We start from the raw sequence: 144,179 nt of genomic DNA on the forward strand, positions 1-144,179 counted from the left end.
TAAAAAGAAAAGTCTCCCCAAGTCCATCAAATGTTGTTTTTTGTGGCTCATTTGTTGCACTAACCTTCACAGAGTTCCTAGGTATCTTCTTTCTATGCACAATTCTAAAGCCCTGGCTTGATGCTTCAGTTGTGGGGGATGACTTTTCTTCCCTTCCTCGCTTGGCTATCTTTTCCTGTGCAAGTGGAGTTTGTACATTTGAAGTAGAGACTGCATGTTCTTTTGCTTCTTGAAGGGTGTTCTCCTTCCATTCTAACTAATTTTTGTACTGCTCTATTTCAGGCTTGGATGTATGGTGGTGTTATGAAACCTGCTCACAAAAGATAGAAAAGATAGATCAACGCCTTATAATTCAGCCTCTTCAAGGGGGAAACGTCCTTTACATTGCACAAATGAACAATTCTTGGATGATACAAATGACAAGACCTCGTTTCTATATATAGGAGTCTAAGGGGTCATAATATAATCAGAGCCGACATAACAATAATAATGTACAGGCACAATAATAAAAATAGTGGGCTTCTATGGGGCATAATAATAAAAATATGGGGACTACATGGGCACAACAATATAATAAGGAGGTTCTACTAATAACAATAAGGGGTTACACTAGTAGTATAGGGACCTAACATGCCCCTCTGCTTCAAAAAGTGTTGTCCTCAATGCTTGAGTAGTTCTTGATGCTTTTGTATAAAATTCTTGTCCTCCCATCTAGAATCTTTAGCGGGTAAGTTATTCCACTTGATGAGATACTTTGGAATTGATCGATTTCGTAGCTTCCGGGTTTTTGTTTCTGTGATTGCTCTAGGTTCCAATATGATTTTTCCTTCCTCGTCAAGTACTGGAAATATTGTTTGAATTGGGATCTTCTGCAACTTTTGAATTAGTGGCCACACTTCTTAATCCTTCTTCTATTCATCCCTTGCTTCGTTTATCCAATCTGGTTGAATAATAGAAATAACACAAAAAAATTCTTCCACATCCTCATCCTTTCTTGAGAGTGCATCTACCACATTATTTTGATTCCCTTTTTGTAGATGATTTCAAAGTCATAACCCAACATCTTTGTGACCCATTTTTTTGCTCTTCAGAGGATAACCTTTGTTCTAAGAAATATTTAAGACTATCATGATCCGTTTTTACCTTGAATTAAATTCCCATTAGGTAGGGTCACCATTTCTTAAGTGCATGTAGTATTGCCAACATTTCCTTCTCATAAATAGCTTTATGTAAATACTTTCCTTTGATTGGATGACTTTCGAAAGAAATGGGTCTTTCATCTTGGATTAAAACAACACCAATTCCATTTCCTGAAGCATCACATTCCACAATAAAGTTTTTTTGTGAAGTCCAACGTGGCTAAGACTGGTTCTTGGCACATTGCCTCTTTAAGATGTTCGAAGGCCTTTGTTGCTTCCGGAGTCTGTGAAAATGCATCTTTATTCAATAATGTTGTTAGAGGTGCTGCTATTCTCCCATAATTCTCAACAAACTCATGATAATACCCTGTCAACTCAAGAAATCCTTGCAAATGCTTTATGGATGTGGGGATTTTTCATTCCTTAATGGATTTAATTTTTTGAGGGTCTACCTTAACACCTTAATGAGATACAATATGACCCAGATATTCCACATTTTGTACTCCAATGAAACATTTGGAGATTTTTGCATATAATTGTTTCTCCTCCAATAGTTTGAGCACCCTGTAAACATGTTGAACATGGTCCTTCCAAGACTTGCTGTAGATTGGTATATCATAAAAAAATACTAACACAAATTTTCTAAGGAATGGTTTGAAAATGTAATTCATCAAACGTTGAAATGTAGAAGGTGCATTGGTAAGGCTAAAATGCATGACCAAAAATTCATAATGACCCTCATGAGTTCTAAATGCTGTTTTTGGAATGCCTTCAGTCTTCATTCTGATTTGATGATATCCTGAATGAAGATCCAACTTGGTGAAGTAAATTGATCCATGCAATTCATCCAATAATTCATCAATGATAGGAATGAGAAATTTATCTTTAATAGTGAGCTTGTTGAGCTCCCTATAATCCAGACACATGCGCCATGATCCATCCTTCTTGTGCACCAATACTACTAGAGCAAAGAAAGAACATTGACTAGGTTGAATTATACCAGCCTCTAGCATTTCTGCAACCATACGTTCAATTTCACTCTTTTGGGCATAGGGATATATGTATGGCCTGATGTTTGGAGGAAAACTTCTTGGAATCAAATGAATAGCATGATCATGATCACGAATAGGTGGGAGACCTTTTGGAATCTCAAATACCTTGGAATGATTGTCGAAGACTTTTTGGAGATCTGGAGAAATAGATGATTTTGATGTGGGAACCTCTAGCGAACATAATTGTGCAATTATGCCTCGTTGTTCCTTCTTTAGAAGCTTTGTCATACTGTTAGAGCTGATTATATTTCCTTGTTTCCTTGTAATACCCCTTAATTCAACTTCCTTTCCTTCCGAAAAACATTTCATGAAAAGTTCTTGAAAATTAAAAGCTATTATACCCAAGGATTGTAGCCATTGGATTCCTAGTACAACATCAGAACCACCCATTAGAATGGAAAGCATTGGGCTATTCAATACATATTCTCCTATGGATAGCTTGATATTATGGCACCTTCCAGAGAAATTTATGGTCCCTCCACTTGCAACCATCACTTGACACTCTGTTGCTAGATATAGGAAGCAATTCAATTCCTTGGCTATCTTACAATGAATAAAATTATGGGTACTTCCCGAATCAATCAACACTATTACCTTTTTCTTCTTGATAAGTCCTTCTATCTTGATAGTTTGAGGAGTGGTAATTCTAGCCAATGCACTACAAGATATGGTCGGATTCATTTCTTCTTTATCTAGGGTTTGTTCCTGGAGTATATCCTCTTCTTTTGACATTTCTTGTTCCTTTTCTTCGTCCTCTTCACAATCTATGTAGAATAATTTCTTCTCAGCACACTTATGACCTTTAGTGTACTTTCTATCACAACTATAACAAAGCCCTTTTGCTATTTTTCTTCCAATTTTTGTGGTGTCAACCTTGTAGGTTATGGAAGGCTAGGGGAAACAACACTTCCATCTTTATAGTTGTGAGTGATAGGCTTCCTGGTTGCCATAATTTTGCTTTCCACTTTTCTTGCTAACCTGAATGCCCTCTCTAATGAATTAGGTTCCCAAAGGTGAACCTCACATTGTATATTATCCTTTAAATTCCCTTTGAACACATCAATCCTATGCTCCTTTGGAATATCTTTAACCCTTATGTTCAATTGTTGGAAGTCCTCAATGTGCTCCATCATTGAACCTTTTTGTTTGAGATTTATCAATTGGCTAAAAAAGATGTTGCTTTTTGTATCCTCATAATGTGCTATCATTTCTTCTGTAAAAATTGCCCAAGTCACAATTTGTTTACAAGAGCAAAGCCATCAATACCATACAAAGTGATTTGGTTCCAAATATAAAGTTGCAATACGTACCTTGTGTGTGTTTTTCACATTATGGAGATCGAAAAATTGCTCCATCTGTAGTACCCATGTTCCGGGTTCCTTTCCATCAAACTTCCTCATATCGATTTTTGGAACATGGTGGGTATTTAATCCAACATTAGAGTCTATGAAATCATGATTAACATTTTTTTTGTTCTCATCATGAGTTTCCTTTACTACCCTTTCACCATTAGTAACCATTTCTTGTAGCAAATTATTCAAACTTATCTTCAATTCTTCCATCTTAGAGTCCATGTCATTCATCTTAGCTTCCACGCCATCCATCTTAACTTGCACGCCATTCATATTAGCTTCCACGCCATTCATATTGGCTTCAGTTACCTTTTGTGAGAGTGACATTCATTGTACTTGGTCTTGTAATTTTGATATATCATGTTGCATTTCTTCCTCTTCTTCACGAGTCATGCTAGAGCTTTCAGGTTGCTTACTAGTTGTTTCCATTTTATTTCTTTGGGGCATCAATTAATGCTAATAATTCTTCACTATTCCTTTTGAATTCCTTCAAACTAATTTTTCAAACCAATCTTATGCAAAATTAAAAAAAAACTACACACTTCTTTTTTTACTTTGTAAGAGCTTGATATTGAATCTGTTGTATCTCTGTAAATGTAGATCTTGAATATCTGAAATATCATCTTGCAGTAGCCCTTTGAGTCCTCTTTCTAACCCTGCAAGTCTGATCAAGATTGGATTCTCCAAGGAAGAGTTATGTCAAATCTCCCATGGTGATTTGAATATAGACTAGTTCAGTAGAGCAAACTTTACGACATGCCATGCGTCATCGTTTCGACCTTAGTACCTGAAACTGATATACACAAAGTTACAAAATGTCCTATTTCTGAAACTTCTTATGAAATTTCATTCTTATGCTCAGAACAAAATTTATGACGATTTTCCCCATGTCACCAGTTTGGAATGTAATTCGGGAGTCTCCAAAAACCCTAACTTCCTCAGATCCTATCTCCACAAATATAGTGAGACAAGCTTTGAAACTCGGACCTAAAGTTCAGAATGATTGCGGCTCAAATGGGGTTTGTTTTTAGCTTCTAAAACGTTTCAGAAAAAACCTTATAGCGAAAATTCCACGATGGCCTGTTTGGAGCAGTGAAACCCTAGAATCCAAACCTCTGATACCAAATGTTATGAAATCAGCTCACAAAAGATAGAAAAGATAGATAAACGCCTTAGAATTCAGCCTCTTCGATGGGGCAACCTCCTTTACATTACACAAATGAACAATTCTTGGATGATACAAATGACAAGACCTCCTTTCTATATATAGGAGTCTAAGGGGTCATAATATAATAAGAGCCGACATAACAATAATAAAGTAAGGGCACAATAATAACAATAGTGGGCTTCTATGGGGCACAATAGTAACAATATGGGGACTACATGGGCACAACAATATAATAAGGGGGTTGTACTAATAACAATAAGGGGTTACACTAGTAGTATAGGGACCTAATAGGTGGTATGCAGTAAATTTATTTTCAACCCTGAGTTTTGAAATTACTCCCATTGGGTCATTAGACCAAGTGAAGCTGAGACCAAGATTCATTTCCTTCAATAACCTATCTGCTTCTTCTCCTGCTGCTCCAGTGTTGCAGATGAAAGGACCAACCTGAGCCTTTAGCTTGAATTGTGATTTCTTCTTTGTAGCTACAAAATGTACTTCATTTGCATTTAACCTTTGCCTAATATATTCCAATGCAAAAATTTTGATAGGGAGGTACTTAGGAAGTTTGTAGGGTGGAAGCTCACAGCCATAGACTCTGATTTCTGTATAGTTTTGGTAAAGATACCAATCTCCTGTGGTGGCTTGATCAACCAGTTGCAATACTTTCACAATTTCCTCACTGATTCTTGGTACTTGAGTGCTGCTCATAAGATTAATAGCTGGATGAACAAACAATTCTATGAACTATTTATATGTAAATTATTCCTTCTCCTTCATTCCCATAGAAGTCCAAAATATCACTGATTGTTGGTTTCCTTCTTCATCTAGCTTCTGTAAGGTGAATGGAAACTTGTCTCCCTGAAAATATATAAAAAGATATACAAGTACTGAAGCATACTTGAATACTTCTTCAGTATTAAATTGGACAAATTGTTCATGGATGGCTTCAACTAGAAATTGGCTAAATTAATAGAGAACAATAGGTTTGGAATCAATAGAAAAGATAGACAAGAAACCTAGGATGGCTTCATTAACATATTGATCAGAATTGTAACCAAGAAAATAAGAAAGAATAGTGGTAATTTGCTTGGTTCTGTCTGGGAACATGGATGAATCATAGGGAGGGTTTCTTTTAGGCAAAGGGCTATCTACAGCAAGAAAAATTTCAAGAGTTTGAGACCTTTTAGTAAAATCTAGCTTTTGATAAGCTTCTATTAGGTTTTCATGAGAAAAAGGATGGGTTGGTGCAATAATTGGGGCCTGCAACATCTGTTCAATAGACCAAGAATTGATAAAACATAGGATTTCTCCTATAGGTGAAATGATAGCTCTTTGAATGGGAACATAGGATTCGTGGCATTTCCTAAAAAATTCAGGTGCTTTGTGTTTCTGTGGGAAAATGTAGTGAGGACGGTGGGAGTCCCAAAGTCCTATTTCATCTGTCTGATCAACTAGCTGGTCTTCCATCTAGCATTAGATTTCATATAAATCAAATTGTGAGGAATAATGAATGATTTTATAGTCTCTGTCGACCAGGGGGTATGATGGAAGTCAACTTGTGGATGAATGAGAGGATTTGGGATTTCTGCAATTTCCTCTCCCTTAGGAGGTCTTTTTTTTGGTGAATTTTAGGCTGAACTGGACGGAAATGTGAAGAATTGGTCTGAAACATAGTAATAACAGAAAAACAATATAACTGATTAGGTGGACTTGGATGATGGCTTGGTTCTGGACATAATTGAAAATTTGATTGGATGATGAATCTGTCGTTTAGGCTGCAAGCACGAAATCTCGAGGGATGAATTGAGTTTCAAAAATGTACTGTGTCACGGTTTTTGGGAAGGAAGAGGGCTTATAATGAATAAAATGGAGCGGGGTTGTTTGATGAACGACTAAATCCTCATTAATTATCCAATGGGACTGTTAAAACGGATCTATGGAGGATAAATTCACAGGAGTGGTGAATTAAATGTATAACAGATAGATGACAACTAATTAGACAAAGGAAGTGACTGGGAGCGAATGTGGATGATGACGTAGGAGTGATAGTGAATGGTCGAATGAAAACCGAATTCAGGAGTAAGTTAGGGCGGTAAGTTGTTTTGGCATTTTAAGTCCCGAAAGACGAGGATGGAGGAAAAGTAGTTTTGGGGGGTAGTTTCCAAACTTGCCCAGTTCAGACCCCCCGCCGATAAAGTTCAGACGACGAATGAGGGCTAAAGAATGATGTAAGTCATCAGATCTCAGGAGAGTGTGCGGGATGAAAAATAAAATGAATGAGTTTTAACAACGCAAAGCGGAAGTGATGGTGGGGCCAAGATTTCTGTCAGATGTGACATGTATGGGGTATTAGGGAATAAATGGATGAAGTTTGGATAAAAATAACATTGATACTTAGAATTTATGGTTAATAAAACCCATCAACATATGCACATATTTCCAATGTTATATCTCGGGATAAAAATCCTTTCATGCTCCAATTGTATTTCATTTGTCTACCTACTCTTAACTCCTAACATTTTTTCAATCTTAGTTACCCGAGTGCACTTAGACTAGTAATTCAACATTTTTCTTTTAATGACTAATCTACTTCTATCCCTTATTGCTTCCATTGGCTTAGATTAAACTTTTGAGACAATTTTATTTATTACCTATTGACAAACAATTTAAATCAAATCCAATCATGATTAAACTGTACAATTGGATTCTATGGACTAGTGTGGAAATTAAACAATCTGCACACAACATTTTATTTGCAAAAATAAACTTTGACTGAGAGTAATGGCATTTGGATTTGCAACACCTTCAAATTTATTATTTTTTCTTTTCTCTTTGATCTAACATTTTTTATTTTTGCCTTCATTTTTTAGGGCATGTATTATAACATTTTATTTGATATGGACTCATTCATCAAAATATCCCTAACATTTTTTGATTCAATATTCTTTTTGTCCATATCCTAACTTAACATTTTTTGGAATGATTTTGATTTTATTTTAACTAATTGATGCTAACTTACCAAAACCAAAAAAATGCTACAACATCAGCTCCAACTGGGGACTACTTTCTCCTGTAGAATGTAGAGAACCTAAAGATCCATGTGCCTTCTCCTTGGGCTATTGAATCTTTGCTGTGAAAAATCACACTGATAGTTTGAAAAATAAAATAAATCGGATTTTTTACAATGGTAGTAATGAAATCTACTTCAACTTCTCATTACTGAATATACTGTTTGAGAAACCTTCCATTAACAGGATAAATGGAATACAGTCCATCAAGATTTTGTAGTACAAAAGTATTGTTTCCCTTTACTTTAGAAATAGCTAAAGGTCCAAACCATAGGTTATCAAACTTGCCATGTTTTCCCTTGTCTTCTCTTTTGGAATCCCATCTTAGAACTAGATCACCCTCCTTGAAGTCCCTTTCCCTTGCTCTTCTGTTGAATAGGCTCTTCACCTTATTCTGATACTTTTTCAATTTGTATTGAACTTCATCTCTGTTTTCATTTAGTTCAATAATTTGGTTTATTCTCCTTGAAAAATCATTAGGTTCATCAGTTGAATCCTGCAGAAACTTTAAAACAGGGAAGGCCAAGTTGGTAGGGAAAATTGCATCTTTCCAATTGACTAATTGAAAAGGATATTTTCCAGTAGACCTCTTTGGAGTAATCCTGTTTTCCCAGACTACATAAATTATATGAGAGTCCCAACACTTTTTATGATCTTCTAAAGTCTTTTTGATCACCTTTATCAGACTTTTATTTGATGATTCTGCAAGACCATTACCTTGAGGATAATATGGAGTTGAATGATGTAACATAATCTTATATTTCTGGTAAAAATCAATAATTTTAACACTGGAAAATGCTGTGGATTGTCAGTAGAAATCTGGGTTGGGCAACCAAATCTAGACAAAATGTTTTCTTCAATGAATTTGAATACTACTAAATCACTAACATTTCTTACTGGAATTGCTTCCACCCATTTGGTAAAGTTGCCTATTGCAGTGAGGATCCATCTATGCTGATTGCTTGAAGTGGGATGAATTTCTCCAATAAAATATAGTCCCCATTGGAGAAAAGGTGCTGAGACTATTGTTGGGATCAGTGGAAGAGCTGCTAGTTTTTGCTTACCAGCAAACATCTGACAAGGGACACAACTTCTGACCTTTTCTCCTACTTGTAAGAACAATGTGGGCCAATAAAATCCTACCCTTAATATCTTATATGTTGTTTCTCTCCAAGCATAATGTCCTCCACAAAATCCTGTATGAAACTGATCAATGATTCCTTCAATTTCTGATTCTGTTAAACATAATAACAAGATATTTAGTGGGTCCTTCCAGTATAGATTTGCATTTATGATACAATATTTGACTGCTTTCAATTTGATATATTTACATTGAATTTTGGAAAATGATGCTGGACATTCAAAATGGATCAAGAAATTTACAATATCTTGATACCAATTTGACAAAAGAAATTTCTCATCAATGTGTAGAGAAATGGTTTGATCCGAAGGTAAAGGTTCTTGTGGATTCTTTTCTTTAGGATGGTGAGGAGGTTCTTGTGGATTCTCTTCATTCAAATTTTGGGAAGGTTCTTGTGGATTCTCCCCTTGTATTTCCAAAACAGAGTTGATGCCTGACACTTTACAGTTGGATTCAGCTAGAAGCTTAGCTAACCCTTGACCCTTTACTAGATTTGTGGTTTTGATAGTGATATAAAACTCCAGTATTTGAGTGATCCATCTACCTCTGTTCTCATCTGTGTCTGGTTGTGTTAAATTGTTTTCTATAGCACTGTTAGGAACATAAACAATAATAGGTGAATGTAGGACATACATCCTGAATGATTTAAGAGCTTGTATAAGGGCATAGGCTTGCTTCTATATTATGTCATACTTAAGCTTGGCATCTCTCATAACCTTATTGAAAAAGGCTATAGGTTGGTCATGGGAATCTTCATTCTTTTGTAATAAAACATCAGCAAGGGTTGTTTTAGAGGCAAAGGAAAATATACTGAATGGCTTGGTATAATCAGGACTAGCCAAGGTTGGGGCTTTAGAGATAGCCTTCTTGATTTGGTCAAATGCATACTTGGAAGAGATAGTCCATTTAACTCCATGATCCTTTTAGAGCATATCAGTTATGTCTTTCACAATTTTAGCATAATTTGGGATGAACCTCAAAAAATTATTTTTTCCTAGAAAAGCTTGGATCTCCTTCTTATTTCTAGGTAATGACAATGTTTTTATTGCAGAAACACATTTGGGATCAATCACCACTCCTTCTTTTGAGATTATGTGGCCTAGCAGCTTTCCTTCTTTGATAGCAAACATAGATTTTTTAGGATTGAGGGATATTCCGAATTTCCTACACCTGTCAAAAACCTTCATCAAGTGCTTTAGATGTTTCTGATCAGAATTAGAAAAAACAGTTATGTCATCAAGATAAATGACTACAAATTTGTTTACCTATCCCACAAAATCTATGTCCATAGCTCTTTGAAAAGTTGCTCCAGCATTGGACAAGCCAAAGGGCATTCTAGAATACATAAATGTACCCCAGGGTGTAGTAAAAGTTGTCTTCTCTCTATCTGCTGGATCAACATTTATTTGATTGTAACCTGAAAAACCATCAAGCATGGAAAGTCTTTGTGCTCATGAAACCATCTAAAGTAACTGATCCATTTTGGGTGAAGGGTAATTGTATTTTAATGATGCTTTATCCAAATTCATAAAGTCCACACAAAGTTTGATTTCCCCATTCTTATTTCTAATAGGTACTAAATTAGCAACCCAATTAGAGTATCTAAGAGGCAGAATAATTTGGGCATCTAACATTTTATTAATTTCCTTTTCTACAATTGGTAGAAGTGCCAGATCAATCCTCCTAAGTTTCTATTAACAAGGTTTTGCTTCTGGTTTTAAAGGAATCTTATGCTGTATCAGTGATGTATCATAAGTCTTTAGATCAGCATAGGTCCATGCAAAAACATCGTTGTATTTTTCAAATAACTTAAGTTATTGAGCTTTAATTTCGGGATCTAAGGATGCACAGGTTTTGATGCTCCTAATGTCATCATTTGTTCCAATATTTACTTCCTCTATGTCATCTTGTGGAGAGATTGACTGTGGGTTTCTGAGGACATCATTTTGATCAAACAATTTCTCTAAAAGAATGAGACCTTTGGGAATAAAATTGTTAGACAACTAAATGATATCATGATTAGCAGTTTTTCAATTGAAATTATAATTATCATTTTCATTTGTTTCTATTCTATTTTCATCAATTTGTAGAACTGAAAATTCATCTATAACCCGCAAAAAGATTTTAACTGTTCATCATCTTCAAATATTTGCCAGTATTTTAGGTTATCCGGGATGGATGGCTTGTATTTGACTTGTATTTGATAGAGCACATTAGTTTGATCAAGGATTTTAAATGAACTAGCAAAAACAACTAGGGAATCTTCATGAATATTCTGATCTCTTGGGATATAAATCAAATTAAAAGCATTGAAGAAATTTTCAACTGAATCCCAAACCTCATTTCGATAAGATCTAAGCCTAGGATGTTTTGTTTGGCAAAGATTTCTAACTTGTTTAACAATGAAATTTGAGTCAGTAAAAACACTCAGGTTTCGTACTTTTAAGCTCTTGGTTAACTGCAGTCCTAAAAGGAAAGCCTCATATTCAACTACGTTATATGTAACTTCAAAATCAAGTTTACATGATTGTGTAATGTTTTATTTTTCTGGTGAGATTAATACTACCCTAGCTCCTGCTCCATCCTTTGTATAAGAACCATCAAAGAATAGCTTCCAGACATTAGTCTGATTTGGTACAGGTCTTTCAATTACATCTTCAATATTTTCTTGAGTTCCATGTGTTTGGTTTGAAGAGAGTTCGAAACAACCAAAATCTTGATCAATTGCATAAATGGGATGGTTCCTTGGTTGATCTATTTTGCAAATATTGTGCACAAAGCTTACCTCTCTATACAGCCTTAGTTGCTATTCCCCATAAACTGGAATAGTGGTATAAGACAAGTCCATCTGAAGAGTTCCCCATTATTTGGCACAACAAGACCTTGAAAGGAGAATTCCAAATTTGGGAGGGATATCTATGAAAACTATATCTAACACTACACTTTTTACTGGGATTTGGGTGAGAGTGACTACTAAATCCTTAACCAACCCTAGACAAGGCACCCTTTTGGAATCAAAGGTGTACAAATCATGATAGGATCTAGTTATGTCGAGATTTAAATGATTCATGATAGGTTTTGGAATGAGATTATGTGATGCTTCAGAATCAAGCACACAATTGTATAACATGGAATCATTTGTTTTAAGAGTCACATAGAAAGAGGGTACTATTTCATCTACCATATCTGAGCTAGGAACAAAGACAACTGCTAGTTTTTCATCTTGAAGACTAATAATATCACTTTTAGCATCTACCAAGGTGTTTTGTATCCATTTGGAGGCTTGATTTTTTATATTGAGGGTTTTTGGAAAGTTCTGAAGGTGGTATAGGGATTTTAATTCTTTCTAACTCCTTTTCAACATTAAATGCAGTTAAAACAATTTTTTCAATTTGAGTAGTATCAGTTGACTGATTTAATGGTCGAATAATAGTTGTTTGAGTTTCAACAGCTTTGGTACGAGGCTTAATTGTTGGAGGTTCCTTAGGAGGTCTTCCAGGACTAGGTCTAGGCCTAAGATCATATCTTTTGTTTAGTTTTGCAATTAGGAATTTAGAGAAGGCATGGTATTTGGAAGCTTGTGAGGAGTCTTGATCTTTTTGAACCTGCTTTTGTCGTGAGAGAGGAATAATAGCGGTCTGACCAAAATATGTATCCATATTGTTAATATCTTCAGTGATAATCATAGTATTGTCATCAGGCTGTTGATCATCTATCAGTAAAGGAGTTGGAACCTGCTGATCATTACTAGGCCTTTGAAGAATTTGTAATGGTGGATTTTTTTTTGTATTGACCTTGATTTTGATTTTGGGGTCGAGTGACCATTTGTTGAACTGTTTTAGGTTAAGTCTCAATCTTGGAAATTATATTAGATATATTTCTAAGAAGTGAAGTTATCTCATCTATTTTAGAATCTTCAGTTTTAGTCTTAGAGGAAGTAGAGACCTCTTGACTTGATTTAAGTTTTCTTTGGGCCTTTTCCTCTTTAGCTTTTAATGTGGCTAAGGCAAGCCTATTTTCTTCCTCCTCTATAGCATTAGTTTTCATATCTTCAAGAGTCCTTGAAGTTATTTCTCTTAACATCACAGCAAAATCATCTTCAAAAGCTTTCGAAAACCTAGATTTAGCTGCTGCTATAGGTGGTTTGTAATCAGGGGGAATCTTATGATAAAGTTTGTTGAACCTTTTGATAAAATCAGAGACAGGTTCACCAAAGTTTCTTTTAAGTTCTTCAAACTCAGTCAAAAAGTAAAGAGCATCTTTTTTCACCCCCCATTGATTTTTGAATATATTTGTTAATTCTTCCCAGTTTCTAATGGAATTTGCAGGTAACTGCCTAAACCAAGTCCTCACATTTCCCTCAAGGGATTGAACAAACAACCTCATGTAAACATTTTCTTATTCTATGTTCATGTTATCTGCAAAGTCTAGAAATTCTTGAATATGGTCCTCCGCTGAGGGACCATTTTCTCCATTATATCTAGGAAGGTGCTTTAAATATCTATTAGGGAAAGAATCAAGGACTGGAGGTAAAACTAAAGCTGCATATCTTGCCTATACAATGGGTTGGAATGCCATAGTAGAAGATGATGTATGATATGTTTGTGAAGATGATGATAGAGAAGAGGAAGATGGTGATAGAAGGGGTGAGTTACTATGTGGGGGTGAAGAAGGAGGAGATAAAGAAGGCGGAGACTTCTTGAATGATTTTAAAGGAGTTTTAATAACCAACTTGTGGACCTGAGAATGAATATGCTCTTCAGTTTGAAAGAGTGGATTTGAAGATATAGCAAAGGTCCCTTCAAGTTGTTTAGAAGTAGAAGATTCATGTTGTTCAGAGGTGGAATGAAATGAATAAGTTGTGGGGGATATAAAGTCTATAGGTTTGTATTAAGGTAAATGAACACCTAGGTGAGACTCATATTTAGGTGATCCCAGTGGAAGTGGGGGTTCTGGATGAGATTAAAGTGAATGAATAAGGAAAGATGATTTGAAATCAACTCCCCTATCCATGAGTTTAGAAAACCTTGGTGATACGTGAGTGTACTCTGGATTGGATGGAATGTTACTATAGGGATCAAATTTTAATATATCTTTAGACTGCAAGGATGAAGTAGAAGAACATGGTTGATGTCTTCTTCTAGAACTGGCCTTTCTCACAAGTCTTTATGGCTTTGACAGAGGACTAACTGTGTCAGATTCAGAATGGGATCTAGTGTTCTTAAAAGGTGTCAGTTTGGTACAGTGGAGTCGCCAGGTGAAGGATTTTGACCTATATAGACCTTTAATCACATTAAAGGAATAGGAATTATATCATTGACCTAGGAAAACTTAATGAAATTCGAGTCCCTGCAATGATGCCATATTGATGTTGTATCTCTGAGATGATAATGGTAAGCTATCATGCCAGGGCATCTAAGATATTTGTTTTGGGGGGTTTTGTTTTAATTTTGGAGGACCAATGTATGAAACAGATATAAAACAGTCATACCTAACCTTTTGAATAGTATTAATATTTAAATAGAGGGCTGCTATTAAAATCCACACAGTGATATAACTTGTTTAGTGATGAGCAGAAATTGAAAGATGATATGACTATTACAAGTTTCAAATGGAAAATTAAATAATCATAAGAAATAAAACCTTCAAACAATGTTCATAAAGTTTAATAGAATATGCGTAAAATTACAAAAGATGCTGATGATTTTATGATTTAGAGGGAATTAATTAAACAAACAATTTATATAAGTCATTCTCTTTAAAGGTGATCACTTTAGAAGCTTATAGGAGTAAATTGAAACACAATTATTCCTACCTATTTATCTTTGTAAAAGTTAAGAATATGAAGAAAGAACCCAATGAATGAAAACTAGAAAACTTACAGGGAACAAAAAATTGTATGAATCAAACTTAGAATCCTTTGCCTTTGTATTAATGATTCAGAAAAAGCCAAGTACATTTAATGCTTACAAATGTTTATTTTAAGGGTGCAACCCTTAATAACTCATGTAAGGGAGTTATTTATACAATCTTAGAGCTGAGAAAACATCTTAAAGAAATTTACAAAATTAGATCAACACAAAATAAAGAATATAAAATAGTCGATCTGTCACTATTTTGGTGTTGATCTGAAAATGAGATCTTAGATTACTTTTAAGGTATTACAAACTCATGTGCATGGATTTGCCTATATTAGTTAGTGAAACAGATCGATAAGATTGCGAATAATATAGACAATTGAGCAATTAGAGAAACATAATAGACAACACACATAACACAACAAGTTTAATATGGAGTTCACCCAAAACTCTTGGGCTATGTCTCTTGGTCCAGCCTTCAGTGGTGACCTCTCTATTATGTCTTCAAGAGAAAAGTTTTACAAAGTGTGAGCTCAAATTGAGTCTCAACACAATAGATACAAAACAACAAGAGTTTTGCTTGAATCCCTCAAGCCCCTCTGAGTACACAGACTCTTTCTATCATTCTCTGTCTCTGTCTTTTATTTGCGTCAACACTGCTTGCTCTGTCTCTGTCATTCTTTGGCTTTAAAGCCAATTGGCGCTGTCTGTTAATTTCCTCTTCTGGACTCTCTGGCTCCAGGCCTCTGTCTGCTTAAATCCCCCTTTGAGCATTAGCAATCATTGCTAAATGCCTTCAGGGATGGTGGCCACCTGTTCTGTAACGGAAGGACCATAAACACCTTTGAAATCCTCAGAATAGTCATTCTCCAGAGAAATACACTAAAACATGGGGAAAATCCACTAATCTGCTGTTTATCAGATTTCAAAAATCATTAACTCCACCCTAGACTCCTATTGGGTCCACCTGTAATCACTATTGCAAGTAGCAAGTGCCCTTGTGTTGTGGTTTCCTTTGTATTGGAAAAATACATTAAAACACGTGAAAATCCCGACAAATGGCTTTGTGGTGGACTTCAAATAATATACAGTGGCATTTACAAACCCTTTTGGGTCGGCTTCATCGCATCGGGCACATTCCCTTTGTATTTCGTTTATTTAACGAAACACGAATTTACATTGAAAAACTCCTTTTTACGGAACTCAAAATATATCTATTTTTACCCATAAGACTCGTCAGGTCCAGCTTTATCGCTAGTCGCATATATATATGGCCCTGCTCCTCTGCATTGTCGCGATGTGACTTATTGCAATTGCATATTACATAGTCGCCAGGACGTTGGTAAGTGCTCCTCTGCATTATGACGACGTGATATTGCGAGTTAACTTGGGTCATCAATTTGTGTGCTTGATCGACAGTCCTCATTGACTCGCGCTGATTGCCATCGCAACTTTCACATGGTAGCCTCCGATAGCCTCTGCTTGCCATTGCCAATTGCGATATGCCGATCGGATCTAGACCGTTGAGCGACTAGATCCAATGGCTCCTGTGCATCGTTCCTTTGACCTCCGATAACTCTGTTTTTGGTCATTTCTTCATGTTTTTCACTCCCGATAGTGTTTTCCGCCATTTTTATAAGTTCATCCTTTTGCGATAGTTTTTGATTTTGAATACTTAGAGGGTGTTTTGGATCCATTTTGGATCATGCCTTCCCACTGAAAAAGCTTTTGGATCACCAAAATTTGGTTTTTAACAATCAATCAAGTGAGGATACAGCTTCCTCACTTGTCCAATCTCTATCCATCATGCACTGCTTGGTTTTGAACCTTTGAGTCCAATTCTGAGGTACTCAACATCCCCTCTATGCGTAGTTCTCACCTTCCTGTCTAGAACTGTATCTTCTTGCAACTCATTGAGATATTCAGGCAACAGATCATCAATAGAAGGCAATTGACTTTGCTCTTCGGGATCTTCAATCAATGAAGGTTCAAACAGTCTTAAGTTTTCTGCATTAACCATTGAATAGATGTGCATGTAAGCTGGAAAATCAAGGTGAAAAGCGTTTTCACCAATTTTCTCAAGTATCTTGAAAGGCCTATACCTTATTGGCTTCAGCTTCTTACCTTCACCTTGCATTCTACCTTTGCTGATGAATAGCCAGACTTGATCACCAACTTAGAAGCTATGCTCAATTTGATGCTTGTCATGCCTTGCCTTGTACTTGGCCTGGCCCTTTTCTAGCTATTCCTGCACTGCTTGGTGAATTTCTTAGATCTGTTCAATGAACTTGGTTGCTTTGTCCACATCACTGTGTCCATCAACTACTATGTCTTTTCCAAAGACAAAATCCAAGGGAGACCTTGGTGTAAAACCAAAACAAGTCTCAAAAGGAGATCTCTGTGTAGAAGAGTGCTTAGCACAGTTGTAAGCATGTTGCACATAACACAAATGTTCATCCCAAAGCTTGGGATGCTTAGTGCAATAGCCCCTAAGCAATTGGATCATTGTCCTGTTGACTACCTCAGTTTGGCCATCTATTTGTGGATGAAAGGTTGTGCTCTTCTTCAGTCTGGTGTCCATCAATTCCCACAGACTTGACCAAAACTTCCCAACAAATCGGAAATCTCAATCAAATACAATGGAAGTGGGTAACCCAAAATGAACCTAGACATGCTGAAAGGACAACTTCGTTGTTTGTTCAGCTGTATTTTGCTTGTTACAAGGTATTAAAATACACATTTTGTTGAACCTGTCCATAATAGCATATAAATAGTCATGACCTTTTCTATATTTTGGAAATCCCCCAACAATGTCCATGGAAACACTTTCCCAAGGATGAGAAGGAACTGGAAGTGGAGTTTTCAAGCCTAATTTTTTATTGCTGGGATTTCTTTTAGCACACATGGTACACCCTTTAATATATCTAGAAACTGTTTCATGCATTCTTGGCCAATAACAGAACCTTTGCAGCTATGCAACTATTTTACTTACACCAAAATGACCTGATATAAGAGAAGTATGAGCTTCTTGGATTATGTTAACTCTTTCAGTTTTTGGAATGCATAACTTTCCCAAATGATACAAGAGTTGTTCCTTAACATAATAATCCAATTCTTCTACTTGTTTGCCATGACTTAAGGTTGCATATACATCTTTAAAATCTACATCTTGAGCATATTGTTCAATATATCTTTCATGCATTACTGAGTTATGCTTAAGTATAGTAGATGCATTTATGATTGGTCTGGATAACATATCTGCAACCTTATTGTGTATGCCCTTCTTATATCTGATGACAAGATGAAACTGCTGTAGAAAACCCATCCACCTATAGTGTCTTGATTGCTGCAATTTAGTTTGTGAGTGCAAATATTGAAGTGGTTGATGATCTATATGGATGATTGTTTCTTTTCCCATTAGGTAATGTTTCCACTTTTTCACACTCTGTACTAATGCATACAATTCTTTATCATATGTGGGATAATTAACTACTGCAGAATTAAATGTCTCAGAATGATAGCATATGGGTTTACCATGTTGCATCAACACTGCTCCCATGGCATAGTCACTGGCATCTGTTTCAATCTCAAATGGTCGTTGAAGATCTGGCAGTGCTAGTACTGGTGCTGTACTAATCTTTTCTTTCAAGGTGTTGAAGGCTTTCTACTATTTTCTTCCCCACTGAAACACCTTGTTCAATCTTGTTAAAGCATGTAAGGGAGCTGCAATCAAGAAAAAGTTAGCAATAAAATTTCTCCAATATTGTGCTGCTCCTAGGAAATTCCTAACTTCTGTAGCAGATTTGGGTTTAGGCCAGTTCACAATGACTTCAACCTTAGAGGGATCTATCTTCAATTCACCACCCCCTACAATATGACCCAAATAATTTAAAGATGTTTTTCCAAATTCACAATTTGATAAGTTAACATAGATATTTTCTCTTTTCAAAACATCTAGAGTCTGCTTTACATGCTTCAAATGTTCTTCCCATGTTTTACTGAAAACAAGAATTTCATCCAAATATACAATTACAAAATCATCAATAAAAGGTCTGAGTACATCATTCATAACTCTCATGAAAGTGGAAGGAGCATTAGTTAAGCCAAAAGGCATAACTAGCCATTCATACAACCCTTGCTTTGTTTTGAAAGCAGTCTTCCATGCATCTTGTTCTGCTACTCTGACTTGATGATAGCCACTACGCAAGTCCAACTTGGAAAAGTAAACTGCTTCTTTCAGCTGATCTAATAAATCATCAATGTGAGGAGGAGGATAATGATTCTTGATCGTTATTTTATTTAGTGCTCTGTAATCAATGCACATCCTCCACAAACCATCTTTCTTTCTCACCAACACATTTGGAGATCTGCATGGTGATGTGCTTGGTCTTATGAACCCTTTATCGAGCAGCTCTTGTACCTGCTTCTTGATCTCTACATTCTCTAAAGCGGATAACCTATACATTCCAATGTTAAGCAATGGAGCATCTTGCTGCAAATGAATATCATGTACTATTTCCCTTTTGGGTGGCAGACCTTTAGGTTCTTGAAATAGGATATCATATTTTGAAACAACTTTTTCTAAATTAGCTTTCTGTTTAGCATCAGAGCCCTCAAATACATTGGTTTTATCAGGGTTCTTTTCCTTTACAACCATTAGTAACAAATTCTTGCATGAATTTACAATTCTTTTCATCTACCCTGAATTTATGAGAGTAATTATTTTTGAGTTTATGAGCTCTTACAATATATTCTATTCCATCTTTAGTGAGTTGATGCTTATTTTCATCTCTATAGAAAATAGCTTTTCTATCATACTGTAGGTTTTAACCCCATACACAAATTACCTGCATACGAATTCTAAAACACAGAAAATAAATAATGCGAGAGCAAAACACATAAAACACATATACACAGAGATTTTCCCCTGGATCCCAAAACCGGGACTACCAGCTTGATTTTTCATTATGTTCCTTTCAATGTTATAATACATATTTATACATGCTGAAGCATCCAATACCATGGACCGAAAACCATCGCGTCCAATACCATGCACCGAAAACCATCACGTCCAAAAACATGTGTGAAAATCATGCACAAAACCATAGGTGGGTCTGCCCATCCTAACATAGGGTCCAAAACCAAAATTTTCTGGGGTGCTGCCCCGAACCCCATAAAGTGGGGTTACAGGTATGCCTCAAACCCCCTGTAACCCCCCTTCTAACCCCCTGGTTAATTACGTGGGCTAGTCGTGGAAAGAATATAACACAACCCAACATTCTCCCACTTGTTGTTTTCTTTCCACAGGGGGCCACAAGAGAGCTAGTCATTTTTCTAGCCTTGAAACGCCCATTGTCTCTCTACACCAAGAGAACTTCTCAGAGCTCATAGATTTTGTCAATTCATCTGCAGTATTCTTCAAAGTGTCCACCTTTACCAGCAACACCTTTTTGTCTTCTATCATATCCTTCACAAAGTGATACTGAACATCAATGTGCTTTGTCTTTGAATGATATGCGGGGTTTTTTGCCAAGAAAATTGCACTTTGGCTGTCACAGTCTATCCTTACAGCTCCTTGTACTAACCCCATACTTGAACACAATCTCTGCAACCAAACTGCTTCCTTGCTTGCATGAGTGGCTGTCATGTATTCTGCCTCTGTAGTTGATAGTGCCACTACAGATTGTTTCTTACTCATCCAACTGACTGCACCTCCAAATAGGTTAAACACATACCCACTTGTAGATCTTCTCTGATCCAGATCTCCAGCCCAGTCTGCATCAACAAAGCCATAGATATCCAACATTCTGTCCAATCTTGATCTTCCTTGGTAGCACAAACAATAATCATTAGTGCCACGCAAATACCTGAAAACCCACCTCACTGTTGTCCAGTGTTCCTTCCCTGGTTTTGACATAAACCTGCTCAATACTTCCAATGCATGTGCAATGTCTGGTCTAGTATAGACCATTTCATACATCAGGCTACCGACTGCACTTGCATATGGAACACGAGACATGTCCTCTTCTTCTTCTTGTGTCTTGGGACACTATTTAGTAGATAACCTCACACCTACAAGAATAGGAACCTTCACCGGTTTATTATCTTGCATATTAAACCTTTGTAGTATTGTCTCGACATACTTCCTCTGGTTTAACCAGAGCTTCCTCTTTGCCCGATCTCTTTTAATTTCCATGCCCAAAACATAGTTTGTAGCACCAAGATCTTTCATGTCAAATTTGGAGGACAATTGGGTCTTCAAATCCTGGATAATTTCTTTGTCATTTCCAACCAGCAACATATCATCCACATACAAGACCAGATAAATAACATGGTCACCAATTAATTTAAAACACACACAGTGATCTACTTTGCTTTTGGTGAATCCAAGTCCCCGTATAAATGTATCAAATTTCTAATACCACATCCTTGGTGACTGTTTTAACCCATATAGAGACTTCTTTAACTTGCATACCAGTTCTTTCTTACCCTTCATCGCAAAGCCTTCAGGTTGCTTCATGTATATTTCCTCTTCCAGATCCCCATGAAGAAATGTTGCCTTCACATCCATCTGTTCTACCTCAAAATCAAAAGCAACAACAATAGATAAAAGTAATCTAATAGAAGTTACCTTGGCAATAGGAGAAAAAATATCACCAAAATAAATTCCTGGCACGTGGGAATAACCTTTTGCTACCAACCGAGCTTTATATTTCTCCACCTTTCCTTCTGCATTTGTCTTCTTCTTGAACACCCATTTGATGCCAATGGGTTTCCTTCTAGCCAAAAACTCCACCAGATCCCATGCCTCATTTTTGTGCAAAGATGCAATTTCATCAACCATGGCCTCTTTCCAGAGTTTTCCATCCTCTAAATCTACTGCTTCCTTCACAGTTTTGGGATCATCGTCAGTAATAGATAAAGCAAAATTTGAACAAAAAGAAGATGGAATATACCTTTCTGGCTGCCTTCTTTCTCGAACTGATCTTCTCACACCCCGAGTTTGTGGCTCTTTATATTCTAATTCCTCCTCTGCTGTAGAGTCTGATTCTTCTTCCTTAAGCTCAAACTCTATCTTCTCAGGTTCCTTTGGTTGGACTTCATGTTTAATAACATCTTTTACCCCTCTGAACACCACATCTTGGCTGTACACAACCTTCTGTGTGACTGGGTTCCAAAGCTTATAACCCTTTAAACCATCCTTATACCCAATAAAGATGCACTTTTCAGATTTACTATCTGACTTGGTTCATTTCTCCTTTGGAACATGTACATATGCATCACATCCAAATACCCTCAAATGTGAAAGAGAGGGTTTCTTACCAGTCCATACCTCTTGTGGAGTCTTATCCTCCAACGATGATGAAGGTGACCTATTGACTAGATAACAAGCAATATCCACCTCCTCTGCCCATAATTCTTATCCTAACCTGGCACCACTGAGCGTGCTTCTTTCCCTTTCCATCAATGTCTTATTCATTCTTTCTGCAACTCCATTTTGCTGAGGTGTATATGGAGCAGTCTTCTGTCATGATATACCACACTTCTTACAGAATTCTTCAAATTCCTTGCTGCAAAACTCTCCACCATTATCTGTCCTCAGCACCTTTATCTTCTTCTCTGTCTGATTTTCCACGAGAGCCTTAAATTCTTTAAAGCTATCAAAGACTTCAGATTTCTTCTTAAGGAAATATATCCATGTATTCCTTGAGAAGTCATCTATAAATGATACATAATACACAGACTTACCTAATGATGGAACTTTCACATGTCCAAACACATCACTGTGCACAAGTTCTAATATCTATTTCACCCTCTTACTACCAGAGGGGAAACTCACCTGATTTTGCTTCCCATATACACAATTTTCACAGAAATCAAAATCCAGAGAGCTACTACTCATACCTTCTACCATACCTTTACCATGAAGTATTCGAAGGCCCTTCTCTCCAATATGTCCAAGCCTTTGATGCCACAACATGGTCTTCTCTCCAGAGACCACTAGATTTTCTGCTCCACTTTCAGGAACCACAGAACTGTTGCACCCATCAATAACAGTGCTACCTTGCAGCTTGTATAGAGTTCCAATTCAAACTCCCTGCATCAATACCAGTGATCCCCATATCATTTTGCAGGTATCCTTCTTGAACACTGTTTTTACACCTGCATCATCCAGCTTTCTTACAGAAATCATATTTCTGGCCAATGCAGGAATATGTAGAACACCCGGAAGTGTTCTAACCCTTACACCTTGCAACTTCAACTTTACTTTTCCATGACCAATGATTCTAGCCTTCCTATCATCCCCTAAGAAGACATCAAGACCATTTTATTTTTCATACTCGCAGAACCACTCTCTATGGGGAGTGAAGTGAAAGGATGCACCTGAGTCAATCAACCATGCCTCATGATCTACATGTGTACATGAAGAAGCCAAGTATACATCCCCACCTTCATCTGAGGTGGTTTTCGCCTCTGTAGAAGGAGCATCATCAGAGCCCTTTCCTTTCTCAAGAGCTTTAGATTTACAGTCCCTTTTGTAGTGCCCTTCCTTTCCGCATTTCCAACATACCACCTTTATAGGTTTTCCTAGATATTTAGATCTCCCTCTAGATTTAGATCTCCCACTCGATGACTTATTTTTATTTTTGTTCTAGGACCGTCCTCGAACAGACAAGGCATCACCATTTTGGCTCTCCTTATTTTTCCGTCTCATCTCCTCCGTCAACAAGGATGAGACTATTCCATCAAACTGCAAGGTAGTTGCATTGCTACCTATTGCAATAACCAGACTATCCCACGAATCTGGTAGGGAACACAACAAACTGATGCACTTATATTCATCTGAAATTTTAATATCAACAGATGTTAACTGACTTACCACAGTGTTAAATGCATTCAGATGCTCTGTCACCAAGTCTCCATCTTTCATCCTCAGGTTATACAGCTTTTTCCACAGGAACAGTTTATTCACCAGAGACTTAGATTGGTACAAAGTCCCTAACTTGTCCCACAAAGCCTTCGCTGTATCTTCCCCTGATACATTCAACAATATTGAATCCGAGACACACAATCATATTATTCTCTTTGCCTTCCGATCCAACTTCTTCCATTCTTCATCGGACACTCCCATTGGTTTAGTACCCGGATCTACCGTGATCCACTGATCTTTATCCACCAATAGATCCTCCATCTTGAGTTTCCAAAACTCAAAACTATAACCATTAAATTTCTCGATCTCTATCTTTCGACTGCTTGCCATCTTCTTTCACCACTAGAATCTATCTCACAGATCTCCCACTGAACAGGGTCTACCATAGGCCTGAGCAAACCCCCTCAGCAACAAAGGCGTCCCCTTGAAGCCAAAACTACTCTGATAACAAATGTAGGTTTTAACCCCGTATAGAAATTACCTGCATACAAATTCTAAAACATAGAAAATAAACAATGCGAGAGCATAACACATAAAACACATATACACAGATATTTTCCCCTGGATCCCAAAATTGGGACTACCAGCTTTATTTTTCATTATGTTCCTTTCAATGTTATAATACATATTTATACATACCGAAGCATCCAATACCATGGACTGAAAACCATCGTGTCCAATACCATGGACCGAAAACCATCATGTCCAAAAACATGTGCAAAAATCATGCACAAAACCATAGGTGGGTCCGCCCATCCTAACATAGTGTCCAAAACCAAAATTTTATAGGGTGTTGCCCCAGACCCCATAAAGTGGGGTTACGGGTACGCCTCAAACTCCCTGTGACCCCCCCTCTAATCCCCTGGTTAACTACGTGGGCTAGTCGTGGAAAGAATATAACACAACCCAACAGATACAAGTAAGGACTTCCTAAAACAATACCACATATATCCAAGGGAACTATATCTAACTCAACCTCATCTACAAATGTTGACCCAATATCAAACCTAAGTTTACATTGTCTAGTCACTTGTAGCTTTGCTTTATCACATACCCAACCTAATGGATATGGCTTCTTGTGAGGTGTTGTTAGTAATCCAAACTTTTTCACAATTGCTTCAGAAATCAAGTTTACTTGTGATCCACTATAAAATAAAGTATCAATCTTTTGATGCTTGGAAATAACTCTAATATGAAAAAGCTAATGTCTTTTCCTCTCATTATCTTCATCATCAATATATTGTGCAGAATTACTTGTAGATGCTTCAGAATTTTTACCTTTTATACCTGTAGTTGTGACTGTTGTTTCATCACCTGAGTCTAACCCCAAGCCTTTCTGAATAGCAACAATAGTCTTCTTCTTCTTACCACCGAACTTCTTGGGTTTCAGCTCCAGATGCAAAGACTAGCAATGTTCATCATCGTGTCCATCCTTCTTGCAGTGAGTGCATGAAGGTTTGTCTTTCTAGTCCAGATGCAAAGACCACCAATGTTCATGATCATGTCCATCCTTCTTGCAGTGAGTGCATGAAGGTTTGTCTTTCTGTACAACGTTTTCCTTCCTCTCTTGACATCTCAGCTTCTTCTTTTCCTTATTCTTGCTTGCAGAGGGTTTTGATGATCCCCCAATCTTTGGGTTGACATTCTTGCCTCTAGCCTCTAGATGTGTAGCCTAAACTGACACATCATCTAGGCTAGTGGGATTAAACATGAGAATGGTGTGCCTCAAATAGCTATGCAGACCACCTATATACTTCAACAAAGTTTCAGGTGAGTCTAGAGAAATGCCTAGAGTTAAAGCTCTTTTTCTAAATTCCTGGGTATAGCTTTGTACACTTTGCCCCTTTAATTGGCGAAGAGTTTGCCAACTCATCATAGCTTGCTGCATATAAGCTAGTGGATAGAATTGTTTTTTAATGGAAGAAACAAATTCACTCCAGGTAGAAAGAATTTTACCATGCTTCTTCAAATCAGCTTGTGTCCTGCCTTCCCACCACACTAGGGCAATTCCTCCAAGGCGAAGGCTAGCCAACTGAATCTTTCTCCTTTCTGAATCAATGTTCTGCACCCTGCAATATACATCAATCTACTAATCCAATTATCTAGCTTTTCTACATTTAATTCTCCATCATATATTGGAAAATCAAATTTTACATCTAATTTAATCAAAGAAGTCTTCTTCTTTTTCTTATCAGGGCTAGGAGATGAGGATGATGGAGGAGATGGTGGAGGAGATGATGGAGGAGGCTTTTCCCCTTTCCCTTTTCCCTCTAGAGCATCTAGAGAAGGTTCTTCTGCTCCTTTATCTTGTTTGGAGGTTGAAGTACTTTCACCTTTTTCTTCAATTCTCGATACATCTCTTCTACCATGGCCTTCATGGCCATAAAACTGTCCATGAACTAAGATTCTGATTCCAAATGAGTTTCTTCTACCATTCTCCTCCTCGGATAGACTCTTCCAATTTTTGGGTTGGCCTCAACAAGTTCTCCTTTTCCCAGTTTGAGCTTTGACCTCGTTAGCATTCAAAAAAGTCCAGCACAAGCTTGTCTAACCTTAACAATTCAAAAACCAAAAGATTTGATACCACTTGATCTGAAAATGAGATCTTAGATTACTTTTAAGGTATTACAGACTCATGTGCATGGATTTTCCCATATTACACTGGAAGCCTGAATAGTAAATCTTTTCCATGTATTCAGCTATAGGGTCAAAAAACACATGGTTAGTTTGATGATTCTCAAAACTTTCTATATATTTAGATAACCGATCCTTAGCCACAAAAAATTCCTTTGATGTGCTATCCAACTGCCTTTCTGCATGATTCCCATAGACAATATAATTTTCCTCACTATTGTGATCATTATTTAAAGTAAGCTGCTGCAAGGAATTACAAAATTGAACAACCTTTTCCCCTCCCTGAGGGCTATAAAAGCTATTATCCAGTACTTCTTCTTGCGGTTTGCAATCAATTTCATACTCATTATGATCAAAAGACTGACAAATCTGCTGCATCTTTTCATTCATATCAAAGGATGAAACATGGTTTTCACAAATAAACCCCTGCTGATCTTCATGTTGAGTTTCATGAGAGGTTATACTTTCTTCTTGGTGTTGAAATGCATTGTTATGAAGAGCCTCTAAAATTTCTTCATCCATAAATTCATCATCATCATAACAATCCTCCAAATATTGAATAAAACTCGAAGAATGTTTGCAACAATCTTTGACCAGAAATAAGGAGGGATGACACTCTTTGTACATGTCATAGAACACATCATGGAAATCAGCAAGAGAATATAATGAACCATTTTCCAAACATTTATACCAAGACCATGCCTTTCCTTCTAAAGTGGTCTTAAACATCCTCATGAGACAATCCTCAGGAAAGTGAACCTTAAGACTGTGTACATGCATATGAAACCTAACCAAATGAAGAGCAGCATTGTCCTTCTTTTCATCTTTGAATATTGGAAGATCATCTAACCAATCAACCTTTGGCATAGGATTTGGAAAAACAGGGATATGAGACCGATTCATAGGAGCATACCTGGCATTCATTCTTGCAGTGAAATTCATCTTGAAACTTCATCAAGCTACTGATCTTCTAGCAGTGGATTCACCTTCCAATTTCTTATTCGATGTGTGGAGTCGCCAAGGTAGTTTTGCAGCCTCAAAATGAAGTCTGAGCTCCTGCTACCTTAAGAAGTTCAACCTCTTAATTTCGGGAATGAAAGACTTCAGGCTCCCGGCAAACGCACCAAAATGTTATCTCAAAATCAGGCCCTGGAAGGCTGCAGACCAGGAAGACTTCAAGTAACTATTTCAAACCAATCTTTTAGCTAAGGCTTAGCCTCCTTAGCCTGAGAGGGCTCTCTCAAAGGGTTAATGATATTGATTAAAGATATGGATAGATGGCTAACTCTATGGTTTGTGATTTCATATGTTTGTAGATTGGAAGATGGAGACTTGCTACCATTGGGCTATGGAGTCAGTGACAGAGATAAGGATAACAAATAGCTCTTCTTATAAAACTGAGGCTTGTATATACTTCAATGAAAGAGTGACACATTCAAGAAAGTCTCAACAACTTGAAGTTCATAGGAGTCAGAGCATGTGGGCATGAATTTTGAGTCAACAACACCTCAATATAATAATGAACTCAACCTTACATGGAAGTCAGGGCATTCAGCATTTAAACATTCAGAACATAAACTCATAGGGGACCACACAGTTTATAAATGTATACAGGAAGTCAGAGCACATTCAGTTAATTCTGAGTGATTATACATCCATACCACTGTAAGAATTAAGAAAAGGACAACATCACATATTCTGAACATAAAAAATCCTTCATGAATCCTGAGAAGTAAAGTCAAGCATGTATTACTGAACTCAATTCACCATAGTTTAACACTTAAAGGAAGTCAGAGCATGTTCCTCCATGAATTCTGAGTAATAAGAATTAAGACTATGGAAGTAAAGCATTCCAAAGATAAAAGATGAAGCTCACTGAAGTACACTAAGAATCTCAGCTTCAGAAAAGTCCAACTGCTTCTGTATATATCAATCCCTGCATAGCATTTACAAAAGTAGTCTTTTTCTCTAACATTTTCCAACCCCTTTGCTAATTAGAACTCTTGCTCTATATAAAGAATTTACAATTAGTATTCCATCATCCCTCATCAAGAGAATTCGAATTTTCCATCAGTGACACCTATTCTAACCATAAAACAAACCATTAATTAGAACTAGCTGTTAACTAGGAGTGCTAGTGACCTAATACAACTAGGAGTGTAACTCCTTATTATGATTACAACAACCTTATATAAGCATTTAAAGCATTCTTTGACAGTTGCAACCTCATGAAGTCGAATTTGATGAAGCCTCCCATGTGGTCACCCAACTGCTGATGACAAACCCTAGAAATTAGGGAACATGTTTCCCTCTTTTTAGGTTTAGATCCTTGAAAATTGGCACGTGGGATAGAGGATTTATCTCTTCATACATGACACATTTTAAAAAACTGAAGGATGTTTTTGTAGCCCATGTTTTCCAGAACACAAACCTCTCCTGGTTTTTTAAAAAATTTCTCCAGCTGTCCAGAAACTGTCCTTGAAAAACACGTGGCAAACAGGAAAAATCCGTTTTCTGAAAGTAGGGTCTCAATGAAAGCTTAGTATCTCCCAACTGAAAACACTTATGAATAAAGTGAGATAGGTTATTATATCTGGAGAGTTTATGAAGAGAAAAATCCCTCAGAATTCCAAAATACATCTTCTTGTAACCAGAAACGGATCTTGAAAAAGACTGCTAAAACCAGAAGACAAAGCTTGACTTTCAGCAGTTTCGTAGCGCAAGTTTAACCATACATTTCTCCCACCTCAAAATGGAATTGAAGAAACTGAAATAGGTTTATGTAGTGCAGCATGTTAGGAAGAAAAGCCTCTTTCAGTTTGCAAAATTAAGTTCTCTGCTGCTCACGAAAGTTTTTGGAAGTTAACTAGTAAAAACTGTTTTTCTGCTAAAATAGGCTGCTACAGGGGTTTCGTAGCGCGCTACGAAAACTCCTAGTTCAGTGATTTCGTAGCTACTTTCAAAATTTCTCCAAAATGATGTGAGATATGACTTATAAACACCTGTTAAGACTTCTAAAACATGGAATGAGGCTGTCAAACATTATTTGGAAAAGAGATATGATCTTAAAAGACTTCTAACCTTATGACCTAACCCTTAAAGCATGAAATGACCTAGAGACCCTTTAACACCATGACTAGAAGAAGGGTTTGTAAATGATAATGACACTAATTGTGATGAGATGACTCAAAAATTATAAGACTATGACTAGAAACAAGGCAACTTTCCAAAGCTTAGAGACAAAGATTTTAGGGTGATAACAGTGTGGCTCCACTAGGGATAGTGTGCCCTTGTGGTATACTAAGAACTTGTAGCTCCAGTGCCACTATCCATCCTCTAGAATAAAACTCTGAGCCTTTGCCCAATTTTCTCCCCAAGCCTTTAATGATTTCTGAATGAAGAATTCAAACTGCACCTACTGAAACAGATGCTCAGTCAACCTACCTTGAGCTTATTTGCACATTCCTACCTACCCTATCAGCTGCAATCTCCACTTGTAGCTCAAGGAACATGAAACTTCCAATGAAGCCAGTCATCGATCTGATCTAACACTTGAATCCTTTGACTGTGCTTAAAACAAAAATAAACCAGATACTGAAATAACCAAGGCAGCATGAGGTGTAACTGTTCTTCAAGATGAAAATATAACTGGAAGCCTGAACAATAAATCTTTTCCATGTATTCAGCTATAGGGTCAAAAAACACATGGTTAGTTTGATGATTCTCACAACTTTCTATATCTTTAGACAACTGATCCTTAGCCACACAAAATTCCTTTGATGTGCTATCCAACTGCCTTTCTGCATGATTCCCATAGACAATGTAATTTTCCTCACTATTGTGATCATTCTTTGATGTAAGCTGCTGCAAGGAATCACAAAAATGAACAACCTTTTCTTCTGCCTGAGGATTATAAAAAATTTCTTCCAGTATTTCTTCTTGGTGTTTGCAATCAATTTCATATTCTTTATGATCAAAAGACTAACAAATCTGCTGCATCTTTTCATTCATATCAAAGGATGAAACATGGTTTTCACAAATAAACCCCTGCTGATCTTCATGCTGCGTTTCATGAGATGTTATACTTTCTTCTTGGTGTTGAAATGCATTGTTATGAAGAGCCTCTAAAATTTCTTCATCCATAAATTCATCATCATCATAACAATCCTCCAAATATTGAATAAAACTCGTAGAATGTTTACAACAATCTTTGACTAGCAATAAGGAGGGATGACACTCTTTATACATGTCATAGAACACATCATGGAAATCAGCAAGAGAATATAATGAACCATTTTCCAAACTTTTATACCAAGACCATGCCTTTCCTTCTAAAGTGGTCATAAACATCCTCATGAGACAATCTTCAGGGAACTGAACCTTAAGACTGCGTACATGCATATGGAACCTAACCAAATGAAGAGCAACATTGTCTTTCTTTTCATCTTTGAATATCAGAAGATCCTCTAACCAATCAACCTTTGGCATAGGATTTGGAAAACTAGGGATATGAGATCGATTCATAGGAGCATACCTGGCATTCATTCTTGCAGTGGAACTCATCTTGGAACTTCATCAAGCTACTGATCTTCTAGCAGTGGAGTCACCTTCCAATTTGTTATTTGATGTGTGGAGTCGCCAAGGTAGTTTTGCAGCCTCAAATAGATGTCTGAGCTCCTGCTACCTTCAGAAGTTCAAGCTCTTAATTTCGGGAATGAATAGACTTCAGGCTCCCGGCAGACGCACCAAAATTTTATCTCAAAATCAGGCCCTGGAAGGCTGCAGACCAGGAAGACTTCAAGTAACTATTTCAAACCTACTTTAGGTTGAGGCTTAGCCTCCTCAACCTGAGAGGGCTCTCTCTTGATGGATTAATGATTTTGATTAAAGATAAGATGGCTAATTCTTATAGAACAACTGTGAAAAATATGAATGGTGGAAACACATTAAATAACTATCCATTGGGCTTATGGAGTAAACAACACCTCAATATAACAATGAACTCAACCTTACATGGAAGTCAGGGCATTCAACATTTAAACATTCAGAACATAAACTCATATGGGACCACACAGTTTATAAATGTATACAGGAAGTCAGAGCACATTCAGTGAATTCTGAGTGATTATACATCCATACCACTGTAAGAATTAAGAAAAGGACAACATCACATATTCTGAACATAAGAAATCCTTCATGAATCCTGAGAAGTAAAGTCAAGCATGTATTACTGAAAATGAGTCTTACATAGGCCAAATACAAGCTTTTGCATAAAATTTCCAACCCTTTGTACAATAGATCTTCTTCTATATATAGAGCTCTTTACATAACTGAGATTCCTCCTCCAGCATGAGGGGAATTCGAATTCATCCTACTATGACACCTATTGATACATAAAACTAATTATTAAATGCAAATGACACCTAACTAGCAGTCCTAGAGACCTAATACAACTAGGAGTGTAACTCCTTATCATGATTCAACAACCTTATCTAAGCATTTAAAGCATTATTTGACAACTTGCAACCTCAAGAAGTCGAATTTGATGAAGCCTCCCACGTGGTCATCTGACTGCTGAAGACAAACCCTAGAAATTAGGGAACATGTTTCCCTGTTTTTAGGTTTAGATCCTTGAAAATTGGCACGTGGGACAGAGCCTTTATCTCTTCATCCATGACACATTTTACGAAACTGAAGGATTTTTTTGTAGCCCATGTTGTTCAGAACAAAAACCTCTCCTGGTTTTTTAAAACATTTCTCGAGCTGTCCAAAAACTGTCCTTGAAAAACACGTGGCAAACAGGAAAAATCCGTTTTCTGAAAGTAGGGTCTCAATGAAAGCTTAATATCTCCCGACTGAAAACACTTATGAATAAAGTGAGATAGGTTATTGTATGCGGAGAGTTTATGAAGAGAAACCTCCCTCAGAATTCCAAAATACATCTTCTTGTAACCAGAAACGGATCTTGAAAAAGACTGCTAAAACCAGAAGACAAAGCTTGACTTTCAGCAGTTTCGTAGCGCAAGTTTAACCATAAATTTCTCCCACCTCAGAATGGAATTGAAGAAACTGAGAGATGTTTATGTAGTGCAGCATGTTAGGAAGAAAAACCGCTTTCAGTTTGCAAAATTAAGTTCTCGGCTGCTCAGGAAAGCTTTTGGAAGTTAACTAGTAAAAACAGTTTTTCTGCTAAAACAGGCTGCTACAGGGGTTTCGTAGCGCGCTACGAAAACTCCTAGTTCAGTGATTTCGTAGCTACTTTCAAAATTTCTCCAAAATGATGTGAGATATGACTTATAAACACCTGGTAAGACTTCTAAAACATGGAATGAGGCTGTCAAACATTATTTGGAAAAGAGATATGATCTTAAAAGACTTCTAACCTTGTGACCTAACCCTTAAAGCATGAAATGACCTAGAGACCCTTTAACACCATGACTAGAAGAAGGGTTTGTAAATGAGAATGAAACTAATTGTGATGAGATGACTCAAAAATTATAAGACTATGACTAGAAACAAGGAAACTTTCCAAAGCTTAGAGAAAAATATTTTAAGGTGATAACAGTGGCTCTACTAGGGATAGGATTTTGGTGTTTTTTGACCCTATAGCTGAATACATGGAAAAGATTTACTGTTCAGGCTTCCAGTTATATTTTCATCTTGAAGAACAGTTATACCTCATGCTTCCTTGGTTATTTCAGTATCTGGTTTATTTATGCTTCAAGCACAGTAAGGAGATCCAAGTTTCAGATCAGATTGATGATTGGCTTCATTGGAAGTTTCATGTTCCTTGAGCTACAATTGGAGAATGCAGCTGATAGGGTAGGTAGGAATGTGCAAATAAGCTCAGGGTAGGTTGACTGAGCATCTGTTTCAGTAGGTGCAGTTTGAATTCTTCATTTAGAAATCATTAAAGGCTTGGGGAGAAAATTGGGCAGAGGTTCAGAGTTTTATTCTAGAGGATGGATAGTGGCACTGGAGCTACAAGTTCTTAGTATACCACAAGGGCACACTATCCCTAGTGGAGCCACTGTTATCACCCTAAAATCTTTGTCTCTAAGCTTTGGAAAGTTGCCTTGTTTCTAGTCATAGTCTTATAATTTTTGAGTCATCTCATCACAATTAGTGTCATTCTCATTTACAAACCCTTCTTCTAGTCATGGTGTTAAAGGGTCTCTAGGTCATTTCATGCTTTAAGGGTTAGGTCATAAGGTTAGAAGTCTTTTAAGATCATATCTCTTTTCCAAATAATGTTTGACAGCCTCATTCCATGTTTTAGAAGTCTTACCAGGTGTTTATAAGTCATATCTCACATCATTTTGGAGAAATTTTGAAAGTAGCTACGAAATCACTGAACTAGGAGTTTTCGTAGCGCGCTACGAAACCCCTGTAGCAGCCTGTTTTAGCAGAAAAACTATTTTTACTAGTTAACTTCCAAAAGCTTTCCTGAGCAGCCGAGTACTTAATTTTGCAAACTGAAAGAGGCTTTTCTTCCTAACATGCTGCACTACATAAAATTCTTTCAGTTTCTTCAATTCCATTCTGAGGTGGGAGAAATTTATGGTTAAACTTGCGCTACGAAACTGCTGAAAGTCAAGCTTTGTCTTCTGGTTTTAGCAGTCTTTTTCAAGATCCGTTTCTGGTTACAAGAAGATGTATTTTGGAATTCTGAGGGAGGTTTCTCTTCATAAACTCTCCAGATACAATAACCTATCTCACTTTATTCATAAGTGTTTTCAGTTGGGAGATAATAAGCTTTCATTGAGACCCTACTTTCAGAAAACGGATTTTTCCTGTTTGCCACGTGTTTTTCAAGGACAGTTTCTGGACAGCTGGAGAAATGTTTTAAAAAACCAGGAGAGGTTTTTGTTTTGGACAACATGGGCTACAAAAACCTCCTTCAGTTTCGTAAAATGTGTCATGGATGAAGAGATAAAGGCTCTGTCCCACGTGCCAATTTTCAAGGATCTAAACCTAAAAACAGGGAAACATGTTCCCTAATTTCTAGGGTTTGTCTTCAGCAGTCAGATGACCACGTGGGAGGCTTCATCAAATTCGACTTCTTGAGGTTGCAAGTTGTCAAATAATGCTTTAAATTCTTAGAGAAGGTTGTTGAATCATCATAAGGAGTTACACTCCTAGTTGTATTAGGTCTCTAGGACTGCTAGTTAGGTGTCATTTGCATTTAATAATTAGTTTTATGTATCAATAGGTGTCATAGTAGTATGAATTCGAATTCCCCTCATGCTAGAGGAGGAATCTCAGTGATGTAAAGAGCTCTATATATAGAAGAAGATCTATTGTACAAAGGGTTGGAAAATGTTAGAGAAAAGACTACTTTTGTAAATGCTATGCAGAGATTGATATATACAGAAGCAGTTGGACTTTTCTGAAGCTGAGATTCTTAGTGTACTTCAGTGAGCTTCATCTTTTATCTTTGGAATGCTTTACTTCCATAGTCTTAATGCTTATTACTCAGAATTCATGGAGGAACATGCTCTGACTTCCTTTAAGTGTTAAACTATGGTGAATTGAGTTCAGTAATACATGCTTGACTTTAATTCTCAGGATTCATGAAGGATTTTTTATGTTCAGAATATGTGATGTTGTCCTTTTCTTAATTCTTACAGTGGTATGGATGTATAATCACTCAGAATTCACTGAATGTGCTCTGACTTCCTGTATACATTTATAAACTGTGTGGTCCCCTATGAGTTTATGTTCTGAATGTTTAAATGATGAATGCCCTGACTTCCATGTAAGGTTGAGTTCATTGTTATATTGAGGTGTTTTTGACTCAGAATTCATGCCCACATGCTCTGACTCCTATGAAATTCAAGTTGTTGAGAATTTCTTGAATGTGTCACTCTTTCATTGAAGTATATACAAGCCTCAGTTTTATAAGAAGAGCTATTTGTTGTCCTTATCTCTGTCACTGACTCCATAGCCCAATGGTAGCAAGTCTCCATCTTCCAATCTACAAACATATAAAATCCAAACCATAGAGTTAGCCATCTATCCATATCTTTAATCAATATCATTAACCCTTTGAGAGAGCCCTCTCAGGCTAAGGAGGCTAAGCCTCAGCGAAAAGTTGGTTTGAAAGAGTCACATAAGGTCTTCCTGATCAGCAGCCTATCAGGGGCATGATTTTGTGATAACATTTTGGTGCGTCTGCCGGGAGCCTGAAGTCTATTCATTCCTGAAATCAAGAAGCTGAACTTCTGAAGGTAGCAGGAGCTCAGGCATCTTTTTGAGGCTGCAAAACTACCTTGGTGACTCCACACATCGAATAAGAAATTGGAAGGTGACTCCACTGCTAGAAGATCTGTAGCTTGATGAAGTTACAAGATGAATTCCACTGCAAGAATGAATGCCAGGTATGCTCCTATGAATCGGTCTCATATCCCTGGTTTTCCAAATCCTATGCCAAAGGTTGATTGGTTAGAGGATCTTCCGATGTTCAAAGGTGAAAAGAAAGACAATGCTGCTCTTCATTTGGTTAGGTTTCATATGCATGTACGCAGTCTTAAGGTTCACCTTCCTGAGGATTGTCTCATGAGGATGTTTATGACCACTTTAGAAGGAAAGGCATGGTCTTGGTATAAAAGTTTGGAAAATGGTTCATTATATTCTCTTGCTGATTTCCATGATATGTTCTATGACATGTATAAAGAGTGTCATCCCTCCTTATTGCTGGTCAAAGATTGTTGCAAACATTCTACGAGTTTTATTCAATATTTGGAGGATTGTTATGATGATGATGAATTTATGGATGAAGAAATTTTAGAGGCTCTTCATAACAATGCATTTCAACACCAAGAAGAAAGTATAACATCTCATGAAACACAATATGAAGATCAGCAGGGGTTTACTTGTGAAAACCATGTTTCATCCTTTGATATGAATGAAAAAATGCAGCAGATTTGTCATTCTTTTGATCATAAAGAATATGAAATTGATTGCAAACACCAAGAAGAAGTACTGGAAAATAGCTTTTATAGCCCTCAGGCAGAGGAAAAGGTTGTTCATTTTTGTGATTCCTTGCAGCAGCTTACATCAAAGAATGATCACAATAGTGAGGAAAATTACATTGTCTATGGGAATCATGCAGAAATGAAGTTGGATAGCACATCAAAGGAATTTTGTGTGGCTAAGGATCAGTTGTCTAAAGAGATAGAATGTTATGATGATTATCAAAATAACTATGTTTTCTTTGACCCTATAAATGAATACATGGCAAAGTTTTTCACATCATTATTTCAATTTCATTTGCATTATGAAGATCATATACATTATAGGTTGATTTGGTCATCTCACTACCATGGTTATTTGAGGTTGAATGCAGTCAAGAGCCTCCAATATCAGAAAAGACAATTGATTGGCTTTATTGGAAATATCATGTTGCTTGAGCTACAAGTGGAGCTTGCAGCTGATAGGGTAGGTAGGTAGGAAAATGCAAATAAGCTCACGGTAGGTTGACTGAGCATCTATTTCAGTAGGTGCAGTTTGAATTCTTCTTACAAAAATTATTCAAGGCTTGAGGAGCAGATTGGGCAGAAGTTCAAAGTTTTATTCTAGAGGATGGATAGCGGCACTGGAGCTACAGGTTCTTAATGTACCACAAGGGCACACTATCCCTAGTGGAGCCATTGTTATCACTGTAAAACTTCCTTAAAAAATTTTGGACAACTTACATGGTTTCTCAATTCTTGTATCAGTCATGGTCAAGTCATGGTGAAGTCATTTTTATGTTTTAGAGTCTAAGTCATAGGGTTAGAGTCTCATGTCCATCTTCAAATAAAGTTTGACAGCCTCATTCCATGTCCTAGAAGCCTCACCATGTTTTTAGAAGTCATATCTCACACCATTTTGGAGAAATTTTAAAACTAGCTATAAATCTACGTTTTCGTAGCGCGCTACGAAACCCCTGTAGCAGCCTGTTTTAGCAGAAAAACTGTTTTTACTAGTTAACTTCCAAAAGCTTTCCTGAGCAGCCGAGAACTTAATTTTTCAAACTGAAAGAGGATTTTCTTCCTAACATGCTATGCTACATAAACCTCTTTCCGTTTCTTCAATTCCATTCTGAGGTGGGAGAAATTTATGGTTAAACTTGCGCTACGAAACTGCTGAAAGTCAAGCTTTGTCTTCTAGTTTTAGCAGTCTTTTTCAAGATCCGTTTCCGGTTACAAGAAGATGTATTTTGGAATTATGAGGGAGATTTTTCCTCATAAACTCTCCAGATACAATAACCTATCTCACTTTATTCATAAGTGTTTTCAGTTGGGAGATACTAAGCTTTCATTGAGACCCTACTTTTAGAAAACGGATTTCTCCTGTTTGCCACGTGTTTTTCAAGGACAGTTTCTAGATAGCTGGAGAAATTTTTTAAAAAACCAGGAGAGGTTTTTGTTCTGGACAACATGGGCTACAAAAACCTCCTTCAGTTTCGTAAAATGTGTCATGGATGAAGAGATAAAGGCTCTGTCCCACGTGCCAATTTTCATGGATCTAAACCTAAAAACAAGGAAACATGTTCCCTAATTTCTAGGGTTTGTCATCAGCAGTTGGGTGACCACGTGGGAGGCTTCATCAAATTAGACTTCATGAGGTTGCAGCTGTCAAAGAATGCTTTAAATGCTTATATAAGGTTGTTGTAATCATAATAATGAGTTACACTCCTAGTTGTATTAGGTCACTAGCACTCCTAGTTAACAGCTAGTTCTAATTAATGGTTTGTTTTATGGTTAGAATAGGTGTCACTGATGGCCAATTCGAATTCTCTTGATGAGGGATGTTGGAATCCTAATTGTAAATGCTATATATAGAGCAAGAGGTCGAATTAGCAAAGGGTTGGAAAATGTTAGAGAAAAAGACTACTTTTGTAAGTGCTATGCAGGGATTGATATATACAGAAGCAGTTTGACTTTTCTGACGCTGAGATTCTTAGTGTACTTCAGTGAGCTTCATCTTTTATCTTTGAAGCTTTACTTCCATAGTCTTAATGCTTATTACTCAGAATTCATGGAGGAACATGCTCTGACTTCCTTTAAGTGTTAAACTATGGTGAATTGAGTTCAGTAATACATGCTTGACTTTACTTCTCAGGATTCATGAGGGATTTTTTATGTTCAGAATATGTGATGTTGTCCTTTTCTTAATTCTTACAGTGGTATGGATGTATAATCACTCAGAATTCACTGAATGTGCTCTGACTTCCTGTATACATTCATAAACTGTGTAGTCCCATATGAGTTTATGTTCTGAATGTTTAAATGCTGAATGCCCTGACTTCCATGTAAGGTTGAGTTCATTGCTATATTGAGGTGTTGTTGACTCAGAATTCATGCCCACATGCTCTGACTCCTATGAACTTCAAGTTGTTGAGACTTTCTTGAATGTGTCACTCTTTCATTGAAGTATATGCAAGCCTCAGTTTTATAAGAAGAGCTATTTGTTGTCCTTATCTCTGTCACTGACTCCATAGCCCAATGGTAGCAAGTCTCCATCTTCCAATCTACAAACATATAAAATCCAAACCATAGAGTTAGCCATCTATCCATATCTTTAATCAATATCATTAACCCTTTGAGAGAGCCCTCTCAGGCTAAGGAGGCTAAGCCTTAGCTAAAAGATTGGTTTGAAATAGTTACACTGAGATAGTCTGATCAACAGCCTATCAGGGTCCTTGACAACACGTGGCAAACAGGAAAAATTCGTTTTCTGAAAGTAGGGTCTCAATGAAAGCTTAGTATCTCCCAACTGAAAACACTTATGAATAAAGTGAGATAGGTTATTGTATCTGGAGAGTTTATGAAAACAAACCTCCCTCATAATTCCAAAACACATCTTCTTGTAACCAGAAACGGATCTTGAAAAAGACTGCTAAAACCAGAAGACAAAGCTTGACTTTCAGCAGTTTCGTAGCGCAAGCTTAACCATAAATTTCTCCCACCTCAGAATGGAATTGAAGAAATTGAAAGAGGTTTATGTAGTGCAGCATGTTAGGAAGAAAAGCCTCTTTCAGTTTGCAAAATTAAGTTCTCGGCTGCTCAGGAAAGCTTTTGGAAGTTAACTAGAAAATCAGGCCCTGGAAGGCTGCAGACCAGGAAGACTTCAAGTAACTATTTCAAACCTACTTTAGGCTGAGGCTTAGCCTCCTCAACCTGAGAGGGCTCTCTCTTGATGGATTAATGATTTTGATTAAAGATAAGATGGCTAACTCTTATAGAACAACTGTGAAAAATATGAATGGTGGAAACACATTAAACAACTATCCATTGGGCTTATGGAGTCAACAAAACCTCAATATAACAATGAACTCAACCTTACATGGAAGTCAGGGCATTCAGCATTTAAACATTCAGAACATAAACTCATATGGGACCACACAGTTTATAAATGTATACAGGAAGTTAGAGCACATTCAGTGAATTCTGAGTGATTGTACATCCATACCACTGTAAGAATTAAGAAAAGGACAACATCACATATTATGAACATAAAAAATCCTTCATGAATCCTGAGAAGTAAAGTCAAGCATGTATTACTGAAAATGAGTCTTACATAGGCCAAATACAAGCTTTTGCATAAAATTTCCAACCCTTTGTACAATAGATCTTCTTCTATATATAGAGCTCTTTACATAACTGAGATTCCTCCTCCAGCATGAGGGGAATTCGAATTCATCCTACTATGACACCTATTGATACATAAAACTAATTATTAAATGCAAATGACACCTAACTAGCAGTCCTAGAGACCTAATACAACTAGGAGTGTAACTCCTTATCATGATTCAACAACCTTATCTAAGCATTTAAAGCATTATTTGACAACTTGCAACCTCAAGAAGTTGAATTTGATGAAGCCTCCCACGTGGTCATCTGACTGCTGAAGACAAACCCTAGAAATTAGGGAACATGTTTCCCTGTTTTTAGGTTTAGATCCTTGAAAATTGGCACGTGGGACAGAGCCTTTATCTCTTCATCCATGACACATTTTACGAAACTGAAGGATATTTTTGTAGCCCATGTTTTCTAGAACAAAAACCTCTCCTGGTTTTTTAAAAAATTTCTCCAGCTGTCCAGAAACTGTCCTTGAAAAACACGTGGCAAACAGGAAAAATCCATTTTCTGAAAGTAGGGTCTCAATGAAAGCTTAATATCTCCAAACTGAAAACACTTATGAATAAAGTGAGATAGGTTATTGTATCTGGGGAGTTTATGAAGAGAAACCTCCCGCAGAATTCAAAAATACATCTTCCTGTAACCAAAAACGGATCTTGAAAAAGACTGCTAAAACCAGAAGACAAAGCTTGACTTTCAGCAGTTTCGTAGCGCAAGTTTAACCATAAATTTCTCCCACCTCAGAATGGAATTGAAGAAACTGAGAGAGGTTTATGTAGTGCAGCATGTGAGGAAGAAAAGCCTCTTTAAGTTTGCAAAATTAAGTTCTCGGCTGCTCAGGAAAGCTTTTGGAAGTTAACTATTAAAAAGAGTTTTTCTGCTAAAACAGGCTGCTACAGGGGTTTCGTAGCTCGCTACGAAAACTCCTAGTTCAGTGATTTCGTAGCTACTTTCAAAATTTCTCCAAAATGATGTGAGATATGACTTATAAACACCTGGTAAGACTTCTAAAACATGGAATGAGGCTGTCAAACATTATTTGGAAAAGAGATATGATCTTAAAAGACTTCTAACCTTATGACCTAACCCTTAAATCATGAAATGACCTAGAGACCCTTTAACACCATGACTAGAAGAAGGGTTTGTAAATGAGAATGACACTAATTGTGATGAGATGACTCAAAAATTATAAGACTATGACTAGAAACAAGGCAAATTTCCAAAGCTTAGAGACAAAGATTTTAAGGTGATAATAGTGGCTCCACTAGGGATAGTGTGCCCTTGTGGTATACTAAGAACTTGTAGCTCCAGTGCCACTATCCATCCTCTAGAATAAAACTCTGAACCTCTGCCCAATTTTCTCCCCAAGCCTTTAATGATTTCTGAATGAAGAATTCAAACTGTACCTACTGAAACAGATGCTCAGTCAACCTACCCTGAGCTTATTTGCACATTCCTACCTACCCTATCAGCTGCAATCTCCACTTGTAGCTCAAGGAACATGAAACTTCCAATGAAGCCAGTCATTGATCTGATCTAACACTTGAATCCTTTGACTGTGCTTGAAACAAAAATAAACCAGATACTGAAATAACCAAGGCAGCATGAGGTGTAACTGTTCTTCAAGATGAAAATATAACTGGAAGCCTGAACAGTAAATTTTTTCCATGTATTCAGCTATAGGGTCAAAAAACACATGGTTAGTTTGATGATTCTCAAAAATTTCTATATCTTTAGACAACTGATCCTTAGCCACACAAAATTCCTTTGATGTGCTATCCAACTGCCTTTCTGCATCATTCCCATAGACAATGTAATTTTCCTCACTATTGTGATCATTATTTAAAGTAAGCTGCTGCAAGGAATTACAAAATTGAACAACTTTTTCCTCTGCCTGAGGGCTATAAAAGCTATTTTCCAGTACTTCTTCTTGCTGTTTGCAATCAATTTCATACTCATAATGATCTGAAGCCTGACAAATCTGCTACATCTCTACATCAATATCAAAGGAGGAAACATGGTTTTCACAAATAAACCCCTGCTGATCTTCATGCTGCATTTCATGAGATGTTATACTTTCTTCTTGGTGTTGAAATGCATTGTTATGAAGAGCCTCTAAAATTTCTTCATCCATAAATTCATCATCATCATAACAATCCTCCAAGTACTGAATAAGACTTAAAGAATGTCTACAGCAATCTTTGAGCAACAATAAGGAAGGATGACATTCTTTATACATCTCATAGAATTCATCATGAAATTTAGCAAGCGAATATATTGAATCATTTTCCAAACCTTTATACCAAGACCATGCTTTTCCTACTAAAGTGGTCATAAACATCCTCATGAGACAATCTTCAGGGAAATGAACCTTAAGACTGCGTACATGCATATGGAACCTAACCAAATGAAGAGAAACATTGTCCTTCTTTTCATCTTTGAATATTGGAAGATCATCTAACCAATCAACCTTTGGCATAGGATTTGGAAAACCAGGGATATGAGACCGATTCATAGGAGCATACCTAGCATTCATTCTTGCAGTGGAACTCATCTTGGAACTTCATCAAGCTACTGATCTTCTAGCAGTGGAGTCACCTTCCAATTTGTTATTTGATGTGTGGAGTCGCCAAGGTAGAATGCAGCCTCGAAAACCTTCTGAGCTCCTGCTACCTTCAGAAGTTCAGCTTCATGATTTCGGGAATGAATAATCTTCAGGCTCCCGGCAGACGCACCAAAATGTTATCTCAAAATCAGGCCCTGGAAGGCTGCAGACCAGGAAGACTTCAAGTAACTATTTCAAACCTACTTTAGGCTGAGGCTTAGCCTCCTCAACCTGAGAGGGCTCTCTCTTGATGGATTAATGATTTTGATTAAAGATAAGATGGCTAACTCTTATAGAACAACTGTGAAAAATATGAATGTTGGAAACACATTAAACAACTATCCATTGGGCTTATGGAGTCAACAACACCTCAATATAACAATGAACTCAACCTTACATGGAAGTCAGGGCATTCAACATTTAAACATTCAGAACATAAACTCATATGGGACCACACAGTTTATAAATGTATACAGGAAGTCAGAGCACATTCAGTGAATTTTGAGTGATTATACATCCATACCACTGTAAGAATTAAGAAAAGGACAACATCACATATTCTGAACATAAAAAATCCTTCATGAATCCTGAGAAGTAAAGTCAAGCATGTATTACTGAAAATGAGTCTTACATAGGCCAAATACAAGCTTTTGCATAAAATTTCCAACCCTTTGTACAATAGATCTTCTTCTATATATAGAGCTCTTTACATAACTGAGATTCCTCCTCCAGCATGAGGGGAATTCGAATTCATCCTACTATGACACCTATTGATACATAAAACTAATTATTAAATGCAAATGACACCTAACTAGCAGTCCTAGAGACCTAATACAACTAGGAGTGTAACTCCTTATCATGATTCAACAACCTTATCTAAGAATTTAAAGCATTATTTGACAACTTTCAACCTCAAGAAGTCGAATTTGATGAAGCCTCCCACGTGGTCATCTGACTGCTGAAGACAAACCCTAGAAATTAGGGAACATGTTTCCTTGTTTTTAGGTTTAGATCCTTGAAAATTGGCACGTGGGACAGAGCCTTTATCTCTTCATCCATGACACATTTTACGAAACTGAAGGAGGTTTTTGTATCCCATGTTGTCCAGAACAAAAACCTCTCCTGGTTTTTTAAAAAATTTCTCCAGCTGTCCAGAATCTGTCCTTGAAAAACACGTGGCAAACAGGAAAAATCCGTTTTCTGAAAGTAGGGTCTCAATGAAAGCTTAATATCTCCCAACTGAAAACACTTATGAATAAAGTGAGATAGGTTATTGTATCTGGAGAGTTTATGAAGAGAAACCTCCCTCAAAATTCCAAAATACATCTTCTTGTAACCAGAAACGGATCTTGAAAAAGACTGCTAAAACCAGAAGACAAAGCTTGACTTTCAGCAGTTTCGTAGCGCAAGTTTAACCATAAATTTCTCCCACCTAAGAATGGAATTGAAGAAAATGAGAGAGGTTTATGTAGTTCAGAATGATAGGAAGAAAAGCCTCTTTCAGTTTGCAAAATTAAGTTCTCGTCTGCTCAGGAAAGCTTTTGGAAGTTAACTAGTAAAAACAGTTTTTCTGCTAAAACAGGCTGCTACAGGGGTTTCGTAGCGCGCTACGAAAACTCCTAGTTCAGTGATTTCGTAGCTACTTTCAAAATTTCTCCAAAATGATGTGAGATATGACTTATAAACACCTGGTAAGACTTCTAAAACATGGAATGAGGCTGTCAAACATTATTTGGAAAAGAGATATGATCTTAAAAGACTTCTAACCTTATGACCTAACCCTTAAAGCATGAAATGACCTAGAGACCCTTTAACACCATGACTAGAAGAAGGGTTTGTAAATGAGAATGACACTAATTGTGATGAGATGACTCAAAAATTATAAGACTATGACTAGAAACAAGGCAACTTTCCAAAGTTTAGAGACAAAGATTTTAGGGTGATAACAGTGGCTCCACTAGGGATAGTGTGCCCTTGTGGTATACTAAGAACTTGTAGCTCCAGTGCCACTATCCATCCTCTAGAATAAAACTCTAAACCTCTGCCCAATTTTCTCCCCAAGCCTTTAATGATTTCTAAATGAAGAATTCAAACTGCACCTACTGAAACAGATGCTCAGTCAACCTACCCTGAGCTTATTTGCACATTCCTACCTACCCTATCAGCTGCATTCTCCAATTGTAGCTCAAGGAACATGAAACATCCAATGAATCCAATCATCAATCTGATCTAAAACTTGGATCTCCTTACTGTGCTTGAAGCATAAATAAACCAGATATTGAAATAACCAAGGAAGCATGAGGTATAACTGTTCTTCAAGATGAAAATATAACTGGAAGCCCGAACAGTAAATCTTTTCCATGTATTCAGCTATAGGGTCAAAAAACACATGGTTAGTTTGATGATTCTCAAAACTTTCTATATCTTTAGACAACTGATCCTTAGCCACACAAAATTCCTTTGATGTGCTATCCAACTACCTTTCTGCATGATTCCCATAGACAATGTAATTTTCCTCACTATCGTGATCATTATTTAAAGTAAGCTGCTGCAAGGAATTACAAAATTGAACAACCTTTTCCTCTACCTGAGGGCTATAAAAGCTATTATCCAGTACTTCTTCTTGCTGTTTGCAATCAATTTCATACTCATTATGATCAAAAGACTGACAAATCTGCTGCATCTTTTCATTCATATCAAAGGATGAAACATGGTTTTCACAAATAAACCCCTGCTGATCTTCATGCTGTGTTTCATGAGAGGTTATACTTTCTTCTTGGTGTTGAAATGCATTGTTATGAAGAGCCTCTAAAATTTTTTCATCCATAAATTCATCATCATCATAACAATCCTCCAAATATTGAATAAAACTCGAAGAATGTTTGCAACAATCTTTGACCAGCAATAAGGAGGGATGACACTCTTTTTACATGTCATAGAACACATCATGGAAATCAGCAAGAGAATATAATGAACCATTTTCCAAACCTTTATACCAAGACCATGCCTTTCCTTCTAAAGTGGTCTTAAACATCCTCATGAGACAATCCTCAGGAAAGTGAACCTTAAGACTGCGTACATGCATATGAAACCTAACCAAATGAAGAGCAGCATTGTCCTTCTTTTCATCTTTGAATATTGGAAGATCATCTAACCAATCAACCTCTGGCATAGGATTTGGAAAGCCAGGGATATCAGACCGATTCATAGGAGCATACCTGGCATTCATTCTTGCAGTGGAACTCATCTTGAAACTTCATCAAGCTACTGATCTTCTAGCAGTGGAGTCACCTTCCAATTTCTTATTCGATGTGTGGAGTCGCCAAGGTAGTTTTGCAGCCTCAAAATGATGTCTGAGCTCCTGCTACCTTCAGAAGTTTAGCCATTGATTTCGGGAATGAATAATCTTCAGACTCCCGGCAGACGCACCAAAATGTTATCACCAAAATAGGACCCTGATAGGCTGCTGATCAGACTATCTCAGTGTAACTATTTCAAACCAATCTTTTAGCTAAGGCTTAGCCTCCTTAGCCTGAGAGGGCTCTCTCAAAGAGTTAATGATATTGATTAAAGATATGGATAGATGGCTAACTCTATGGTTTGTGATTTTATATGTTTATAGATCGGAAGATGGAGACTTGCTACCATTGCGCTATGGAGTCAGTGACAGAGATAAGGATAACAAATAGCTCTTCTTATAAAACTGAGGCTTGTATATACTTCAATGAAAGAGTGACACATTCAAGAAAGTCTCAATAACTTGAAGTTCATAGGAGTCAGAGCATGTGGGCATGAATTCTGAGTAATGATACATCAAGGTATTCAAAAGGAAAGAATTTAAAGTGATAGATCAGAGTTTAATACCTACATGGAAGTCAGGGCATTCAGCATTTAAACATTCAGAACATAAACTCATATGGGACCACACAGTTTATGAATGTATACAGGAAGTCACAGCACATTCAGTGAATTCTGAGTGATTATACATCCATACCACTGTAAGAATTAAGGAAAGGACAACATCACATATTCTGAACATAAAAAATCCTTCATGAATCCTGAGAAGTAAGCATTAAGACTATGGAAGTAAAGCATTTCAAAGATAAAATATGAATCTCACTGAAGTACACTAAGAATCTCAGCTTCAGAAAAGTCCAACTGCTTCTGTATATATCAATCCCTGCATATCATTTACAAAAGTAGTCTTTTTCTCTAACATTTTCCAACCCTTTGCTAATTCGACCTCTTGTTCTATATAAAGTATTTACAATTAGGATTCCATCATCCCTCATCAAGAGAATTCGAATTTTCCATCAGTGACACCTATTCTAACCATAAAACAAACCATTAATTAGAACTAGCTGTTAACTAGGAGTGCTAGTGACCTAATACAACTAGGAGTGTAACTCCTTATTATGATTACAACAACCTTATATAAGCATTTAAAGCATTCTTTGACAGCTGCAACCTCATGAAGTCGAATTTGATGAAGCCTCCCATGTGGTCACCCAACTGCTGATGACAAACCCTAGAAATTAGGGAACATGTTTCCTTGTTTTTAGGTTTAGATCCTTGAAAATTGGCACGTGGGACAGAGCCTCTATCTCTTCATCCATGACACATTTTACAAAACTGAAGGAGGTTTTTGTAGCTCATATTGTTTATAACAAAAACCTCTCCTGGTTTTTTAAAACATTTCTCCAGCTGTCCAGAAACGGTCCTTGAAAAACACGTGGCAAACAGGAAAAATCCGTTTTCTGAAAGTAGCGTCTCAATGAAAGCTTAGTATCTCCCAACTGAAAACACTTATGAATAAAGTGAGATAGGTTATTGTATCTGGAGAGTTTATGAAGAGAAACCTCCATCAGAATTCAAAAATACATCTTCTTGTAACCAGAAACGGATCTTGAAAAAGACTGCTAAAACCAGAAGACAAAGCTTGACTTTCAGCAGTTTCGTAGCGCAAGTTTAACCATAAATTTCTCCCACCTCAGAATGGAATTGAAGAAAATGAAAGTGTTTTATGTAGTGCAGCATGTTAGGAAGAAAAGCCTCTTTCAGTTTGCAAAATTATGTTCTCGGCTGCTCAGGAAAGCTTTTGGAAGTTAACTAGTAAAAACAGTTTTTCTGCTAAAACAGGCTGCTACAGGGTTTTCGTAGCGCGCTACGAAAACTCCTAGTTCAGTGATTTCGTAGCTACTTTCAAAATTTCTCCAAAATGATGTGAGATATGACTTATAAACACCTGGTAAGACTTCTAAAACATGGAATGAGGCTGTCAAACATTATTTGGAAAAGAGATATGATCTTAAAAGACTTCTAACCTTATGACCTAACCCTTAAAGCATGAAATGACCTAAAGACCCTTTAACACCATGAATAGAAGAAGGGTTTGTAAATGAGAATGACACTAATTGTGATGAGATGACTCAAAAATTATAAGACTATGACTAGAAACAAGGCAACTTTCCAAAGCTTAGAGACAAAGATTTTAGGGTGATAACAAGGTACATCAGTGAACCCACTAGCTATTGATAAATAGTAGCATCCACTTCCTCACTTGAAGTGGCATCATCCTTCTTCCATTTGGTCGTTAGAGGTGTCTCCATGGGTTTGCATCTATCCATGTGGAATATCTGAAGTATCTCATTTTCATACTTGCCTTGAGAGACAAATAGTTCCCTATTTCCTTACCATACATCAACCCGAGGAACTAGTGCATGAGGCACATGTCCTTTATTTAAATTTCTCTTGAAAATTCCTCCTTGCAAGATCTGATGAGTTATTCATCATGAGTTAAAATTAAATCATCAACATATAATACAATAATAAGTAATTTACCTTATACTAAGATATGATAGAGGTTTTCATCTGCTTCACTTTTGGTGAAGCCCAAACTGGCGAGGTAATTAACGATCATAGTGTACCAAGTATCAGGTCCTTGTTTCAGATCGTAGAATGCTCACTTGAGTCTGCACACATGAGACTCCTTATCAAACGGCTCAAAACCTTATGGTTCCTTGATGTACACCTCTTCCTCAATAACCCCATTGAGAAATTTTATTTTGACTTCTATTTGGTGGATCTTCCACCCCATCTGCGCAGCCAAAGAAAGAATTGATTTAATGGATGAGTACCTTTCTACATGAGAAAAGGTCTCCTTGTAGTGCATTGGCTCAAATTTTCAGTACCCCTTAGCTACAAATCTGGCCTTATACTTATTTATGCTTCCCTCTACTACCTGATTAACCTTGAAGATCCATCTCGAACCCACAATTGATTTTTCTGTTGGTCTTGGGACCACTTCCCAACATTGTTCCTTATAATGTATTCATATTCCTCCACAATTGCATCAACCCATATAGGTTTCTCTACTTCTTCCTTGAAATAGTATGGCTTAGTTTCTACAGGCTCAATCATTAGAGCAACATATCTAGTGTACCGATTAGGTGATCTTTGTCTGCGCAAATTTGAAGGAGATCCGAGATTATCCCTCGCATCCTGCACAATTCTGTCAGCTTCCCTCATCCTTTTCCTTCCTTTTTTGGATGGTTTTGGTTGAGTTTCTATCCCCACTCTCTGTTCCTCAATTTATGGCTTCCCCACAGCTTCTTGAGGCTCCTACTTAGAAGCTAAAATATTCCCCTAGAGAAGAAAGTTCTCACTTGAAAATCAAGTTCAATCCTTGGGCACTCTAATTCATGAAGGAAGGTTCATGTGGAGATGTACAATGAGAATGAATCTTATAGTGTTTTAACGCAAACAAAATCAATAGAAACTTAGCTATATGGAAACGAAGTTATTTTTCTTCAATGAAAATGGATTTCTATAAAGTTCTACGAATAAACTTGTACAAGCAAATGTTTCTTTTTCAGAAAACACACTCCACACATTCAAAATCTAATCAAAAGACTAAAATGCTTTCAGTGTAAACTATCTTAATGCAAATTATAATGATGGTGCATGGATGCTCATACAAGAAGAAAATTTGTTTCTTCACAAGACCAATAGGGCAACTTGACTACAAGTAGGGCATACATTCTATGAAAAGCTTCCCTTGAAACCAAGCAAAGCTAAACGAAAAATGTTCACAATTTCTCAAAAACAATGAAGAAACCAAAAAAAAAACTGAAAGAAAAATAAAGGAAAGAACTATGTTTTTGTATTTTTAATTTTAAAAGAACCCAAAGAGATTTTTGAGACCAGAAAAAACTACTAAACTTCAAAGACCAAAAATAAGTGTAAAGAGTCCCAAAATTCACAACTTATGCACATCATATATGTAATTAAACTTGAAACGATAAAGGACTACATACTTGCATAGATTGATCTGAATAGAAGTATAAAGAACTTCCGAAAACCAAAAGAACGTTAAGAAAGACTTTCAATATTGCCAAAGAGTCACTCAAAAACCATGAAAAACAAAATAAGTCAACCGAAAAGGGGAAGAAAAGTAAAGCAATCTAAAAATCGGGTTATAAATAGAACTACAATCAGTTTCTTGTTCTGCAAAGAGAGAACAACCAAGAACTTCCACAAGAAGCCATGAACCCAAAGCCCAAACTGAAACCTTACTAAAAAAGGAAACCCTAGGTTAATTAGGTTTTTCAACGAGAGGAAGATTAGAAATTGAGGACTTGCAAGAAAGTAGAGCTTCACAAATAGTGAATGGCCAGAAAATAGAAAAAACCACCAGGAAAAAACCTTAACTAGGCCAAAGATTTTGAAAAATTAATTCAAAATAAGGTATATGCGACTGTGTAAAGACACAGAAGCATGTATACAAAATTAAAATAGAGGAAACTCACGTATACATGAGTCTATTTGAAGAAACTAGCGTGCATACACTACTGTATCGTCTAATAAATGTGTATATAAATCTTAATCAAGAAAAATGAAAATCTAGGCCTGATCCAAAAGATCATACTTGAAGCCCAGGAAGAAAAAAGGTCACAGACACTGTAAAAGCAAGAAAGCAATCAAATAGGCCCTGATCAAGAAGAAACAACCCAATCTAGTAAAAACAAGAATGTTTCTCCTAGCGGAGTCACCAATTCTGTTACGGGTAAAGTCACCCTATGTTCTTGAGTTGAGAACCCCAATAGAGCAGAGGGCTTACAATATAAAGAGGCATGAAAACATACAATCCTAATGCTTAAAGTACTGAAGTAGGAAGAAGAGGTATTACCCGGAGGTCCTACATTTGAGGTCATTCTGTAGGGTCCAAATCCTCTGCTTCTTCCAATGCTTTAGAACCTGCAAATCATTCAAGCAAATCATATATAACAACAATAATAGAAATCATGTTCATGATAGAGGTGTTAGGTCATATAAGCATATAAGAAAATAAGAATTAACATAATATTCATAAGCAAATCATAAGATATATCAATGCATTAAGACCTTAAATATCAAGAACAAAAAAGCACCTCTTTATTGATGTAAACTAAAGAAAGTACGGAAGAACTACAATCTAAGTCGTTCGCCGACTCCAAACTAAACCGTCCTGCCGAGGCCTCAACAATCCTTCTCCATAGGTATACACAAGGATGTCATAAAGGGATGAAGGTCATCTCAAGAAGGAAATAAAGGTTTCCTATGACTTGGGAGTGCAGAAGGCACATGGATTTATTCATACTTAATCAGGGATGTAATCAACTATAATATCAATATCCAATTTTTTCTCCTCCCTTAGGCCTTCCATGGAGGTCTATTTATACTTCTCCAAATTAGTTTTTCAGTTGGGAAACAGTTGGGCCACGAGCTACAGTAGGTGAGTAACAAGTAAAACCATTAAACTCCGCCCGAATTTAAGGAGATTATATGTATATTTTATGTTTTAACACATATATGCAGGTTGGGTATAGATTGACCCACGTGTACACGCGTTTTATACAAGGCAAAACAACATATGGGATTTAAAACATTTTTTTTAGAATTTGGACCAAGTCTAGAAGGGAAGGGTTTCCCTAGCCCATAAAAAAGAGCATCAAATCTACCATGGGTGGTAAATGGTGCTATAACAATGGTGGGATCAATGCATGCTAAAAGAGACTAGGATCAAGGAAAAGGATGATATCGAATCTAGTGAGAAGTCTCAAGCCTTCATTGGGAGAACCAAGAATCCAAATAAGGGAGACTTTGGGAGTTCCAAGAAGAAAAAAGACATGTACAAGGTGCCATTCTTTGGATGCAATGAATTTGGAAACATTAAGAGGGACTATCCAAACATGTAGAACAACAAAATAAAGGAAATAAATGAAACCCACACAACTGAGGAGATGGGAGAACTTGGAAGAAGCAGAAGAAAGAGGTTGTCAAAGATCTTTACTATTGAAGAAGGCATCCTCCCTATTATGTTCTTTAGGAAGATGGTCTTTCCTTTAGAATAACATGCATTGTTGTTTTCTCTAGGAAAGTCTTGGTAGATAGAAGCATGTGATAGTAACATATTTAGAGTCTACATGTTTGAGTTACTTTGTGTAGAAATTATCATGTCGATTTGCAACTGCTTATGATGTTTTAATCAAAATCACAAGACACGAACCTACTATACTACTCTACAGAAATAAATTCACAATTTAGAACATCAACCACAAACATGCAATGAGAAATAAAACACATGAACACAATATTTTTTTCGATGGAAGAAATCTGATAAAAAACTCAATGCTTGCTTGCATTATATGATGAATAGAGATGTATTAGAATATCTTTGCTCAACTAAGAACAACCTGCAAGTGCATAACCTATCTCTCTGCCCACTGAGAAGCTCTGACCTACACTTACTCAATTTTTTTCTTTTCTTGAGCCCCTATTTCCTTGCAAAATTCACTAAGAAATTATGCCCCTATTATTTAGGAAATTCCTCAAATTGATTACATGATTCCCAAGGTTGATCATCTAACTGCAACACTTATACACTCAGGACTGCTCTACAACCAATTTTATACTGCCTTGGAATATCCACTATAGTTTGGGAACTTGAATTATCTGAATGCACAAGCTATTTTCGGTTGATTGATTAGTTAATTGGATGATCACTAAGTTAGACTAAAGTCCCACTGCACAACTAACCTTCCACTAGTTTGTCCAATAGTTAGAACTAGTTTAACTGAAAACAACTTGAAATAACTGACATTGATTGCTACAAATTAGCAGTCACACATGCCTACTTAAATATAACTCCTCTAACTCAAATTTACTGAGCTAACTAAGTGAAAGGAGCCATGTCACCTCAGTTAACAACATCCAAGTTGTCTGTTGATGTGTAAATTTAAATTTTCTCAATTTAATCAAGGAAAAATCAAATTGATATTTTCTTGTTGCATTTTTTAACACTCCCTCTCAATGAGAAAGGGATTATCAACCACCCCTATCCTGCACCTATGGAACTCGAACTTCCCTCTTGATAAAGCCTTTGTCAAAATGTCAGTATCTTGCTCCTCCGTTGCAATGTATTATAGCAACATTATCTTCCTCTACACACAATCCCGTAAATGGTGATACAAAATATCGATATGCTTGGATCGATCATGAAATATAAGAATTTCAGAGAACTTGATTCAACTATGATTATCATAGTGGATCACAGTTGGATCCATGATCTAACCAAAAAATACTACAAGTATATTTCTCATATAGATCGCCTCACATGTTGCTTGACTTGCAACCATGTATTCTAGTTTGGTTGAGCATAGTGCCAAAAATATCTGCTTCTTGTTGTACCAAGAAACAATTGTAGACCCAACACTGGAAATTCCACTTGATATACTCTTTCAGTTTGATGGACTCCCCACGTAGTCTTCACAAGTGAAACCACACAATTTTACTCCCTCTGTGCATCTGTACCATAGTCCAAACTTAGTAGTGCCTTTGTGGTATTGTAGAACATGCTTAGCTTCCTTCCAAAATAATTTGGTTGGCCTAATCATAACTTGGCTCAACTAGTTGACTGCATAGCACATTTCTAGTCATGTGTTGACAAGGTACATCAGTGAACCCACTAGCTATTGATAAATAGTAGCATCCACTTCCTCACTTGAAGTTGCATCATCCTTCTTCCATTTGGTCGTTAGAGGTGTCTCCGTGGGTTTGCATCTCTCCATTTGGAATATCTGAAGTATCTCATTTTCATACTTGCCTTGAGAGACAAATAGTTCCCTATTTCCTTACCATACATCAACCCGAGGAATTAGTGCATGAGGCACATGTCCTTTATTTAAATTTCTCTTGAAAATTCCTCCTTGCAAGATTTGATGAGTTATTCATCATGAGTTACAATTAAATCATCAACATATAATACAATAATAAGTAATTTACCTTATACCAAGATATGATAGAGGTTTTCATCTGCTTCACTTTTGGTGAAGCCCAAACTGGTGAGGTAATTATTGATCATAGTGTACCAAGTATCAGGTTCTTGTTTCATATCGTAGAACGCTCACTTGAGTCTGCACACATGAGACACCTTATCAAACGGCTCAAAACCTTATGGTTCCTTGATGTACGCCTCTTCCTCAATAACCCCATTGAGAAATTTTATTTTGACATCTATTTGGTGGATCTTCCACCCCATCTGCGCAGCCAAAGAAAGAATTGATTTAATGGATGAGTACCTTTCTACATGAGAAAAGGTCTCCTTGTAGTGAATTGGCTCAAATTTTCAATACCCCTTAGCTACAAATCTGGCCTTATACTTATTTATGCTTCCCTCTACTACCTGATTAACCTTGAAGATCCATATCAAACCCACAATTGCTTTATCTGTTGGTCTTGGGACCACTTCCCAACATTGTTCCTTATAATGTATTCATATTCCTCCACAATTGCATCAACCCATATAGGTTTCTCTACTTCTTCCTTGAAATAGTATGGCTTAGTCTCTACAGGCTCAATCATTAGAGCAACGTATCTAGTGTACCGATTAGGTGATCTTTGTCTGCGCAAATTTGAAGGAGATCCGAGATTATCCCTCGCATCCTGCACAAGTCTGTCAACTTCCCTTGTCCTTTTCATTCATTTTTTGGATGGTTTTGGTTGAGCTTCTATCTCCACTCTCTGTTCCTCAATTTATGGCTTCTCCACAACTTCTTGAGGCTCCTACTTAGAAGCTAAAATATCTGCCTAGAGAAGAAAGTTCTCACTTGAAAATCAAGTTCAATCCTTGGGCACTCTAATTCATGAAGGAAGGTTCATGTGGAGATGTACAATGAGAGTGAATCTTATAGTGTTTTAACGCAAACAAATTCAATAGAAACTTAGCTATATGGAAAGGAAGTTATTTTTCTTCAATGAAAAGGGATTTCTATAAAGTTCTACGAATAAACTTGTACAAGCAAATGTTTTTTTTTTCAGAAAACACACTCCACACATTCAAAATCTAATCAAAAGACTAAAATGCTTTCAGTGTGAACTATCTTAATGAAAATTATAATTATGGTGCATGGATGCTCATACAAGAAGAAAATTTGTTTCTTTACAAGACCAATAGGCCAACTTGTCTACAAGTAGGGCATATATTCTATGAAAAGCTTCCCTTGAAACCAAGCAAAGCTAAACGAAAAATGTTCACAATTTCTCAAAAACAACGAAGAAACCAAAAAAAAACTGAAAGAAAAATAAAGGAAAGAACTATGTTTTTGTATTTTTATTTTTAAAAGAACCCAAAGAGATTTTTGAGACCAGAAAAAACTACTAAACTTCAAAGACCAAAAATAAGTGTAAAGAGTCCCAAAATTCACAACTTATGCACATCATTTATGTAATTAAACTTGAAACGATAAGGGACTACATACTTGCATAGATTGATCTGAATAGAAGTATAAAGAACTTCCAAAAACCAAAAGAACGTTAAGAAAGACTTTCAATATTGCCAAAGAGTCACTCAAAAACCATGAAAAAAAAAATAAGTCAACCAAAAAGGGGAAGAAAAGTAAAGCAATCTAAAAATCGGGTTATAAATAAAACTAAAATTAGTTTCTTGTTCTGCAAAGTGAGAACAACCAAGAACTTCCACAAGAAGCCATGAACCCAAAGCCCAAACTGAAACCTTACTAAAAAAGGAAACCCTAGGTTAACTAGGTTTTTCAATGAGAGGAAGATTAGAAATTGAGGACTTGCAAGAAAGCAGAGCTTCACAAATAGTGAATGGTCAGAAATAGAAAAAACCACCAGGAAAAAACCTTAACTAGGCCAAAGATTTTGAAAAATTAATTCAAAATAAGGTATATGCGACTGTGTAAAGACACAAAAGCATGTATACACAATTAAAATAGAGGAAACTCACGTATACATCAGTCTATTTGAAGAAACTAGTGTGCATACACTACTGTATCCTCTAATAAATGTGTATATAGATCTTAATCAAGAAAAATGAAAATCTAAGCTTGATCCAAAAGATCATACTTGATGCCCAGGAAGAAAAAAGGTCACAAACGCTGTAAAAGCAAGAAACCAATCAAATAGGCCCTGATCAAGAAGAAACAACCCAATCTAGGAAAAACAAGAATGTTTCTCCCAGCGGAGTCACCAATTCTGCTACGGGTAAAGTCACCCTATGGTCTTGAGTTGAGAACCCCAATAGAGCAGAGGGCTTACAATATAAAGAGGCATGAAAACATACAATCCTAATGCTTAAAGTACTGAAGTAGGAAGAAGAGGTATTACCTGGAGGTCCTACGTTTGAGGTCATTCTGTAGGGTCCAAATCCTCTGCTTCTTCCAATGCTTTAGAACCTGCAAATCATTCAAGCAAATCATATATAACAACAATAATAGAAATCATGTTCATGATAGAGGTGTTAGGTCATATAAGCATATAAGAAAATAAGAATTAACATAATATTCATAAGCAAATCATAACATATATTAATGCATTAAGACCTTAAATATCAAGAACAAAAAAACACCTCTTTATTGATGTAAACTAAAGAAAGTACGGAAGAACTACAATCTAAGTCGTCCGCCGACTCCAACCGAAACCGTCCTGCCGAGGCCTCAACAATCCTTCTCCATAGGTATACAAAAGGATGTCATAAAGGGATGAAGGTCATCTCAAGAAGGAAATAGAGGTTTGCTATGACTTGGGAGTGTAGAAGGCACATGGATTTATTCATACTTAATCAGGGATGTAATCAACTATAATATCAATATCCAATTTTTTCTCCTCCCTTAGGCCTTCCATGGAGGTCTATTTATACATCTCCAAATTAGTTTTTCAGTTGGGAAACAGTTGGGCCACGGGTTACAGTAGGTGAGTAACAAGTAAAACCCTTAAACTCCACCCGAATTTAAGGAGATTATATGTATATTTAATGTTTTAACACATGTACGCAGGTTGGGTATAGATTGACCCACGTGTACACGCGTTTTATACAAGGAAAAACAACATATGAGATTTAAAACATTTTTTTAGAATTTGGACCAAGTCTGGAAGGGAAGGGTTTCCCTAGCCCATAACAAAGAGCATCAAATCTACCATGGGTGGTAAATGGTGCTATAACAATGGTGGGATCAATGCATGCTAAAAGAGACTAGGATCAAGGAAAAGGATGATATCGAATCTAGTGAGAAGTCTCAAGCCTTCATTGGGAGAACCAAGAATCCAAATAAGAGAGACTTTGGGAGTTCCAAGAAGAAAAAAGACATGTACAAGGTGCCATTCTTTGGATGCAATGAATTTGGACACATTAAGAGGGACTATCCAAACACGTAGAACAACAAAATAAAGGAAATAAATGAAACCCACACAACTGAGGAGATGGGAGAACTTGGAAGAAGCAGAAGAAAGAGGTTGTCAAAGATCTTTAATATTGAAGAAGGCATCCTCCCTATTATGTTCTTTAGGAAGATGGTCTTTCCTTTAGAATAACATGCATTGTTGTTATCTCTAGGAAAGTCTTGGTAGATAGAAGAATGTGATAGTAACATATTTAGAGTCCACATGTTTGAGTTACTCTGTGTAGAAATTATCATGTCGATTTGCAACTGCTTATGATGTTTTAATCAAAATCACAAGACATGAACCTACTATACTACTCTACGGAAATAAATTCACAATTTAGAACATCAACCACAAACATGCAATGAGAAATAAAACACATGAACAAAATATTTTTTTCGATGAAAGAAATCTACTAAAAAACTCAATGCCTGCTTGCATTATATGATGAATAGAGATGTATTAGAATTTCTTTGCTCAACTGAGAATAACCTGCAAGTGGATAACCTATCTCTCTGCCCATTGAGAAGCTCTGACCTACATTTACTCAATTTTTTTCTTTGCTTGAGCCCCTATTTCCTTGCACAATTCACTAAGAAATTATGCCCCTATTATTTAGGAAATTCCTCAAATTGATTACATGATTCCCAAGGTTGATCATCTAACTGCAACACTTGTACACTCAGGACTTCTCTACAACCAATTTTATACTGCCTTGGAATATCCACTATAGTTTGGGAACTTGAATTATCTGAATGCACAAGCTATTTTCGGTTGATTGATTAGTTAATTGGATGATCACTAAGTTAGACTAAAGTCCTACTGCACAACTAACCTTCCACTAGTTTGTCCAATAGTTAGAACTAGTTTAACTGAAAACAACTTGAAATAACTGACATTGATTGCTACAAATTAGCAGTCACACATGCCTACTTAAATATAACTCCTCTAACTCAAATTTACTGAGCTAACTAAGTGAAAAGAGCCATGTCACCTCAGTTAACGACATCCAAGTTGTCTATTGATGTGTAAATTTAAATTTTCTCATTTTAATCAAGGAAAAATCAAATTGATATTTTCTTGGTTGCATTTTTTAACACTCCCTCTCAATGAGAAAGGGATTATCAACCACTCCTATCCTGCACATATGGAACTCGAACTTCCCTCTTGATAAAGCCTTTGTTAAAATGTCAGCATCTTGCTCCTCCGTTGCAATGTATTATAGCAACATTATCTTCCTCTACACACAATCCCATAAATGGTGATACAAAATATCGATATGCTTGGATCGATCGTGAAATATAAGAATTTCAGAGAACTTGATTCAACTATGATTATCATAGTGGATCACAGTTGGATCCATTATCTAACCAAAAAATACTACAAGTATATTTCTCATATAGATCGCCTCACATGTTGCTTGACTTGCAACCATGTATTCTAGTTTTGTTGAGCTTAGTGCCAAAAATATCTGGTTCTTGTTGTACCAAGAAACAATTGTAGACCCAACACTGAAAATTCCACCTGATATACTCTTTCAGTTTGATGGACTCCCCACGTAGTCTTCACATGTGAAACCACATAATTTTACTCCCTCTGTCCATCTGTACCATAGTCCAAACTCAGTAGTGACTTTGTGTTATTGTAGAACATGCTTAGCTTCCTTCCAAAATAATTTGGTTGGCCTAATCATAACTTGGCTCAACTAGTTGACTGCATAGCACATTTCTTGTCATGTGTTCACAAGGTACATCAGTGAACCCACTAGCTATTGATAAATAGTAGCATCCACTTCCTCACTTGAAGTGGCATCATCCTTCTTGCATTTGGTTGTTACAGGTGTCTCCGTGGGTTTGCATTTCTCCATGTGGAATATCTGAAGTATCTCATTTTCATACTTGCCTTGAGAGACAAATAGTTCCATATTTCCTTACCATACATCAACCCGAGGAATTAGTGCATAAGGCACATGTCCTTTATTTAAATTTCTCTTGCAAATTCCTCCTTGCAAGATCTGATGAGTTATTCATCATGAGTTAAAATTAAATCATCAACATATAATACAATAATAAGTAATTTACCTTATACTAAGATATGATAGAGGTTTTCATCTGCTTCACTTTTGGAGAAGCCCAAACTGGTGAGGTAATTATCGATCATAATGTACCAAGTATCAGGTTCTTATTTCAGATCGTAGAATGCTCACTTGAGTCTGCACACATGAGACTCCTTATCAAACGGCTCAAAACCTTATGGTTCCTTGATGTACACCTCTTCCTCAATAACCCCATTGAGAAATTTTATTTTGACATCTATTTGGTGGATCTTCCACCCCATCTGTGCAGCCAAAGAAAGAATTGATTTAATGGATGAGTACCTTTCTACATGAGAAAACGTCTCCTTGTAGTGAATTGGCTCAAATTTTCAGTACCCCTTAGCTACAAATCTGGCCTTATACTTATTTATGCTTCCCTCTACTACCTGATTAACCTTGAAGATCCATCTCGAACCCACAATTGATTTATCTGTTGGTCTTGGGACCACTTCCCAACATTGTTCCTTATAATGTATTCATATTCCTCCACAATTGCATCAACCCATATAGGTTTCTCTACTTCTTCCTTGAAATAGTATGGCTTAGTCTCTATAGGCTCAATCTTTAGAGCAACGTATCTAGTGTACCGATTAGGTGATCTTTGTCTGCGCAAATTTGAAGGAGATCCGAGATTATCCCTCGCATCCTGCACAAGTCTGTTAGCTTCCCTCTTCCTTTTCCTTCCTTTTTTGGATGGTTTTGGCTGAGTTTCTATCTCCACTCTCTGTTCCTCAATTTATGGCTTCTCCACAACTTCTTGAGGCTCCTACTTAGAAGCTAAAATATCCGCCTAGAGAAGAAAGTTCTCACTTGAAAATCAAGTTCAATCCTTGGGCACTCTAATTCATGAAGGAAGGTTCATGTGGAGATGTACAATGAGAGTGAATCTTATAGTGTTTTAACGCAAACAAAATCAATAGAAACTTAGCTATATGGAAAAGAAGTTATTTTTCTTCGATGAAAAGGGATTTCTATAAAGTTCTATGAATAAACTTGTACAAGAAAATGTTTCTTTTTCAGAAAACACACTCCACACATTCAAAATCTAATCAAAAGACTAAAATGCTTTCAGTGTAAACTATCTTAATGCAAATTATAATGATGGTGCATGGATGCTCATACAAGAAGAAAATTTGTTTCTTCACAAGACCAATAGGCCAACTTGACTACAAGTAGGGCATACATTCTATGAAAAGCTTCCCTTGAAACCAAGCAAAGCTAAATGAAAAATGTTCATAATTTCTCAAAAACAATGAAGAAACCAAAAAAAAAACTGAAAGAAAAATAAAGGAAAGAACTATGTTTTTGTATTTTTATTTTTAAAAGAACCCAAAGAGATTTTTGAGACCACAAAAAACTACTAAACTTCCAAGACCAAAAATAAGTGTAAAGAGTCCCAAAATTCACAACTTATGCACATCATTTATGTAATTAAACTTGAAACGATAAAGGACTACATACTTGCATAGATTGATCTGAATAGAAGTATAAAGAACTTTCGAAAACCAAAAGAACGTTAAGAAAGACTTTCAATATTGCCAAAGAGTCACTCAAAAACCATGAAAAACAAAATAAGTCAACCAAAAAGGTGAAGAAAAGTAAAGCAATCTAAAAATTGGGTTATAAATAAAACTACAATCAGTTTCTTGTTCTGCAAAGTCAGAACAACCAAGAACTTCCACAAGAAGCCTTGAACCCAAAGCCCAAACTGAAACCTTACTAAAAAAGCAAACCCTAGGTTAACTAGGTTTTTCAATGAGAGGAAGATTAGAAATTGAAAACTTGCAAGAAAGCAGAGCTTCACAAATAGTGAATGACCAGAAAATAGAAAAAACCACCAGGAAACAATCTTAACTAGGCCAAAGATTTTGAAAAATTAATTCAAAATAAGGTATATGCGACTGTGTAAAGACACAGAAGCATGTATACACAACTAAAATAGAGGAAACTCACGTATACATGAGTCTATTTGAAGAAACTAGCGTGCATACACTACTGTATCCTCTAATAAATGTGTATATAAATCTCAATCAAGAAAAAAAAAAATCTAGGCCTGATCCAAAAGATCAGACTTGATGCCCAGGAAGAAAAAAGGTCACAGACACTGTAAAAGCAAGAAACCAATCAAACAGGCCCTGATCAAGAAGAAACAACCCAATCTAGGAAAAACAAGAATGTTTTCCCCAGCGGAGTCACCAATTCTGTTACGGGTAAAGTCACCCTAGGGTCTTGGGTTGAGAACCCCAATAGAGCAGAGGGCTTACAACATAAAGAGGCATGAAAACATACAATCCTAATACTTAAACTACTGAAGTAGGAAGAAGAGGTATTACCCGGAGGTCCTACGTTTGAGGTCATTCTGTAGGGTCCAAATCCTCTGCTTCTTCCAATGCTTTAGAACCTGCAAATCATTCAAGCAAATCATATATAACAACAATAATAGAAATCATGTTCATGATAGAGGTGTTAGGTCATATAAGCATATAAGAAAATAAGAATTAACATAATATTCATAAGCAAATCATAACATATATTAATGCATTAAGACCTTAAATATCAAGAAAAAAAAAACACCTCTTTATTGATGTAAACTAAAGAAAGTACGGAAGAACTACAATCTAAGTCATCCGCCGACTCCAACCGAAACCGTCCTGCCGAGGCCTCAACAATCCTTCTCCATAGGTATACACAAGGATGTCATAAAGGGATGAAGGTCATCTCAAGAAGGAAATAGAGGTTTCCTATGACTTGGGAGTGCAGAAGGCACATGGATTTGTTCATACTTAATCAGGGATGTAATCAACTATAATATCAATACCCAATTTTTTCTCCTCCCTTAGGCCTTCCATGGAGGTCTATTTATACTTCTCCAAATTAGTTTTTCAGTTGGGAAACAGTTGGGCCACGGCTAGAGTAGGTGAGTAACAAGTAAAACCCTTAAACTCCGCCTGAATTTAAGGAGATTATATGTATATTTAATGTTTTAACACATATACGCAGGTTGGGTATAGATTGACCCACGTGTACACGCATTTTATACAAGGCAAAACAACATATGGGATTTAAAACATTTTTTTAGAATTTGGACCAAGTCTGGAAGGGAAGGGTTTCCCTAGCCCATAACAAAGAACATCAAATCCACCATGGGTGGTAAATGGTGCTATAACAATGGTGGGATCAATGCATGCTAAAAGAGACTAGGATGAAGGAAAAGGATGACATCGAATCTAGTGAGAAGTCTCAAGCCTTCATTAGGAGAACCAAGAATCCAAATAAGGGAGACTTTGGGAGTTCCAAGAAGAAAAAAGACATGTACAAGGTGCCATTCTTTGGATGCAATGAATTTGGACACATTAAGAGGGACTATCCAAACATGTAGAACAACAAAATAAAGGAAATAAATGAAACCCACACAACTGAGGAGATGGGAGAATTTGGAAGAAGCAGAAGAAAGAGGTTGTCAAAGATCTTTACAATTGAAGAAGGCATCCTCCCTATTACGTTCTTTAGGAAGATGGTCTTTCCTTTAGAATAACATGCATTGTTGTTTTCTCTAGGAAAGTCTTGGTAGATAGAAGCATGTGATAGTAACATATTTAGAGTCTACATGTTTGAGTTACTCTGTGTAGAAATTATCATGTCAATTTGCAACTGCTTATGATGTTTTAATCAAAATCAGAAGACACGAACATACTATACTACTCTACGGAAATAAATTGACAATTTAGAACATCAATGACAAACATGCAATGAGAAATAAAACACATGAACACAATATTTTTTTCAATGAAAGCAATCTGCTAAAAAACTCAATGCCTGCTTGCATTATATGATGAATAGAGATGTATTAGAATTTCTTTGCTCAACTGAGAACAACCTGCAAGTGCATAACCTATCTCTCTGCCCACTGAGAAGCTCTGACCTACACTTACTCAATTTTTTTCTTTGCTTGAGCCCCTATTTCCTTGCACAATTCACTAAGAAATTATGCCCCTATTATTTAGGAAATTCCTCAATTTGATTACATGATTCCCAAGGTTGATCATCTAACTGCAACACTTGTACACTTAGGACTGCTCTACAACCAATTTTATACTGCCTTGGAATATCCAATATAGTTTGGGAACTTGAATTATCTGAATGCACAAGCTATTTTCGGTTGATTGATTAGTTAATTGGATGATCACTAAGTTAGACTAAAGTGCCACTGCACAACTAAACTTCCACTAGTTTGTCCAATAGTTAGAACTAGTTTAACTGAAAACAACTTGAAATAACTGACATTGATTGCTACAAATTAGCAGTCACACATGCCTACTTAAATATAACTCTTCTAACTCAAATTTACTGAGTTAACTAAGTGAAAAGAGGCATGTCACCTCAGTTAACGACATCCAAGTTGTTTGTTGATTTGTAAATTTAAATTTTCTCAATTTAATCAAGGAAAAATCAAATTGACATTTTCTTGTTGCATTTTTTAACACTCCCTCTCAATGAGAAAGGGATTATCAACCACCCCTATCCTACACCTATGGAACTCGAACTTCCCTCTTGATAAAGCCTTTGTCAAAATGTCAGCATCTTGCTCCTCCGTTGCAATGTATTATAGCAACATTATCTTCCTCTACACATAATCCCGTAAATGGTGATACGAAATATAGATATGCTTGGATCGATCGTGAAATATAAGAATTTCAGAGAACTTGATTCAACTATGATTATCATAGTGGATCATAGTTGGATCCATTATCTAACCAAAAAATACTACAAGTATATTTCTCATATAGATTGCCTCACATGTTGCTTGACTTGCAACCATGTATTCTAGTTTTGTTGAGCTTAGTGCCAAAAATATCTGGTTCTTGTTGTACCAAGAAACAATTGTAGACCCAACACTGAAAATTCCACCTGATATACTCTTTCAGTTTGATGGACTCCCCACGTAGTCTTCACATGTGAAACCACACAATTTTACTCCCTCTGTCCATCTGTACCATAGTCCAAACTCAGTAGTGCCTTTGTGGTTTTGTAGAACATGCTTAGCTTCCTTCCAAAATAATTTGGTTGGCCTAATCATAACTTGGCTCAATTAGTTGACTGCATAGCACATTTCTAGTCATGTGTTCACAAGGTACATCAGTGAACCCACTAGCTATTGATAAATAGTAGCATCCACTTCCTCACTTGAAGTGGCATCATCCTTCTTCCATTTGGTCGTTAGATGTGTCTCCATGGGTTTGCATCTCTCCATTTGGAATATCTGAAGTATCTCATTTTCATACTTGCCTTGAGAGACAAATAGTTCCCTATTTCCTTACCATACATCAACCCGAGGAATTAGTGCATGAGGCACGTGTCCTTTATTTAAATTTCTCTTGAAAATTCCTCCTTGCAAGATCTGATGAGTTATTCATCATGATTTAAAATTAAATCATCAACATATAATGCAATAATAAGTAATTTACCTTATACTAAGATATGATAGAGGTTTTCATATGCTTCACTTTTGGTGAAGCCCAAACTGGTGAGGTAATTATCGATCATAGTGTACCAAGTACCAGGTTCTTGTTTTAGATTGTAGAATGCTCACTTGAGCCTGCACACATTAGACTCCTTATCAAACGGCTCAAAACGTTATGGTTCCTTGATGTAGACCTCTTCCTCAATAACCCCATTGAGAAATTTTATTTTGACATCTATTTGGTGGATCTTCCACCCCATCTGCGCAGCCAAAGAAAGAATTGATTTAATGGATGAGTACCTTTCTACATGAGAAAAGGTCTCCTTGTAGTGAATTGGCTCAAATTTTCAATACCCCTTAGCTACAAATCTGGCCTTATACTTATTTATGCTTCCCTCTACTACCTGATTAACCTTGAAGATCCATCTCGAACCCACAATTGCTTTATCTGTTGGTCTTGGGACCACTTCCCAACATTGTTCCTTATAATGTATTCATATTCCTCCACAATTGCATCAACCCATATAGGTTTCTCTACTTCTTCCTTGAAATAGTATGGCTTAGTCTCTACAGGCTCAATCATTAGAGCAACGTATCTAGTGTACCGATTAGGTCCTCTTTGTCTGCGCAAATTTGAAGGAGATCTGAGATTATCCCTCGCATCCTGCACAAGTCTGTTAGCTTCCCTTGTCCTTTTCCTTCCTTTTTTGGATGGTTTTGGTTGAGTTTCTATCTCCACTCTCTGTTCCTCAATTTTTGGCTTCTCCACAACTTCTTGAGGCTCCTACTTAGAAGCTAAAATATCTGCCTAGAGAAGAAAGTTCTCACTTGAAAATCAAGTTCAATCCTTGGGCACTCTAATTCATGAAGGAAGGTTCATGTGGATATGTACAATGAGAGTGAATCTTATAGTGTTTTAACGCATACAAAATCAATAGAAACTTAGCTATATGGAAACGAAGTTATTTTTCTTCAAGGAAAAGGGATTTCTATAAAATTCTACGAATAAACTTGTACAAGCAAATGTTTCTTTTTCAGAAAACACACTCCACACATTCAAAATCTAATCAAAAGACTAAGATGATTTCAGTGTAAACTATCTTAATGCAAATTATAATGATGGTGCATGGATGCTCATACAAGAAGAAAATTTGTTTCTTCACAAGACCAATAGGCCAACTTGACTACAAGTAGGGCATACATTCTATGAAAAGCTTCCCTTGAAACCAAGCAAAGCTAAACGAAAAATGTTCACAATTTCTCAAAAACAACGAAGAAACCAAAAAAAAAACTGAAAGAAAAATAAAGGAAAGAACTATGTTTTTGTAGTTTTATTTTTAAAAGAACCCAAAGAGATTTTTGAGACCACAAAAAAATACTAAACTTCAAAGATCAAAAATAAGGGTAAAGAGTCCCAAAATTCACAACTTATGCACATCATTTATGTAATTAAACTTGAAACGATAAAGGACTACATACTTGCATAGATTGATCTGAATAGAAGTATAAAGAACTTCCCAAAACCAAAAGAACGTTAAGAAAGACTTTCAATATTGCCAAAGAGTCACTCAAAAACCATGAAAAACAAAATAAGTCAACCGAAAAGGGGAAGAAAAGTAAAGCAATCTAAAAATCAGGTTATAAATAAAACTACAATCAGTTTCTTGTTCTGCAAAGTGAGAACAACCAAGAACTTCCACAAGAAGCCATGAACCCAAAGCCCAAACTGAAACCTTACTAAAAAAGGAAACCCTAGGTTAACTAGGGTTTTCAACGAGAGGAAGATTAGAAATTGAGGACTTGCAAGAAAGCAGAGCTTCACAAATAGTGAATGGCCAGAAAATAGAAAAAACCACCAGGAAAGAACCTTAACTAGGCCAAAGATTTTGAAAAATTAACTCAAAATAAGGTATATGCGACTGTGTAAAGACACAGAAGCATGTATACACAATTAAAATAGAGGAAACTCACGTATACATGAGTCTATTTGAAGAAACTAGCGTGCATACACTACTGTATCCTCTAATAAATGTGTATATAAATCTTAAGCAAGAAAAATGAAAATCTAGGCCTGATCCAAAAGATCATACTTGATGCCCAGGAAGAAAAAAGGTCACAGACAGTGTAAAAGCAAGAAAGCAATCAAATAGGCCCTGATCAAGAAGAAACAACCCAATCTAGGAAAAACAAGAATGTTTCTCTCGTTGGAGTCACCAATTCTGTTACGGGTAAAGTCACCCTATGGTCATGAGTTGAGAACCCCAATAGAGCAGAGGGCTTACAATATAAAGAGGCATGAAAACATACAATCCTAATACTTAAAGTACTGAAGTAGGAAGAAGAGGTATTACCCAGAGGTCCTACGTTTGAGGTCATTCTGTAGGGTCCAAATCCTCTGCTTCTTCCAATGCTTTAGAACCTGCAAATCATTCAAGCAAATCATATATAACAACAATAATAGAAATCATGTTCATGATAGAGGTGTTAGGTCATATAAGCATATAAGAAAATAAGAATTAACATAATATTCATAAGCAAATCATAACATATATTAATGCATTAAGACCTTAAATATCAAGAACAAAAAAACACCTCTTTATTGATGTAAACTAAAGAAAGTACGAAAGAACTACAATCTAAGTCGTCCTCTGACTCCCCCGAGACCGTCCTGCCGAGGCCTCAACAATCCTTCTCCATAGGTATACACAAGGATGTCATAAAGGGATGAAGGTCATCTCAAGAAGGAAATAAAGGTTTCCTATGACTTGGGAGTGTAGAAGGCACATGGATTTATTCAGACTTAATCAGGGATGTAATCAACTATAATATCAATATCCAATTTTTTCTCCTCCCTTAGGCCTTCCCATGGAGGTCTATTTATACTTCTCCAAATTAGTTTTTCAGTTGGGAAACAGTTGGGCCACGGGCTACAGTAGGTGAGTAACAAGTAAAACCCGTAAACTCCACCTGAATTTAAGGAGATTATATATATATTTAATGTTTTAACACATATACGCAGGTTGGGTATAGATTGACCCACGTGTACACGCGTTTTATACAAGGCAAAACAACATATGGGATTTAAAACATTTTTTTTAGAATTTGGACCAAGTCTGGAAGGGAAGGGTTTCCCTAGCCCATAACAAAGAGCATCAAATCTACCATGGGTGGTAAATGGTGCTATAACAATGGTGGGATCAATGCATGCTAAAAGAGACTTGGATCAAGGAAAAGGATGATATCGAATCTAGTGAGAAGTCTCAAGCCTTCATTGGGAGAACCAAGAATCCAAATAAGGGAGACTTTGGGAGTTCAAAGAAGAAAAAAGACATGTACAAGGTGCCATTCTTTGGATGCAATGAATTTGGACAAATTAAGAGGGACTATCCAAACATGTAGAATAACAAAATAAAGGAAATAAATGAAACCCACACAACTGAGGAGATGGGAGAACTTGGAAGAAGCAGAAGAAAGAGGTTGTCAAAGATATTTACTATTGAAGAAGGCATCCTCGCTATTATGTTCTTTAGGAAGATGGTCTTTCCTTTAGAATAACATGCATTGTTGTTTTCTCTAGGAAAGTCTTGGTAGATAGAAGCATGTGATAGTAACATATTTAGAGTCTACGTGTTTGAGTTACTCTGTGTAGAAATTATCATGTCGATTTGCAACTGCTTATGATGTTTTAATCAAAACCACAAGACACGAACCTACTATACTACTCTACGGAAATAAATTCACAATTTAGAACATCAATCACAAACATGCAATGAGAAATAAAACACATGAACACAATATTTTTTTCAATGAAAGCAATCTACTAAAAAACTCAATGCCTGCTTGCATTATATGATGAATAGAGATGTATTAGAATTTCTTTGCTCAACTGAGAACAACCTGCAAGTGCATAACCTATCTCTCTGCCCACTGAGAAGCTCTGACCTACACTTACTCAATTTTTTTCTTTGCTTGAGCCCCTATTTCCTTGCACAATTCACTAAGAAATTATGCCCCTATTATTTAGGAAATTCCTCAAATTGATTACATGATTCCCAAGGTTGATCATCTAACTGCAACACTTGTACACTCAGGACTGCTCTACAACCAATTTTATACTGCCTTGGAATATCCAATATAGTTTGGGAACTTGAATTATCTGAATGCACAAGCTATTTTTGGTTGATTGATTAGTTAATTGGATGATCACTAAGTTAGACTAAAGTCCCACTGCACAACTAACCTTCCACTAGTTTGTCCAATAGTTAGAACTAGTTTAACTGAAAACAACTTGAAATAACTGACATTGATTGCTACGAATTAGCAGTCACACATGCCTACTTAAATATAACTCCTCTAACTCAAATTTACTGAGCTAACTAAGTGAAAAGAGCCATGTCACCTCAGTTAATGACATACATGTTGTCTGTTGATGTGTAAATTCAAATTTTCTCAATTTAATCAAGGAAAAATCAAATTGATATTTTCTTGTTGCATTTTTTAACACTCCCTCTCAATGAAAAAGGGATTATCAACCACCCCTATCCTGCACCTATGGAACTCGAACTTCCCTCTTGATAAAGCCTTTGTCAAAATGTCAGCATCTTGCTCCTCCGTTGCAATGTATTATAGAAACATTATCTTCCTCTACACACAATCCCGTAAATGGTGATACAAAATATCGATATGCTTGCGTCGATCGTGAAATATAAGAATTTCAGAGAACTTGATTCAACTATGATTATCATAGTGGATCACAGTTGGATCCATTATCTAACCAAAAAATACTACAAGTATATTTCTCATATAGATCTCCTTCTTGTTGTACCAAGAAACAATTGTAGACCCAACACTGAAAATTCCACCTGATATACTCTTTCAGTTTGATGGACTCCCCACGTAGTCTTCACATGTGAAACCACACAATTTTACTCCCTCTGTCCATATGTACCATATTCCAAACTCAGTAGTGCCTTTGTGGTATTGTAGAACATGCTTAGCTTCCTTCCAAAACAATTTGGTTGGCCTAATCATAACTTGGCTCAACTAGTTGACTGCATAGCACATTTCTAGTCATGTGTTCACAAGGTGCACCAGTGAACCCACTAGCTATTGATAAATAGTTGCATCCACTTCCTCACTTGAAGTGGCGTCATCCTTCTTCCATTTGGTTGTTAGAGGTGTCTCCATGGGTTTGCATCTCTCCATGTGGAATATCTGAAGTATCTCATTTTCATACTTGCCTTGAGAGACAAATAGTTCCCTATTTCCTTACCATACATCAACCCGAGGAATTAATGCATGAGGCACATGTCCTTTATTTAAATTTCTCTTGCAAATTCCTCCTTGCAAGATCTGATGAGTTATTCATCATGAGTTAAAATTAAATCATCAATATATAATACAATAATAAGTAATTTACCCTATAGTAAGATATGATAGAGGTTTTCATCTGCTTAACTTTTGGTGAAGCCCAAACTGGTGAGGTAATTATCGATCATAGTGTACCAAGTATCAGGTTCTTGTTTCAGATCGTAGAATGCTCACTTGAGTCTGCACACATGAGACTCCTTATCAAACTGCTCAAAACCTTATGGTTCCTTGATGTACACCTCTTCCTCAATAACCCCATTGAGAAATTTTATTTTGACATCTATTTGGTGGGTTTTCCACCCCATCTGCACAACCAAAGAAAGAATTGATTTAATGGATGATTACCTTTCTACATGAGAAAAGGTCTCCTTGTACTGAATTGGGTCAAATTTTCAATACCCCTTAGCTACAAATCTGGCCTTATACTTATTTATGCTTCCCTCTACTACCTGATTAACCTTGAAGATCCATCTCGAACCCACAATTGCTTTATCTGTTGGTCTTGGGACCACTTCCCAACATTGTTCCTTATAATGTATACATATTCCTCCACAATTGCATCAACCCATATAGGTTTCTCTACTTCTTCCTTGAAATAGTATGGCTTAGTCTCTACAGGCTCAATCATTAGAGCAACGTATCTAGTGTACCGATTAGTTGATCTTTGTCTGCGCAAATTTGAAGGAGATCCGAGATTATCCCTCGCATCCTGCACAAGTCTGTCAGCTTCCCTCGTCCTTTTCCTTCCTTTTTTGGATGGTTTTGGTTGAGTTTCTATCTCCACTCTCTGTTCCTCAATTTATGGCTTCTCCACAACTTCTTGAGGCTCCTACTTAGAAGCTAAAATATCTGCCTAGAGAAGAAAGTTCTCACTTGAAAATCAAGTTCAATCCTTGGGCACTCTAATTCATGAAGGAAGGTTCATGTGGAGATGTACAATGAGAGTGAATCTTATAGTGTTTTAAAGCAAACAAAATCAATAGAAACTTAGCTATATGGAAACGAAGTTATTTTTCTTCAACGAAAAGGGATTTCTATAAAGTTCTACGAATAAACTTGTACAAGCAAATGTTTCTTTTTCAGAAAACACACTCCACACATTCAAAATCTAATCAAAAGGCTAAAATTCTTTCAGTGTAAACTATCTTAATGCAAATTATAATGATGGTGCATGGATGCTTATACAAGAAGAAAATTTGTTTCTTCACAAGACCAATAGGCCAACTTGACTACAAGTAGGGCATACATTCTATGAAAAGCTTCCCTTGAAACCAAGCAAAGCTAAACGAAAAATGTTCACAATTTCTCAAAAACAACGAAGAAACCAAAAAAAACTGAAATAAAAATAATGGAAAGAACTATGTTTTTGTATTTTTATTTTTAAAAGAACCCAAAGAGATTTTTGAGACCACAAAAAACTACTAAACTTCAAAGACCAAAAATAAGTGTAAAGAGTCCCAAAATTCACAACTTATGCACATCATTTATGTAATTAAACTTGAAACGATAAAGGAATACATACTTGCATAGATTGATCTGAATAGAAGTATAAAGAACTTCCGAAAAGCAAAAGAACGTTAAGAAAGACTTTCAATATTGCCAAAGAGTCACTCAAAAACCATGAAAAAAAAAATAAGTCAACCAAAAAGGGGAAGAAAATTAAAGCAATCTAGAAATCGGGTTATAAATAAATCTACAATCAGTTTTTTGTTCTGCAAAGTGAGAACAACCAACAACTTCCACAAGAAGCCATGAACCCAAAGCCCAAACTGAAACCTTACTAAAAAAGGAAACCCTAGGTTAACTAGGTTTTTCAACGAGAGGAAGATTAGAAATTGAGGACTTGCAAGAAAGCAGAGCTTCACAAATAGTGAATGGCCAGAAAATAGAAAAAACCACCAGGAAAAAACCTTAACTAGGCCAAAGATTTTGAAAAATTAATTCAAAATAAGGTATATGCGACTTTGTAAAGACACAGAAGCATGTATACACAATTAAAATAGAGGAAACTCACGTATACATGAGTCTATTTGAAGAAACTAGCGTGCATACACTACTGTATCCTCTAATAAATGTGTATATAAATCTTAATCAAGAAAAATGAAAATCTAGGCCTGATCCAAAAGATCATACTTGATGCCCAGGAAGAAAAAAGGTCACAGACACTGTAAAAGCAAGAAACCAATCAAATAGACCCTGATCAATAAGAGACAACCCAATCTAGGAAAAACAAGAATGTTTCTCCCAGCGGAGTCACCAATTCCGTTACGGGTAAAGTCACCCTATGGTCTTGAGCTAAGAACCCCAATAGAGCAGAGGGCTTACAATATAAAGAGACATGAAAACATACAATCCTAATACTTAAAGTACTGAAGTAGGAAGAATAGGTATTACCTGGAGGTCCTACGTTTGAGGTCATTCTGTAGGGTCCAAATCCTCTGCTTCTTCCAATGCTTTAGAACCTGCAAATCATTCAAGCAAATCATATATAACAACAATAATAGAAATCATGTTCATGATAGAGGTGTTAGGTCATATAAGAATATAAGAAAATAAGAATTAACATAATATTCATAAGCAAATCATAACATATATTAATGCATTAAGACCTTAAATATCAAGAACAAAAAAACACCTCTTTATTGATGTAAACTAAAGAAAGTACGGAAGAACTACAATCTAAGTCGTCTGCCGTCTCCAACCGAAACCGTCCTGCCGAGGCCTCAACAATCCTTCTACATAGGTATACACAAGGATGTCATAAAGGGATGAAGGTCATCTCAAGAAGGAAATAGAGGTTTCCTATGACTTGGGAGTGCAGAAGGCACATGGATTTATTCATACTTAATTAGGGATGTAATCAACTATAATATCAATATCCAATTTTTTCTCCTCCCTTAGGCCTTCCATGGAGGTCTATTTATACTTCTCCAAATTAGTTTTTCAGTTGGGAAACAGTTGGGCCACGGGCTATAGTAGGTGAGTAACAAGTAAAACCCTTAAACTCCGCCCGAATTTAAGGAGATTATATGTATATTTAATGTTTTAACACATATACGCAGGTTGGGTATAGATTGAACCACGTGTACACACATTTTATACAAGGAAAAACAACATATGGGATTTAAAACATTTTTTTTAGAATTTGGACCAAGTCTGGAAGGGAAGGGTTTCCCTAGCCCATAACAAAAAGCATCAAATCTACCATGGGTGGTAAATGGTTCTATAACAATGGTGGGCTCAATGCATGCTAAAAGAGACTAGGATCAAGGAAAAGGATGATATCGAATCTAGTGAGAAGTCTCAAGCCTTCATTGGGAGAACCAAGAATCCAAATAAGGGAGACTTTGGGAGTTCCAAGAAGAAAAAAGACATGTACAAGGTGCCATTCTTTGGATGCAATGAATTTGGACAAATTAAGAGGGACTATCCAAACATGTAGAACAACAAAATAAAGGAAATAAATGAAACCCACACAACTGAGGAGATGGGAGAACTTGGGAGAAGCAGAAGAAAGAGGTTGTCAAAGATCTTTACTATTGAAGAAGGCATCCTCCCTATTATGTTCTTTAGGAAGATGGTCTTTCCTTTAGAATAACATGCATTGTTGTTTTCTCTAGGAAAGTCTTGGTAGATAGAAACATGTGATAGTAACATATTTAGAGTCTACATGTTTGAGTTACTCTGTGTAGAAATTATCATGTTGATTTGCAACTGCTTATGATGTTTTAATCAGAATCACAAGACACGAACATACTATACTACTCTACGGAAATAAATTCACAATTTAGAACATCAATGACAAACATGCAATGAGAAATAAAACACATGAACACAATATTTTTTTCGATGAAAGCAATCTGCTAAAAAACTCAATGCCTGCTTGCATTATATGATGAATAGAGATGTATTAGAATTTCTTTGCTCAACTGAGAACAACCTGCAAGTGCATAACCTATCTCTCTGCCCACTGAGAAGCTCTGACCTACACTTACTCAATTTTTTTCTTTGCTTGAGCCCCTATTTCCTTGCACAATTCACTAAGAAATTATGCCCCTATTATTTAGGAAATTCCTCAAATTGATTACATGATTCCCAAGGTTGATCATCTAACTGCAACACTTGTACACTCAGGACTGCTCTACAACCAATTTTATACTGCCTTGGAATATCCACTATAGTTTGGGAACTTGAATTATCTGAATGCACAAGCTATTTTTGGTTGATTGATTAGTTAATTGGATGATCACTAAGTTAGACTAAAGTCCCACTGCACAACTAACCTTCCAGTAGTTTGTCCAATAGTTAGAACTAGTTTAACTGAAAACAACTTGAAATAACTGACATTGATTGCTACAGATTAGCAGTCACACATGCCTACTTAAATATAACTCCTCTAACTCAAATTTACTGAGCTAACTAAGTGAAAAGAGCCATGTCACCTCAGTTAACGACATCCAAGTTGTCTGTTGATGTGTAAATTTAAATTTTCTCAATTTAATCAAGGAAAAATCAAATTGATATTTTCTTGTTTCATTTTTTAACACTCCCTCTCAATGAGAAAGGGATTATCAACCACCCCTATCCTGCACCTATGGAACTCAAACTTCCCTCTTGATAAAGCCTTTGTCAAAATGTCAACATCTTGCTCCTCTGTTGCAATGTATTATAGCAACATTATCTTCCTCTACACACAATCTCGTAAATGGTGATACAAAATATCGATATGCTTGGATCAATCGTGAAATATAAGAATTTCAGAGAACTTGATTCAACTATGATTATCATAGTGCATAATAGGCTGATCCTTTATCTAACCAAAAAGTACTACAAGTATATTTCTCATATAGATCGCCTCACATGTTGCTTGACTTGCAACCATGTATTCTAGTTTTGTTGAGCTTAGTGCCAAAAATATCTGCTTCTTGTTGTACCAAGAAACAATTGTAGACCCAACACTGAAAATTCCCCTTGATATACTCTTTCAGTTTGATGGACTCCCCACGTAGTCTTCACATGTGAAACCACACAATTTTACTCCCTCTGTCCATCTGTACCATAGTCCAAACCCAGTAGTGCCTTTGTGGTATTGTAGAACATGCTTAGCTTCCTTCCAAAACAATTTGGTTGGCCTAATCATAACTTGGCTCAACTAGTTGACTGCATAGCACATTTCTAGTCATGTGTTGACAAGGTACATCAGTGAACCCACTAGCTATTGATAAATAGTAGCATCCACTTCCTCACTTGAAGTGGCATCATCCTTCTTCCATTTGGTCATTAGAGGTGTCTCCATGGGTTTGCATCTCTCCATGTGGAATATCTGAAGTATCTCATTTTCATACTTGCCTTGAGAGACAAATAGTTCCCTATTTCCTTACCATACATCAACCCGAGGAATTAGCGCATGAGGCACATGTCCTTTATTTAAATTTCTCTTGCAAATTCCTCCTTGCAAGATCTGATGAGTTATTCATCATGAGTTAAAATTAAATCATCAACATATAATACAATAATAAGTAATTTACCTTATACTAAGATATGATAGAGGTTTTCGTCTACTTCACTTTTGGTGAAGCCCAAACTGGTGAGGTAATTATCGATCATAGTGTACCAAGTATCAGGTTCTTGTTTCAGATAATAAAATGCTCACTTGAGTCTGCACACATGAGACTCCTTATCAAACGGCTCAAAACCTTATGGTTCATTGATGTACACCTCTTCCTCAATAACCCCATTGAGAAATTTTATTTTGACATCTATTTGGTGGATCTTCCACCCCATCTGCGCAGCCAAAGAAAGAATTGACTTAATGGATGAGTACCTTTCTACATGAGAAAAGGTCTCCTTGTAGTGAATTGGCTCATATTTTCAGTACCCCTTAGCTACAAATATGGCCTTATACTTATTTATGCTTCCCTCTACTACCTGATTAACCTTGAAGATCCATCTCGAACCCACAATTGCTTTATCGGTTGGTCTTGGGACCACTTCCCAACATTGTTCCTTATAATGTATTCATATTCCTCCACAATTGCATCAACCCATATAGGTTTCTCTACTTCTTCCTTGAAATAGTATGGCTTAGTCTCTACAGGTTCAATCATTAGAGCAACGTATCTAGTGTACCGATTAGGTGATCTTTGTCTGCACAAATTTGAAGGAGATCCGAGATTATCCCCGCATCCTGCACAAGTCTGTCAGCTTCCCTCATCCTTTTCCTTATTTTTTTGGATGGTTTTGGTTGAGTTTCTATCTCCACTCTCTGTTCCTCAATTTATGGCTTCTCCACAACTTCTTGAGGCTCCTACTTAGAAGCTAAAATATCCGCCTAGAGAAGAAAGTTCTCACTTGAAAATCAAGTTCAATCCTTGGGAACTCTAATTCATGAAGGAAGGTTCATGTGGAGATGTACAATGAGAGTGAATCTTATAGTGTTTTAACGCAAACAAAATCAATAGAAACTTAGCTATATGGAAACGAAGTTACTTTTCTTCAACGAAAAGGAATTTCTATAAAGTTCTACGAATAAACTTGTACAAGCAAATGTTTCTTTTTTAGAAAACACACTCCACACATTCAAAATGTAATCAAAAGACTAAAATGCTTTCAGTGTAAACTATCTTAATGCAAATTATAATGATGGTGCATGGATGCTCATACAAGAAGAAAATTTGTTTCTTCACAAGACCAATAGGCCAACTTGACTACAAGTAGGGCATACATTCTATGAAAAGCTTCCCTTGAAACCAAGCAAAGCTAAACGAAAAATGTTCACAATTTCTCAAAAACAACGAAGAAACCAAAAAAAAAACTGAAAGAAAAATAAAGGAAAGAACTATGTTTTTGTATTTTTATTTTTAAAAGAACCCAAAGAGATTTTTGAGACCACAAAAAACTACTAAACTTCAAAGACCAAAAATAAGTGTAAAGAGTCCCAAAATGCACAACTTATGCACATCATTTATGTAATTAAACTTGAAACGATAAAGGACTACATACTTGCATAGATTGATCTGAATAGAAGTATAAAGAACTTCCGAAAACCAAAAGAACGTTAAGAAAGACTTTCAATATTGCCAAAGAGTCACTCAAAAACCATGAAAAACAAAATAAGTCAACCGAAAAGGGGAAGAAAAGTAAAGCAATCTAAAAATCAGGTTATAAATAAAACTACAATCAGTTTCTTGTTCTGCAAAGTGAGAACAACCAAGAACTTCCACAAGAAGCCATGAACCCAAAGCCCAAACTGAAACCTTACTAAAAAAGGAAACCCTAGGTTAACTAGGTTTTTCAACGAGAGGAAGATTAGAAATTGAGGACTTGCAAGAAAGCAGAGCTTCACATATAGTGAATGGCCAGAAAATAGAAAAAAACCACCAGGAAAAAACCTTAACTAGGCCAAAAATTTTGAAAAATTAATTCAAAATAAGGTATATGTGACTGTGTAAAGACACAGAAGCATGTATACACAATTAAAATAGAGGAAACTGACGTATACATGAGTCTATTTGAAGAAACTAGCGTGCATACACTACTATATCCTCTAATAAATGTGTATATAAATCTTAATCAAGAAAAATGAAAATCTAGGCTTGATCCAAAAGATCATACTTGATGCCCAGGAAGAAAAAAGGTCACAGACACTGTAAAAGCATGAAACCAATCAAATAGGCCCTGATCAAGAAGAAACAACCCAACCTAGGAAAAACAAGAATGTTTCTCCCAGCGGAGTCACCAATTCTGTTATGGGTAAAGTCACCCTATGGTCTTGAGTTGAGAACCCCAATAGAGCAGAGGGCTTACAATATAAAGAGGCATGAAAACATACAATCCTAATACTTAAAGTACTGAAGTAGGAAGAAGAGGTATTACCCAGAGGTCCTACGCTTGAGGTCATTCTGTAGGGTCCAAATCCTCTGCTTCTTCCAATGCTTTAGAACCTGCAAATCATTCAAGCAAATCATATATAACAACAATAATAGAAATCATGTTCATGATAGAGGTGTTAGGTCATATAAGCATATAAGAAAATAAAAATTAACATAATATTCATAAGCAAATCATAACATATATTAATGCATTCAGACCTTAAATATCAGGAACAAAAAAACACCTCTTTATTGATGTAAACTAAAGAAAGTACGGAAGAACTACAATCTAAGTCGTCCGCCGACTCCAACCGAAATCGTCCTGCCGAGGCCTCAACAATCCTTCTCCATAGGTATACACAAGGATTTCATAAAGAGATGAAGGTCATCTCAAGAAGGTAATAGAGGTTTGCTATGACTTGGGAGTGTAGAAGGCACATGGATTTATTCATACTTAATCAGGGATGTAGTCAACTGTAATATCAATATCCAATTTTTTCTCCTCCCTTAGGCCTTCCATGGAGGTCTATTTATACTTCTCCAAATTAGTTTTTCAGTTGGGAAACAGTTGGGCCACGGGCTACAGTAGGTGAGTAACAAGTAAACTGCCCGAATTTAAGGAGATTATATGTATATTTAATGTTTTAACACATAAACACAGGTTGGGTATAGATTGAACCACGTGTACACGCGTTTTATACAAGGCAAAACAACATATGGGATTTAAAACATTTTTTTTAGAATTTGGACCAAGTCTGGAAGGGAAGGGTTTCCCTAGCCCATAACAAAGAGCATCAAATCTACCATGGGTGGTAAATGGTGCTATAACAATGGTGGGATCAATGCATGCTAAAAGTGACTAGGATCAAGGAAAAGGATGATATCGAATCTAGTGAGAAGTCTCAAGCCTTCATTTGGAGAACCAAGAATCCAAATAAGGGAGACTTTGGGAGTTCCAAGAAGAAAAAATACATGTACAAGGTGCCATTCTTTGGATGCAATGAATTTGGACACATTAAGAGGGACTATCCAAACATGTAGAACAAAAAAATAAAGGAATTAAATGAAACCCACACAACTGAGGAGATGGGAGAACTTGGAAGAAGCAGAAGAAGAGGTTGTCAAAGATCTTTACTATTGAAGAAGGCATCCTCCCTATTATGTTCTTTAGGAAGATGGTCTTTCCTTTAGAATAACATGCATTGTTGTTTTCTCTAGGAAAGTCTTGGTAGATAGAAGCATGTGATAGTAACATATTTAGAGTCTACATGTTTGAGTTACTCTGTGTAGAAATTATCATGTCGATTTGCAACTGCTTATGATGTTTTAAGCAAAATCACAAGACACGAACCTACTATACTACTCTACGGAAATAAATTCACAATTTAGAACATCAATCATAAACATGCAATGAGAAATAAAACACATGAACACAATATTTTTTTCGATGAAAGAAATCTGCTAAAAAACTCAATGCCTGCTTGCATTATATGATGAATAGAGATGTATTAGAATTTCTTTGCTCAACTGAGAACAACCTGCAAGTGCATAACCTATCTCTCTGCCCACTGAGAAGCTCTGACCTACACTTACTCAATTTTTTTCTTTGCTTGAGCCCCTATTTCCTTGCACAATTCACTAAGAAATTATGCCCCTATTATTTAGGAAATTCCTCAAATTGATTACATGATTCCCAAGGTTGATCATCTAACTGCAACACTTGTACACTTAGGACTGCTCTACAACCAATTTTATACTGCCTTGGAATATCCACTATAGTTTGGGAACTTGAATTATCTGAATGCACAAGCTATTTTCGGTTGATTGATTAGTTAATTGGATGATCACGAAGTTAGACTAAAGTCCCACTGCACAACTAACCTTCCACTAGTTTGTCCAATATTTAGAACTAGTTTAACTGAAAACAACTTGAAATAACTGACATTGATTGCTACAAATTAGCAGTCACACATGCCTACTTAAATATAACTCCTCTAACTCAAATTTACTGAGCTAACTAAGTGAAAAGAGCCATGTCACCTCAGTTAACGACATCCAAGTTGTCTATTGATGTGTAAATTCAAATTTTCTCAATTTAATCAAGGAAAAATCAAATTGATATTTTCTTGTTGCATTTTTTAACACTCCCTCTCAATGAGAAAGGGATTATCAACCACCCCTATCCTGCACCTATGGAACTCGAACTTCCCTCTTGATAAAGCCTTTGTCAAAATGTCAGCATCTTGCTCCTCCGTTGCAATGTATTATAGCAACATTATCTTCCTCTACACACAATCCCGTAAATGGTGATACAAAATATCGATATGCTTGGATCGATCATGAAATATAAGAATTTGAGAGAACTTGATTCAACTATGATTATCATAGTGGATCACAGTTGGATCCAGTATCTAACCAAAAAATACTACAAGTATATTTCTCATATAGATCGCCTCACATGTTGCTTGACTTGCAACCATGTATTCTAGTTTTGTTGAGCTTAGTGCCAAAAATATCTGCTTCTTGTTGTACCAAGAAACAATTGTAGACCCAACACTGAAAATTCCACCTGATATACTCTTTCAGTTTGATGGACTCCCCACGTAGTCTTCACATGTGAAACCAAACAATTTTACTCCCTCTGTCCATCTGTACCATAGCCCAAACTCAGTAGTTCCTTTGTGGTATTGTAGAACATGCTTAGCTTCCTTCCAAAATAATTTGGTTGGCCTAATCATAACTTGGCTCAACTAGTTGACTGCATAGCACATTTGTAGTCATGTGTTGACAAGGTACATCAGTGAACCCACTAGCTATTGATAAATAGTAGCATCCACTTCCTCACTTGAAGTGGCATCATCCTTCTTCCATTTGGTCGTTAGAGGTGTCTCCATGGGTTTGCATCTCAACATGTGGAATATCTAAAGTATCTCATTTTCATACTTGCCTTGAGAGACAAATAGTTCCCTATTTCCTTACCATACATCAACCCGAGGAATTAGTGCATGAGGCACATGTTCTATATTTCAAATTCTCTTGCAAATTCCTCCTTGTAAGATCTGATGAGATGTTCATCATCAGTTAAAATTAAATCATCAACATAAAATAAAATAATCAGTAATTTACCTTATTCTAAGATATGATAGAGGTTTTCATCTGCTTCACTTTTGGTGAAGCCCAAACTAGTGAGGTAGTTATCGATCATAGTGTACCAAGTATCAGGTGCTTGTTTTAGATAGTAGAATGCTCGTTTGAGTCTGCACACATGAGACTCCTTATCAAATGGATCAAAACCTTATGGTTCCTTGATGTACACCTCTTCCTCAATAACCCCATTAAGAAATTTTATTTTGACATCTATCTGGTGGATCTTCCACCCCATATGCACAGCCAGAGAAAGAATTGATTTAATGGATGAGTACCTTTCTATATGAGAAAAGGTCTCCTCATAGTGAATTCGCTCAACTTTTCAGTACCCCTTGGCTACAAATCTAGCCTTATACTATCTATGCTTCCCTCTACTACTTGATTAACCATGAAGATCCATCTCGAACCCACAATTGATTTATCTGTTGGTCTTGGAACCACTTCCCAAACATTGTTCCTTATAATGTATTTGTAATCCTCCATAATTGCATCAACCCATATAGGTTTCTCTACTTCTTCCTTGAAATATTATGGCTCAGTCTCTACAGGCTCAATCATTAGAGCCACGTATCTAGTGTACCGATAAGGTGACCTTTGTCTGCGTAAATTTGAAGGAGATCCCAGATTATCCCTCGCATCCTGCACAAGTCTATGAGCTTCCCTTGCCATTTTCCTTCCTTTTTTGGATGGTTTTGGTTGATTTTCTATCTCCACTCTTTGCTCCTCAATTTATGGCTTCTCCACAACTTCTTGAGGCTCCTACTTAGAAGCTAAAATATCCTCCTAAAGAAGAAAGTTCTAACTTGGAAATCAATTTCAATCCTTGGGCACTCTAACTCATGAAGGAAGGTTCGTGTGGAGATGTACAATGAAAATGTTGATGCCCTCATGATGAGGTAAGTCCAATATTTTTTTTATTGGTTATCTGACTAACATATTATTGTGCTATCTGCAAAGAAATTGCAAGAAAACATGATTATAATTAGGGAAAATTCAACTATATGGATTGAAGATACGATCCTGACACTTATGAAGTCAAGACATTTACATCTTGGGATTGAAAGTTATTAGTGTGAGGAGATAACCTGAAGGTCAAGTTCATAAAATAACAAGGAGATCATTTCCATGAGGAAGCTATGATCAACTTGAAGATTGGAAAAGCTTAATATAATGCCTTTATTATGAGATGAAAGTGATGTGCAAGAATAATGACCTAGATCCTATCACAATATTGAAGAAATAATATGCCCTAATGATACCCTGGAAGGAAGAAAGCTCAATGTAATGAGATGTGAAGAAAAGATGGAGCCATGCACCTGGAAAAAGAAAAACAAAAACCGGTAGCTCATACTCTTATGGAGACAAGCTATAAGGCTTGTGGTGTTGAATTCCCAAATATAAAGGAAGTCCCAAATATCCTCTAGATTTGAGAGAAAGTAAAGGAGTCTCCTTGAATAGGAGTAAGGATCTGTTCCCTGGTCAAGAGGAAATAGCGATATCCTCTCTGGGTGAGAGACAGTGATGTTGGATATCACATGTGCATTCTCTCCTTCATGTGTCAAGCACTTGTTGAAGACTAATAACCATAATTCTAAGTGAAGGCATTGGAGAGAGAATGGTGGAGGATTGGACAAGCATTTATGGTTTCCTTGAGGACAAAGCATCCGAGAAAGGAAATGTATTGACATTCTTTGAGGATGTGATAGGTGTCAAAGATAAGAGTGGTCAAAGAGGAAACATATTCTTTGAGGAATGGAAATCCAAGGTAAGAATATTCCTAAACAAACATACCTTGTGAACATCCATATGGGGTATGCACCTTGTTATATAGAGGTAGTGCAATATCACACATAAATCCTCCCAGTATAATGCTCTTGAATGAAGTTGAGCTTGTCTAGTTATGCCTTGAAAGATAGTGTAGGTTATAATGTTGATGCTTACAATTGGCTTATCAATTCGACTATTCTTATGAAAACTCTTTAGTTTGAAAATGATTTTTTATTGGTTTTACAATTATGAATACCTCCCTAGTTAAGAGGGAGTGTTGGAAATGTAACTAGTTACCATTCTTCATATTTGTTATTGTACTCATTTCAATATGTACCTTATGTAACAAACAAAAGAAGAAAAGAAAAAGTTATTATTTTAAAGCATGAGTTTCATGCTCTTTATTAATGGTCTTCTAGGTAAAAGAACATTCTTCTTTATTCTATGGTTCATTAGGTCATATGATTTATTTTGATCAGTTAAAGAAGCAAGGAAAATTTTAAGGATGGAAAATTTTCTTGAAGTTTAAAAACATTGGCAAATATCACTAATCCCTAATATGCAAAATATAAAATGTTTATTGATATATTTGTAAAATTATTCAAATTTATAATGATTTAATATATAGTATCTATATAATGTTGGCGATTTTTACGGTAAAATAATTTTATATTCTAAAATTTGGGCGAATCATCTTTTATAAAAATTGGAAATTGACGAATGTTTTTTGTGGAAAAATCATGGAAAATTAGCCCACTGGGTGAACATTAGCCCCTAAAATTTTCCATGTAAGGGAGTCAACATCATGTTTATAAGACCCTTCTAAGTAATAAGTACCTAATCTCATAAAATAATTTATTTTTTAGTCTATAAAGTCATGGAAACCTTCTAGAAAAAGTTGGCCATGGTAGAGACAAATCATCCTAGAGAGGGGTTATTTGACCTCTTGGTAAGGCTATATATAGAGACATATTCGACCTCATTTGACACACAAATCAACAAGTTTGATATTAAATAATAAAAGGGAAAAATAAGAGTGAAGGACAAGGAAAGAAAGGAGAAACCCTAAAAAAGAAAATAAGACAAGTTTTTAGAAATTTTCTCTCACACATGCTAGTTTCTGGAGCAGTTGTAGGGGCTGAAATTTTTCAAGTGGCTGTAGGTGGAAAATTATATTGTGGGGGGGGGGGGGATTCTATTGAAATGGCCCAAAATTATGAGACTTGTGCAGTACAAGAAGGGTTTGTCTCTAGCTAACTTTGTTTGACCTTGATCTAGCTAGAGCGTCTCTTTGGAGGGTTGACTTGGTGCTGGAAGGAGAAATTGGTCTAGGGTTTGGGTCCTTTTTGTCTCATTTGACGCAGATTCTATAAGAAGAGAAGAGTTTTTTTAGGTTTTTCCCTTGGAGTGGTTTTTCCCTGTTTTGGAGCCTAATATCTATGCCCATTATATTTACTGTTTTGATCTCGATATTTGTTTAATGAAAACATATACTAAAGGAACAAAATAAGAGAATTAAATTTCACAAGGAGGTATTAAGGAATAAGGAAAATATGAATTAATAGTTTCCACATTACATTTTCCAGCAGATAGAACCATTGTTTAACCACATTCATGGCTTGATCGAGGTTTTCTTTAACGCTCGATCGATCTATTTGAATTTAGAAATTAATCACTCAATTGAGTGTTTTAAGCTCTCAATTGAGCTACCGAGGTCCTAAAAATGATATTTTTAGCACCCCTTTTGTAGATTTCTCTACAACTCCATTTTGTACCCTAGCGGATTTAGGGACAAATTTGTCCTTCAGTAGAGGAGTTGATCATGTTGGATTCATGAAAGAATATTCTATCCAATGGCATATGAGTTTGAAAATTTCGAATTCATATGCTCTTTTTCATCTAATTCCTTTTAAACACAATGCTTGAATTTTTTTTGGACAGTTCAAAGGGGCTGGATAAAATAAAAATAACATAAAATATACACAACAAAAAAATTTCAAAACATACCACTATCTTCGATTACAAGTCCTCTTCAAAATGGTACTCTTGGTTTTTTCAATTTATTTTAACAGTTGAAAAAAGTCTTATGTGAACACAAGTGTATACAAAATTAAATTCAAATATTACTTCTCCAACTTTCAAAAAAAATAAAAAATACAATTTTGCATTAATAAAAAATCAATACAAAAAATTGCATATTTTAGACTAAGTTTTGCTGCACGAACACAGACGTACTTCTTACGATGTGCTAAACTTTGCTAAGACAATCATTGTGTTTAATGGAAAATTGAAATATTGTAAGACACTATTTTGCTTTTTGCAAAAACTATCATTAGGAATACAACAAAATTCTCCACAATTTGTCTTTTTAATATGAATCAAAATCCATAATGCTTATATGAATTTGGAGGGCTTCAATTCAATAAAAGAGAAAAAAATTAAAATTCCATCGCCACATTTGGCCCATGTGTAACCCATCTTCATGCATTGACCCTGCAATCCCATTCTATTGGGGAGTACCAAGGATAGTCTTCTCATGTTTAATTCCAAACTTATTACAATAATTTTTTAATACATTTCAAAAATTATCTCCACCATTATATATCCTCAAAAACTTGAGAAATTTATTAGTCTCTCATTCAATAAGAACATGGAATTTTTGAAATGTCTCAAAACACCTCACCTTTAATTTTTATACGGTAGGCTTGAAACTTCCTAGATGCATATGTTAGTGTGAAATTTCTTGGAAGGTGTACCAAAAAAACTTCACTTAAGTCACTAGGTGACAAGTGACACTAACAACAAGTTGATGTTGGTTGTGATTGAGATCCGAAATAAAAATGGAAAAACCTGCAACAAAAACTTATTCAATCCAGAATAGAAAAGAGCAGTAAAGATTTCCATTTCAATAACCCAAATGGAAAGACTTTAATTCATCAAATTATTTACTGAAAACACTTGGTGAAGGAGATCTACAAAAAGGGTCTGTGAATCCCCCTCCGTGGGATGGGTCCTTTGATGTCCTTGATGCTTCAGAAAATGATAATCTCTCTCAATAAGCGAAAAACCCAGATAAAATGTGGAGAACTCAAATGGGATTTGAAAGAAAAAATACGATAATCGTGACGATGATTATGATCATGGTGAAGAATGAATGGAAAACCCTCCTATTTATGACAAAGTATTGAGTTAATCTCGAAAATGGAGAATAATAAAATAATATTAACCAATTCAAGATCTAATCACTTGAAGTACTTTATTATATTTATTGAAGAGGGAAAATAAATTTAAAATGGTTACATATCTTTATTTAGAAATAATTAACTAATAAAATGATTTATTAATTATTTCGTGAGAATAACGAATGGTGTGAAATTGGGATAATAATTAAATAGTGATTTAACAGTTATTCCAATAATAGAAATAAGGAAGTTTAAATAAATAGTGATTTATTTAATTATTCCTAGGGGTTTTAGTCAAATGTGACAAGGAATAATTATTTAAATAGTGATTAATAATTATTCCTAGTGAAAATTAAATAAATAATGATTTATCTAATTATTCTCATGGGTTTTTTATTTAAAACAAAAAATAATTTAATAATAGTGGTTTACTAAATTATTTTGCATAGTGAAAGTGATTTTACTATGGTAAAATTAATCTGACATGGTGTATTCCAATCCACCTAGTTAGAAATGGCTAAGTGATCATTTTTTGGTGATAACAGATTTCCACCCAATATATGAGTGTTAGGAGCAAATCATATGACTGAAATATGTTGTAGGTTACAATTCCACAAGACACCGAAGGGGAGTCAAAGAGAGAGAGAAAGAAATGAAGCAATACAAGCATGAACATAAATGGAGGGGGTGAGACCTACTAAACTGATAAAAGTCTCCTTTTATGTGGGAGTACATGATCTCAAATGAGGCGGGGGGGGGTGGGGGCAAACCCATACCCGCCGATAAAATTGCGTACAAATAATAACGATGAGTCCAACAATGTGGGATTGAGATATAAAGTACATGATACATGATACACTGACATCAATGGGCCAAACAATAATACAAAGGATCCCATATACATAATGCACCTAGAAAAAACACATGGTAAGAGTGAATACAACAACATATGAGTACATGAGACATAATTCCCCTCAAGATGACATGGTGAGCGGGGGGGATCACAACCAAAGAAGCTTCGTTGAATAGGAAAGGGATCTGAAGATCTGAATGGATCATGTAAAGGAGACATGTGTGTTGTGGGCGTTGCAAGTGGCAAAAACCGAACCCATAAAATATGTGAAACTTCATCTGACACTGGTTCATTCAGGAATGTGGGGGGCTACTTGAAATGCCACCTGCTCATGACATCTGGAACATCTCTCACACACCCAGAAATCATTGGGACAACGGTTTTGAGCACCAAACCATCAAGTGTATGAATATCACTCATGTGATAAGGAGTCGGTGTCGAGCACGTGAGAAATAACCAATTCAAAGGGAAATGATGATTCCCTTTGATTGGTCTGAGTCATCGAACAAATATGGAAGTTGGAACCAAGGTACACCACCCTCTAGACCACTCTTCTAGAATAAATTTTTTGAGGTTGACAGAAGAGGGCCCGCTAGAGTTAAGGCAATAAGGAATTGTTAACAAATGCACAAGGGATCATAGTAGAGTGACTGATGGATTGTCACTAGGGATGATGATGGAAGGAAACAAGATGTGTGGTGGACTAACGACTTCCCTTGTTAGATCATAATCAGGATGGTTAACCTGGTAGCGACTAAATTGATTCTGGAGGGGATGGTTAATGACTCAAACAGGGGTTCAACAAAGATGGAGCAGTAGAGGTGGAGGCCAAATATGAATAAAATGGGATGGATGTGACACGATGATGTATGAAAAATTATAATGGGACTAAAGGGAACTCGTAATAGACTCCATAAAAACAAGGGTGACTCATCTTGGATGCTCTGAACAAGTGTGACTCGATGATGCTGCCACATGGCAGAGGCCCGGAGGGGATCGTAAAATCATGAGTAAATGATGGTTACTCGTAACAAAAATAGACACGTGAGTCAACAGTGCAAAGGTAAATTGGTCCCAAAGTATGGGTGGTTCAAATGAAGAAATTCAATTTTAATAGGCGACAAAGTGAGACCTCATGGAAAAAATGGCTTCCTCGTGAAGTATCAAATTACCAAAAACAAAGAGAGACCCATTATATAAATCGGTGAGAGTTTTCCAACGGTGCTAATGGTTCATAAAATATATATACGGTTTGGTCATAATGGGTGACGAAAAATCTAGGGTTTTTCCTATGAAAGGGCCTTTCCCCCTAATCCAATTCATTTTCATAGTGAGCTATAGAGAATTGGGAGAGGAGGAGAAGGCCTTAGATCTCATGGAGATCGTTGCGGAAAAACTAACCATCAAAATCAGGATTTTCATATTGTAGATAGGTGGCCTAACCTTACTCATCGTTTTTGTTGGATTAGATTTTTAGATTAGGGTTTTAGTTCACTGCAGGGGAGCCTTGCTCATCCTCACAGTCGTAACACACTTTTGGAGGCTGTTGGAAATAATACTGAGAGGGGGGGGGTGAATCAGTATTATCAGATTAATAAAACTTTTTCAATGCTCAGAAACATATACGCTACTTCAGTTAAGTGAACCAGCGTGTACACGCTACTGTGTCTAAAGAAAACAGCGTATAACTAGAAAACTTATAATTCAGTTAGTTTATCTTCAGTTAAGTGCATCAGGTCATTATTCACCATATTAAGAGTAAACAGATGTAGTATAACAGAACAGATCTGTTGGGCAATTTATTGGACTTAAATTGCTGCATAAATTATCGACCAGGGAAACTCGTAAGCTTGTGATGATGCCAGCACAATATATGCAGGAGTAGGCAACTAACCTATGTCTAAAGAAATTATTTACGATTCAATATAATATGCAAGGGAAGAGGCTCCTAACTAAGGAGGTCCTGGTTGTCCTTCCCTACAGTATCATAGAGAAACCATATAAAACTAAAGACTTGAAATAAAGACAAGAGAATGAACTTAGTTATTGTTTAGATTCAAGTAGAGAGAGAGACTAACTTAGTCTCTTGATTGTCCTCTCATGTACTAATCCAAACTAAACTAAGATTCATTCATAAGCATAAGAAATGAAATAACTTTGAAACATAAACACAAAAGAATGAATTTCAATTACCATATAAATCATTGGAGAGAGAGCCTAACTTAGACTCTTGGTATCTCCTCATATGATACTTGAAACATAAAAGCAAAAGAATGAATTTCAATTATCATGCAAATCAAATAGAGAGAGAGTCTAACTTAGACCCTTGGTTTTTCTCTCATATGCTAATAAGATTCTAATTTAAAACTCATTCATCAACAAATCAAATCCTCAAACATCTAAACAAGTAAATGAAATAAGATCTAATATGAAATAAAATGTTTCTCTCATCCTTTTAGAGTGAGCTCAATTCTCTTAAGAACAAGACAAATTATTCCATATACTACATTAAGAAAACTTATATCTAAAACTACATAAATTCATATCTACATAATGGAAATATATGAAAAATGAAGCCTTATTCCATTCCATCATCAATTGGATACAATGCTCTAAGAGTCCTTTTTTTTGGAATGGAGGAGGTACTCCTATTTATACAAAAACTTATGACAACAACCTCATAAATGTAGACCCACTATTCTCTCCTTTGACCCACATATTTCTCAACCAATGATGACACATAACCCTATCCTCCATGATCTCCTCCATGAGGTCCATGATCTTCTCCATGAAGCTTATCTTATCAAATTCGAATTTGATCATTCAAGGCCACATAAAGATGCCCTGGAAGCTTCCTTTGTGCCTACACATGTCAACAAACTCATTCTAATTGTTAGGTATAAGTATAAGCATTTTATTTTCTAAAGTTTAGCCATAAATTCACTTAAAAATGTTAAGAATTAATAAACTTTGGAAAAGCATAGTTATAATCCAATAATGAGGTAAATGGAATGATGTGGAGGTGGAATGGAGGTAACATGAAGGTAAAATGTGAAAATATTGGTGAATAATGGAGTGAAAATAGGGACTATTTTGAGGCCCAACATCTCCCCCAAACTCAAGATATTGCATGTCCTCATGCAATCAATGGTATTGCATGTCCTCATGCAATCTATTACATTACTTTTTGAGCTTTGGCTTAAACTCTGCATGATATCATTTACATAACTTTTGCAAAGCATTATTTTGATGAATTACAACTTGGTTGGTTCTTGTGTTTCAACCATATTTTGTTTGTTGCATTCAATGTATGATCTTTGCATATTGATAATGTGATTTTTGTTGCAGATTATTTTTGTAGGAATGCATCATGGTTGGTTCTTGTGTAACAACCATGATTTGTTGGCATCCAATTAACTTTTAAATACTTTTATCAAAGCCACTTGTAAGCTCATGTAATAATGGCAGAGTATTTTTGTTGGAATGCGTCATGGTTGGTTCTTGTGTAACAACCATGATTGTTTTCGCATCCAATTAACTTCTAAATACTTCCGACAAAGTCATTTGTATGCTCATGTAATAGTGAATATACTTTGAAGGTAAGTGGGGTTAAGTGGGGTTGTGATATATGAATGTGGATATGAATGTAACAAAGCATGTATGTAAGTGTATCCTTCCCCTTAAACGGATGGTTTGGGCAGTTATGTGAAATGGGGAAAAGAAGGGAAAAGGAAGTGAAGTTTTTCCAAAAATTATTATTCTAACTTTTCAAGGAATTTAATGGTTAAAAGTTAGAAAATATCATACCTTAACTTACCCTTCCAAAATGGATGAGAGCTGTGCACGTGTGGCTGCAAGAACTTTTGTTCATGGTCTTCTTTACTTGGTTGGAAAAATCATGCATGAATCATGCATGTGCAACTACCACAATTCTGCTCTAAATCTGCTTCTTCAAGCTGTGGATGAAAGATGAATCTATGTTATTGTATCGGCTGCTGGATCCTCTGCTGCTGGATGATGAATCTGATGAGTCTTGCTGAATATGGTTGAAAATATATATAAGGCTTGGAAGGTATACAAAATATAGAAGTTACATTTTCCTCCCAGCCTTATTTATTCACTTGTCCTCAAGTGAAATACAATGTATACAATGAATGGAAAGACAATGAATGGAAATTGGCTTCATCTGCTACAAAATATGGGTCTTCAAGTCTTCAACGCTCGATGGCACAAATCTTACTATGTGATTAAATGTGTCGATGTCGAACATAGCAAGAAGTTGTTGACTTAGTGGCCGTTAATGAATGCCCCTAGCCAACACAAGAGCTCCCACCATTGATTCCAATGGGAGTCAGGATGCCTAACACATCTTTGTAGGTACGAATAAATTTGTCGTAGTCGAGTCACCTACAAGATCCAACGAACAAGGGATATTAATGTACTCCCATTGTTCATTGGCAAGAGTACTTGCCATTAAGGCATGCAAGCCTCTAGGTGTTTTTTTTAATGATATATAGACTCTAGGACTTTGACTCAAGCAGAGTTTTATTGGTGGAAATGAAGGGGAATGGTGAAGACAATGGAAATGGCAATAAGCTTGTAAGAAATGAATGTAAGGAAATGCATGGTGAATGAATAAGAACTCTTGTTGTGAAAAATGGATATGGAAATGGGATGCTTTTATGGATTGACAATTGGGGGAAAATGTTTTGCAAAAAGGGAGTTGCAAAGGAGTGGTTGTAGAGTTGGATTTGTCTTTAGAATATGTCATGACTTAGTCTTTGGAAGACCAATTGTGCACATAATGTAATCTCCTTATGATCACTTGATTATCCTGTAACCTGTAAAAAACTTGGTACAAAGAAAACATAAGTGTGCTCATGAAGAAATGGCCATTTGCTTCATGTTTCTTACGCAAAAATTTTATACCAAATAAAACAAGTTAAGGACAAACAAAGTGTTAAAATTGACTTAATCATGATATTAATATCAATCCATTTGTGAAAATAACCATGAAGAGTAATATTCCCTGTTTGTGTCAGCTGACTTTGTGCATGGCAAAAAGTTTGGCATCATAGATTTGTTGTGTCCTGCAGATTAGTATGTTATAATAGCATACAACAATATCAATTTGCCAACTCTAAACAAGTTAGTCAACATTTAAATAATCCACCAAATGTTCTTTCAAATTATGCTTCCAAATGTTCCATTCTTTATTTTCAAGTCTGCGTGAATTTTGTGAAAAGCGTGTTTGTTTGTTTGTGTTTTTTTAATTTTTTTTTTCTTTCATCTTGTTCTTGTAATTCCCCTGATTCTCTCAATTTTTGTGCCCCCAAAGTTTTGTTTTATGCTAGTACCCTTCACATGCCAATGTTTATTATTATTATTTTTTTAAAACAACAATTGTTAATTTTTTTTTTTTTTTTTTTTTTTAATAACAAAAGATATTATATTAATATGATTCATATATTATTAAAATCATAATATATTAATATAGTTAATATATTAATATATTAACATATTTAATATTTTAATACAATCATAATATATTAATGTATTAATATATTAGTGTATTAATATATTAATATAGTTAATATAATTATTAATATATTAACATAATTAATATGTTATTACAATCATAATATATGTATTAATATAAATCAAATATTATATAAATATAAAAACATATCAATCTATATTTATTAAATTATATAACTAAATATATACAAAACAAATCTTACAAATCAATCATAAAACAAATTGATAACTAATAATATACCAATACAAATCAAAAGAAATCCAATCATTAAATGAAAATATATAAAACTATGATATATTACAATAAATACAAAACTATATTTATTAAATTATATAACTAAATATATACAAAACAAATCTCACAAATCAATCATAAAACAAATTGATAACTAATAATATACAAATACAAATCAAAAGAAATCGAATCATTAAATGAAAAATATAAAACAAATATAAATAATAATAAATACAAAACACATGTAAACTAAAAAATGGAAAAGAAAAATCCAAACAAAACGTAAAGCAAAATGGCATTTGGAGGGTTGGCGGCTTTTGAGGAGAAGAAGGTATTCGTTCAAAGTACTGAAGGTGAAGTTTTTGAGCTGAAAAGGGAGCGTTTCCAGAGCCCGAGTAAGATGGAAAAGAATTTCGTGTTCCTGCTTGCACCGGATTCGAACCTCCACAATGCTTTCTTCCACGCGGACCTCAACCTGGACATGGTACTTGCGATCGGATCCATATCTGTTGGCAGCGTCTAAACTCACTGCTAAAAAAAATCGGTTTCCTCAACCCGAGGATCCGCCGAAAGGGCCGAGACGTTGGTGGATTGAACGTCAGACTCAGCTCTCTCCACCTGTTGCTTCAGCTTCTCCACATATTCGATGGCGTCCGCTAAAATCGATGCCTTGTCACATGCTGTTCGACTGTGCAGCCCTTGCGATCGGGCTCTACGCTTCGTATATATCGCGGCTTCCTGCAAACAGCAAGTTCAATTATGGTTATGGGAGGTTTGAGGTGCTTTCTGGGTATGTGAATGCTGTTTTCTTGGTGTTGATTGGGTCTCTCATAGTTTTGGTGTCTATTGAGAGAATTCTAGAACCCCAAGAGATTTCTACAGATTGTTTACTGATTGTTTCGGTCGGAGGACTTGTGGTCAATCTTGTGGGGTTGGCATTTTTCCATGAAGCACATCATCATGCCCATGGTGGGGGTTGTTCCCATTCAGTCTCATGAAAGCCATGGACACAGCCATTCCCATTCTCATTCTCATGAAAGTCACGGACACAGCCACACTTGCACAATTAGTGCTGCTCCTTGCAGTGGCAGGGAGCACAATAACTCGAAAGGCGGTGATAGTTCGGATGAGGTAAATAATTTCCATGACAATCATGACCATAGCGGTGGTGTTCATAGTGATGCTCATATTAGATGCAATGATCATGATCATCATGAGGACAAGTTTTGTCATCAAATGTCACATGATAATACTTGTAATAGCCATAGTCACAGTGCCAACGGTGGGCAATTGAACCATGAGCAGCAAAGACAGGCAGATCCTCCGGCCTAAACCCCCTCATCGCATGTGTTGACATGCCCTCACTCATGTTTTCCGCTTGTTGGGCAATTCCATTCGTGGGGGTTGGCCTTGCTGAGGTATCCTCTGACCCAAGAATCTGCTCCCTTATGGCCTAAAAGCGGTGGCCTGGATCACAATGAATGTAAAACAAAAACCATTTTTTATTCACGCAGTTACTAAAATAGGGTCCTGAAGAACCAGGATTTAATCTTAGACCGTTAGGAATTTAAACAAACGATTTCTGGGTTATATAATTCATTTTATTATGGAAAAAACTCATGTCTTCGTTTGTCCAAATTTTCCTTGGTTGAATCACAAACTGCTTTTCAAAACTGATGTTTTTAAGGGGTTGCGTTTTGAAGATGATCTTTTTCTCATTCACAAAATTCTTTATTTATTTTTGCAAATTAATTTTTTAGCAAGAGTTTTTTTATTTATTTAAACCAAATCAATGGACTTTCTGATCTTCCTGATCGCACGAAGCGCAGGAAGAGAGCATACTCATCGCTCGATTTGTGTTTATTTATGCAGGGGGGTTTTTGAAAAGACAAAATTTAAAACTAGCTACACAGTAAAACATCAGAAAATTCAAACTTAATTCCTTTGTGAAAATCCTGCTGTCACCAGGTCTCACAAGTTATTTTGTCTAAAGAAAACTATTAGAACTGAATTAAATTCTAATGCCTAATCCCTTAGCACCATCCCCGGCAACGGCGCCAAAATGTTGGGCAATTTATTGGACTTAAATTGCTGCATAAATTATCGACCAGGGAAACTCGTAAGCTTGTGATGATGCCAGCACAATATATGCAGGAGTAGGCAACTAACCTATGTCTAAAGAAATTATTTACGATTCAATATAATATGCAAGGGAAGAGGCTCCTAACTAAGGAGGTCCTGGTTGTCCTTCCCTACAGTATCATAGAGAAACCATATAAAACTAAAGACTTGAAATAAAGACAAGAGAATGAACTTAGTTATTGTTTAGATTCAAGTAGAGAGAGAGACTAACTTAGTCTCTTGATTGTCCTCTCATGTACTAATCCAAACTAAACTAAGATTCATTCATAAGCATAAGAAATGAAATAACTTTGAAACATAAACACAAAAGAATGAATTTCAATTACCATATAAATCATTGGAGAGAGAGCCTAACTTAGACTCTTGGTATCTCCTCATATGATACTTGAAACATAAAAGCAAAAGAATGAATTTCAATTATCATGCAAATCAAATAGAGAGAGAGTCTAACTTAGACCCTTGGTTTTTCTCTCATATGCTAATAAGATTCTAATTTAAAACTCATTCATCAACAAATCAAATCCTCAAACATCTAAACAAGTAAATGAAATAAGATCTAATATGAAATAAAATGTTTCTCTCATCCTTTTAGAGTGAGCTCAATTCTCTTAAGAACAAGACAAATTATTCCATATACTACATTAAGAAAACTTATATCTAAAACTACATAAATTCATATCTACATAATGGAAATATATGAAAAATGAAGCCTTATTCTATTCCATCATCAATTGGATACAATGCTCTAAGAGTCCTTTTTTTTGGAATGGAGGAGGTACTCCTATTTATACAAAAACTTATGACAACAACCTCATAAATGTAGACCCACTATTCTCTCCTTTGACCCACATATTTCTCAACCAATGATGACACATAACCCTATCCTCCATGATCTCCTCCATGAGGTCCATGATCTTCTCCATGAAGCTTATCTTATCAAATTCGAATTTGATCATTCAAGGCCACATAAAGATGCCCTGGAAGCTTCCTTTGTGCCTACACATGTCAACAAACTCATTCTAGTTGTTAGGTATAAGTATAAGCATTTTATTTTCTAAAGTTTAGCCATAAATTCACTTAAAAATGTTAAGAATTAATAAACTTTGGAAAAACATAGTTATAATCCAATAATGAGGTAAATGGAATGATGTGGAGGTGGAATGGAGGTAACATGAAGGTAAAATGTGAAAATATTGGTGAATAATGGAGTGAAAATAGGGACTATTTTGAGGCCCAACAAGATCATCACACAAAAGCCACACACATGAACACCATGATATAAGGTGGAAACCCAATGTGGGTGAAAACCACCTGCTGCAAGTCGTCTCTATCTTTCTTTAATAAGAACTTCAGTTTACAATATTTTGTACTGGTGCAGCCTTATACCAGTACGCAGGCTACAACCTGCAGAAGGCTTCAACCTTCTCTCGTTCTCCAAACTTCCTTGGAAGGGAGCTCCAACCCCCTTTGCTCTTGTACTAGCTAAGATACTAGTACGTAGGTGCTGGCCTACAATCTTCTTTCCTTCAGGTACCACTTTTCATCAATTTTCACACTGGATACTCCTGAAGCACAACATTACAATCTGAAGACCATGATTCATTCACAAATCATAAAACAACCAATACTAGCATCATCAATCTTTGAATCACTGAACCACTAAAACCCTGTCAAACCCAGTCACCAGAACACAGAGCAGACTACAGAACTCTGCAATAACAGTCAGATCCAGCTGCAACCCAAAAATCAAGCTCCAAAAGATATACGCTACTACAATGAAGGCAACCCGCGTATACACACGGTTTTACCGAAGACAACCTGCGTACAGATCTAAAAATAATTTTTCATAACTTGTAGCTGTACCAGATTTCAGTTATACCCAGAACATAACATTGCGTCAGTATGCAGATCTAGAAATACGGATAATCAACCATATAAAGATAGTTCATTTCAAACCATTTGAGCCCGATCTCTCCTTAGATCTAGTTCTCCATCAACCGGTGAGATCTCTCCTTAGCTCAGATCAAGCAATACCTCATCAACCAATAACCTGCGTACTGGATCTAATATTTCATCAGATATTCAAGACTTTTCAGATGAACTTGCCTTATGATTTCCTTCTCCTTATATAGCCTTAGGCCTTGTTCAATACCAAGAGCCAAAACCATAGAAATCCAATACCATCATCTTCAAAACTAGGGATCAACACGTCCGTCGAGACACCAAGGTCCAAAACCATAGGCACAACTTCCAAGGAATAACCGCCGTGGACCAAAGAGAAGTTTTCCACATACACGCGCTTTTACTGAAGCTAACCAGCGTGTACACGCGACTTGATATATAGAGAACCTGCATATACGCGACTTGGTATATAGTGAACTTGCTTGTATACGCGACTTGGGCTTAACGAACCTGCGTGTATGAACTTTCTTGGCATGCTGTACTAAGATCTGTCCTCTGATTAAGTTGCCATCACCTGTACCAACCTCTGAGTGAGTTGCCATCAAGGACAACACTTGAATCATAATGCCAACAATCTCCCCCTTTGGACTTGATGGCAACCACCACACCAAGTCACTCTCCCTGAGTACATGCTGATATCTTTGCTTGGATGTGCTGAAACATGCTTCCTCTGACTGCAGGCAAGATCTGCAAAAGATGTTCTTCAAAGGAACCAAGACTTATACACCATAAGAGACCTTCCTATTACCAAAAGACTCAATACATACATCCATACTCCCAACCAAGAGGGGATACATTGGAAACAACCAATTATATTACATCATTCATCCCAGGCATAGTGGGGAAACCAACATAGGCCGTTACATGACCTTGACACCATAAAAGAAATATCACAGAAGAGATACATGACATAGAGACAACAAATCTAGACCAAGACTTATGAAAGTCACAAGCAGCATCTGATACACATCTTTTAGATCAGCAACCAAGGTTTTCTTCTGAGCTCCTTCTCCTGAAACCAACAACAGTTGTGTACTAGAACCAAAAGCATCTAAATGCCAACAATGCTTTATGAGACTTTAATCTGCTCCCCCTGAACCTGTGCCTGAAGAATTCTGGCATACCCATCTCAGACCTTCTCCGACCGGAGTCTGCCCTTGCTGTTCAGAACTCCATATACGCGACTTCTCCTGCAGAAAATGGCGTATGCACGCGGATATGCTTTCTGCAACACGCGTACACCATACACGCGACTTTCCCAGTATAAATCAGCGTATATACGCGGATATCCCTTACGTAACTTGCGTATACCAAATTTTCTGTAGAACAGACAAGCTTCAACAGCAGGATGAAGCATCAACTACTCCCAGCTTTTGTCTGAGATATTCAAAAGTTTCCCTGGGCAGTGGTTTTGTGAGAATATCAGCAACTTGTTCCTTAGAAGGAACATACTCCAACTTGACCTTCTGCTCAAGCACTTGTTCCCGAAGAAAATGGTACTTGATTGGTATGTGCTTGGTCTTTGAGTGCATGACTGGATTCTTTGAAATGCTGATTGCACTTGTATTATCACATAAGATAGAGACTGGTGAAGTGCAAGTGATTTGAAAATCCTACAAGGTCTGCATCATCCAAAGAAGTTGTGCGCAACAGGATGCCACAGCCACATATTCTGCTTCAGCTGTAGATAAGGCAAGCAAACTCTGTTTCTTGCTGAACCAAGATACTAATCTGGAGCCCATAAAGAATGCACTACCACTTGTGCTCTTCCTGTCATCCACGCTTCCGGCCCAATCTGCATCTGTATAAGCATGAAGTGTGAGATCTGTATCTCTAGGATACCATAATCCATAATTTTGTGTCCCTTGAAGATATTTGAAGATTCTCTTCACTGCCTGAAGATGAGTCTCCTTTGGATTTGCCTGAAATCTCCCAACTATTCCGACTGCATGCATGATGTCTGGTCAGGTACCTGTCAAATAAAGCAAACTCCCAATCATGGATCTATAAGTTGGTTGATGAACTGCTGCTGATTCATCATTTGCACTGAGGCTGCATCCTGTAACCATGGGTGTACATACTGGCTTTGAATCTTCCATGCCATACTTCTTCAAGATCCGCTTGAGGTACTTGGTTTGAGACAAGAAGATGCCTCCTTCATTTTGTTGGATTTGCAATCCAAGAAAGTATGTCAATTCTCCAAGTAGTGACATTTCGAATTCTTTCTGCATAACCAAGGCAAAGTTTTGACTCATAGTCTCTTCATTGCTGCCAAAGATAATATCATCTACATAAACAACAAGTATTAGCAATTTGTTATTTTCAATTTTTATATAGAGATTGCTATCTGCTGATCCTTTTGAAAAGCCTTGTTGGTGAAGATATTTGTCCAATCGATAGTACCAAGCCCTTGGAGCTTGTTTGAGACCATAGAGAGCCTTTTTTAATTTGCATACAAGGTTTGGATCATTCCCAAGAATGAAACCATCTGGCTGCTCAATATATACTTCTTCTTCTAAGTCTCCATTCAGAAAGGCTGATTTCACGTCCATTTGAAATACTTTGAAGTTTTGAAAGCTTGAGAGAGCAAAGAACATTCGGATGGCCTCAAGTCTTGCTATAGGAGCAAAGGTCTCTTCAAAATCTATTCCTTCTTGCTGCGCATACCCTTTACAAACAAGTCTGGCCTTGTTTCTAATTACTTCTCCATTTTCATTCAATTTATTCTTGAAGACCCATTTTGTCCCTATGACATTCTTATCTTTTGGTCTAGGAACCAGTTCCCAAGTGTTGTTCTTTTCGATCTGCTCAAGTTCTTCATCCATTGCTTTGACCCAACATTCATCTTTGCATGCCTCTTTCACATTTTGTGGTTCAGTGGAAGAGAGTAATGCCAAATAGCTTGAAGCTTTTGCAATTCTTCTTCTTGTTTGTATTCCTGCTTCTTTCTGCCCCACAATCTGAGATTCTGGATGATTCTTTTGAACATATCTGGATGGAGTCTTCTCTTCTATTCTTGCCTGCTCCTCTAGTTCTTCTTGAGGTTCTTCTTCTTCATCATTCTGCCTTTGAGTGTAGCCTTCATCTTCTTCAATGTCTTCATGATGAACTTGCCTAGGAATATATCCCTTCTCATCAACCACTACATCAATGCTGTCAACAATTCTGCCAAGTCTTTTATTGTAGCACTTGTATGCTTTGCTATATGGAGAATAACCAAGAAGAATGCCTTCATCTGCTCTTGGTTCAAGTTTTCCAGGTTGCTCATCAGTATTCTTAATATAACATTTGCTCCCAAATATTTTGAAGTGCTTCACCGAAGGAGTCTCACCACTCCAGAGCTCATGAGGTGTTTGTGTGTTGTTTACTCGGACATTTGTTTTGTTAAGAATAATAACCGCAGCATGTGCAGCTTCACCCCAGAAAGTTGCGGGAGTACCTGATTCATCAAGCATAGCATGAGCCATTTGTTGGATTGTTCTGTTCATTCTTTCCACCACCCCATTTTGCTGAGGAGTTCTAGCTGTAGAGAATTCTCTTCTTATCCCATGTTCTTCACAGAAATCAAAAAATTCGTTTGAGGTAAACTCCCCACCTCTGTCAGATCTGAGGCATTTAATTTTGTGTCCTGATTCATTTTCAACCAAGGCTTTGAAGGATTTGAATTTTTCGAATGCTTCATCTTTGTGCTTCATAAGTCCTAACCAGACAAACCTGGAGAAATCGTCAATGAATAATATCAAGTATTCTTCTCCTCGAGGTGTTCTTTTTCTGAATGGACCACATGTATATGTATGTACTAGCTCAAGAGGCATGCTAGCTGATCCTTCCTTCTCTGGAAAGTTAGTTCTGGTTTGCTTTCCAAACTGACAAGATTTGCATATAGTGTTGTCTAGAATTTTGATATCTGGAAGACCACGAACTGCCTGATATTTGCATGCTTTCCTTATTTGTGAAAATCTTAGATGCCCCAACCTTCGATGCCATAGCCAGTGTTCATCATCCTTGCTCAAATAGCATTGTTGTGGTCCTTCTTCAAATATGTATAGATTATTTGGAGTCCTTCTTCCTTTGATCACTGTTTTACCTGTATCAAGATCACGAACACGACATCCATTTGATCTAAATATTACCTCTGTTCCTTGATCGCACATCTGACTGACACTCAGAAGATTATGCTTCAATCCATCAACATACAAAACATTTCCAGCTTTGACCTTCTCTTTCAATGGAGCCACACCTTTTCCTTTTATGGCTGCAGAGATATCGTTTCCAAAAGAAACTTTCTTCCCCTTTTCTAATACGGTATATGACTCAAGCTTTTCTTTGTCCCCTGTCATATGCTTCGAACATCTGCTGTCAATGTACCATAGACTTTCTTGACCTTCTGCATAAAAGGATATCCCACATCTTTCTGGTTGTGGTTCCTTTATTCTCCATGTTCTGACATTTGAGTTTTTCTCCTTCTGAATTGTCTTCCGGAACCTGCTCCTGCATTCAGAGTCTTCATGACCAAAGTTATTACAAATAGAGCATTCAACTTCATTTTCAAGAACCGAAAAGTTGTTATAAGTCCTTTTCATGGTTTCAGTCATTCTCCCTTGCTTTTGAGCTTCTCTAGTCATGATTGTCTTGTATGCAACACATTGAGCTGCTTTGTGACCGAAGTTATGGCAAGAAAAGCATTGGCCATTAAAGAAACTTCTGTGATAATCATATCTATTATCCAACCGATTGTAGCTTCTATTTATTCTTGGAGCAAATTGGGAAGATTTTACCTGTGGCTGATTGTAGCTTCTGTTTGTCCTTAAGGCAGTTTGTCCCCAAATTTCTTGATGGTCTTTATTTGTTCTTGAGGTAAACTGTCCCTGATTCACCTGATTACTTTTATTTGGCCTTTGCTCGCTTTCCCTTGCTGCATCAAGATAACTTTTAGAGGTAGAGGCTTGAGATGTTTCTCCATTATATCCAAGACTTGTCTTGATCAGAGGAGATCGCTGCACATTGATGATCTCATCCAAGGTTTCAGATCCTTTAACAAATTTAAGATTAATAGCTTTTGTTTTCTCAATCTCTTTTCTAAGACCAACAATTTCACCTTCTAGTTTTTCAAGATGTTTTTCCTTTTCATCTATTGCAGATACTTTAGATTCAAACTTGGGGGACAATGATCTTAGAACCTTTTCAACCACTATAGCCTCTTTTATTTCTTCACCCAAATTTTTCATACAATTAACAATCTCATCTACCCGAAGAAAATAGTTAGCCACACTTTCATCATTATACATCTTGAGAGTCTCATATTGAATCCTGAGAGTTTGAAGTTTAGCACGCTTTACCTGTTCATCTCCTTCATAGCTCGTGACAATTTTGTCCCATATCTCTTTTGCGGATTTGTAGTGCATTACCTTCATGAATTCCGTTTGGGATATACATCCTAATAGGGTACTGACTGCTTTTGCATTTGTTTCATACTTCTTTTTCTCAGCTGCATCTGTAGGAGTAGCTGAAGGAAAAGCATAGCCTGTTTCTACGATGTCCCAAACTTCTGTACCAAGAGATTGAAGATAGGCAGTAACTCTTACCTTCCAATAATTGAAGTTTGTCCCATCAAAAACCGGTGGCCTGATTGATGCTTCTCTCTCGTAGTTGCTCATGATGAACGATCTACCTTCAAGCGATCAAGCTTCTCTGAAGGACCTGCTCTGATACGAATTGTTGGAAATAATACTGAGAGGGGGGGGTGAATCAGTATTATCAGATTAATAAAACTTTTTCAATGCTCAGAAACATATACGCTACTTCAGTTAACTGAACCAGCGTGTACACGCTACTGTGTCTAAAGAGAACAGCGTATAACCAGAAAACTTATAATTCAGTTAGTTTATCTTCAGTTAAGTGCATCAGGTCATTATTCACCATATTAAGAGTAAACAGATGCAGTATAACAGAACAGATCATCACACAAAAGCCACACACATGAACACCATGATATAAGGTGGAAACCCAATGTGGGTGAAAACCACCTGCTGCAAGTCGTCTCTATCTTTCTTTAATAAGAACTTTAGTTTACAATATTTTGTACTGGTGCAGCCTTATACCAGTACGCAGGCTACAACCTGCAGAAGGCTTCAACCTTCTCTCGTTCTCCGAACTTCCTTGGAAGGGAGCTCCAACCCCCTTTGCTCTTGTACTAGCTAAGATACTAGTACGTAGGTGCTGGCCTACAATCTTCTTTCCTTCAGGTACCACTTTTCATCAATTTTCACACTGGATACTCCTAAAGCACAACATTACAATCTGAAGACCATGATTCATTCACAAATCATAAAACAACCAATACTAGCATCATCAATCTTTGAATCACTGAACCACTAAAACCCTGTCAAACCCAGTCACCAGAACATAGAGCAGACTACAGAACTCTGCAATAACAGTCAGATCCAGCTGCAACCCAAAAATCAAGCTCCAAAAGATATACGCTACTACAATGAAGGCAACCCGCGTATACACACGGTTTTACCGAAGACAACCTACGTACAGATCTAAAAATAATTTTTCATAACTTGCAGCTGTACCAGATTTCAGTTATACCTAGAACATAACATTGCGTCAGTATGCAGATCTAGAAATACGGATAATCAACCATATAAAGATAGTTCATTTCAAACCATTTGATCCCGATCTCTCCTTAGATCTAGTTCTCCATCAACCGGTGAGATCTCTCCTTAGCTCAGATCAAGCAATACCTCATCAACCAATAACCTGCGTACTGGATCTAATATTTCATCAGATATTCAAGACTTTTCAGATGAACTTGCCTTATGATTTCCTTCTCCTTATATAGCCTTAGGCCTTGTTCAATACCAAGAGCCAAAACCATAGAAATCCAATACCATCATCTTCAAAACTAGGGATCAACACGTCCGTCGAGACACCAAGGTCCAAAACCATAGGCACAACTTCCAAGGAATAACCGCCGTGGACCAAAGAGAAGTTTTCCACATACACGCGCTTTTACTGAAGCTAACCAGCGTGTACACGCGACTTGATATATAGAGAACCTGCATATACGCGACTTGGTATATAGTGAACTTGCTTGTATACGCGACTTGGGCTTAACGAACCTGCGTGTATGAACTTTCTTGGCATGCTGTACTAAGATCTGTCCTCTGATTAAGTTGCCATCACCTGTACCAACCTCTGAGTGAGTTGCCATCAAGGACAACACTTGAATCATAATGCCAACAATCTCCCCCTTTGGACTTGATGGCAACCACCACACCAAGTCACTCTCCCTGAGTACATGCTGATATCTTTGCTTGGATGTGCTGAAACATGCTTCCTCTGACTGTAGGCAAGATCTGCAAAAGATGTTCTTCAAAGGAACCAAGACTTATACACCATAAGAGACCTTCCTATTACCAAAAGACTCAATACATACATCCATACTCCCAACCAAGAGGGGATACATTGGAAACAACCAATTATATTACATCATTCATCCCAGGCATAGTGGGGAAACCAACATAGGCCGTTACATGACCTTGACACCATAAAAGAAATATCACAGAAGAGATACATGACATAGAGACAACAAATGTAGACCAAGACTTATGAAAGCCACAAGCAGCATCTGATACACATCTTTTAGATCAGCAACCAAGATTTTCTTCTGAGCTCCTTCTTCTGAAACCAACAACAGTTGTGTACTAGAACCAAAAGCATCTAAATGCCAACAATGCTTTATGAGACTTTAATCTGCTCCCCGTGAACCTGTGCCTGCTGCTCCCCCTGAACCTGTGCCTAAAGAATTCTGGCATACCCATCTCAGACCTTCTCCGACCGGAGTCTGCCCTTGCTGTTCAGAACTCCATATACGCGACTTCTCCTGCAGAAAATGGCGTATGCACGCGGATATGCTTTCTGCAACACGCGTACACCATACACGCGACTTTCCCAGTATAAATCGGCGTATATACGCAGATATCCCTTACGTAACTTGCGTATACCAAATTTTCTGTAGAACAGACAAGCTTCAACAGCAGGATGAAGCATCAACTACTCCCAGCTTTTATCTGAGATATTCAAAAGTTTCCCTGGGCAGTGGTTTTGTGAGAATATCAGCAACTTGTTCCTTAGAAGGAACATACTCCAACTTGACCTTCTGCTCAAGCACTTGTTCCCGAAGAAAATGGTACTTGATTGGTATGTGCTTGGTCTTTGAGTGCATGACTAGATTCTTTGAAATGCTGATTGCACTTGTATTATCACATAAGATAGAGACTGGTGAAGTGCAAGTGATTTGAAAATCCTGCAAGGTCTGCATCATCCAAAGAAGTTGTGCGCAACAGGATGCCGCAGCCACATATTCTGCTTCAGCTGTAGATAAGGCAATCGAACTCTGTTTCTTGCTGAACCAAGATACTAATCTGGAGCCCATAAAGAATGCACTACCACTTGTGCTCTTCCTGTCATCCACGCTTCCGGCCCAATCTGCATCTGTATAAGCATGAAGTGTGAGATCTGTATCTCTAGGATACCATAATCCATAATTTTGTGTCCCTTGAAGATATTTGAAGATTCTCTTCACTGCCTGAAGATGAGTCTCCTTTGGATTTGCCTGAAATCTCCCAACTATTCCGACTGCATGCATGATGTCTGGTCAGGTACCTGTCAAATAAAGCAAACTCCCAATCATAGATCTATAAGTTGGTTGATGAACTGCTGCTGATTCATCATTTGCACTGAGGCTGCATCCTGTAACCATGGGTGTACATACTGGCTTTGAATCTTCCATGCCATACTTCTTCAAGATCTGCTTGAGGTACTTGGTTTGAGACAAGAAGATGCCTCCTTCATTTTGTTGGATTTGCAATCCAAGAAAGTATGTCAATTCTCCAAGTAGTGACATTTCGAATTCTTTCTGCATAACCAAGGCAAAGTTTTGACTCATAGTCTCTTCATTGCTGCCAAAGATAATATCATCTACATAAACAACAAGTATTAGCAATTTGTTATTTTCAATTTTTATATAGAGATTGCTATCTGCTGATCCTTTTGAAAAGCCTTGTTGGTGAAGATATTTGTCCAATCGATAGTACCAAGCCCTTGGAGCTTGTTTGAGACCATAGAGAGCCTTTTTTAATTTGCATACAAGGTTTGGATCATTCCCAAGAATGAAACCATCTGGCTGCTCAATATATACTTCTTCTTCTAAGTCTCCATTCAGAAAGGCTGATTTCACGTCCATTTGAAATACTTTGAAGTTTTGAAAGCTTGAGAGAGCAAAGAACATTTGGATGGCCTCAAGTCTTGCTACAGGAGCAAAGGTCTCTTCAAAATCTATTCCTTCTTGCTGCGCATACCCTTTACAAACAAGTCTGGCCTTGTTTCTAATTACTTCTCCATTTTCATTCAATTTATTCTTGAAGACCCATTTTGTCCCTATGACATTCTTATCTTTTGGTCTAGGAACCAGTTCCCAAGTGTTGTTCTTTTCGATCTGCTCAAGTTCTTCATCCATTGCTTTGACCCAACATTCATCTTTGCATGCCTCTTTCACATTTTGTGGTTCAGTGGAAGAGAGTAATGCCAAATAGCTTGAAGCTTTTGCAATTCTTCTTCTTGTTTGTATTCCTGCTTCTTTCTGCCCCACAATCTGAGATTCTGGATGATTCTTTTGAACATATCTGGATGGAGTCTTCTCTTCTATTCTTGCCTGCTCCTCTGGTTCTTCTTGAGGTTCTTCTTCTTCATCATTCTGCCTTTGAGTGTAGCCTTCATCTTCTTCAATGTCTTCATGATGAACTTGCCTAGGAATATATCCCTTCTCATCAACCACTACATCAATGCTGTCAACAATTCTGCCAAGTCTTTTATTGTAGCACTTGTATGCTTTGCTATATGGAGAATAACCAAGAAGAATGCCTTCATCTGCTCTTGGTTCAAGTTTGCCAGGTTGCTCATCAGTATTCTTAATATAACATTTGCTCCCAAATATTTTGAAGTGCTTCACCGAAGGAGTCTCACCACTCCAGAGCTCATGAGGTGTTTGTGTGTTGTTTACTCGGACATTTGTTTTGTTAAGAATAATAACCGCAGCATGTGCAGCTTCACCCCAGAAAGTTGAGGGAGTACCTGATTCATCAAGCATAGCATGAGCCATTTGTTGGATTGTTCTGTTCATTCTTTCCACCACCCCATTTTGCTGAGGAGTTCTAGCTGTAGAGAATTCTCTTCTTATCCCATGTTCTTCACAGAAATCAAAAAATTCGTTTGAGGTAAACTCCCCACCTCTGTCAGATCTGAGGCATTTAATTTTGTGTCCTGATTCATTTTCAACCAAGGCTTTGAAGGATTTGAATTTTTCGAATGCTTCATCTTTGTGCTTCATAAGTCCTAACCAGACAAACCTGGAGAAATCGTCAATGAATAATATCAAGTATTCTTCTCCTCGAGGTGTTCTTTTTCTGAATGGACCACATGTATATGTATGTAATAGCTCAAGAGGCATGCTAGCTGATCCTTCCTTCTCTGGAAAGTTAGTTCTGGTTTGCTTTCCAAACTGACAAGATTTGCATATAGTGTTGTCTGGAATTTTGATATCTGGAAGACCACGAACTGCCTGATATTTGCATGCTTTCCTTATTTGTGAAAATCTTAGATGCCCCAACCTTCAATGCCATAGCCAGTGTTCATCATCCTTGCTCAAATAGCATTGTTGTGGTCCTTCTTCAAATATGTATAGATTATTTGGAGTCCTTCTTCCTTTGATCACTGTTTTACCTGTATCAAGATCACGAACACGACATCCATTTGATCTAAATATTACCTCTGTTCCTTGATCGCACATCTGACTGACACTCAGAAGATTATGCTTCAATCCATCAACATACAAAACATTTCTAGCTTTGACCTTCTCTTTCAATGGAGCCACACCTTTTCCTTTTATGGCTGCAGAGATATCGTTTCCAAAAGAAACTTTCTTCCCCTTTTCTAATACGGTATATGACTCAAGCTTTTCTTTGTCCCCTGTCATATGCTTCGAACATCCGCTGTCAATGTACCATAGACTTTCTTGACCTTCTGCATAAAAGGATATCCCACATCTTTCTGGTTGTGGTTCCTTTATTCTCCATGTTCTGACATTTGAGTTTTGCTCCTTCTGAATTGTCTTCCAGAACCTGCTCCTGCATTCAGAGTCTTCATGACCAAAGTTATTACAAATAGAGCATTCAACTTCATTTTCAAGAACCGAAAAGTTGTTATAAGTCCTTTTCATGGTTTCAGTCATTCTCCCTTGCTTTTGAGCTTCTCTAGTCATGATTGTCTTGTATGCAACACATTGAGCTGCTTTGTGACCGAAGTTATGGCAAGAAAAGCATTGGCCATTAAAGAAACTTCTGTGATAATCATATCTATTATCCAACCGATTGTAGCTTCTATTTATTCTTGGAGCAAATTGGGAAGATTTTACCTGTGGCTGATTGTAGCTTCTGTTTGTCCTTAAGGCAGTTTGTCCCCAAATTTCTTGATGGTCTTTATTTGTTCTTGAGGTAAACTATCCCTGATTCACCTGATTACTTTTATTTGGCCTTTGCTCGCTTTTCCTTGCTGCATCAAGATAACTTTTAGAGGTAGAGGCTTGAGATGTTTCTCCATTATATCCAAGACCTGTCTTGATCAGAGGAGATCGCTGCACATTGATGATCTCATCCAAGGTTTCAGATCCTTTAACAAATTTAAGATTAATAGCTTTTGTTTTCTCAATCTCTTTTCTAAGACCAACAATTTCACCTTCTAGTTTTTCAAGATGTTTTTCCTTTTCATCTATTGCAGATACTTTAGATTCAAACTTGGGGGACAATGATCTTAGAACCTTTTCAACCACTATAGCCTCTTTTATTTCTTCACCCAAATTTTTCATACAATTAACAATCTCATCTACCCGAAGAAAATAGTTAGCCACACTTTCATCATTATACATCTTGAGAGTCTCATATTGAATCCTGAGAGTTTGAAGTTTAGCACGCTTTACCTGTTCATCTCCTTCATATCTCGTGACAATTTTGTCCCATATCTCTTTTGCGGATTTGTAGTGCATTACCTTCATGAATTCCGTTTGGGATATACATCCTAATAGGGTACTGACTGCTTTTGCATTTGTTTCATACTTCTTTTTCTCAGCTGCATCTGTAGGAGTAGCTGAAGGAAAAGCATAGCCTGTTTCTACGATGTCCCAAACTTCTGTACCAAGAGATTGAAGATAGGCAGTAACTCTTACCTTCCAATAATTGAAGTTTGTCCCATCAAAAACCGGTGGCCTGATTGATGCTTCTCTCTCGTAGTTGCTCATGATGAACGATCTACCTTCAAGCGATCAAGCTTCTCTGAAGGACCTGCTCTGATACCAATTGTTGGAAATAATACTAAGAGGGGGGGGGTGAATCAGTATTATCAGATTAATAAAACTTTTTCAATGCTCAGAAACATATACGCTACTTCATTTAAGTGAACCAGCGTGTACACGCTACTGTGTCTAAAGAAAACAGCGTATAACCAGAAAACTTATAATTCAGTTAGTTTATCTTCAGTTAAGTGCATCAGGTCATTATTCACCATATTAAGAGTAAACAGATGCAGTATAACAGAACAGATCATCACACAAAAGCCACACACATGAACACCATGATATAAGGTGGAAACCCAATGTGGGTGAAAACCACCTGCTGCAAGTCGTCTCTATCTTTCTTTAATAAGAACTTCAGTTTACAATATTTTGTACTGGTGCAGCCTTATACCAGTATGCAGGCTACAACCTGCAGAAGGCTTCAACCTTCTCTCGTTCTCCAAACTTCCTTGGAAGGGAGCTCCAACCCCCTTTGCTCTTGTACTAGCTAAGATATTAGTACGTAGGTGCTGGCCTACAATCTTCTTTCCTTCAGGTACCACTTTTCATCAATTTTCACACTGGATACTCCTGAAGCACAACATTACAATCTGAAGACCATGACTCATTCACAAATCATAAAACAACCAATACTAGCATCATCAATCTTTGAATCACTGAACCACTGAAACCCTGTCAAACCCAGTCACCAGAACACAGAGCAGACTACAGAACTCTGCAATAACAGTCAGATCCAGCTGCAACCCAAAAATCAAGCTCCAAAAGATATACGCTACTACAATGAAGGCAACCCGCGTATACACGCGGTTTTACCGAAGACAACCTGCGTACAGATCTAAAAATAATTTTTCATAACTTGCAGCTGTACCAGATTTCAGTTATACCCAGAACATAACATTGCGTCAATATGCAGATCTAGAAATACGGATAATCAACCATATAAAGATAGTTCATTTCAAACCATTTGATCCCGATCTCTCCTTAGATCTAGTTCTCCATCAACCGGTGAGATCTCTCCTTAGCTCAGATCAAGCAATACCTCATCAACCAATAACCTGCGTACTGGATCTAATATTTCATCGGATATTCAAGACTTTTCAGATGCACTTGCCTTATGATTTCCTTCTCCTTATATAGCCTTAGGCCTTGTTCAATACCAAGAGCCAAAACCATAGAAATCCAATACCATCATCTTCAAAACTAGGGATCAACACGTCCGTCGAGACACCAAGGTCCAAAACCATAGGCACAACTTCCAAGGAATAACCGTCGTGGACCAAAGAGAAGTTTTCCACATACATGCGCTTTTACTGAAGCCAACCAGCGTGTACACATGACTTGATATATAGAGAACCTGCGTATACGCGACTTGGTATATAGTGAACTTGCTTGTATACGCGACTTGGGCTTAACGAACCTGCGTGTATGAACTTTCTTGGCATGCTGTACTAAGATCTGTCCTCTGATTAAGTTGCCATCACCTGTACCAACCTCTGAGTGAGTTGCCATCAAGGACAACACTTGAATCATAATGCCAACAGAGGCTTATTCTATGCTCTGGAGCATGGGAACTGGGGTCACAAGTGCATCCTATATTGTTTTAAGGGCATAAACTATGTTCTGAGCTGGGAGGATGGGCAGGACTAGTGGTCTGTTGTGAGTTGAAGTTAGGTACTATGCATGCATGTCTTTGACTCTGGACTGACAAAACATAATGGTATTTTGCAGGTATGGTAGAGATGAAGTTGTCATGGTGAGAACGAGATTTGGAGTCCCTCCGTGTTGAGATTCAGGGGAATCAAGTAGTGATAGGGGTGTTAGCACAATATGGTGTGTTGAATTTTTTAGAGAACCCTATGATGAGGAAAGGTGAGCCCTTGTTATCAAGGATAGTGAGTTACTAAGACATAAATTAGGAGGCCTTTGTAGTACAAGGGCACGAGATTGAGATCACGATCCAAGACATATATTTTCTAACAAGATTTCCCCCTTAGGGGTGGTAGGGGAGATACATCCAGTGCTTCCTTGTGGGAGGAATATTGGTGAGTTTGTTGGTTGCCATTATGTACCAGGGAGTCATGAAAAGGGCATGAACATACCAATCAATGACCTATAGAGGCTTGAGATATGAGCTACAGTCGCAATGGTGTTGGATATCTTGGGTAGTCATGCCTTCCACCATATCGTTGGAGCGCAGATGATGTTGGTGGAGAGTGTGCTGGGAGGGACCTACTATGGGTGGGCCTAGATGATGTTGTCATCATTGAAATGAAAATTGACACTATGCAGATAAAGGACCAATGATAACTGTTCATTTGGGACAATGTTATGCTCACTCTTCTTTGAGAATATCCCCACTATTCGACCTCATGTACAGATCCATGATGGGGGCCCACAAGAGCCTAGGATGCACCGCTGGGGGTAGCTATTGAGACAAGGTGGAGGAGGGGGAGTTAGATGAGTGTTCCAACTTAATTTTTTTTATCATTGGGACCAGATGCCACTGTACATAGATGACTATCCATATAGTGGCATGAACTATCAAGGGGATCCTAACTTACCACTTTCACTGGGACGTGCATGGGGTCCAGATGGTAAGTGAAAGTTGTTATATGTTTGAGGTATTTATAATTTAAGAAAAATATGTATGTGGTATTGATTGCTAAACTTTGTGGTATGAAGATATAGCAGAAGTGAAGCTGACAACATACACAGGACGAGCCACAACACCTGGGGTTGCAGATCAGGGTGGGGCCACATCACAAGAGAGACCAGGTGGTGATTCTCTAATGGAGGATCTCTAATGCAGATGAAATATATCACTAACTGGGGTGATAGAGAGCAGGTGGCATGAGCTATAATATCGGTATACAGATGAGTGTCCCCAGCATTGTTTAAACCAAAAGGCATGACCTTGTAAGAAAAAATTCCCCATGGACTAGGGAAAGCGGTTTTAAGCTGATTGAAATAAAATATATGTATATGGTAATATATGGAGAATCCATCCATGAAGGATAAAACCTCATGCCTCGCACACTAATCAATGACCTAGTCTATGAAGGGTGTGGGAAAGTTGTATTTTGGACAAGCTTTTTTCAGGCTACTGAAGTCTATGTAGACACAGATGGTGCCTTGCTTCTTGATAACAAGAATAGGATTGGACACCCCTGTGGTCTATTAAATGGGATAGATGAAACCAACCTACTTGATCTTATCGATTTCAGCTTTAATAGCTTCACGTTTGGAAGGATGGATAGGCCTTTCCTTTTGGTAGACGCGCATGGTATCAAGCCAAGTGTCAATGTGATCTTCAACAATGGTGCGATCAAGTCTGGGAATTTTATAATAAGACCAGGTGAAAGCATCATAGAATTCCTTGAATAACTTGGTGTAAGCATCAATTTATTTCGAGGTGCATTGTGCCCCCAAGATGATATACTCTTCGATCCCTAGTTTATTCGAAATGTTAATTTTGATGGTAGGGGAAATGTTATCCATATTTCCTTATTCCAAAACATCTAGTGTAGGAATGGGATTTCTAAAACAATCGACTTCACCATGAATGAAGTCTTTGGACACCATAGCATATTGGTTATGGCTTTGCTGCGAAAGGAAGTACGCACAATGGTGCATATCATCCCAAGGATAATTAGGGGTGGTCATAGCTTCCATGATGTCTTCATCAGAATGGAATATGGGTGGACTTGAGGAATAGGGACCACCTGATGGAGAAGAGCTACCCGAATCATCTTCATGAGAGACAAGGTTCACATACGCATTATCAAGGGTGGGAGACATATGACTAGTAGATGGAATATCTATTGATGTTGAGACAGGGGTGTTCATCGAAGAAGGTTCAATAGAATCATTATAGGAGACATGAAGGGAGTTCCAATGCATTGATCTCATGGATGAAGATAGATAGACAATGGGAGCAATATTATCCGTTATCTCGACATTTGGGGGAGGGATCACAATGGGTGTTTGAGATATATCCTGTTCTGATCTAGGAGTGGGACCAGAATTAACAGGTAGAGGAGAAGTGGACTCACTACGAGTGACCTCTAATTCACGAAGCACTTGAAGTCTATCAGGAAAATCTTCAATATGGGGACAATGATGATAATAAAGGTCGTAATTATCACACAAAGCACATGGGTGATTTGTTCATAATGATCTGTTCTTCTTAGTTAACTCAGGTAAGGTGACATCCACCTTAGGAATGTTAGAATTAGATAAGGTATCAGAGTGAACATCCTTAACATGAGGGAGTTTAGGACAATTATTAGTGGCATGAGAAATGACATCACACAAAGCACATGGAGGAATAGGCTTTGGTGGCTTAGGAGAAGTTGGAGTTGCTGGGGGTGCCTTGTGTTTGGTTCCCCTTTTCTGGGCTTTCCCCCCCTCGCTAGATGCTTTCACAATAGGAGTAGGATCTTGTTGAGGTTGTTGTGGAAATGAAGCAAAGGCGGGGGTAGAAACAATAGGTTGGATCAGGGTCAAAGCAGTGTAAGGTTTAAGTTAATTGGATGGAGTGTTTGCGGGAGGATCGATGTACCTGAATATAATCCCCAAGGTAATGTTGGGTATACTCAACGTATCCATAAAAAGTGTAGAATAAACTCCATTAGGTGGAAATAAGAACGTTATCTGACCAGAAGGATAGTGGCCTGGAGGAACTGATCTGACATGGTTAAGGCCTAGGGGAACAATTCCGGGTGGAAACTGAGTAGGAGAGACACCAACAGAAGTAAATGATCCTTAAGGAGTAGTACCAAAAGGTTGGGTTGAGTTAGGAACAATAGGTTGCAGAGGTGTTGTCTTCTTTGAAGGAATACTAGACCATCTGTGGGCAGCCCATGATGCTTGGAGTATGAAAACACTAGATGGGCTACGCTCAGAAGGATTAGGCGGTGTATCATAGTAAGCAACAAGAAAAGTGGAATATTTCCACGGGGTATTCACTCAATAAACTTATGACATATCACTTGCATTCGTGGCATATTAAATAATACCCTTCATTTGACTACATATTGGAAAATACCTCTAAAAATCACGTTATTTAACCCCCTACCAATAAGAAACCAATACACCTTCCCAATTTAAAAACCCCTACTTTCACTAGATATTGTAGGTATTCATTTTTTCATTAATATCTTTTATACCCTTTTATAATTTTTCATTAGCTTTGGGCTCCATTTTTTATACCTGCCAATATAAAAACCCTCTACCCCTTATATATCCCCCAATATATTATGTCATTTTTTCCTCAATAAATATCCGCCAATATGAACCCATGTGGTATGGTATTACTCCCATAATGGTGCCCCCGTGAATATTGGTAGACTCCTAGAGAGACATTGGTGAAGGATGAGACAATCTTATTGTCAACCACAAAAGAAATGGTGGATTGAGGTGTAGTTTGAGCTTTGGGATCACAGTACGTTAACTAATCAATGGTAAAAATCTTTCCATTGTGAGGAAAGCACATCCTATGGTGAATCCCAGATGGGACAACTGACATTGCATACATATAACTATGACCTGAAAGGATGTTATAGTCTATGGGAGCATCAATTACGTCAATGTCAATTGAGAGAGTCTTGCCGACAACTGTAATTGAGCAGTTACGTTATAAGCCAAGGGGATGTTAAGGATGACCATCCCATGCACGAAGAATGATGGTAGACGGTGATAGGTTAGGGGAACCAAGTTACTTCAAACATTGGAAGCTATCATATAGGTGAAGGTGCCTTCGTCGATGATACATCAATAAACAATGGAGTTTCTAATTGAGGCTGATATTTGAAATACAACGGTTGAAGGCAGGGGTGGATTTTTTGACTTGTCAACATGAAAGACAATCATATGATTGTCATGGGGATGCATGACACCCAAAGAAGATAATAGAGATTTTAATTGGGATGGGCATATCTGGAGGACTTCTAACATTGAAATGGTAGTAGGGGATTGTGCTAAGTCATCTACTATGTTACAATTATGGGAGGTTTTAGTAGAAGAAGCATTTCAATGTAACTTACCTTTGGGGATCTTGGGAATAACCTTGAAATTAGGTAGAGGAATCTGTAAGCTACCATTGGATCATGATAGAGGCTCAATGGAAAATTGGGGTTGGGACTCAATTGCAGACTTAGAAAATGACTTTCCATATTGGTGCGGTCGAGTTTGAAGGTTTACTTTCTTGGTATTGACCTCATCATAATTCATCATAAGAATCTGATAATCATGGTGACCAGATGGTGGAGTTGGCTGAGCTACTGACCTTGTGTAGTTTGAGTAGCCATATATCCTTGGTGAGGGAAAAAATTGGTAAGCACTGCTGGTTGAGATGAAGTAGGAGGTGTAGGGGGGTTGGTGGGTTGCGATCCTCGAGTAATTGTTTGAGCATCCCATACTTGATGCATCTGAGATAAAAGGGGAAACTAATGAGTATAATGACCATATACTCTGCAACAGGCACAAAGTTTGTTCATGCAAAGACCCTTTTTTTACTTGGGTTGACCGCCCTCTTGTTGGGTTGTGAGATTAGGCTTAGGACCCTTAGTGGCATTGGGTGGAGGACCCTGGTTGTCTTGATTACCTTGAGACTACTGGTTCCAATTACCCTTCCCCTTGTTCCTTTTCTTGTGTTGGGGGGTTTGGGTCTGCTTTGCTAAGTGTACACTTGAAATTATGGAGGAGATGGTTTTTGTGCAAAGGGGGAGCAGGCATGGGGGGCTGGGGTGCTGGTGCTGGAGGGGATGGAGCATTAGGTGGTGCAAACTAATAATAAGGATATGGGGAAAAATTGGGATAAACAGGTGGTGCAACAACAATCCTTGGCATTTGTTGATGTTGATAAAGATATGCATATGGCGTGATGGGACCTGGATAAGGTTTGCCTTGTGGAGGATTGGGGGAGGGATAATTGTAAGTTAAAATAGTCCCTTCCTAAGGTGGAAAATATCTCATCAGAGGTGGAGCATATGGTTGAGGGTGTGAAATGGTTCCAACTATTCCATCTGTGACATGAGATGCCCCTAGTGCATTAGTGACACCTGACGAAGGCAAATTAGGGATGACAGTGTAAACATAACTTGACTGGGCATAGATTAGATCAAATTTTAAGGATACTTTGAGTGCATCTTCCTCAAACTAGGGGAAGTGTGAGGCGACATATTGAGAAATAAGATCCAACAATGATATAAGGAACCAATTCATATAGATTCATCCTCAAATTCAGGAGCTCTATAGATGCACCTCCTTATACGCCATTCCTGAACATGGTCAGAAAGGTGGGTGGCAGAAGTTTGATGGAAATAAGTCAAAATTTTAGTACCAGTGTCATAATAGAGAGGTAACTGGAAATAGGAAAGAAAAGTTGTGGCAACAGTCATAAAGGTTGAATGAGTGGCTCTGGGTTGATCGGCATACCACTTAGCAGCAGCTCCAGTCAGCGTGAATTGGAACAAACAAATACAGATGGAGTCTTCAGTAATGTAATTTGCTGAACACCACATCTGGAAGGAGCAAACATGATTAGTTGGATCTTCTCTAGGATTACCTTCAAACTTTTCTATGTCCGAAGGGAGTTTAGTAGGCATACTTGGCCAAGTGGGATCATGGAGAAGAGTATCATTGATCAGCTACTGAAATTGGGGAGACTCAAACCAACCATAAAAGGAAGCAAGGGAGTAGGAGTGACCACACCAGTGGGGGTTTCGCTGGTGGGGGTACCCTGGTTGGTACCTGAGTTACCACCCTATTTTCCTACACCCATGTTGGAGCTTGACATGGTGGCGATATGAGGTTGAGAAGACACAAAATCAAAGGATGAACTGGATGAATCGGTAGAATTAGAATTAGAATGATGTTTTGATGAAGGACTGGAAGGATGTACTCTAACTCGACAAGAAGGAGTAATATTTCCTAATGGAAACTGAGGGTGAAGACCTTGAATTTGACGTTACAAACACCTAGGGCATGCAATGATGTCTAGACAATAATGATCTAAGAACTAAAGGGTGATGATAGGAATGAAAGAGCAAAAAAAACTCAAGAAACACTTAGTGTAGTGGTGCCAAGTGTAAACTAACTATATTAATTATGTTACTCTAATACAAGAAAACACGTCCTATCAAAGAAAAACACCTCTAGCCTATAGGTGATATAAATCCTCAAACAATCCTAGATTTGTTGTTTCAAATGGCCTTCCAAAGAACTTATTACTTGACAGAATCTAATCCCCATAAGCAGAATTGTCTAGAGAAAGGTAGGGTAGAGAACCAACTACTTCCCACAGCCAGTCCTATAGGGTGTTTTCCTAAGATTGGTAACTGTGATTACCTTCATCCCACGGGGGTGATTGAGGCTTGAGTTTCTTGGTAGTCAATGAACACACGAGATTCCCTACCACTGGTTGGGTAGCTCCGAGGAGAATTGCTCGCATGATGACCTAGCCTAACTCGCTCTGAATCGGGTTTTTGATGCACTCCGGCTTTGGACTGTGGGATGGTGAAGGATTTTAAGATCCCTAAGATGTCATATTCTATATCTCAATGAAAGAAATCGATTGGTGTTATTGGAAACCTATCCCACCAATCCTACACCTACACTACAAATATTGTTTGGCTCTAGTGCCCAAGTGGGCTTAATCTATGTGTGTTGATTTATTAAGGTGTAGTGTTTCAAGTCTCGGCTTGGCAATGTTAGCCAAGCTCATTTTCGCTTAGGGTGTGAGTGTGTGAAAACAATGTGTCAAATGGATGAGTTAATTAAGCATGTTTCATGAGTCAATGTGATGCTAAAAGTAAAGTGTTGAAATACTATAAATAAATATAATAATGTTAGAAAATAAACAACGAATCAAGCACAAAAAACCCTACCCACAAAGTTTATAAAGAAGCTAAGAAAGAGATGGAAAACAAGCTACTCAAAGACACAAAAAAGGCCTAAGAGATCTAATTTCAAGGGACTGAGATATAGAGGTTCTAATCTATTGTAAATGGTGCAGGCAAACAACAAAAATTAGAGGTGAAAAAAGTTGCAAAGGATAGGTGTGAAGCTCTAAAACCTAGGATGCTCACAGGGATGCTAAGGGGGAAAAGGCAAACCCAAACTCTGAAGGGAGAAAAGGTAAAAGAAACCTATAGTGTTGAAAAGTAATGGATCAGAATTTGAAAATCAGTGACTAAAAATGTTGAAACCCTGGACTCCTCAATCAACAAATCTCATCTTAACAATGTGGAGGTGTACTCTAAACCCTACGGGGATTTTTTCTTCCTCAAAGAGACAAATCAAATGGATCTAGGTCTAGGTGAAATTGAAAACCAAGGCGAAGTACCCAACCCAGTCTGTAGACAACACTCTTGACACTTTTGAAAAACTTCTGAAATTTTTCCAGAAAAATACCAAAACGTAGGTACTCACCTAGAACGGAGGAAAACATAGGTTTTGGGCCAAATAGTGCGCTTTGGAGTGCATATCAAGGGCTGAAAAGTGTTTTTTACTTCCGAGACTCTCGATCAAAAAATCTTGCATAGATTTTGTTGTCTATTACTCGGCTGGTACCTGTGACCCGCGTAAAGAACCAAAAAACCATCAGAATCTGAAAATTTGACAAAAAAGGAAATATTACTATAAATATAAATTGAGAGGATAAAAATAGGTGTAGAAAACGTCGAAATTTTCTGAAACTTCAGTCAGCAAAGAACGTTTTTATTACACCAGTGGAGTCACCATTTTTTGATGATGATGTGTAACTAAAGACCGAGTGTAGTCGCCATTTGTTAGTGTGATATTTCTTGAAAGGTTTACAAAAAAAACGTCACTTAAGTCACTAGGTGACAAGTGACCCTAACAACAAGTTGATGTCTTCTTGCAATTCAGATCTGCAATAAAGATGGAAAAACCTGCAATCAAAACATATATGATCCAGAATAGCAAACAACAGTAAAGATATCCAATGCAGTAACCGAAATGGAAAGACTTCAATTGAATAAACTCTTTATTGAAAACACCTAGTGAAGGAGATCTACGAAAATAGTCTTTGAATCCCCCTCCATGGCATGGGTCCTTTGATGTCCTTGATGCTTCAAACAATGATCTTCTCTCTCAATAAGCGAAAAACTCAGATAAAATGTGGAGAAGTCAAACAAGAACTCAGAAAAAAAAATGGTTGATAATGGTGACCATGATTTTAATCATGGTGAAGAACGTAGAGAAAATCCTCCTATTTATAGCAAAGTATTGAGTTAATCTCGAAAATGGAGAATAATAAAATGATATTAACCAAATCAAGATCTAACCTCTTGAAATGCTTTATTATCTTTATTGGAGAAGGAAAAGACATTTAAAGTGGTTAAATATATTTATTTAGAAATAATTAACAAATAAAATGATTTATTAATTATTTCGCGAGAATCAAGAATGGTGTGAAATTGAAATAATTATTAGATAGTGATTTAACAATTATTCCAATAATAGAAAAAAAGGAATATTAAATAAATAGTGATTTATTTAACTATTCATAGAGGTTTTAGTCAAATGTGACAAGGAATAATTATTTAAATAGTGATTTAATAATTATTCCTACAGAAAAATAAATAAATAATGATTTATCTAATTATTCTCATGGGTTTTTTGATTTAGATCACAAGATAATATAATAAAAGTGGTTTACTAAATTATTTTCCACAGTGAAAGTGATTTTACTATGGTAAAATTAATCCTACATGTTGCATTTCAATCCACCTAGTTAGAAATTGCTAGGTGACCATTTTTTAGTGATAACAACATCATCTATGAATGTGACAAAATATGAGGCTCCTCCTAAAGTCTTAACATTCACTTTCCCAAACACATCAAAGTTTATTAATTCTAATAAATTTGTTTTTATTTCATGATCACTTCTCGTAAAAGAAACTCTTCGTTTCCTACCATAAATATAATGCTCACAAATATCAAGTTCATAGGATTTCAAACATGGTAGCCTATTTTTACCAATACAAACTTTTAGGCCTCTTTCACTGATGTGACCTAAGAGGCTATACCATAACTCCACCAAGCTTCCTTATTTTGCAACAAAAGTTGCATATGATATCTTTGTTGGTTCCCTCATTGTATACAAGGTTCTTATCTTAAATCCTTTATCCAACACTAATGACCCTTTACTAATTTTCCAGCCACCTTTGTCAAAGGTTGCAGAGAATCCTTCATCATCCAATTGTCCCATAGAGATCAAATTCATACAAATCTATAGGACATGCCTAACTTATTTGATCAAGATGGGTTATCCATATTTTTTCCTAATTTAGACATATCACGCTCCAATGATATTGCAAAAAATGATTATTTTCTTATTGTACTCTACCATGATCACCCATTTCATATGTAATAACGTTTTTTTTGCATCAAGTCACATGATGAGATGAGATGCCCTAGAGTCAAGTACTAAATCAATGCTACTGCTAGAAGTATACAAACAAATTTCTTATACTGAAGTAATAAATAAGACATCACTTTCAGAAGCTACAACAATGGTTTCACCTTCATTTGTGTTGCTCGATTTTTTATTTGTGCTGATTGATTTTTGCTAATTTTGTTCCTTCTTCTAATACCAACAATCATTTTTCTTATGTCATGCTTTTCCTTAATGAAAACAAGTAAGTCTTCATGTTCTTGATTTCAATCCACCTCTTCATTTTGAATGCCCCTGTCTGCTATGTCCAATTTTCCTTCCACGATTAGGTAAGGCTAGAGCTTCTCCTCATTGGTTTTGAATAATTGATTTGCATTGCAACTCCTCATCCATTAAACTATTGCTAACATAGTAGGTGTTGAAGTTCTCATAGCTACTATTAAATTCTCCAAGTTATCTGACATTGAACACATAAGTAGGTTGTCTTTCATTTCATCGTAAAAAACAATTTTGATAGACACAAGTTGACTAGTAATTATATTAAAGTCGTTCAAACGCTCTGCAACTAAAACAACCTCATTCATCTTGAGGTTATATAGCTTCTTCATCAAGAATACCTTATTTGATGCCTTATTCTTCTCATACAAATCATGTAATTTCTTTCTTAGCCCTTTTGTTGTCTTCTCACCCGCTACATTAAAGTAGACACTCTTTTCTAGGTACTTTCGAATTGTAGCAATGACCTTCCTATCCAATGACTTCTAAGCTTCATCTCTCATTGTTAGGTGTTTCTTTACCACTCGTCCATTTAGCAAATAATCCTCCTTCAGAATCAATATATCTTCCTTTTGTGATTTCCATAGGGAAAAATTGTTGCCATTCAACTTCTTCATATCACTAATTGTATTAGTCTTTATACTACTAAAATAACATATATTTCACCATTAAGAATAAGAACATGGAGCTGCTCAAATACCAACTGTAAAAAAAAAAAGACAATGGAAAAATAAACTGAAAAATTTAACTCATACATTCAACACAAGATTTACATGGAAAACACTATTAAGGAGAAATCCAAGGGGAAAGGGTTTAGAACTTTTTTATTACAATAAAATTTAACTCATACATTAGACACAAGATTTACATGGAAAACACTATTAAGGAGAAATCCAACGGGAAAAGGTTTAGAACTTTTTTATTGCAATAATAGTAAAATTATTATTTCGCGCCCTTCTTTTTACTCACATCCATTTAAAAATATATTTCATTAAAATACCATGGGCCCAATACCATGGTTACGAATACCATGGGTGTAGAGAACTTTTATTTTCATTTGGTATTACACCTAATAATTTACCTCTTAAATAAAATGTATAAATGAGATTAATATTTTGCTTTAAATGTTGAAATGATTTTGAATTTCATAATTTGAATGTACAAATTAAATTGTAAATCCAAAATCTTTATGGCTAGCTATGAATTTTCGCCACATAGATTTGGATAATCCTCCTCTTATGGATGACATTCGCCACATAGATTTGGATAATCCTCCTCTTATGGATGACATCTAATGCTAATTGAGTAATGAAATTAACAAGACTGGAAGAACTTGCCTCACATCATTTTCTCTCTAAAGGTTGCTAACAAGTAAAATTCCTTCTAGACAAAATCCATTGCTTTTCTAGATTAAGAACCTTGCTTTCTCCCAAATTTAATTGCGAACTTGCCTCACATCATTTTCTCTCTAAAGGTTGCTAACAAGTAAAATTCCTTATAGAACAGACAAAATCCATTGCTTTTCTAGATTAAGAACCTTACTTTCTCCCAAATTTATTTGCATGACTTTCATTTTTCTTATTCGTTTGATGGAGCCAAACATGCAAAACATAATCCACTTCCCATTAATTATATGTTCATGAATTTGTATGATTTTTACATTAATATACCAAATCGATATACTAGTTGAAACCAAAAGAAATTAATATAGCTTTTACATGAAAATAAGACCAAATTGAAAACCCAAAAAAAAACAATGATTTATTTTCCTATTAAAAATTTTCAAATACATGCAACACGGGTTGTTAACTAGTTCCAGTCTACTTATCAAGAATATGGCTTCTTATTTTTGTTTGGTTTTGGTATTGGGAAATCACTTTCAGAGCCAAAAACCAAAGTATATTTTCCTGTATTGTTTCACTACCATCACAATCATGGCCTTCATTTAGTTGGCACTAACTGTGTTGACTTGCATCAGGCATGGAAAGTCACGATGATGTATAATCTGTCACAAAATATGTGAATATTAAATTATGAAATTTATTTAGAAAAATATATAAAAGATGAATAGGAAATTTGTATGCTTGTTTGGTTTTTTTTCTGGTAATTAAAAAAGAAAGGTAATTAATTTTTGGAACACTTTGTGATGGTAGATTTTTTATTTATTTATTTATTTTTAAATTAAAATAATTTTTTTCTTAATAATTATATTTAAAAGTAAGAATTTAGATTTTAAAAATTTAAACACTAATTTTAAAATTTTGAAATATTTAATTTAATATTCAAATTTTATAAAAAAAAATTATAAATTTATAAATTCTTTTAAAAAAGATACAAACTAGTTAATATTAAATTATAATAACTCTGAGTTGACTTGATGGTGATAATGAAGTCTTCTCAAATTTTGTAAATTTGGTTAATTTTATAAATTATTTTTAAGTAATAATAATATATTTTGTAATAGACATATATAATAATGATTCTGATTTGATGGTGATAATGAAGTCTTTCAAATATCAAAATTTTCTATAAATTTTATAAATTATTTTAAAGTAATTATAATATATTTTGTGAGAGACAAGTATAATAATGTTTCTGATTTGATGGTGATAATGAAGTCTCCCAAATTTTAAGAATTTTTATAAATTTTATAAATTATTTTAAAGCAATTATAATACATTTTGTGAGAGACAAGTATAATAATGTTTCTGATTTGATGGTGATAATGAAGTCTCCCAAATTTTAAGAATTTTTGTAAATTTTATAAATTATTTTAAAAAACTTATAAATTGAATAAAAGTTAAAGCACTAGTCATTACAATATACTTTGGAATTGATAATTATAATAATGAATCTGACTTTGTGAGAGAGATTGAGGCAGATAGTGATAATGAAGTCTCCCAAATTTTAATACAAAGTTTATTTAAGAGTTTCAATGACCCAATTTATGACAGCGAAGACACTTACTCCATGAATTTTATCACAACCAGCCAAAAATATCCAATAAAATTTAAAACCACTTAAAAAATTAACATCCTAGCTTATCAGGTTGCTAAAAAGCTAGAACCAAGATAGAGTCATTGATCCAAAGTGAAGAAGGCCATACACCTTTTACAAAATTCAGACCTTGTTTTTCATAAAGTTCGTTTTGGAATCTCTTTTTATCTAAAACCACTTAAAAGAAATAACATCCCAACTCATCAGGTTGCTAAAGAACTAGAACCAACATAGTCATTGGCCAAAAGTCAAAAAGGCCATAAACTTTTTACAAAACCCACACTTTGTTTTTCAGAAAGTTCGTTTTCGAATCTCTTTTATCTCAAAGTTACCACACATTAATATACTGCAACTTTTTGTAGCTCGCTTTCCACGAATTCAAGTGCTCAATTTCTTATTTAAGCTGGTGCATACCAAATGACACCCGTGATTGGGTTTCGTTGTCTCGTGTTAAACATTCGACTCTCTGCATTTTTGCTTGGCATTGAAAATCCTTTGAGACATTCGATCCAAAAGAAATTTCGGTGGTTCCTTTGTGTCGCACTGGCGAAGATGATGGAGGGGAAGGAGGTGTTTGATTTGGCCAAAAGAGTGTCCACTGGAAGATGGTTTGTACTGTTTGTGTCCTTCCTTATTATGTCCTGTGCTGGTGGCACCTACATATTTGGGATCTACTCACAAGCAATAAAAACTTCCCTGGGCTATGATCAGAGCACACTGGATACCTTGGGATTTTTCAAGGATCTGGGTGCTAATGTTGGGATTGTTTCAGGTCTCATCAATGAAGTCTGCCCTCCATGGGTTGTTCTTGGAGTTGGAGCCATCATGAATATTGTTGGCTATTTAATGTTATGGTTGTCTGTCACCGGACGAATTGCCAAGCCCAAGTTATGGCAGATGTATGTGTATATGACCATCGGAGCTAATTCTCAGACATTTGCCAACACAGGATCTCTGGTTACCTGTGTCAAGAATTTCCCTCAGAGCCGAGGAGTTGTGCTGGGGATTCTGAAAGGATTTGTGGGTTTGAGTGGAGCAATTTTCACTCAGATATATCATGCAGTTTACGGGAGTAGTGCCAGTGGATCTGCTGGTGCGATTCTTCTGGTTGGTTACTTGCCCACTGCTGTTTGTCTGATTGTAATGTTTACAATTCGTCCTACTAAAGAGACCACGGAAAAAAATGAGCTGAAGCGATTCTACCACTTTCTCTACATAGCTCTGGGATTAGCGGGGTTTCTTATGGTTCTCATCGTAGTGGAGAATACGCGGAAGAATTTCCCTAATGCAGGCTACAGAATTGTTGTTGCAGTTATTGTGGTTTTCCTTTCGCTTCCTCTTCTGGTGATTGCTAAGGCAGAGATGGACAAAAAGAAGCAGCAACAGATTACCAGGGAAATCTCAATCTCAAATCACGACGAAATCACTGTGCTTACAGAAGAAAATGAAGAGAAGAAGGATCCGGAACATTACCCCGAAGCCAAGGAAGGAAAATCGATGAGTGGCACAGAGGATCATAGCAAAAGGGTGAGAGAAAGAGCTTCTATTGTATCCAGTGTTGTGAAATTCTTCAAAATCCCAAAAAGAGGAGACGACTTCACAATTCCTGAAGCTCTAGTAAGTATCGATATGCTGATTCTGGTTTTAGCCACTACTTGTGGGATTGGATCAACTCTGACTGCCATTGATAATATGGGACAGATTGGGAAAGCTCTTGGATATAACAACACGAATATAAGCACCTTTGTTGCGCTTATTAGCATATGGAATTTTGTAGGTCGTGTTTTTGCTGGCTTTTTATCAGAAATCCTTCTCCAGAAGTATAGATTTCCCAGGCCCCTGATATTGACCATAGCTATGCTTATTGCTTCCATTGGGCATATTTTGATAGCCTTCGCTCTTCCGGGTTCACTGTACATAGCATCCATTATAATTGGACTGTGTTTTGGAGCTCAGTTCCCTGTAATGTTTGCTGTCATCTCAGAGTTATTTGGTCTCAAGTATTATGCTACTCTTTATAATTTTGGATCGGTTGCGAGCCCCTTGGGATCTTATCTTCTGTCTGTGAGAGTTGCGGGACACTTGTACGACCAAGAGACAAGAAAGCAGTGCACTGCTCTCGGGACTTGTTCGTCTCAGAGCGCGCTTACTTGCACTGGGCATAAATGTTTTCAGCTTTCGTTTATCATTATGACAGTCGTGACCCTTTTTGGAGCCATGATTTCTTTTATTCTTGTCTTGAGAACGAGGCAATTCTACAAAGGTGATATATATGCCAAGTTTAAAGAGCCAGAGAACACAGCATCCTTGTTATAAAGAAAGAGGAGCATGATAATCGAAGGAATGTGCTGGCGGCCATTGTTGAAATTCAGCGAGCAGAGAAGCAATATATCGAATTAGGGGTATGAAAATAGTGAATGATTCTATTTCAAGAGTCCCAAAGGGCATAGCAGCGCTTAGAATGTTTATTTGTCCAGCGTCAAGAGTGGTTGGTATCAAAGCCTTATTGCAAACATTTACACAAACAAATTAGGAAGTTGGAAACGATTGAACTTTTAGGTTGGTCATTGGTGAGGTTGCAGCTTAGAACTCACTAAACACTACTATGTAATATGTTAGTGGTTTTCTCTCTCTCATTGTTTTTCTCTTTTAACCTATTGTAAAGTAATGTTGAAATATAATGTTTCAATTGCCCACTTCTATGGTTAGCTTTATCTCTTCATACACGGTGGATTGTTATAATCATAATTGTAATTAAAATGATTAATATAATAATTTTCAATAGTTATTTATTAATGTTTACGTCTCAGATTTGATTTTGTAATTTACAACTCGCAGTATGATATTTTATATGATGTAATATAGCTTGATTTTCCAGTTATCATTGTTCTTTCCGACAGATACAATCCTTTATAGAATATTATGTAATATATTGTGGTTTTCTAATTGTCGTTATAAGAAACATAATTTATTATATAATATTATGTTATATATTTTAGTTTTATTATTATTATTGTTTTTTAATAATATTAATATAAATTATATATTATTAATTTTACAAGAGTCTTAAAAGAATGCAAAAAGGAGAAGTGGAAGGCAACAATCAAGTGAAATATATGGATGCGTTGGAAAATTGTGTGATTTTGACCTTATGGATTGTGATAATGATGATATCCATATATGCCTCTTCAATGACTTGGTAAACTCGTTGAATGCTTTCATGCACATTGGTCAAATCTACACAATAACAAATGGCACTGTGAAGGTTTCAAATCCTAGCTACAATCATCTAAATAGCCCGTTCAAAATGTTCCTTTTCTTTGCATCAAATGTGTCTCACTACATACATGATTATCAGTTGATTCCTTCCCATTGCTTTCATTTCACACCAATAACCAAGGAAAATTTTAAGGATGGAAATTTTTCTTGAAGTTTAAAAACATTGATGAATCTCACTAATCCCTAATATGCAAACTATAAAATGTTTATTGATATATTTGTAAAATTATTCAAATTTATAATGATTTTATATATAGTCTCTATATAATGTTGCGATTTTTAAGGTAAAATAATTTTATATTCTAAAATTTGGGCGAATCATCTCTTATAAAAATTGGAAATTGGCGAATCTTTTTTATAGAAAAATCATGGAAAATTAACCCATTGGGCGAACATTAGCCCTTAAAATTTTCCATGCCAAGAAGTTCACTCAACATTGCTACTAGCAACTCAATTGTTGACGATGTTCGTGTTCTTAGCTCGACTTCTCCTACATCCATCATATGCCACCGTGATGGCTCAAGAACTCCCAAGAAAACTCTCATCTTGTGTGACATGTCAGGTTGCAGCATCAATGTCACCTTATGGGATGCAATGACATGCTGAAGAGAGAAAATATTGTTCCATGTATCAAATTTTAATTTGAGGAAGGCAGGGGAAAATTAAGCTTTGTGATTGGTTGGTGTGAACAATCCCTGCCCACCCCAACCCCATAGAGAAATTCCTATCGGTGTAAAAATGCATATTTTCCCCTTATAGAATTGTGACTTTTCACGATGTTTTCCTTGTAATTATTATGAATGCATATTTAACTCTAATTTGTTCACTACATGCAAACTAGGTGGTTGTTTGAGTAAAATCCAAAAAATCAATTGCATAGGTTCCTAAGTAGGATTGAAAATAGAATGACATAAAGTTAAATTGTTGGAACAAAATGACTTATAGATTGCTTCTTGTTATAAATTAGATACAAATCTGAAAGAATTAAGAGCTTTGCATCAATAATACCTCATCTTTTCTTTTGGGCGATGGAACCATACACTTATACTTCTTCGGGCGGCATTAGGAAATATTAAGAGCATGTATATTGTTTATATGAACTTAGCTTTAGTAGTATGTTATTGGCGTATCCATCATATAATATGAACTTTTCTTTTGAGCCATGGAACCAGACACTTATACTTCTTCGACATTAGGAAATATTAAGAGCATGTATATTGTTTATATGATCTTAGCTTTAGTAGTATGTTATTGGCATATCCATCATACAATATGAAATATCATATGCATTATGAAATTTGATTGAAGAGAAATTTAAAGATCTAGAGTAATATTTCAAGAGAAATATAAAAAGTAATGACAAACAAGGATAATTTTGACATAGGTTTAAATATTAACAATTAAAAGAGTCCAAAGTTAGAATAGGCATCACCTTGTATATTTCATTTTGAACCTAGCTAAAACCCTAATGTTTTTGCTTAAACATAAAGCCATTAAAACTATATTCTTTCTTTTCTTCAACAGAAAGAGTTTGAATGTGTATATTTTCACAATAAGAATTCATGTTGTCAATCTATTTTTTCTTATGGAGAAATTGTGTATCAAGGTTCAAGAAAAGAACAAATTGAATTTTCAATTGATTTCTGATATGCAAGGGCAGGAATCATCCTAATAGCTGGGAAGCATGGAAGAAAATAACTTTGTTGAAGTCGGTTCTTAGGAGTGTTTTCATTGTGGTGAACAATGCATGTGGAGTTGGATTTTCTTCCCAAAACAAGAACAACAACTTGAGTATTGAAGAGATAAAGGTGAGTAGAAATTTATATTTCCTTGTTAAGAATTTGTCTTTCATAACCAATGCAAATATCCATACCAAGAAGAGCATTATCAAACCATCTTGTGTTGTATTTTGCATGCAAATATTGTTAAATAGGTTTAAGAGGTCATCAATTCTATTCTCATCGAGATATATGAATGTGTTAAGAGGTTATGGGTGGATTAACAATTTTTGAAATTGGAATTTCTAGTGTGCAAATCACTTGGAAAAGCTTTATATAAAGTTAATTGTCATGAGATTAAATTGAGTCATAGATGATTGCAACTAGAGCCAAGTTTCACTCTTAGAGAATCCTCAACAACAAAATAATGGAAAGCTACAACAACAATATAGTTCTAGTCAGAGTTAATGGAAATCCCAAAGATATTGACCTACTAGCTCTTGTTTCCATTGTTTATCAATTTGAATGGAGATCAAGATGAATTTAAATCCCTCTTCTGTGTATATGACCATGTAAATGAAGTATTATGCGCGAGGAGGCTTGGTGTTCAAATCCTCCCAATTCAGATGTACATGTTGAAGGGGCATGCATATGTGCCTAGTGTTTATATTGGTAGTGGTTGGAATCGATACATGAGTATGAGACTAGCCCGGTTGTTGATTCCTCTACTCAACTAAAAAACATGCAAAAATATAAAAAAATATTTATTTAAGTATGCAAAATATTTAATTATTAATGAAAATTTAAATATATTAAATAAGGTATTGAGTACAATAGAAAAAATATAGAGTTACATACAAAATGTGCTATAACACATTATTAGTCAAGATATTATTAAAATTTCAATAATAATAGCTTGGGTTTGTATTGGTAGTAGTTGGAATCAACCTCGTTTCACATGAATATGAGACTCGTCCAGTTGTTTATTCCTCTACTCAAGAAAAAAACATGTAAAAACATACTTGATTCCTCTACTCAAGAAAAAAACATGTAAAAACATTTATTTATTTATTTATGTATGTGAAATATCTAATTATTAATGAAAATTTAAATATATTAAATAACTTATTGAGTACGATAAAAAAATATAGAGTTACATACAAAATGTACTATAACACATTATTAGTTAAGATATTATTAAAAATTCAGTAATGATAGCTTGTAGAGCATGATGGGTTGCTTTTGTCCATCCTCTATATCCATGTTTGTTGTGTAGGTCCTCTGATTGCAAGCAAGGAACATATCCCATGAGTTATTGAAATTTTGGTAGTTGTGGTTGGTCTTCATTTATTGTATAAGCCCATAAAATAAAAATAAAAAGAAAATATAAATTTGGTTGTATGTCGGCTCCAAATAAAAGAGGTAAAAGGTAAAAAAATTTAATTTCAAAAATTTCCTCCAAAAGGTCAAGTCGACCCTCCAAGAAGTTCAAGTCGGTTAGCCCTAAAGACACACCTATTCCGGCTCATTCATCCACAATAAATTGCTATTCATCCTCCATTAGCAATAATTTAGATTATCTCCACTAGGTTTTTGTTCACACGTGTGAAGGATAGGAGAAGGCTCCTAAAGTTTGACTCATTTTGACTAGCTACCGTCAAGTTCTTCTGAAGCAACTTTGACCAAATTTAATGTGTTGTTGAACAAATCCTTTTGGGAAGACTTCTAGGCAACAGACTGATTTTTTTGGGTAGGAGCATGAGGTTGAAATTTGGTTTGACTTTGGAAGTTTGACCCCAAGTTGAATTAAGTTATTTTTTGGAAGTTTGACTATGTTTGGCTTGGACTTATTTTTTAGTTAGTTTGAATTTATTTGACTCGAAAAATTAGATTGTATGTCTTGTTGAATTGAAAAATTCTCTAAAGAAAAGGTTGTTGGGTTTTTCCCTAGTTTGGGTCTTCCCACGAGAAAAAATCATGTCTTGTGTTTAGCTATCCCTTCATGATCCCATTGTCATTATTATTTTACTATTGATATTTTCTATATATATTTTCTTAATAATGTGTGTGACATAAGATGCACCAATAAATAAATATTGGAAGTAATTATCAGATTAGGAAATCATGAAAAATCAACATGGTATTAGAGCTTAGGGGAAAGACCAACCATGGAAAGAGAAGCTCTAGATAGAGTATTTTATCCCTAGGCCAATCCCTCTGTCTGATTGAAAGGAGTAGGTCATAGCCCTTGTACAAGGATAAGAAACATAAGAAGAAGCATCAAAACTAAAGAGGCTGAGAGAGAGTTGTGAGGGGGCGAGAGGCCTCATGGTTTACCTAAGGAGGGCCTTAGGGTGATTGAACAAGGTCGAAAGGCCTTAAGAGCTAAGAAATATAGGTCATAGACCTAGAGAAGACTAAGAGGCCTCAAAGCCTTGACAATACAAGACTGTGATGCCTGAAAAATGATGAACAAAAGTTGCAAATGATAATCTTTGTTTTGAAGAGGTTATCCAACTGCTCTTACCATTGTTTGAAGAAGGAGAATCTTGGATTATTGGCTATAGACATTGCTAAATTGCCTTGCACTATTCTCTTTACATTTTCTAGAATGTGAATTACCAATATGTAGTTTCATATTTTAAATTTGTTTTGGTCATAAAACTTTCAAGGATAAATATGAAATGGTTATGGACAAAGGAACTTTGCAGAGCATTGTAGCACATGGGAAAGTGTTGAGAATACTATAATTTATGAGTCATAGAGTAAACCTGAAGCAGACCTATTTGCAAAAGGACCAGTAGTTAAAGCTATTTTCCTTAGTATTGGACATACTTTACATGATAGCTACATAAAAAGGAGTTTTTGATAGAAGTTAAAAATGTTTCCCATGATGAATTATAATTGAAATCATGCACAACTTTGTCAGTGATCCAAGTATAAATGTTATTAGCTCCTATTTGGATCAATATTAAATACACTCTTAGATTAAATATACTTCATAACAAGGAAAAATCACTATGGATTCAAAAAGTATGGGATGATGATATGGTTGACAACTTGATGATGAGAATACCCTAGTACTAGTAAGTTTAGATGAGAGTGAATGGTTCTTGGATTTTTAAGATAGGTTTTGTAATATGTTCATGTCTATTGTTATCCTACAATGATATTTTACTATAACGATCTCATTTATTGCTGGTGTTTTGATGGATCAAAATAAGGGAAATTTCGATCAAATTGACTTCTCCATATAATTATTTGATTTTTATTAATGCATTTTGTGTCCATGAAGTTTAGCTTCTGGGTGATTGATTGGATAAGGATATTGAATGTGAGGATTGGTTAGATGAGTCATCACATGGATTTGATGCACTTGTAGATTATGTACCCGAGTGACTTGATTACAAGAGGGTGTTAAATCTAATATAAAGCAAGGAACATGAACAAGAATCGAGTCATAGATTGGGCTACCCTATGTACATACCAAAGATGATTACAATAGCCTTGTCCAACATTGAAAAGAGAAAGCTTCTAGTAACTATAGAAAGCCTAAGTCAAGTACATGATGTTTTACAATTGACAGGGCTAGAACAAGGTGCTAACAAACAAAGTCAACAAAAGAAGGATTGGATCATATCTGAGACTTCCTATAATATGGATGACTCAAGCATTACATATGATGTGATATGAATATATTAATTACTCCAAGAACAAGAGGGAGCCGAGGAGAATGCTTACCTACTTTTTGTTATAAAGCAATAAATTCTTGTGATGAGATTCACAAGTGGTCAATTACCCTCAAATTTCAAGGCAATATGATGAGATTGTTGAGTTTGGTAGCTTAGGAGGTACTCCAAACCCTATGGTATAGGATTGTGGAGGATTTGGAATCACAAAAGAGCTTTGTGGGCTAAGCACTCGAGAGGTGTGCTTTGCACCCAAGCTTGTAGGTGTGAAGCCAAGCTTGTTTTTTATGACGTGGCACTTAGAGATGTTGAAGGACCCTTAATGGAACAAGGGGCTGCCAAGAGAAAAAAGAGAGCCCATGGAGAATGAGAGATAGTAATTTTTATGTGTCAAAGAATGAGTTTGTAGCAAAAGTTTCAAGTCATCCAAAGACTTAGAGGTTCCCTTCAAAGGTTAGATGTTACAACCATGGTGAGATATAAAAAAAAGAGATGATCAACCTCATTTCACACATCTAAAGTAAAAAATCATAGGAAGACACATCTGAAGTGGAAACAGACCATTGGAGCTCAAAAAGGAGAAAATAAACATGTTTGGGGTGATTCTAATCACATTCAGAGAGTCAATTTTGGTAGGAGTGCAGGCCATGGAAAGAAGGGAAGTTATAGGAATATTTCGTTTAAGTTTCTTGGTGGTACAAACTTCTAAAATTACGTTGAACTTATGTATAGTTTGGGAAAGAGGGCTAAGGGTTCTATAGTCTCTAATCTAGAGAGGTCGGAAGGCCTAAACATGTGCCATATAAGTCTTAGAGGCTAGTGTATGGAAGGAGATTGACAAGGGGTGGGGGGGGGGGGGGATGTAGCTTGAGAAGGGGTTTTTGGAGCATAAAAGTAGGGTTGAAATGTACAATCATAAGCCCTAACCAGACTGATATCCTACAATAGTGTTCATAGGACCAAAATTGTTTGAAAAGGTATGTTGTGGTGTTTCAAGTTTTTTTATTGCTAGTGGATGCAAGTCCTAATTTAGGATAGTTTGTTTGGGAATCTCAAGAATAGATTGGAGGGTTGTAGGAAGGAGCTATATGTTCCCCAAGTGTAGACATGAGAAGGAAATTATGTTTGCTAGAAGTGGAAATGGTTTGGAGGTAAAGGGATGAATCTTTGAAGGAAAAAATAAGTGAACCAAGTGGAATAGTAGTTGAGCCCAAGTTTGTTGAAGAGAGGGACATCTTCCAAGTTGTAGTGATAGAGGGTAGCCTCCATACCCTAAGTTTGTCTTCATTGGAGCAGCATAGGAAGGAAATAGAGGGAATAAGTTCGAAATTTTTGAGGAGCAATAGTGTAGAACTTATAAGGAGTTGTTCTCAAATGGAGTTGTGAGCAACTCACAAGAAGACCCTATGTGTTGATTCATTGGTAGACCAATGATTCGCTAGAGGGAGAATTCGTGAGACATCTTCACTGACGAAAAGGAGCGGGATTGATTAATAGAGATAGATTGGTGTTGCTACATATTGGGAGAAGAGGGAACATTAGATGTGTTAAAGGTACAACTAAGTGGAGCTATGAGGTGCACTACATCAGCTAGTAAGTAAGTTTTATGTTGTTCATGGAAGATTGGTTGTCATAGTTGTTGACACCAAACTCTACTTTGTATTTTTGTATTAGTAATTGTATGAGGGCCATGATATTTAGTACGAGATATGTAGAAATATTTATTGTAGATTGATAATAAAATAAAGTTGGGTTGTTGAAAAATTGTAAAATGTTGTCTATTTGTGCACTAGTTGAATTACTATTGTATTTATTCCATTGTGCAAAGTATTTTGTTGTGGAATTTGAGTTGGTTGTGTCAGAGAGTCTAACACCCAAACCTATATCTGGTGCTATGGAAAAACAACATGGTATCATAGAAACTTTGAAGGTCGAGTGAATCAAAGTGTGTACAGTGAATACAACTTAAGAGGGAGTTGGTCACATTGTTGTTGGACTAACAATAATGTCAAAGATGCAAGTGTGTATGTGATATGAGGACAAGTTGAAAGGGTTGTTCAATACAGTCCATGGGAGGAAAGAATCAAACTAGTTCTTATGGTGAACAAGATATGGAACTTTTATAAGAAAGATATCAAGAAGAATACTAACCGTAAGGAGATTGAAGTGTACAAAGAGATGGATATGAGGGCCAAGTTGATCACCCTAGATGGTGTCAAGCATCCTTTGATACTTCATCTATCCATGAAGAACATTTCCCATGAGATGTGGAAAGATATTCAGGATTTGTTCCAGAATAAGAATGATAACTGAGAGTTGGTATTGTAGGATACGTTGAAGACGACCAAGATGACATAGGGTGAAGGAGTGACTTCATATCTGATGACATTATGTAAGGTTTGAGATGAGCTTGCCGCCATGAGAGTGAGTGTTATAGATTCTAAGATGGTGAGGATTACTTTTAAGGGTTTTACTCCATAATGGAAGTCATTATTCAAAGGGATCATTGCTAGAGATAAGTTATGAGATTGGAACAAGAAGTGGGATGACCTCATTCAAGAAGAATTGCGAGACAATGATCTTCATCTAAAGAAGAAGGCTTTTGGTGATGATGTGGCTCTTGCAGCAAGGATAAAAGGCAATTAAAAGATAGACTTGAGTAATTGTAAGTGTTTCAATTATGGCAAGTATGGTCATTATTTGAGGAAGTGTGTGAAGAAGAAGTAGGGAGATGATGAGAGGAAGAAGGGGAAGGAAGTTGTAGGTGCTGCCACTTCTATCGAGATATGTGACCTCCCAAGGAGATTGTAGAGTGAGGATTTTACTTTGATTTCTCATTTATGAGAGGATGCCATCAACGAGGCTACATGATACATGGAAAGTGGTGCCTTGAAGTATATCATAGGTTCATAGAATGTGTTCGAGACTCTAACTAAGTGGGACTTGAAGTTGCACATTATGGTGAGAAACAAGAGTGAGAAGGAGATCAAAGGATCAGGTGTCATACCATTTATATTGGAATTAGGTTAGTTTATGTGAGTTCATGATGTACTGTAGGTACTATAGCTCATATATAATGTAATTTTTGTCTTAGTGATTGAGTAGAAGGTGTTTTACGTCATTTTCTAGGATGGGAAACTGAAGCTTAGGCCCAAAGCATCTAGCTCTAGTGGAGTGGTCACTAGAGTTAGGGAGAATGGTCTAGACAAAATGATAGGAAATCATATAGAAAATTATAAGCAAAAGTATGAGAAGGCCTATGTTTTAGTGGTTTAGAGTGAGCTCAGTTATGTGGAGGTTTGTGGGTTCAAAAGGAGAATGTGTGTTATCAGGAAATCTAGTGTCTATCTAGAGCTGCTAGTCCCACTAAGACGGGTAGCTATCTTAGAAACAAACAGACTAAAGTCACTTGTTTTTACTTTACGAGAGAGAGAGATGAGAAAGAAGCAGAGAGCACCAACCTCAATCTTCCACTTGGCTCCTTACTTGTTTCCTTTCCCCTTTGACAGAATATCGCCACTACTTCCTTACTTGTCCTGCTTCAAAGAGCACCTGTAGATTCATAGCAGCATAATACCATCAAAGCATGGAGATCTTTCACTATAAACAATATAGGATTGGATATATATTGACCATACAAATGCATATATCAACACAATATTTAGAGATACACAAGAATATGGAGGAAAACTCAAATAGCTTTATTAGTAAAAGTAGTAGAAGAGAGGATTACAACCACTTGGTATGACCCAGCGCCATCCTCCCAGCTTGAAAGCCCTCTTCACCTCACACAAATCAAGATCACCCAACAATGTCTTCAAAGAGAAACCAGCAACACCTCTTTACAAATTACCAAATTCCAACCTTTGGATCTCTGGGATGAGGAATCCATTTATAGATATTTGCAGGGGGGTGAGTCAGCTTCTGGGATTTTGATTAGTGTCATCTCTCTGATAGTTCTTGGTTCCACTTGGAGATTTCATGATCTCCTACTCATCCTTGGGAAAATTCAGGGAGGCAAGTGTCAAATGAGCAACTTCTAGAAGATTCTCAGGGTCTCCACCTAGCAAACTACTTGTGCCATTTGTCTGCTCTCGCTCATCGCACCCTACAGAAGGGATTTCCAGTATGCATCGCACTTTTTTCATGTGGCAGGTGAGATGCATCACACCCTTTGCACTGGGCAGTCTGTATGGTCCTGCTTTGACCAGTTCTGAGTGGTTTTTCATGGAAAACTTCTGGGAGATGATGTAATCAGCTAACCTTGCTCCTTTAGGGTATGAAACAAAACTTTTAGGGACTTAGAAGCCCTTGGTTTATGGACATATGTGATTGGGGTTGCAGTGCCCAAATATGTCTATAACAGTTGCCCCCTAAAGCATGAGGTCGTAAATCTTTTGATGTCAGGTGAAATGCTTTATAATGAGGATCCAAGGTTTTTCGCACTGGAAGGTGATCTGTAATAAGATACAATACAATACATTATCTTCATAATATTTTCATGATCTAGCTGAGGTGGGCATTCCCATGCTCAGCTTGATAAATTCATTTTCATGTACATAGGACAGACAACCGTCTGTGTGCAGACTGATGATTCTGGTAGAGCCACCATCCCTTAGTTTGGATGATTATCTGTCCAGCAATGATGCACATTTGATGTCTTTATTTTCCTGAATATATCGCAGCCCGGATGGATGAAACTAGATCTGGGGTCTTCAAAACTCATTCAATCTTCGCCCGAAAGTACAAGTCGATCCATGTGAAAATATGTTCTGATGTCGAACATGGAAGGACATCGCCTGATTACCAACTAATGATGGAAGCTGTTAACAGACGTGAGAGGAATCACCGATGATGATGATGACCCTCAAGGTATTGTAGTACAATTCACGTGGTGTGAATATATGAGTTGATGTCGAACACCACGCAAAATCTTTCGGTCGAAGGCCATTAGTGTAAACCTGTCGCCAGAAGTGAGAAACTTGCCATTGAGGCATGCAAGCTTCAAAGTACTAGAAGGGTTGTCCCTATGTAGGTTTTAACCCTGTACAGAAATTACCTGCATACGAATTCTTAAACAAAGAAAATAAACAATGCGAGAGCATAACCCATAAAACACATATGCACAGATATTTTTCCCTGGATCCCAAAACCGGGACTACCAGCTTGATTTTTCATTATTTTCCTTTCAATGTTACAATACATATTTATACATGCCAAAGCATCCAATATCATGGACCGAAAACCATCGCGTCCAATACCATGGACCGAAAACCATCGTGTCCAAAAAACATGTGCGAAAATCATGCACAAAACCATAGGTGGGTCCGCCCAACCTAACATGTGGTCCAAAACCAAAATTTTCCGGGGCGCTGCCCTGGACCCCATAAAGTGGGGTTACGGGTGCCCTTCAAACCCCCTATTAACTACGTGAAAAGAATATAACACAACCCAACAATCTCCCACTTGTTGTTTTCTTTCCACAGGGGGCCACAGGAGAGCTTAGTCATTTTTTCAGCCCTGAGATTCCCATTGCTTCTCTACACCAAGAGAACTTCTCAGAGCTCACAGATTTTGTCAATGCATCTGCACTATTCTTCAAAGTGTCCACCTTTATCAGCAACACCTTTCTGTCTTCTATCATATCCCTCACAAAGTGATATTGAACATCAATGTGCTTTGTCTTTGAATGATAAGCAGGGTTCTTTGCCAAGAAAATTGCACTTTGGCTGTCACAGTCTATTTTTATAGCTCCCTGTACTAACCCCATACTTGAACACAATCTCTGCAACCAAACTGCTTCCTTGCTTGCATGAGTGGCTGCCATGTATTCTGCCTCTGTAGTTGATAGTGCCACTACAGATTGTTTCTTACTCATCCAACTGACTGCACCTCCAAATAGGTTAAACAAATACCCACTTGTAGATCTTCTCTGATCCAGATCTCCAGCCCAGTCTGCATCAACAAAGCCATGAATATCCAACACTCTGTCCAATCCTGGTCTTCCTTGGTAGCACAAACCATAATCACTAGTGCCACGCAAATACCTGAAAACCCGCTTCACTGCTGTCCAGTGCTCCTTCCCAGGTTTTGACATAAACCTGCTCAATACTCCCACTACATGTGCAATGTCTGGTCTAGTACAGACCATTGCATACATTAGGTAACCCACTGCACTTGCATATGGAACATGGGACATGTCCTCTTCCTCTTCTTATGTCTTGGGACACTGTTCAACAGATAACCTCACACCTACAGGAATAGGAACCTTCACCGGTTTACTATCCTGCATATTAAACCTCTGGAGTATTGTCTTGACATACTTCCTCTGGTTTAACTAGAGCTTCCTCTTTGACCGATCTCTTTTAATTTCCATGCCCAAAATATAGTTTGCAGCACCAAGATCTTTCATGTCGAATTTGGAGGACAATTGGGTCTTCAAATCTTGGATAATTTCTTTGTCATTTCCAACCAGCAACATATCATCCACATACAAGACCAGATAAATAATATGGTCACCAATTAATTTAAAATACACACAATGATCTGCTTTGCTTCTGGTGAAGCCAAGTCCCCGTATAAATGTATCAAATTTCTGATACCACATCCTTGGTGACTGGTTTAACCCATACAGAGACTTCTTTAACTTGCATACCAGTTCTTTCTTACCCTTCACCACAAAGCCTTCAGGTTGCTTCATGTAGATTTCCTCTTCCAAATCCCCGTGAAGAAATGTTGTCTTCACATCCATCTGTTCTACCTCAAAATCAAAAGCAGCAGCAAGAGATAAAAGTAATCTAATAGAAGTTACCTTGGCAACAGGAGAAAAAATATCACCATAATCAATTCCCGGCACCTGGGAATAACCTTTTGGTACCAACCGAGCTTTGTATTTCTCCACCTTTCCTTCTGCATTTGTCTTCTTCTTGAACACCCATTTGCTGCCAATGGGTTTCCTTCCAGCCGGCAACTCCACCAGATCCCAAGCCTCATTTTTGTGCAAAGATGCCATTTCATCGACCATGGCCTCTTTCCAGAGTTTTCCATCCTCTGAATCCACTGCTTCCTTCACAGTTCTGGGATCATTATCAGTAACAGACAACGCAAAATTTGAACTGAAAGTAGATGGACTATACCTTTCTGGCTGCCTTCTTTCTCGAACTGATCTTCTCACAGCCGGAGTTTGTGGCTCTTCATCTTCTGATTCCTCCTCTGCTGCAGAGTCTGATTCTTCCTCCTTTGGCTCAAACTCTATCTTCTCAGGTTCCTTTGGTTGGACTTCATGTTGAATAACATCTTTTACCTCTCTGAACAACACATCTCGGCTGTACACAACCTTCCGTGTGACTGGGTTCCAAAGCTTATAACCCTTTAAACCATCCTTATACCCAATAAAGATGCAGTTTTCAGATTTACTATCCAACTTGGTTCGTTTCTCCTTTGGAACATGTACATATGCATCACATCCAAATACCCTTAGATGTGAAAGAGAGGGTTTCTTACCAGTCCATACTTCTTGTGGAGTCTTATCCTCCAACGCTGATGAAGGTGATCTGTTGATCAGGTAACATGCAGTATCCACCACCTCTGCCCAGAATTCCTGTCCTAACCCGACACCACTGAGCATGCTTCTTGCCCTTTCCATCAACGTCTTGTTCATTCTTTCTGCGACTCCATTTTGCTAAGGTGTATATGGAGTAGTCTTCTGCCGTGCTATACCACACTTCTTACAAAATTCTTCAAATTCCTTGCTGCAAAATTCTCCACCATTATCTGTCCTCAACACCTTTATCTTCTTCTCTGTCTGATTTTCCACCAGAGCCTTAAATTCTTTAAACCTGTCAAAGACTTCAGATTTCTTCTTAAGAAAATATATCCATGTATTCCTTGAGAAGTCATCTATGAATGATACATAGTACACAGACTTACCCAGTGATGGAACCTTCACAGGTCCAAACACATCACTGTGCACAAGCTCTAATATCTGTTTCGTCCTCTTACCACCAGAGGGGAAACTCACCCGATTCTGCTTCCCATATACACAATTTTCACAGAAATCAAAATCCAGAGAGCTATTATTCATACCTTCTACCATACCTTTACCATGAAGTATTCGAAAGCCTTTCTCTCCAATATGTCCAAGCCTTTGATGCCACAACATGGTCTTCTCTCCAGAGACCACTAGATTCTCTACTCCATTTTCAGGAACCATAGAACTATTGCACCCATCAACAACAGTGCTACCTTGCAGCTTGTACAGAGTTCCAATCCGAACTCCCCGCATTAATATCAGTGCTCCTCAAACCATCTTGCAGGTATCTTTCTCTAACACCATCTTTACACCTGCATCATCCAACTTGCTTACAGAAATCAGATTTTTGGCCATTGTAGGAATATGTAGAACACCCGGAAGTGTTCTAACCCTTCCACCTTGCAACTTCAACTTTACTTTTCCCCGACCAATGATTCTAACCTTCCTATCATCTCCTAAGAAGACATCACCACCATCGTATTTCTCATACTCGCAGAACCACTCTCTATGGGGAGTGAAGTGAAAGGATGCACCTGAGTCAATCAACCATGCCTCATGATCTACATGTGTACTTGAAGAAGCCAAGTACACACCCCCACCTTCATCTGAGGTGGTTTTCGCCTCTGCAGAAGGAGTATCATCAGATCCCTTTCCTTTATCAGGAGCTTTAGATTTACAATCCCTTCTGAAGTGCCCTTCCTTTCTGCATTTCCAGCACACCACCTTTGTAGGTTTTCCTGGAGATTTGGATCTCCCTCTAGATTTAGATCTCCCACTCGATGACTTATTTTTGTTTATGTTCTGGGACCGTCCTCGTACAGACAAGGCATCACCATTCTGGTTGTCCATATTTTTCCGTCTCATCTCCTCCGTCAGCAAGGCTGAGACTATTTCATCAAACTACAAAGCAGTTGCATTGCTACCTATTGCAATAACCAGACTATCCCATGAATCTGGTAGAGAAAACAACAGACTGATGCACTTATCTTCATCTGAAATTTTAATATCAACAGATAATAACTGACTTACCACAGTATTAAACACATTCATATGCTCTGTCACCGAGTCTCCATCTTTCATCCTCAGGTTATACAGCTTTTTCCGCAGGAATAATTTATTCACCAGAGACTTAGATTGGTACAAAGTCCCTAACTTGACCCACAAAGCTTTTGCCGTAGCTTCCCCTGATACATTCAGCAATACTGAATCCGAGACACACAATCGTATTGTACTCTTTGCCTTCCGATCCAACTTCTTCCATTCTTCATCAGTCACTCCCAATGGTTTAGTACCCAGATCTACCGTGATCCACTGATCTTTATCCGCCAACAGATCCTCCATCTTGAGTTTCCACAACTCAAAATTCTGACCATTGAACTTCTCAATCTCTATCTTTCCACTGCTCGCCATCTTCTTTCACCACCAGAATCGATCTCGTAGATCTCCCACTGAACAGGGTCTACCACAGGCTCGAGCGAAACCCCTCAGCAACAAAGGCGTCCCCTTGAAGCCAAAATAGCTCTGATACCAAATGTAGGTTTTAACCCTGTACAGAAATTACCTGCATACAAATTCTTAAACAAAGAAAATAAACTTTGCGAGAGCATAACCCATAAAACACATATGCACAGATATTTTTCCTTGGATCCCAAAACCGGCACTACCAGCTTGATTTTTCATTATTTTCCTTTCAATGTTATAATACATATTTATACATGCCGAAGCATCCAATACCATGGACCGAAAACCATCGCGTCCAATACCATGGACTGAAAACCATCGTGTCCAAAAAAACATGTGCGAAAATCATGCACAAAACCATAGGTGGGTCTGCCCAACCTAACATATGGTCCAAAACCAAAATTTTCCGGGGCGCTGCCCCGGACCCCATAAAGTGGGGTTACGGGTGCCCTTCAAAGCCCCTATTAACTACGTGGAAAGAATATAACACAACCCAACACCTTAGGTCAGCTTCTTGGATAATCAGCTGATGTTGACAAGAAGTGACCCGTCGTAGGAGGGCATTAATGGATCCCACATCTACGACACGGAACGGAGCAAATGATTTTGTAGAGGTGAAAACGATCTGATGATACAAGGTTCAGGGTGGCGGTCATGAAAGAATGAAGCGTGAAGGTATTGTAGCGGATGAGACACAAGCTGGGTAGGTGAATTCTCTGAGCGAATTCTCTTGAACATATCGGTGACACTGAAATGGATTGGTAGCATTAACCCCAAAAGTGGATGGTACGGTGGACCAATGGTGGTATGACCGGTGAATGGAATAACCCAACCTGACTCAATCATGGTGATGGAGTGAAAGTGTCATGTTTAAGAGTGACCTGCTACTAATAAAGTTTCTTCAAGTTTTCTTCCCAATTTTCCCCAGTCATTTCTGACCAGTACCGCTTTATTTTTGTCAAGCTTGAGGAGGATAACATATGCTTGTTCTATAATTTTCCCTTCGGGCAAACCCGTCACTATGTTTTAACGAGCCTAGTGACAGTGAAACTCACTCTTGTTTGAATGGAAAAGTTTGTCACTATTATTTTAACGAGTTTAACGACAAGGATAACTTGGTCCTTTTCAATTTTAGATAGTCTGAAAAGAGGTGGTAAGAAAACTCCAATATTCCCTTTTCGTAATATAATCCCTTAAGTCCAAAAAAGTATAAAATAATGCGAAAGGGATGACTTTTCGATAGTTTTAATGAGCCGAACAAGACAAACGCTTGATCTTTTTTTGTAATAATCCCTCAGGTCCAAAAAGATTAAAATCTAGAGGAGGGATAGCACTTCCAATCACTTTAACGAGCTAGAGAGGCCAATTACTCAGTAATATTTTCATATTCTATGAGTCAGATGAAAAGAGCTTAAAGGAGACTTGTTTTTTGAGGAACGAGTGATGTTTTCAAATAGCAGCTGGTTCCAGGTAAGGTTTGGAACTTTCCAATCACGGCAGTGTAAAGAAGTTGGTTAATAGGATCACTCATCACAATTGTTCCTCAAAAGGGGTAAACAATCAAATGGAGGCCAATGATCGGCTAAAACAGAGTGGAGGTGATGGTAAGAACACAACCAAGGCTCAAAAGCTGATGATAATCATTCACAATGGTTATTTACTGGAGGTGGGTTAATTTTTTAATTAGCTTAAACTCTGGTGGAACATATGCTCATTGCTAGGTTTAATTTTTAACGAGCTTGAACTTCGCGTAAAACTGCTCGTGATAATGGTCATTGATATTCGATTCACCGTTAACACTATGTTATTTTGACGGTCATACTACCTGTTCAATTGCTCCATCAAACTAATTAGAAATGAGGACATATGCTTGAAAAATGAGTTAAAAATCTAATACCCTACTTAAATTACGTGAAAAGTAACTTAAAATAGTTTTTTACCCGTCATTTTACCATTTCTTTTGGAGTTGTGA

General features: G+C 36.8%; 1 protein-coding gene across 1 annotated transcript; it reads left to right on the forward strand.

The window, feature by feature from the left end:
- Positions 1-124,583: 124,583 nt before the first annotated feature.
- Positions 124,584-126,667, forward strand: LOC149204025 (protein NUCLEAR FUSION DEFECTIVE 4-like). The gene has a single exon (XM_089393180.1). It carries the CDS (start codon positions 124,584-124,586, stop codon positions 126,342-126,344), a length of 1,761 nt encoding a protein of 586 aa, XP_089249306.1. The 3' UTR covers positions 126,345-126,667.
- The last annotated feature ends 17,512 nt before the right edge of the window (positions 126,668-144,179 follow it).

This window comes from Pinus tabuliformis, chromosome 1_2 (genome assembly GCF_031772625.1).
Source record: "Pinus tabuliformis cultivar Carrire ecotype Pingquan chromosome 1_2, CPIR1, whole genome shotgun sequence".
Lineage (NCBI taxonomy): Eukaryota > Viridiplantae > Streptophyta > Pinopsida > Pinales > Pinaceae > Pinus > Pinus tabuliformis.

What these genes read in the sequence shown, in the direction of transcription:
- LOC149204025 (XM_089393180.1), top strand. Translation starts at nt 124,584, where the DNA reads ATGGAGGGGAAGGAGGTGTTTGATTTGGCCAAAAGAGTGTCCACTGGA.